Source organism: Jaculus jaculus, chromosome 4 (assembly GCF_020740685.1).
Source record: "Jaculus jaculus isolate mJacJac1 chromosome 4, mJacJac1.mat.Y.cur, whole genome shotgun sequence".
Lineage (NCBI taxonomy): Eukaryota > Metazoa > Chordata > Mammalia > Rodentia > Dipodidae > Jaculus > Jaculus jaculus.
The window spans coordinates 109,024,552-109,168,730 of record NC_059105.1 but is presented as its reverse complement, the minus strand read 5'-3'; the positions used below and the strand labels follow the sequence as shown (position 1 = coordinate 109,168,730).

General features: G+C 39.8%; 1 protein-coding gene and 1 pseudogene across 4 annotated transcripts; both read left to right on the top strand.

Annotated features, from left to right (window-relative positions):
• The first annotated feature begins 13,350 nt into the window (after positions 1-13,350).
• LOC101617870 lies at positions 13,351-14,266 on the top strand (annotated as a pseudogene).
• Positions 14,267-73,856: 59,590 nt separating this feature from the next.
• Positions 73,857-140,738, top strand: Mrps9 (mitochondrial ribosomal protein S9). Of its 4 annotated transcripts, none has more exons than XM_045148456.1 (11): positions 73,857-74,020; positions 83,358-83,537; positions 110,729-110,791; positions 110,869-110,899; positions 121,683-121,762; positions 131,472-131,539; positions 132,340-132,415; positions 134,752-134,920; positions 136,494-136,602; positions 138,200-138,369; positions 140,499-140,738. In XM_045148456.1, exons 1-11 carry the CDS (start codon positions 73,886-73,888, stop codon positions 140,588-140,590), a joined length of 1,173 nt encoding a protein of 390 aa, XP_045004391.1. In that variant the 5' UTR covers positions 73,857-73,885; the 3' UTR covers positions 140,591-140,738. The 4 variants fall into 4 exon arrangements, with proteins under 4 accessions (XP_045004391.1, XP_045004390.1, XP_045004392.1 ...); XM_045148455.1 differs by having other exon boundaries at positions 138,200-138,381; XM_045148457.1 differs by having other exon boundaries at positions 140,410-140,546.
• Positions 140,739-144,179: the final 3,441 nt, after the last annotated feature.

Sequence of the window (144,179 nt, the reverse complement as noted above, 5' to 3'; positions counted from 1 at the left end):
GTCTAAGTTCAACAGCCCAAAAAAACATGAGCTCCAGTGTCTAAGGGCAAGAGATATACATCCCAACTCAAGGAGAGAGAAAAGTCACGCTCCTTTTTTTCTGTTCAAGCCCCCAGCTGAGTGGATGGTGCCCACTCACATTTATGAGAATGGATCTTCATTATGCAGTCTATGGATCAGATGATAATCTCCTCTGCAAAAACTATCACATGCAGACTCAGAAGGAAGATATTAGCAACTGTCTGGGCATTCTTTAGCCCAGTGAAGCTGACACATTAACCATTATACTACTCTTTCCAATCTTATGCTTATTCCCTTACAATCTCTTCTCAATATACCTCCAGAGTGAGACTTTAAAAACTCAAAGTGAATCATAACCCTCTCTTGTGAAAAGCTCTCAGAAGTTTCCATTTTATTTAGGCTACAATCAGAATGTCTTAATAGAATGTAAAGATGCAGCATGATTTCATCTTCTTTGGGATGTCATTCTTCCCATCCTTCTGGGCCAGCGGCAGGCTGCTGCTCTTTCCTGTACCCATCCTCTGAAATGTCTTCGCCTCCGTGCCTTGCACAGAAAACTCCTGCTCCTTGTTTAACATGAAGTCAGAAGTTTTTGGAAACTCCTGACTTCTTTGAGAAAAGTTCCCTTTGTCCTACCTATCCTTTTCTCCAAACTGGAGGTCACCATGGCCATGTATTCCCAGATCTTATTTCCTAATTTGTAACCCAGGTACATTTATTTAGTTAATAACCTATTCCTCACTAGAAAGTAAACACCAGGAGGGTAGGGAACATTTTTTCTTTAAAAATATTTTTAATTTTTTAACAATTTCATACATGTATATATTGTATAGTTTATACCCCTACTACCATCTTTTATTCCCTCCCAGTCCAGCTAATAAACCTCTTCTTTCCACCACTTGCCAGCGGCTACACAACTCAAAAGAATCACTTCATCTCCCCCAGCACTAATGAACTATAATTACCTTCTCAGAGAGGGGTAGGGCCTCATGAACCTCTCCTCCACCCATGCAAGAATGTTGACTGGCCATCTCTTACACAGATTCTATGCAGGAAACCACAGCTTCTGTGAGTTCATGAGTGCAATGAACTCATATCATATCCAGGCTACAGTTTCATAGCACTCCACCCCATCTTCCAGCTCTTATATTCTTTCTTCCTCTTCTTCAACAATGTTCCCTGAGCATTGGAGGTGTTGATGTAGAGTTCTTATATAGCATTGAAAACTCAACAGTCATTTATGGTCAGCACTCTGAAGAGTTTTGAGCCTTACCATTATTCACTGACAATTGCAAAAAGAAGTTTCTCTGACCTAAGGCAAGAGAATAAATAACACTAATCTATAGGCAAACACACAAATATCTAGAGAGCAATTTGATGGGCACAACATATCCATATTGGCTTTTTCTTTTTTCTTTAATTAGCTGATATACTCCTAGTAAAGGCCTGACACATAATAGGTACCTAATAAATAATATGCTGGATAAATTAACAACACAAAACATATTGTCAGACATAACTATTCCATTGTCAGGACTGGGGATGTAGTAGCTCTGTGGTACAGTGCATGCTTAATATGAAGAAACTTCTGAGTTCAATCTCTAGTATCACACACACACACACAACCACGCATGCACACACATGCACTGAAAATTCAATATCATCCTCTAATATGGACATGTTTTATTGGCCAAATGTAGCAGTTACTTTCTTGTTGCTGGGACAAAACACATGACCAGAAGCTGCTTTACAGGAGGAAAGGATGTATTTTGACTTACAGTCTCAAGGGGAAGCTTCATCATGGCTGGGAAAGTATGGCAAGAGCAGACAATTGGGCATTACATCTTCACAGCAGCCTGAAGAAAATGATGTGAGTAAGATAGCACTTGCAAGGGGGCGACCTCAAGGTCTGCCCCCAGTGCCATACCACCTTCAGCAAAACTCTGCTTCACAAAAGCTCCACTAGCTGGGGACTAAGGATGAGGCTAATCACAAACACACCAAGTTTATCCCTTGAGATTCAACTTATTGCTGTCATTTCAAGCCAGGTTCCTTCTCTTACACACTTGATTTTTTTTTCTTCCTTTCACTGTCAGCTGCTAATATCCACACTCATTAATTCATCATGGTCCTCAGATAAATGCTACACCTCAGTGGACCCACAATCAAGTAACATACCCACATTTCAAAGTTTACTGAGGTAGTCTTCCATGTGATTCTTCCTCCTTCAGCATCACTGGGAAAAGCTATCCTTTGGCTTACTTCATCCAAACTAGCTCCTTCTATTAGTAAAGAGAAAACTATTTGCTCATCTGCTGTTTAATGTTATTTACTTTTCCCAGTCTCCAGAATGACCTCTTGATTTATGAAAAAGTTTACTTCCCAAGACATGTGTGTTCTATGTGTGATATAGTCATAGTGTACAGATTCCATTCTAGAAATGAGGAAAGTTTAGGCATTTTAAAGTTAAGTCTGGGTTCTTTCATTCAAAGTGCCAGACGCCTGGCCACTGCCCCCTGGAACATGTAGTTTAGTGGACTATTGAAAAAGGAAAGAGCTTCCTTTTCCTATGTACATGGAAGTTATTTTTTCAGCAAGGAATTCATCTCCTTGTTAAATTCCCAAAAATATGCCAAAATGTTTTGAAATTCAGAGTGCTATGCTTTATGTCATGAATATTTCATTTCTCATCTTCAAATATTCTAGTTAGCATGGATGCTGAGGAGAATATTTTACACTAGATAAGGGAAGATTACATTTGCATGCACATGCATTGTCTTAGTCTGTTTTGGGATGCTATTACATGATAACATGAGCAGGGTGGTTTTAAATAACACAGATTTATTTCTCAGCATTCTGGAAAGTGAAATTCCAGGATTAAGGCATTGGCAGATTTGGTGTCAGATAGGACCTGCTTCCTGCTTCATGAAGGAACTAATTCCAGTCATGAGGATTCTGTTCCCCATCCTGTGACCTAATCTCCTAAAGGCTCCATTTCCTACAATGATCACTTGGGGTGGGGGGATTAGGATTTCAACATAATAGTTTTGGGGAAACAAGCATTCAGAGCATAACATTCCTTATAAAAAAATTTCCAAACAGACTCAAGAAAGCCCACATAATCTTGCCCATAATAATGTTTTGTCTAGTTCTGTAAGCAGAGTAAGTAGGTTCTGTAAATAGGAGTAAATGTTCATGGGAAAGGCCTTATAAATTAAGGGCTAAAGCAGAATTGACATTTAAGCATTAACTAAAACTGAACCAGTAAAGGTCCCTTCAGAAAGAATAAAAATGCTTTCCTCTATTGAACACAATCAGAAGGGAACATCTCAAATGGAATGCAGTCAAGCTGCCATGGTGTGAGCAAGCTCCCCCATGACAAATCTGTCAGTGTGATTGCTGGGGTGGGTGCTGGATTCTAAATGCAGCAATTACAATGACAGAATTCATCAGACCTAAAAACAGAGGCAGAGTATGCATGATTAAGCCACTGTCAAAGGAAAACATTTGACACAGCAACACTGAAAAGGCCCAGGAGTTTTCACAGTGGCCAACTGTATGGAGGTTGGCTTAGGTTTTTAAGTTTAAATGGCTGACATAAGGAAATATAACCAAAATGGAATTATCCTGCTTGGGACTCCCATAAACACCTTTTCTTCAAAGCCTTTTGCTGTATTACGGGATGCAAGCATAGATAAGAAACAGGTGCAGGTGATCATTCCAGTTATAGGCAAGGGTCCTGGCTTCTCACAAATATTCCAGAGGGTTGTGAATCTGTGTTCTCCCAAGTGCATTCCATTCAGGGAGAAAAGGGACATTTCAGAACTGAGCCCAGGGAGAGGCCTCCACAATATATGAAGGCTGGTTAATTCCATGTTCTACAATTTAAAAGAATTCTTAAAAGATTTTATTATAGAGATTCTTGATTTAAAGTGGTACTTCAGGAAGTAATCAACTGTTTTACTGTCATAGTGAGATAATAGCCCTTCTCAGCCTGCATAAGCTTAGATCATATCCACATCTTGGGCCACATGCTGGAGAACGGAGCATTTGAGAACAAACTGTCTGGAAAGGGTCTTTACAGCTAACAGCCCACAAGGCTTGTGGATCAGGAGATGATGCATACTGATCATGGAAATGAGGTAAGTGGCAAATTGTATCTATATCAGTTTATTTCTGATTGCTTGGTAAATGAAAAAGAAAAAAGGAGAATAAGTAAGAGAAAGCAAGAGAGAAAATTAATAAAAGAATAGGGAGGTGAAAGAAAGTCTACTGGTGTCACATATAAAGCATATTTTCATGATTTGGAAACCTCCAACTAATTTAGCTAATTTACTCAATTTAAAAAAGCCATTTAAAATACTTTTGTCTTTACACTCGTGTTTGTCCCAGTGCGTGAGTGAAGATGCATGCACCTCACATAATTTAGGTCAGAGGACAGTTCTGGGGACTTAGTCCTCATTTCCACTTTGTTTGAGGCAGTGTCTCTTGCTTGTCACCGCCTTTGCAAAACTAACTGGCCCACAAGTTTCCAGGGGATTATTTTATCTCTATCTCCCACCTCGCCATAGCAAAACTGAGATTACAGACAGGAGCTACTGTGTCCAGGTTTACATGGGCTCTAGGATCTCAACTCAGGTCTTCACTTACCACAAGCCATCTCACCAGTCCCACATTATGCCTTTGTTACTGATGATTTTCTAACCTTTTATAAAATGTAACAAAATATTTAGATCTAGTATTTGGGCTCTTAGGGTAATCATTCATTAATTTAAATCAGGCTTTTTAAAAAATGTTTTTAAAGTTTGTTACTATTATTATTATTAACAACATATTTCACATGGATACATTATGTGTTGGTACCCTCTTTTCCCTCATCCCTGCCCCCATTCTTTTGGGGTCACTTCTTAGTGGAGTGACAGGTATTCCCTTTGGGGTTGTGGTTTATGTGTTATGGGAGCAGCAGTCGGTTATTTTGGGGGGAAGGGAACGCCTCTGGGCATGAGGTCTCAACCTGTGGCTCTTACAATCTTTCCACCTCCTCTTCCACAAAATTACCTGAGCTGTGGTGAGTGAGTTTTAAGTCTACTTCAATGATGAGCTCTTAGGAGCCTCTGGATCTCTACTTTGACAGGTGTTGAGTCTCCTCAGGGTCTATCTCCTTCACCCTGGCACTGATTATCAAGTTCAGCATGGAAGCAACACTCATACTCATCTCCCCAATTCCTCTGTTAAACCAGTCTTTTAAGATGAAGCCAGATCACCTTAGTGAATACATTGGATCATGATAAACACTCCACATCACCACAATCGTCACTATCACCATCACCTTCCCACCATCATCACAATCACTATTGCCATCCCCACCATATTAGTACCAGCATGCATAAGTACCACATCAACAACATCACCATCACTGCTACTACGATCAAACTATCATCATTACATAAATACCGCCTCCAACTCCCAAGACCTCATCACTGAAGCAGACCTAAAATGAATGCTACATAGCTCAGAGAAATTTCTGGAAGAGGGGGCAGAAAGAATATTAGAGCCACATGTTTGGTCATGATACACAGAGACATTGCCTCTTACCCATATCTGATGGCTAGTGTACCACCCACTTTCCTGAACAAGGAGGGTCCCTGCAGATGGGGGAGGACAGGGAGGAGGCTAACAATAGTACCAACATGAATGTATACAGACTGTGTACATAACTAAAAAAAAAAAAAAAAAAAACTCTGTCATCACCACCAGAAGCAGTTAAAATTAAAGCAAAATATTTTTGTCTTATCTAAAATGTCATCTATATTTCCTTGCTTTGAATAGACTATGAAGTTCTTCTAAAGTAAAAAGAAGAATGTAATTTAGCAATAATGTGATATCTTAAATTAGAAAAAATTTAATATACAAATTTAGAAGTGGATCTCAGCCATGGTGTGAGCAAAGAAAGCACATGATGAGGCTCCTGAAGCCTTTAATCATTGGCTTCACTCTATCTGTTCCAGGCATCACCTTGCTCTCCACCTGTTAAGTATACAGTTAAATATATATTAAGTTAACATAGTGAATGTCTTGGATTTTAAAAATAACTCTGCTTTCACTGGAATTAGTTTATAAAACATGGTAATGTTTTATAGGGGAGTAGTAATTTTCCTTTTTCAAATTTTATAGTCTGAAAACCCAAGTGTTGGGAGATCCTTAAAATTCCAGAGCAAGTTATTGGCAAAGGCAGAAAGAAAACCTCAAGTCAAGCAAACAGGAATTAGTTTCCATCAGATCACATTGCCTATGCACTCCAATAGCATCATTGAAATTCCACTCTGAATTCATGCTATATACAATTAAGAAACCTATGCTTACAGAAAGCTTAGAAAAATTAAGATACATTTCTTACTGAATTTCAAAACTTTCTAAATGCAAGGAATTGTAAAAAAAAATCAGCTCATTTTTCATTCAGTGAGTAATAAAAGTAGAAGGATGACAAATTGATATAATCAAGCCATCGACTCAAAATGAAGATCTATCTTGCCTTTCAGATTCTACAGGAACATTGCATTGCCCTCTTAATTACCCTTCAACACCTAGGTGAGCAAGGGTTTAATGCAAATAACTAGCTTCCTTTCCAATGAAAATAATGTTTACTTTACATTTCAAGTAGCAGCATAATATGTTGGCTATATTTATGGCAATAATTATTTTGACGATTCTGACTTAAATTTTTAACATTGGCAATGTTTTCAAGGGCACAGTTACAAATTTGTTCCTCATTTGCATGAGGAAGGGCCATCAATTCAGGGAGGAAATGTCAGCTTTCATTCACTGATCCATCCATTTGTACACTACAGGAATGCCTACTATGTGTTACGGGCACTGGGAATGCAGCTGTGAGGAAAATATCTTGTGCACTTGTATGTCCTCATATCCTATGCCTTAGTTGGCAGGACAGTAAATAAAACTACTAAGACTGTAATAATAAGGTATAAATCCTCTGAATAAAAATAGACGGCTGAAGAAATGACTCAGTGGCTAAGGGGCTTGCCTGAAAAATCCAAGGACCCAGGTTCAATTCTCCAGTACCCATGTAAAGCCAGATGCACAAAGTAGCACATGCATCTGGAGTCTGTATGCAGCAGCTGGAGGTCCTGCTGTGCCCATTCTCTCTGTCTGTCTCTCTTCTCTCTATCTCCCTCTCTGCTTACAAAGAAATAAAAATTTATTGGGAAGGAAAAGACAGGGTTGCTACTTTCTGTGGCCCAGAAATGCTGCATTGGAAAATGGATATTTTAACATGTTTGGGTTTTTTTGTTGTTGTTGTTGTTTGTTTTGAGGTGTTTTTCTTTTCTTTTCTTTTCTTTTCTTTTCTTTTCTTTTCTTTTCTTTTCTTTTCTTTGGTTTGGTTTTTCAAGGTAGGATCTCAGGTCTTAATCTAGCCTAGACTGACCTGGAATTCACTAAGTAGTCTCAGGATGGCCTTGAACTCAGTGATCCTCCTGACTCTACCTCCCAAGTGCTGGGATTAAAGGCATGCACCACCATGCCCAGTCTTGTTTTGTTTTTTGGAGTTAAGTTTCAATCTAGCCCAGGCTGACTGGAATTCAGTCTGTACCTTCAGGCTGGCCTTAAACTCACAACAGTCTTCCTACCTCAGCTTCCCAAGTACTGGGATTAAAAGCACGTAGCTGTGAACATGTTCTTGAGGAGATATTGGGACCAGATGACTCTGGCCAAACAAAAAAGAATGGGGACCTAACAAGGAAGGGCAAAAGCAAAATTCCTATGTGGATGCAGGTTTTGTATATTTCAGAAATAGAAAGTCAGTGAATAATAGAATGCATCAGAGCAGGTTAGTAAGGAAGGCCTAGCAGGAGATGAAATTAGGGGGTGTATGCACTTTGGGGGAGGCAGGTGAGCCAATCCCACAAGGTCTTTATTAAGCATTTCCTTTCTACTCTGAGCGAGATGCAAGAAACCATCTGTAAAGCAATGTGATCCTGCTACTACATTTTACAACAGCAGGAATGCAAGCAGCAATGCCACCTGGGATAGGATGAGAGCAAGCAATGGAGGCAGTGACAAGGAAGGAGACTATGCATCCACTTTTCAGGTACATGCAACCTGATTTCCTGATGAGTGTGGGGCAGGAGTAGGGGTGGGGGCTAAGCGGCACTCAGAGTTTTGGTCCGTGCACTAAAAGTCAAGAGTAGACATTACTGATGGGAGAAAGCAGGGACTTGGAGCAAGCCTAGGACGAGGGGCAGAGAGGGGTGTGAGCAGAGATGTCTCCATGGTGCCCAGCTTCATTTACCAGTCCATAGTGTAGAAGGATGAATAGGAATAGGGATTTAAATTGGGAAACCACATTAGGTTATCAACTGAAGACAGAAAGGTCCCAGTATGACATTCTGTACACTGTAAGGTGAAAAGGAGAGAGAAGGAACTAGCGAAAGGAGACCAAAGCTGGAAGCCTTGGGAAGGAGGAATCACCTCACTGTGGCAGGGACTCTTACTGAGGGTCATAGATAACAAAATTGAAAACTTATAATGCCTCCTGCATTGCAGAGAGTGGAAGCCATTGTCACCTCAGACAGTTGAAGACAGAACAGGGAAATATAAGAAACTCAAAAGGAGCTCCAGAAACATCAGTCAATAATTGGTGATGATGCCCAAATCTATTCCCAAATCAGCTGATAAGATGATGAGTATTGGAACCACAATCATTATGAAATATTACTATGTCATTGTCTAAACAACAAAAAGTGTCCTTGGTATATTTTTTTTAAACGAAAACAGAACTGGATGTGGTGGCACATGCCTTTAATCCCAGCACTTGGAAGGCAGAGACAGGAAGATCGCTGTGAGTTTGAGGCCAGTTTGAGACTACATAGTTATTTCCAAGTCAGCCTTGACTAGAGTAAGATACTACCTTGAAAGAAAGAAACAAACAAACAAAACAGAGTTTGCACAATTCTGTAATCTATGCAGAGACTCAGACATAAATAATATTTAGCAAAGTACCAAAATCTACCCTGAATGGATCAAGTTTTCATCACTACCTTCTATTGCATTATCTTGCTGCTTCAGCAATAATGTCACTGACTATACATTGGCCACATGCCTAAATGCTGGTCCAAATCTATAACCGAAATATGTACCACACTAATGGCACTGCTGTGCAAAAGCCAAAAGTGGTTGATGGTTTCCTCCTTCTCAAAACACAAAGACGCTCTTTCTGCTCCCCGGGAGGCAGGTGTAACATCGGAAAATGCCTTGAAAATTCCACCCATTCATTTTCCTGGGAAAAATAACTCATTTTTTAAGTTATAAAAATATACTTGCTCTTCCATATGAGTAGGTGGAGGGAAATGGGTAAAAATATGCCATTTCCAGTAATTGGTTTATGTAGTAAAACATTGAAAATATTTCAAAATAAACAGCCTTAGAGAGTTAGGTTAAATTTTGCTCTGAAATGTTTGTCATACTTATTGTTTTGCACTGAGCCTTTACTTGTACACATGAAAATTAGATTAAGTCCATTCAGTACATTTAGAACTTATCTTCTCAAAGATCCATTTGCTAAATATGTAGGATCAGGAAAAACTCAAACATCTCAAAATCTTAAGTGCAATGAATTTGAGGCAATAATTTTTTTAAAAAAAGGAACAGGAATGGGAAATAGCAATCATGCCACATGCACCCACCCTGCCACACTGCCAGGTGGAGGTAAAATTCCACCGAGCATCTGCACATAGTACCTGGACTTGAGCTTGCACACTGTGGTGCTTGCTATTGCACAATTACTTCAGTTACAGCTTGGGCTGTTCTGAGCCCAAATTAAACAGTGCTAAAACGTGGTACCTATAAAAGGAAGCGAGAGGCCTATTTGTTTGATATCATGAGCCAAAAAGAAATGATATAAATAGCATTTATTGTTCATCTTTCTAATGTCATTGTTCTGGTTCAAAGTAGGAGTGTTTGATTCTTGGGACATTCTTACTTGAAGTGTAGGTGGTCAGAGTGCCACCAGCTACTTAGACACATGGATTTCATTCTATACTACAGTACTATTTCATCAAACCTAGTCACTCATTACTCAGCAATCTCAACAATGAGGCATGGGGATAGGTTTGGTACATAGATGGGGTGAAATCTCATTTATCTTCGATCTAGGCATATTTTAACAGATTTCTGTGTTAACCATATTTTAAAGTGAGTTCAATCAAGTGCCAAAACCTCTGGCATCCTTACAGGAAGTCAGAGAAAAGATCATACAATCCAACTCTTCTTTCTACCATCTCAGTGCTGTGCAATGGCATTAATTTATACCTATCATTTATATTTGGACTAGAATCAAGAAAGTGCAAGTCAAAGCTGGGCATGGTGGCACACGCCTTTAATCCCAGCACTTGGGAGGCAAAGGTAGGAGGATCGTCGTGAGTTCGAGGCCACCCTGAAATTACATAGTGAATTCCAGGTCAGCCTGGGCTAGAGTGAAATCCTGCCTCAGAAAAAAAGGAGAAAAAAAAAAAAGAAAGAAAATGCAAGTCAAAATCCCTGTCAGAATGGCTATCCTCCACAAAAACAACAAATGCTGTTAGGTACGGGTGGCAGTGAGGGAGAGGGACCTCTATACTCTGCTAATTAAAATAAAAATTAGTGCAACTACTATGGAAATTAGTGTGTTGGTTATTCAGAAAACTAAAAACATTACTACTATATAACCCACCAGTACTACCCCTGGGTACATAATTGGAGGAATCTAATTCTGAATATGATAGAGACACCTGCATATTGATATAGATGTTGATTGAGGCACTATTTATAATAGCCAGGTTATAGAATAAACTTTGATATCTAGCAACAGATGAATGGATAAATAAATTATTATACATATGATACATAGCCATTTATACATTATTAGTATATGATACTAAAGTAGAAAGGGGACCATTTTGGAGAGAGTAAGAAAAAGGGGGAAAGGAATCTAGATTATATGTGACATGAAAGCAGAAAAGAAACAATCTTGGAGGGAAGAAGGGGACCAGTGAAGAGAAGACAAGGGAAGGCAATGGGAGGGTAAATATGAGCAAAATACAATTATACACATGTATGAAAGCATCATAATAACATCCATTATTGTGAAAACTTACTAAAACTTTTTAAATATCTCTTCCCCTCCAAAACCTAGAATTGGGTTGTATAAAGAACTTCAGTCTGAACTCTAAAATATATATGAGAATGTGATTCTAGCAAAATAAAAATGTTCAGTTCCTGGAGCCTAGCAAAGTCTACATGCCCTGCACATTGTCAGAAACTACTTCGTGGCCATATTCGTTATCATTCTTGGAGGAAAAGATGAAAACTTGTACATGTTGGTACTTCTTTTTTAAAAATATACTTTTACTTATTTACTTGTTTGAGAGAAAGAGACAGAGAGAATGGATGTGCCAGGGCCTCCAGCCACTGCAAACAAACCCAGAGGCATGCACCTCCATATGCATCTGACTTATGTCCTGGGAAATCAAACCAAGGTCCTTTGGCTTTGCAGGCAAACACCTTAACTACCCCAATATCTCTCTATCTATCTATCTCTCCAGCCCCAATATTGGCACTTCTTTATTGTTCATGAGCATCATCCAAAAACCTAGAAAGAAAACCTTTACTTGAGATGAATAAGTACTGAAACCAGATGCAACTTCAGTATCAGACAACTTTCATGAAAAAAAAAAAAATCATGTTCTCAATGTTATGAGAAAAAGAAAATTGAAATAAAATTCTATGTCACAATGGAATGGAAGCTGAGAGAAACAAGAAACTGTTAAGTAAAACTAACAAAAAGTGCATCTGTAACTTTTGTCTGAAAATGGCAGGATAAATAGTGATTTCTCCTTTCCCCCTCAAAAAAAAAAACCTATAGAATATTAAAAGAATAAAAAATGCACAAGATCTATTTTTAGTAAAATTAGAAGCCATCTGTAACCTGAACCTCAACATTTGAGGAAGTACTGTAGCAGTACGGAAGGTCATATTGCACAGGTCTCAGAGAACATGGGCTGAGCTCTGCTGCTATGAGCTACTGTCCTGAGCCTCAAACCCAAATACCACCCTCCTGCTCTCTTCCCCTGAGACTCCCAAGTCACACACTCCTGCTAGATTCTTCCATCAGGAGACATTAGAGCAAAAGGAAGAGGAAATGATAGTGGAGTCAGTTCCTTTTCCCACCAGTGGACAATGGTTCCAGGAAGAGCTGGTTTCTGATTTCAGGTTTTCTTTTCTACAATATTAGTCTCATTCCCTCTGACATGTCAGCAATCAACTAGCTAATATCTTTTCTCACAGGTCTGTGTGTAGTTTTTAACAACCTAAAGCCCTGGGTAAGGCCGCCCTGGCATTTATGTTATCTATGTAAATTCTGCAAGTTCTTTTTGCTTTGCTTTGCTTTGCTTTTTTATTTTTTTTCATCTTATTTCCTCTAAGGCCTATTTGTTCACTTTGCATTATATTTGCCTGAGTAAAATAATTGATGGTGTTCTATTTTCCTGGTGGGACCCTAATTGATAAAAATCACCATTGTCAAAAGAAAAGAACATACCCTGAAAGGCAATGTTAATTCCTGAGGGCTAATGGATGGAATTTCCTGGACTCAGATTGACATGGAGTTTTCAGAAGCAGAGAAGTGATGCTGGCTAAGCCATCATGTGGCAGACAACAGGTGCAGAAAAGTATGTCTTCATAAAGTGGGAAGGAAGAAAAGGAAAGAGTGAGGGACAAAAGGAGAGGGGGGAAGAAAGTATAGCTTTATAAACCACCCTCAGTAAGCATCCATCTGTCTAGGGAGGAGTCATGCCGGAAGCTCACCCAAGATACTGTGGCAGGAGCCCTTGCCAGTCTGTAATGTGACTCTACCTGCTTCCTAACTTGCACTTCCCATTGACACCTGATACAGACGTTCATACCTTTCAAAGGTGAGCAACAATCCAATACATTTGACACAAATTATACAGAGGTACATACTATGTCCTAATGAGCACAATAGCACAAGACTTTTAATCCATCAAAGGACAGGAGCCGTACAACTTGATGAGCTAGAGGGGCAAGTGAGCGAGCCTGTAGCAAACTTTCCATGACACAGAAGGGAAGAGCCAGCAGGCAGGCAAGAGAAAGACTGCAGCGTCGTTCAAAGCATTGTTTTTGACTAAGGTGACTGGGGTTGGAGCAACCTTTAACATGCACTGCTTTCAAGAAATGAATATGAGGCTCTTGCCAGGTGTCCTCTTGAGAGTGACATGTCTTTAAACCCTGAGTGGCAATCCCTGACGCACTTCTGTGATGCCCAGGGAAGACCGGGTGACCTGGAAGTCGAACTACTTCCTTAAGATCATCCAACTCTTGTGCTTCATGGCGCGAGCAGACAATGTGGGCTCTAGCAGATGCAGCAGCAAATCCGCATGTCGCTCCGAGGGGAGGCCATCGTGCTGAGGGGCAAGAACACCATGATGTGCAAGCCCATCAGCGGACTCCTGGAGAACCACCCAGCGCTGGAGAAACTGTTGCCTCATATCCAGGAGAATGTGGGATTTGTCTTCACCAGGGAGGTCCTCACTGAGATCAGGGGCATGCTACTGGCCAATAAGGTGCCAGCTGCTGCCCGTGTTGGTGCCATTGCCCCAGGTGAAGTCTCTGTGCCTGCCTAGAACAGTGGTCTGTGGCCCGAGAAGACCTCCTTCTTCCAAGCTTTAGACATCACCACCAAAATCTCCAGAGGCACCATTGGAATTCTAAGTGATATGCAGATCGAGACTGGAGACAAAGTAGGAACCAGGGCAGGCTGAACATCCCCCCCCCCCACCCCATTTCCTTTGGGCTGACCATCCAGCGGGTGCTTGACAATGGCAGCATGTACAACCTGGAAGTGATTAACATTACAGAGGGTACCTTGCATTGTCCCTTCCTGGAGGGTGTCCGCAATGTTGCCAGTGTTTGTCTGAAGATCGGTTACCCAACTGTAGCCTCAGTGCCTCATTCTAACACGGGTGGGTACAAGCAGGACCTGGCTTGGTCTGTGGAGACTGACTACGCCTTCCCACTTGCTGAGAAGGTCAAGGCCTTCTTGGCTGATCCATCTGCGTTTGTGACCTCCGCCACCACTGCTGCTCCTGCTACCTCCCAGACCCCAGGCAAGGTGGAAGCCAAGGAACAGTCAGAGAAGTTAGAGGAGGACATGAGATTCACTCTCTTCAACTAATCACCAGAAAGAAACCAAAAAGACAGCTTTATTTGGAAAACGTGGAAATAAAGGCTTACTCCACTTAAATGTCAAAGAAAGAAAGAAAGAGAAAGAGAGGGAGGGAGGGAGGGAGGGAGGGAGGGAGGGAGGGAGGGAGGGAGGGAGGGAGGGAGGGAGGGAGGGAGGAAGGAAGGAAGGAAGGAAAGAAGGAAGGAAGGAAGATAGAAAAGAAATGAAATGAATATGAGAACTCTCAGATTTCCATTAAGGTTCATGGGAAATTGCCTTTGTCCTTTATTATAAGAAAATTTAATATACCTATTTACTGGTAAATTGTACAGTGTGGGTTGGAAGTTTTACATGGCAAGCAAATAGTACCAATAGTACCTCCAAACAGCATTAGTCTATAATGTACACACCTTATTAGTTTTGGGGTTTTGTTGTTGTTGTTGTGGGGTTTCTTTGTTGTTGTTGTTTGAGAGAGAGGGAGAGAAAGGGAGGGAGAGAACGGGCATACCAGGGCCTCCAGCCACTGCAAACGAACTCCAGGTGTATGTGCCCCCTTGTGCATCTGGCTTGCATGGGTCCCCAGGAATCTAACCAAGGTCCTTTGGCTTTGCAGGCAAATGCCTTAATCACTAAACCATCTCTCCAGGCCCCCTTATTAGTTTTAGAAAGTATAGATGAAAATCTAACATCTAATCATAATAAAAACTATGAACTCTTAGAAAACTAAAACCAGAATTCTCTCTCTTAGACATGATAAAAGAAACCAAATTTAATATTGAACATCATACTCTCACTAATCATTCAAGAGATCACTATCAAATAAAGAATGGGTCAGGAACTGGGACTGTAGTTCAGTTGTCAAGTGCTCACCTAGTATGTGTAAACAAGACCTAGGTTCCATCTCTAGCACTCCCGATATCCCCCCCCCCAAAAAATAGTAGAAAAAGAGGCTTCCATTTATAAATTAATCTCAAGTGAAAATAAAACAAGGCCCCCAAATGAATTTATACACTATAAACAATTAAACTAATATGGTTACCAGTTTTAAGACCAACAGAGCCTTGCTCTGCTCTGAATGGGTTTAGCTCAGGGGTTAGAGTGATGAGCATTAAAATGGTCACTAAAACTCTCCAAGCCAGTGGCTCTACAGTCCCTTCTCTTGTGACTGCTACCAGCAGAGAATGACAAGTACAGACAGCAGAAAGGCAAATTAAGCAAGGGTTTATTAGCAAGACCCAAAGCAAAGCAGAAAGTGAAAGGAAATAGAACTGTTCCCAAGCTGGGAGGAGTCAGGAGCAGGTTGCCACATAGTGACTTGAATTAGATGTTTTTATATTATACTCAGCTCCACATTGTTGGGATGTGCATCCAACCAGACACAGTTTATGGGAGTGATAGGTTTATCCTAGTTTACAGATCCAGGGGCAGTTCCATCATTGGTGGGGAAAGCTGGCTCCCTTTCACAGATCCAAGCAAAGAGAAAAACCTAACAGCCAGCAAACACCAAAAGAAAAAGAAACAACAACCAAAAAAAAAAAAAAAAAAACAAAAAACAGCACTTTGTGTCAGAGCTCAAACTATTCTACATACCTTTGGGCTGGAATTAGACCTGCCTCACCCCTGTGACACGCCCCTCTGTGGTAGGAATCTGCTTGCTCCCGGGACTGAAGTTGCAAACTCAGTTTTAAACACCTGAGTCTTTGGGGCCATACATTTACATTATTTTTTTTTTTTTTTTTCAAGATAGGGTCTCACTCTAGCCCAGGCTGACCTGGAATTCACTCTGTATTCTCAGGGTGGCCTTTAACTCAAGGTAATCCTCCAACCTCTGCCTCTCATGCTGGGATTAAAGGTGTGCGCCACCACGCCCAAATCTGTTACACTATTTTATTCAAACTACCACATGGATGTAAATTAAGTATCAAGTCAAGATGGATTGGATTGGTTACCTGGAATGTATATGGGGCCTTCTGATAGGTTGATGAGTTAGACAGAGGGTTGATCACATCTTGGAGAGTCAGCTTGAGTCAGGCTTCTTTTAAAATTTTACTTCCTGGACTCTGCTTTCTAGACTTATTAAATCTCTGTGCCTGCTGGCTCAGTTAGTGCATACAGATATCTGCCTATTACTTTGGGGACTGCAACCCTGACTACAAAATGGGGGCTACCTTACTCCCAACCCCTATCAGCAATATTACTATGTAAATTTTCTTATTGTCTTTGAAATGACCTTCTTTGATTTACTATATTGTATTTAGATTTAGGATCTTATAATCTATCATGTGAAGCTAAGGTCTTTGAGTTCTTATATCTGAAATCGTTCATGTTTCTTTCATGCTTTTTATTTTCAAATTTAAAGTAGATTTTATTTGTTTTATTAATAATTATTTTAATGCTGACTTTCATGGGGGCTCTTAAAATTAAACTAAAATAAATTATTAAAACAAGTTTTTAAAAATGAAGCCATAAGAATTAAAAATAAATAATAAAAATGAAACCTGAAGTAAAGAACTTAGAAAGATGACATGAACATTCAAATGGATATCACAAAAAGAAATTTCATGAGTGGCAGATATGATCAAACTTCCCAAAGAGCATCATGAAACAATAAAGTCACACTCCAGATGACTGGAATGCCAAAAGAAAAGGGGACAGCAGAAGCAATGAAAAGAAATTCTGGCAAAAAGGTTATGGCTGAAAATTCTTAAAACTTATATGGAGAAAAAACAAGTCACATAAAAGGACCCAAAGATCATGGCCTTTCTCTGCAGTGCCCTTGGCACTGAGAAGGCAGCAGAGAGACCCAAAGAGAATAGGGAAGTGTGTGTGCATCACACAGAAGGGTATTCTCCCAGCTTCTGTGAGGCTCTGATCAGTTAGTCTGTGCTTTGTCTCACCAGCATACAAACAAGTTTGATCTCTGAAAGTCTCATGCTAATGGTATTAAGCGAGCAGAAGCTGAATTTAAAATGGTGTTCAGAGATGGGTGTCTGAAAAGCAATTAAATGAGAAAAGGTCATCAGGATGATACCCCATGATTGAATTCCAGTGCCTTTGTAAAAACAGAAAGCAACCTACCCTAATGGAGATGCACATGTGCATTACTGATGGACTTTGTGCCTTCAGCAACATGAGCCAAAATAAACCTCCATTTTTTACAAAGTAACACACCTTTTGGTTTCATTATGATAACTAAAAAATGGCTAAGCAGAAGAGAAAAGAAAGGTATGAAAAGAGATGGAAGAAGGTATTAGTGTAGAGTGCAAAGATCCAAAGCCAGAAACTATGAGTGAGATGTAACAAGAAGAAATGCCCCAGGGGCAATGCATCCAAGCATTATTAAGGAAAAATTGTCAAGATTCAGTTTACAGTGATTTACATTGTCTCTGTGTAAACTCTTCTCCCAGGCTCTCTCCAGCCTTAGAAACTGATAGCAAAATCTTCCCTCCTCTGAATGCATTGATTGGGGGTGGGGCGTGGAGAGAGAGAGAAACAGAGAAGAGAGAGAAGACCGAGTGCTTTTTTTTTTTTTAATTTATTTATTTGAGAGCGACAGACACAGAGAGAAAGACAGGTAGAGGGAGAGAGATGGAATGGGCGCACCAGGGCCTCCAGCCTCTGCAAACGATCTCCAGACGCGTGCGCCCCCTTGTGCATCTGGCTAACGTGGGACCTGGGGAACTGAGCCTCGAACCGGGGTTCTTAGGCTTCACAGGCAAGCGCTTAACCGCTAAGCCATCTCTCCAGCCCAAAACCAAGTGTTTTGATGCTAGCCTGTAATCACAGCACACAGGAGGCTGAGGCAGGAGGACTGACAGGACTTTCAGGCCAGCCTGTACTACAAAGTAGGCCAGCCAAGGCTACAGAGTGAGACTCTATCTCACAATACCAAAGGCTGGTGGTGAGGGTTCGGTGGGAAGGGAAAGAATTTTTTTTAAGCAAGCCCAGAGACAGTTGTAGCCAAAAGGCATAAGCTTCCAGGAATTTGTAGAAACCTCAGGATGGAGATGAGGTTGGACAATAATCAAGGTCAAGCCCATTGTGGTAATTTGGAAACTTTGGACCCATAGACTCAGTCAGTTTTTCTTTTAAGTAAACTTCCTACTTGATCCCCTAGAAGGCAGATTCCTGCTAGTGGAGCAGATCTGAGGCCAGCTCTATTAGGTGTGGAGAGAGCAGTTTGAGCTCTGGCTGTTTGCTTTTTGTGATGCTAGCTGTTGGTGGTGTCTCTCTGCTTGGATTTATGAAGGGAAGACAGCTTCTTCAGCCTTTGACAGTATTTCCCTGGCTTCACCTGAAATAAGTCCTTTCTTCCCATAAACTGTCTGGTTGGATGTTCATCCCAGTAATGAGGAACTGACTGTCACACCTATATGCACAACCAGGCCTTGGGGAACTTTCCTCTTGCTGACGTCTGGTTACATAGCATTTCTACTTCCTGAAGCTTTTCTCTCCAGGGCCACTTTGTCTTGGGCTCTTCCCTGTATAAATGCTGTGCCATGTTTTTCAGAACTTACTCTCATCCCTACTTGTACTGCCTTTCGTCTTCATCAGTATGTCCTCTTCTGTTCCCTCTGCTGAAACCCAACACATTGCACAAGCTCCATAAACACATCTTTACTGATCTCCCCAGGCGGCTGATCACAAGGTCACTTCCACAAAGCACATGGCTTTATTTTAAATATAACCCAGTTATCCTGAATTTGAGGGGCCTGAGTTATAAGTAAGTCCATCAAAAGAAGATCATTAACACAATAACAGGCAGCCAGGCATGGTGGCGCATGCCCTTTAATCCCAGCACTCAGGAGGCAGAGGTAGGAGAATGGCCATGAGTTGAAGGCCAACCTGAGACTACATAGTAAATTACAGGTCAGCCTGGGCTAGAATGAGACCCTACCTCAAAAAGCCAAAACAATAAAGAAAAATAATGACAGGAATACTGTTATGAACTGAGATACGACATCTTACTGAAGTACATATAATTTCCCTAAACCTCTGAATTCAGGAATAGCATTACCAGTTGTCAAACTAGCTACCACATGTAAGTGTAAGCAATACACACCCAGAGACAAAAGCTACTTCATTCAGAAAGTCAGTGAAATTGTTGAACTTCCAACCAGATTAATCACAGCAAAAATTGCCAGGCATTGTGATGCAGACCTTTAATCCAACAATTGGGACACAGAGGTAGGAGGATCACTATGAGTTTGAGGCCACCCTGAGAGTACACAGTGAATTCCAGGTCAATCTGAGCTAAAGTGAGACCCTATATGGAAAAACAAACAACAAAATGCAGTAGACACAAAACAAATACCATGTACAAAAATGAGGAGTGTGCTTAGCTTCAAACAGGACATCTACACTACTCACTCCAAGGCTCAGTAAACCTTGTATGGCAGGAAGAATGTAAGAGCAGGAAGATGGAGAAGAAGGCCATGAATTACAGTCTTCTGGAAACAACATGGCCATTACACTCATGAATTCCCAACACCTGTGGTTCCTGTACAAGACTCTGCCTGTCAATACTTCATCAATGGAGTAAGACCCACACCTCCCAGAGTAGCTACTTGCTGGGAAAGGGAAGTCAGATTAATCAATGATATGGCCACTGGCAAATTGTCTATTCCATAGTAAATAACTTTCTACCCAAGGTCATGCATGAAACCTTAGTTTAATTCAATGAGTAAAAAAAAAAAAAAGAGTGGGACATGAAACACTCAAGCAGCTGGGGCAAAGTAAGAGAGACCATGTCTCAAAAGAAGGTAGAAAGAAAAGAGAAACACCCCAAGGTTGTCCTCAGACTTCCATACATGGACTGTGGTATACAACATCTATTTACATAAATATATCATACACATATACACATATGTACCCACACATGACACACACTAATACACAAAATAAAAGATAAATTTTTTAAAGTTTCACTCCTCAAAACATAATGTTTAGAGCAAAGCAGGATAGTGCATGTCTGCATTCCTAGCAGTCAGGAGGCTAAGGCAGGAAGATTGTTAACGTCAAGTTCAACCTAGACTACACAGTGAGACTTTGTAAAAAAAAAACAAAAAAAATAGAAAGGACATTATGAAAATTAAGGACAAAGTACATAGTAGAAGGAACTATTTGAAAAACATGTTCTACAAAGTACTTGTATCCATAATAATAATAAAACACGTCGTGATTTGGCCCTGCTCTGTCTCCAAGAAGATCTGTGAACCCATGAACCTTCTGCCTGCCCTTCATATCTGGAATCTGGGTGCACACAAGAGTCTTCAGTCTCTTCGCAGAGCTGATAAAAAGTAATTTGAACCTGGGTTCAAGTCTGGTGTTCTGAATACTAATTGAGCAGAAGGAAGTGACACTATAGCCCCACACCACCTTAGTGCATTTGATCCGTGTAAGCCCTCACTCTGAAAGAATAAGGGCAAGTTAAAATTAATTACTTAGCTAATTAAATTTAAAGAAATAAGTTCAATGAAGAACCCAGCTCCAGATGTGTAAGCTTTGATGTAAGAACACAAGTAATGTGAAAAACTAAGGCAACATAACTCCTTCAAAAATTAATTCTGGCCAGGCACGGTGGTGCTCACCTTTAATCCCAGCACTCAGGAGGCAGAGGTAGGAGGATCACCATGAGTTTGAGGCCGCCCTGGCGCTACATAGTGAATTCTTGGTCAGCCTGAGCTAGAGTGAGACCCTACCTTGAAAAATCAAAAAATAAAAATAAATATTAACTCTTCACTAACAGCCTCCACTGAGGTGGAAATTGGAGATACTTCAGAAACAAAATCCAGAATAATAATGATATATGTTTAAAGAAATTAAAGAACAAAACAAATCCAATGAGGACATTTAAAACCAGTCAAAATAAGGAGTAGATAAAAGAATTCAACAAAGCTATAGAAAGGCTAAAGAAAACCCAAGCTGAAATACTGGAAATAAAAAACCTAATAAACTAAGTAAAATGCTCCATGAAAGCCTCACTAGTAACATTACTCAAGGAGACACCAGAATATCAGAGCTGGAAGTCAATGCAGAAGAATTGGAAGACTCCAACTTGGACAAAAAATATATATTAAGGTATCAAGAGGACTTTCAGAGTATATGAAACATGGCTAGCTTGCACACTTTCAGACTGGTGCTATGCATGGCCTCCCTCCGTCCCCCTGCCGTATCACTCGCCCTGCCTCACCAGGTCAACTGATCTCAACAAGCGGTCTAGGCCCATGAGCCTGCAGGGGGCGGGGAGTGAGCAGCCCAGCACCTACTGCCAGTCACCCACACAAGGGTAGAGGTGGATAAGTTGGGCAAAGTGCTTACACTCACCCAAGTTAAGAACAGACCCAGCAGCATATTGTGGGATGGTCTTGACCCAGGGAGACTCTACTCTCCTTGATCCTCACAGACATGAACGCTCCCAAGAGGAAGGATCCTGTATTCAGGAAATTGCACTGTTTTCTGGTGTTCAGCATGAAAGGCAACGACATCAGCAGTGAAATGGTTCTTTCCAATTGTGTGACTCTGGACCTCTCAGTGGCACAGGCCTGCACAGCTGTCTGGATGGTGTAAAAGCAGGACATGCCACTCAAGTGTGAAGAATTTTCTTCAGATTAGTGGCTGAGAACATATACACATAAAATCTAGGTGTACCCAATTTTATAAAACAAATACTACTAGAAGTAAAGTCAGATTAACCTTAGCACAATAATAGTGGGTTGCTTCAATATCCCACTCTCACCAATTGACAGGTATCAGGAAAGAAATAAAGAGAAACATCAGAATTGTATGCCATCATAGATCAGTTGGACTTAACAGACATCTATAGAACATTTCACCTAAGCACTGAAGAATACTATTCTTCTTAGCAGCTCGTGAACCTTTCTCTAGAATATATTGTATATGAAGACAGAAAGCACACACACTCAGGCACATACACATCACACACAAAAAAAAATTGTTTAAAACAAAAAAAAAATTTTTGGAGGAAAGTATATTTATTGAAGCTTACCGATCCAGGGGAAGTTCCATAATGGTAGACAAAGTTGGCCCCCTCTTAAGACTAGGAAAAGAGAGAAAAATCCAAAAGCTACAAACACAGCACACTTCAGGAACTCCAGCTAGGCACACTTTTCATACCTTTAGATTGAAATCTCAAACCCACCACCACACCTTAAGATCTGCTCAGTGACACTGCCTCTAGCCAGGTGGCTGTAAATGCAAACTACAAACTAAGAAAACACTGAATATATTGGGGGACATCTATTCAAGCTACCACATTCTGCCCCTGGCCCCCAATAGATTCATAACCATCACACATTGTAAGTTTTATTCAGTCCAATTTCAAAGGTCCCCACAATCTTGACCAGCTTAAGATAGTTCCAAAGTCCCAAGTCTCCTCTGAGATCTAAGATTGTCTCTTAGCTATGAGTCCTGAAAAATCAAACAAAGTATATATTTTCAACATATACAGGCACAGAGTAGACATTTTCAACTGGTATAATACACAGCAAGGAGAGACTAGAGCAATGCAAACTCAACCACCATCAGGCAAACATCAAACTTCTGCAGTTAAAGTCCAGTGACTGGCAGTCTCTGGATTTTCCAATCCTGCCCCTCCAGCTAGGCAGAGTATCCAGGGAGAACTTCTATCCCAGGCCAACAGTGCACTCCATGGTAGCACTTGCACAGTCCTGGTATAAACAAAATATCTTCAGGTCTCCATGCAAACCACAGTCCATCTTCCAAAGGCTCTTTCAGCCTATTCATGAGGGTGATCACACCCTGCCTATGTGATGCATATCAGCAGCAGCTCCTGGAACCATGTGTATACTTCTTGACTCACTTCATGCATTTTTCATGCTTCTGAAACCAATACAAGTTGTGCAGGACACAGCCTTTTTCTTCAATTGTTTAAAAAAAATTTTAATTGGGCTAGATGGCTTAGTGGTTAAGGCACTTGCCTGAGAAGCCTAAGGATCCAGGTTCCATTGTCCAGATCCCATGTAAGCCAGATACACATGATGGCACATGCATCTGGAGTTCATTTGCAGTGGCAATAGGCCCTGGTATGGCCATTTGCACCCTCTCTCTCTCTCTCACTCTCTCTCACTCTCTCTCTCTCTCTCTCTCTCTCTCTCTCTCATTCTCTCCTCTTTAATAAGTAAATAAAAATAATTTTTTAATTACACATTCAAATAAAGTACTTATAAAGGACAAAAGAAATATCACCCCTACTTATGCCATACTAAATAAGTATCAATAGTATCGGGGTGATTATTTGTAGAATTTTAGTTCACCTCTGAACATAGAAGTGACTAAAATGTTATCAATTTTTTTCCTATGAAGACAGCCTTCTATGTCCACAGTAGTAGTGAATTAGATGATAAGGTTATTTCTACTTTATATCAGGAGAATTACATCTTTTTTAGTATAAGGAATGCATTCCAGCACCCAACACAGTAAGACAAATCTTTTCTTTTGTGTGTATGATACATCTGTTCATTTTATTTTCATATCATTTTCACATGGATGGATAAAGGAGACAAATCAAAGCAGGATTAGCTATGCATAACCTTCTGCTTGAAAGAAAGTTCATTAATATTCTCTATGTAAAATCAACTAGTGAAGAGCTAAGTACTAGTGTGGTTGTTTAAATGAACACTCCCCCATAGACTCAGGTGTCATTAAAATTGAGTTTGCAGTTTTTACTCCTAGCAGGAAGACTCCTGCTACAGGTGCAAGGGGGCATGTCATTGGGGGCAGATCTTAGGATGATAGTCTAAGGAATTCACTGGAGTGTGAGCTCTCAGGATCCTGTTGCTGTAGGTTCTTGCTTGCTTGCTCGTGATGCCAGTTGTTTGATTGTGTCTCTCTGCCTGAATCTATGAAAAGTGGACCAGCTTCTTCTGTCATCAGTAGAACTTCACCTGGATCAGTAAGTCTGAAATAAATTCCATTTCTCCTATAAACCGTGTCTGGTTTGGATGTTCATCCAAGCACCATGGAACTGACTACAACAACTAGTAAGTCCTGTTTGGAGACGTAGCAGATGTACTGATATAGGCGTCCTGACACTCAACTTTTGAATTGAGGAGGTTTTTCAGTGGAAATGTGTGCATTTGATGAATGCTAATTACATGGTTCCAAATCTTTAGCCAATACATTTGCAGCTGCTTTCCAAGCTATTTTGTAAATGTCTGAAACAGCTGTCAAAATTCTGTGAGGGAAGCTCTTCAATCAATGAATTGACAGAAATGGAATACTTAGATTTTTCTGAGCAGAAGGCAAGGGAACATAATATACATCTATTTAGTCATGTAGCCAGTAATGAAATGGAAGGATTGATACTGCCATTGAGTTTTGAAACATTGAAGAGAATTTCATGCTCATGGGCATGGAAAAGATGAGTTCACTTCTTGGGTGGGGACCTGAACAGTCAAATGATGTGTTTGAGTGTCCTGAGGATACAAAGAGAGCAATCTTATTTCCCATCAATGAAAATGCTGGTAGCTCTACACAGAAGCACTGTAAATCATATTTTAATTAAAATTTTAGTACTTGTTGATATTATTTGTTTATTGTCTCAATAAAACATTTTTCAACATCTGGACATTTTGCTTAATCTCTCTCTCTCTCTCTCTCTCTCTCTCTCTCTCTCTCTCTCTCTCTCTCTCTCTCTCTCTCACTGTGTGTGTGTGTGTGTGTGTGTGTGTGTGTGTGTGTGTGTGTGTGTGTGTTCTCCTTAAAATTATTTAGTAAACCTAATTGTCAAAAAAAAAAGTCTGGCTGGAGAGATGGCTTAGCGGTTAAGCGCTTGCCTGTGAAGCCTAAGGACCCCGGTTCGAGGCTCAATTCCCCAGGACCCACATTAGCCAGATGCACAAGTCATCACCCTGTCAGCTCTGCAAAATTAAATCTTTTATTCCGTATGGTAGTTTGGATCTTGAATGTCCCCCAAGGTCCATCTGTTAAAGGTTTGATAACATATGGTATTATTGGAAGATGGTTGAGCCTTTGAAGAGGTAAGGCAGAGTAAAGATCATGTCCTGAAAGAAGAATATGGTATCCTGAACCCTTCCTCTTCCTCTCATTTCTTCCTGTACACCAAGTGAGTGGTTTTGCTCCTCCATGAATTCCCACATTCTTCATGTCAGGTCAAATACAACAGGGCTAACCAATCCTGGACTGGAACACCCCCCAAAAAACATATAAGCCAAAATAAACTTTTTCTCTTTATTAGTTAATAGTCTCAGGTATTTGTTTCAGTGATGAAAAGGTGACTAGTAAATTAAGCTCCAAAATCAGTGTGATCAGAAAAGAACTGCTTTTGTGCTGTTATTGGCCTTAATTCTGCTCTGGAAAGATCATTTCTTAAGAGATTACCTGTATTTTTTAAAATTAACTAATTATTTATGTATATATGTGTGTTACATGTGTTTGTGCATATTCATGTGAATATGCATGTGAGGCAAATGTGTGTGTGCATGCCTGTGTTTGTGCCTGTATGTGTATGTAGATCAGAAGTTGATATCAAGTATCTTTATCGATTGCTCTCCACCTTACTTTTTTCACTGAGTTCACTATTTTGGATAGATTAGCTAGCCAGCTAGGATCACAGGTGTACACCACTATGTCTAATTTTTATGTGGGGGATGGGATCACTGTGTTTACATGATAAGTACTTTATTGATTGAGCCCTTCGGTGATTTTTAACCTGAATGTAGTGTTTGGTTCTTGGGTAGGAGGCAAACACACATGTTAGAGCATGCATTAAAAAAAGTTATTTGCAAAAAGAGAAGGAGTTAGAGAGAAAAGACACAGGGAAAATGGGTGCTCTAGAGCCTCCAGCTGCTGCACAGGAACTACAGATGCATGTTCCACTCTGTGCATCTGTCTCTACTTTGATACTGGGAAATCAAACCCAGTTCTTCAGGCTTTGCAGGCAAGTGCCACATCTCTCCAGCCCCTCATAATCATTTTTTATTCTTTTGTTTTGTTTTGTTTTACTAGCTTTTTGAGGTAGGGATTCACTCGAGCTCAGGCTGACCTGGAATTCACTATGTAGTCTCAGGGTGGCCTTGAACTCATGGCAGTCCTCCTACCTCTGCCTCCTCAGTGCTGGGATTAAAGGCATGTGCCACCACGCCTGGCTTCATGATCATTTTTATATGCAACATCGTCTAATAAAGTTTGATTCCATTACATCAATTGTTTGTGCTATATTCGAAATTACACTGAAATAATTTAAATGTTCTCTATGTATGGATTCTCTTTGGAATTCAACTGAGACCCCTTGACACAGAAGCCCTAAATTCTCTCTCTCTATCTCTCTCTCTCTCTCTCTCTCTCTCTCTCTTTTTTTTATTTTTTTTTTTTTAGGTAGGGTCTCACTCTAGCTGAGGCTGACTTGGAATTCACTATGTAATCTCAGAGTGACCTTAAAATCATGGCCATCCTCCTATCTCTGCCTCCCAAGTGCTGGAATTAAAGACATGTACCACCACACCCAGCTTAAATTCTTTTTTGAAAAAATCATTTTTATTTATTTATTTGAGAGCAACAGACAGAGAGAGAAAGAGGCAGAGAGAGAGAGAGAGATTGAGAATGAATGGGCACACCAGGGCCTCCAGCCACTGCAAACGAACTCCAGATGCATGCACCCCCTTGTGCATCTGGCTAACGTGGGTCTGGGGAATCGAGCCTCGAACTGGGGTCCTTTTGCTTCACAGGCAAACACTTAACAGCTAAGCCATCTCTCCAGCCCAAATTCTTAATTATACAATATGCAAGAGCATGCATTTTGGATCTTCATCAAATCCACTATATCAAGATCTGCTTGATGTCACTAGTTTGGAAGCCTTAAGTCTAATGAAGACTTCAAACATCTAGAGGAAGACGAAGAAGGTAAATTTCAGCCAATCTTTTGTCAATTTCAGTTCTTAGTATGGCAACAGCTCTTAGTATGGTAGTAAGGTATCAGGTAAGACCCTTGTTGCAGTTACCTTCTCCTTGCTTCAAAAACACCCAACTACAAGCAGCTTATGAGAGGGAAGGATCTATTTTAGACTTACATATTGCAAGCAGTTTCATCATGACACAGGAAACTGGCTCATTTTATATCTATAGCAGACAGAGAGAGAGAAAAGTCAACATCAGCAAGCACAAGTTTACTCAGAATATATATCTTAGGGTTGGACTCAAGATCCCACTCCCCACCCCCCAGTGACACACCTTCTCCAATAGGGCTAGAGTAGGAAATGTAATCTTTTTTTTTTTAATTTTTTATTTATTTATTTGAGACTGACAGACACAGAGAGAAAGACAGATAGAGGGAGAGAGAGAGAATGGGCGTGCCAGGGCTTCCAGCCTCTGCAAACGAACTCCAGATGCGTGCGCCCCCTTGTGCATCTGGCTAACATGGGACCTGGGGAACCGAGTCTCGAACCGGGGTCCTTAGGCTTCACAGGCAAGTGCTTAACCACTAAGCCATCTCTCCAGCCCGGAAATGTAATCTTAATAAGAAAATACCTCAGGGGCTGAAGAGATGGCTTAGTGGTTAGAATGCTTGTCTGCAAAGCCTAATGACACATGTTCAACTCCCCAGAACCCACATAAGCCAGATGCATAAGGTCACACATGAGCACAAAGCGGCACACATGTCTGGAGTTTGATTGCAGAAGCTAAAGGTCCTGGCATGCCAATGTGCTCCCTCCCTCTCTCTCTCTCTCTCTCTCTCTCTCTCTCTCTCTCTCTCTCTCTCTCTCTCATAAAAAAAATGCCTCAGGCTATGAGGGACATATATTTACATTTAAACTACCATATTCTGTCCCTGACCCCATAGACTCATGATCACGTCACAATGTAAATTTGCATTCAGCCCAGTTTTAAAGGTCTGCATAGTCTTTACCAACTTTAACATTATTCAAAAGCCCAAAGTGTCATCTGAAATACAAGACTGTCTCTTAACTATAAATTTTGGAAAATCAAAACACAAGTTACATGTACTCAATAATAATGGCACAGAGTAAACATTTCCATTGCAAAAAAGCATAATAAGGAAACACTATACCAATACAAATCTATAACCATCAGGAGGTAAACATCAAAATGGTAAACATCAAAACATCTGCAGTTCCAAGTCCAACATCTATAACCAGAAATAAAGTCTCTGGGTTTCCAATTCCATGCCTCCACTGTAAGGAAAGTGTAAAAGAAAGCAAAAGAGAACACCAGACTTGATCTCTACAGACTGACTGATTATTGAGAGAAACAGTGAGGGGCAGCAGCCTTTCCATAGAATGAAGGCTGAAGCCCTGAGTCAGCCTGGGTTCAAATTTATAAGGAGAATCCTAAGACAAACAGACTAAATCAGCTGCAGGTCCAAGGCAAGTAGATAAGGCATTGAAGTTATTTGTGTTCTTGCTCAGAACAAGCCATTTTGCAGAATTGTCTAGGGAAGATGTCCCATCAGGTGGTTTCTGAGCTAAGGGAAGATTATCAATCAGGGGAGTTGTTTGGCCTTTCAAGACTGGATGTCCCCATTCTCTATGGCCTTCTAATCTTAAAGTTAGTTATTAACTCTTTAGTTCCTTCTAGTTTTCAGGGAAGGCTTAACCCTTCATCCACCTGAGCTTCTCACAGCCCAGGGAAAAGTCCATCCCAAGCCAACAGCTATCCATAGTAGCCACTCCATAGACCTGGTATATCAAGAACATTCTCAGGTATATACTGCAAATCACAGTTCATCTTCAGAGTGTTATACAATGGCCTTACTAGGTCTCCATACAGGGAATTCAACCCTGTTTCACAGTGTCACACCTCAGTACCCCTGCACTGGTTCATCTTCATGACCTGATTTCCTGAATTTTTCATGGTTCCAAATCCAGTACAGGTTGGTAGCATTGTCAAACTTGTAAATCCAGGGAGGAATAAAGCTTGACCTTAAAGAGCAGGATCCTCTTTCACCAGTCTTCCTTCAAGCCACCTCCTGTCAAAAGAATTTGCATCTTCCTAGCTTGAGCCTTCCATGGTTCAGCAGGGCTTCTCTTCTCCATTATCCCAATGCAAAACAGTTAACTCATTTTTCTTTTTAAATTTGAGAGAGAGAGAGAAAGAGGCAGAGAGAGAGAGAATGGGTGCACCAGGGCTGTCAGCTACTGCAGACAAACTACAAATGTGTTCACCCCCTTGTGTGCATGTTTGTTGCACTTGCATCTCTGTGTGTCTGGCTCAATCAGACCTGGAGAACTGAACATGTGTTCTTAGGCTTTGTAGGCAAGCATCTCAACTGCTAAGCAATTTCTCCAGCCCTAGTTGACCCATCTTTAATGCTGATAACTTCTTCAACAATTAAGTAATTTAAAACTAATCTCCGTGCCTGAAACAAACCTCCTGTAACAGAGCTGGTGTAGGAAGCTTAATCTTAATTTGAAAAATTGCTCAGGCTATGAGGGACATTTACATTCAAAGCACCACAAACCCTTAGCTCTGTGGAAGGTGGCTGTACATGCTACTTACAGGAGGCTGAGTGGGTAATACGGATCTTGCCTTTCATTACAGAGGCCCCATATCCAATGATCATACCTGATGATTATTTGCTACATTTGTGTGCACATGCACATGCCATGGCAAACATGAGCTAGCCAGAGGACAAGTGTTGGTCCTCACTTTCCACCTTGTTTGAGGCAGGATCTCTTTGTTGCTCACCATGACTGCTTTGCCAGGATAACTAGTCAGCAAGTTTATATTTTTCTTTCCCTCTGATCTTGCTTCAGGCACATTGGGATTATAGACACATGCTAGGCTTTGATGTGGGTGCTAGGGATCCCAACTCTGGTTCCCATGCTTGCAGAGCAAGCATTTTATCTACTGAGTCATCTTCCTGAGCCTCATTTGCTACTTCTAGTGATTGAAGCACAGGTACAGGCAAACAGGCAGTGTTTTACCCTGCCCTGTGTCAGAGCCTTCTCCCTCTGCCAGAAATGGCTTCTGGTGATATAAAGAGCCATTGACCTTTGAATTTATTTTGTGTTATCTCCCCTTCTTCTGTTTTGAATCAGATATTGCACACAAGGACACTTAAAAATACCAACAAAAAAATTTACCAACATATGTGAAGGAAATTAGAAAGTGACTATGCCTGTGCAGAGAATATCATAAAGAAGCCTTAGCTTTGAGTCTCTATGGTCCTCAGTAAAGGGACAGCCTACCACAGTACAAAAGAAAACCAAAACAGGAAACAGATCTACCTTTGAGAGGAAAATCTGACTTCCAAAATTAATGCATTATTACATTCAACTGTCCTGTTTTCAACAATTAAAGAGGCACAAAAGAAAGAGATATTTGTCCCATTGAAAGAAAATAGAACCAACAAAAGAGATTATCCCCAAATATAAACAGATGGTAGATCTCTATTATATACAATGGTTTTACAAACACTAGGAGAACTAAAGAAAGACATGGAGAAAGTCATGAAGATGGTGAATATACAGTATGAAAGAAGAAGAGGAAGCCTTGAGAAGCAAAAACAAATTCTGGAGCGAAGAAGTACAATAACTAAAATGAAGAATACCCTGGAGGGTTTGAGCAACAAAAAAGGACCAGGAAATATGAAGAAAGGAACAACAACATCAAATATATATATATACATATATACAGCCAGGCATGGTGGCACATGCCTTTAATCCCAGCATTTGGGAGGTAGAGGTAGGAGGATCACTGTAAGTTTGAGACCAGCCTGAGACTACATAATGAATTCTGGGACAGCCTGAGCTAGAGAAAAACCTTAAACTCTCTCCTGCCACCACCCCACAAAAAAAAAAAAAAAAAACAAGAATGAAGGGCTGGAGAGATGACTTAGCGGTTAAGGCACTTGCCTACAAAGCCTATGGACCCATGATTGACCCTCCAGGACCCACATAAGCCAGACGCACAAGTTGATGCAAGTGCACAAGGTTGCACATGCACACAAGGTGGCACAGGCTTCTGGAGTTTGATTATAGTGGCTAGAGGCCCTAGCACACCAATTCTCTCCCTCCCTCCCTCCCTCCCTCCTTCCCTCTCTCTCTCGCTCTCTCGCTCTCTCTCTTTCTCTCTCTCTCTCTCTCATAAAAAAAGGGTCACTCTGTTGGACTTGCCTCAAAAATAAATAAAGCCTGGCATGGTGGCACATGCCTTTAATCCCAGCACTCAAGAGGCAGAGGTGGGAGGATCACCATGAGTTCAAGGCTACCCTGAGACTACATCGTGAAACTTAGATCAGTCTGAGCTAGAGTGAGACCCTACCTCAAAAAAATAGTAATAATAATAAATAAATAAGCAAACAAGAATGAATAACAGAGAACAGAGCCTATGGAACCCATGTGGCACCTCCTTGCTGACTAATACAAGCACTGTAGGAGCCTCAGGGAGGAGAGTGTATGAGGCAGAAGTATTATTTAAAGATATGCTGGCTGAAAATATAAACACTTAAAAAGCTCACTGAACTCTGAATGGGATTGACATAGATCCACACCACAGTGTAATCAAACTGTGGAAAATCAAAGAAAATCTCAAAAGCAGCAAGAAAGAAATCATTAGCCACATATATGGATCCTTATTAAGATGATCGGTTCCTCATGAGAAACTCTGGAGGCCAGAAGGGGCTGATAGAGAACTGAAAGGAAGACTATCAATCAGAGTCCTAAATCCAGCAAAACTGTCCTTCAAAATGAAGGAGAAATGAAGACATTCCAAGACAAGACACAGAGAAGCTGAAGGAGTTCAAAACCTATGGATGTACTCTGCAAGAACTGTCAACAGCAGTACAGGAAACTTAAATGAAGAACACCACACAGGAAGTGAAGTCATGTAAAGAAAGGAAGGTATTACTAATGATAAGTACGTGGGCAATTATAAAAGCTGATTGTGTTGGAAAACCAGTTGATAGCACTGTTTCCCCTATATATGACTTGAGATTAATATATTAGTAAGCAATTATCAGTCCATAAAATGGGCACTATTTTAACTGTGGTGTGTATTTTCACACGTTATTGTCTGCATAATTTAAGAAATGAGTATACAAAAACACAATAATTTTTGGAGACACAATATAAAAAGATGCAGTTATGTGACATCAATATCTGAGCTATTATGGGAGAAGAGTTCATTTGTTATTGAAGTTAACTGATATAAACTGAACCTCAATTATGATAACTTTAGATATAAAATGTAATTCCTTTGGTTAACCACAACCAGAATCTATAGAAAAATACACATAAGGGAAGTAAGGTTGTAATTACACCATCTCATGGCAAAAACAGCAGCCAAATAAAAAGGCAGCAAGGTGAAAAATAAAATTCTATAAAGATATATAGGAAATTAATTATTTTGAATGTAACTAAACTCCCCAATAAAAAGCAGATATTTGCAAGATGCATAAAATTAAGATGATCCAACTGTATGTTATTTATAAGAGATTTGCTTTAGATCTAGAAACATGAATAGGTTGAGAATTAGCTTTGAAAAATATCCTGCAAGCAAACAGTAACCACACAGGATCAGTATTCACAACAATTAAAATATGGAAGCAACTCAAGACCCTATGATACATAGATGTATGAGCAAAATGTCATCTACATGTAGTGTGGGTGGGGATGGGTGTGCATGTGTATATGTATATGTATATGTGTATGTGGTGCTGGGACTAAACCAGACCTTGGGCATATTAAGCAGGTGTTCTGCCAGTGAACTACACCACAGCCCAACAAGTAGCATATACCTACAATGGAATATTACTCAAAATTTTGTCTTTTCTTTGTTTGGGGGTGTGAATATGGTGTGTGTGCATGGTCAAACCATGCACCTTGTTTTAGGCAGGGTGCAGGTATCAGGCTAGTTGATCTCTGAGCTTCCAGGATTCTCTTGTCTCCATCTCCAGTCTTTCCACAGGGGAGCTGCAGTTACAGATAGGCACTACCACATCCAGTTTCATAAGGGTTTGGGGGATTTAAACTCAGATACTCATGCTTATGGGGAAAGAACTTTCTCTGCTGAGTCATCAATTCCGAACATGGTACGGCATGAACAAATCTTGAGGATGTTATACAAAGTGAAATAAACAAGTCAGTCACAAGAACACAAGACTGATTCCATTTTTGTGAGGTACAATGAGTAACAAAATTCATAGGGGCAGAAAGGAGAATAGTGGTTTCTAGGAGTGTGGGGAGGGGGGCAATGGAGTTTATTGCAAGGCAGAACGTTGTAGTGACGGAAGGTGATGCTGCTTGCAAAGCAATATAAACACACTCAACACCACTAGACCATAAGTGTAACATGTCAACGTGGTGAATCTTGTGTTGTGTGGATTTTATCATTGTTTTAAAAACAATAAGTAGGACTGGAGAAATGAGTCAGTTGTTAAAAGCACTTGCTCACAGTCTAAGTTCAATTCCCAAGTACCCACATAAAGCTAGATGCACAAAATGGTGCATGTGTCTTAAGTTTGTTTGCAATGACAAGAGGCCCTGGTGTGCCCATACTCATTCTCATATTTATTCTCCCTCTCTCTCTCTCTCTCTCTCTCTCTCTCTCTCTCTCGCTCTCTCTCTCTCTCTATATATATATATACATACATATATATACATATATATACATACATATATATACATATATATATGTAATAATATACAAGTAAATAAGTAAAATATATTTAAAAAAATAAATCCAGCTAAGAGAAAAGAGACTTCTGTAGAGAGGAAGCTAACCCAATCAAGGAAAATGTCAAGTAAAAGACAGAAAAGAATATCTTAGACACCTGATTTCCTAATCCTTCTTTATTTACTTATATTCTACATTTGGAGACTAAACTCCATCCTCATGGACAAATAATATTAAATTTATGTACAAATAGTGTTTGCAATAATGAAATTATGTCAAAAACGATTAGAGAATTTTATAATTTTGTTTAGGATCTTTAAATTTACTTTCTCTCTCCCTCTCCCTCTCTCTCTCTCTCTCTCTCTCTCTCTCTCTCTCTCTCTCTCTCTCTCTGTGTGTGTGTGTGTGTGTGTGTGTGTGTGTGTGTGTGTGTGTGTGTGTTTAGGTGCACTCATGCATCTGTTTGCAGAGAAGTTAAGAACATATAAGAAATATAAGAGATAATCCACAACAAATCTATCCAGATAACAAATTGTTTCTCTTTTGAGGTTTTTAAATATGTTGTATTTAATGTATTTTTCTTTTTGTGTGTTAAACTAATACTTTCCATTATTAGTATATGTTTTTATCACTTAAAATTATGTAAGCCTATGTGTCCAAGCTTAATGCTATGTGTGGTATATTTAAAATCTAATTAGGTTGGTCTAAGAATAAAATAAGGTAAAAGCACACTAAAAATGTTTTGAAAAACATAAATTATCAAATAAATAAAAGGTACAAATTTTGTGTGGGTTGGGTTTGTAAATTTGATCTTGAATAAATCTTATCAAGCAGAAACTTGTAAAATAAAGCATGATGTTGTGTATGATGTGCAGTACATTCATTTTAATTCCTCAAGGTGCTGATCTTTGAGTGCTCCAATTAAATAATCATTATAATAATTCACTTATAGAAGTACATCAATAATGGCTCTGCACACAAAAGAAGGTGAAAGTTCCTATAAATATCTAATTAGAAAATACAAACAAGAATATATTTTCAAAGAATAAGTACAAACACCTTCATTTTGAAAATGGTAAGAGAAAGGAGCCAACAAATAGCTGGCAGTATTACTTGTTATCCTTCAGCCTACATTGCTGAAACAAAGATATACTATTACAGCTCAGACCTTAAATGTCTCCCAAAGGTCACATGCCCTAGGCTTTGTCCCAGTTGATGGCACAGGTAGGAGGCAGTGAAACCTTTAGGAGATAGAGCTGAGTGAAAGGAACTTAAGCCACTGGGGTCATACCTTTTGTGAAGATATTAGCTTCTTGATCTCCCTCCCTCTCTCTCTCTCTCTCTCTCTCTCTCTCTCTCTCTCTCTCTCTCTCTCTCTCTCGCCTTCTGTTTTCTAACCACTAAGAGATCTGCTCTACCACAGACTCCCTGCCATGATATGTTGCCTCATCACAAGGACCAAAGCAATGGGGACAGAGAAGCATCATTTGTGTAAGACCTCTGAAACCACAAACCAAAATAAATCTGTTCCTCAGGCTAGAGAGATGGCTTAGTGGCTAAGGCACTTGCCTGAGAAGCCTAAGAACTCTCTCTCTCTCCCCCTTTCTCTCTTTCCCTGTCTCTCTCTCTCTTGCATAAAAAAGGGCCAGTCTGTTGGACTTGCCTCAAAAATAAATAAATAAATAAATCTGTTCCTCATTTTAAGTTTACTGTGTCAGGTGTTTCCCACATCAATAGAAAGATAACACATACATCATGATCTATTGTCTACAGAATAGGATGATAATAGTCATTATTATCTGAATAATCATGTTCCAGGTAACATTGGTAGAATAAAAATAGAAATGGAGCCCCTCCAAAGCTTAGACTATTAACATCCCATTGTAGATGGGTTCATTATTGGTTGTTGGGGGTGGGGAGGGAATTCATGTTCTTTGGTAATGAGGTGGTAAAGAAGATTATAGGCAAATTGCCCATAATCCAGTAAATAATCCCCCATCCGTGCTCATGTAGGCATCTGTAATTTAACTCTGTAGTTCACACAGAAAGAAGACAAAGATAGGAAAGCAACTGAGCAGGAAGAAGTTCAGTGAGAGGGAGATAAAAGAGGATAATGTACACTATACACATGTTGGAAATTGTCAAAAATAAAATTCGGGGGAGCAGGACCATGCCTCACTCCACTGTGAGACAGGGCTAAATTCTAGGGTTGCTCATAGAGCCATCCCTGGGCAGCTGTGCTGAGGAGTGCAAAGCTAGCAGAAGAACAGCAGCAAACAGCCAACCAACTTGGATCCTACTTCTCACATTCACCTTCCTAGTCCACTCCTCCTAAAAAAATTATCTGAAGAAGGGCTAAAATAGCAACTGTGCCCCAACCTCAGTCCCCAGGAGAAGCTTGGAAATAATCTCACTTAAAAAAAATCCAGATAGAGCTGGAGAGGTGGCTTAGCAGTTAAGGTACTTGCCTGCAAAACCTAAGGACCCAGGTTAAATTCCCCAAGACCCACATAAGCCAGATGCACAAGATGGTGCATGTATCTGGAGTTCATTTTCAGTGGCTGGAGGCCCTAGTGTGTCCACTTTCACCCTTCTTCTCTCTCTCTCTCTCTCTCTCCCTCTCTCTCTCTCTCTCTCTCTTTCACACACACACACACACACACACACACACACACACACACACACAAATGAATAATATATAAATATTTTTTAAAAGCCAGATAGAAAGTAAGACTGGATGAAAAGAGTCCACCTTAGACGCTAAGAAAGCCATGTCTCCCAAGGTCTTACCCAGATTTGCCCAGAGGAGCCACACTCAAAGTAAATTCTATTCAGGCTCAAGTATACCCACCCCATTCCAGTGGACAATTTTCAATCCCATACCCACTTTGATCAATTTAGACCAAGTTAACCAACACAGGCTATATAAGAACTGCTATTGCTGCATCTTCAGAGACAACTAAACTCAAGATGAGGAAACCCCAGTGCCTAGCTAATAACACAACACTCAGCAAAGGGATCCCCACCAAGATTGCCTATCTCTACATTGGAAGTCTCCAAGGAAAGCTCAGAGGAAACCCAAGTCAAGGAAGCCCAGAATGAAATCTCAACAAACACTTTAAATTTTTATTTATTTATTTGAGAGCGACAGACACAGAGAGAAAGACAGATAGAGGGAGAGAGAGAGAATGGGCGCACCAGGGCCTCCAGCCTCTGCAAACGAACTCCAGACGCGTGCGCCCCCTTGTGCATCTGGCTAACGTGGGACCTGGGGAGCCGAGCCTTGAACCAGGGTCCTTAGGCTTCACAGGCAAGCGCTTAACCGCTAAGCCATCTCTCCAGCCCTCAACAAACATTTTAAATGAATATAATGAAACTATAAACAAAGGACTTGTTGAATGGGAAGAAGCAGGGCAAAGAATAATCAGCCAGGAACTCCAAGAATGGCTGAAAGAAACAGAAGAAACTCAGCAAAAAAAAAAAAAAAAAATTCAAATCAAATCAAAGTTTGGCTCAATGAATTGGAAGAAAGACAACAAAAAGAACCCAAAAGATGGATGAAGACAATGGAAGATATTCAACAAGAACATCAAAATAAATGGCTGAAGGAAACCAACAAGAATCAAGAAACAGTACTCCATAGACAGCTTAATGAAATCAAAGATAATCAAAAAGAGATCAACAGGGCTGGAAAGATGGCTTAGTGCTTCAGCACTTGCCTGTGAAGCCTAAGGACCCTGGTTGGAGGCTTGATCCCCCAGGACCCACGTAAGCCAGATGCAAAAGTTGGCACATGCATCTGTAGTTTGTTTGCAGTGGCTTGAGGCCCTCGCATGCCCATTCTCTCTCTCTCTCTCTCTCTCTCTCTCTCCTTCTCTCTCTCTCTCTCTCTCTCTCTCTCTCTCTCTATCCCTCTTTCCCTCCCTGTCTTTCACTCTCAAATAAATAAATAAAAATTTAAAAAAGAAAAGAGAGATCAATAGAAGAACAGAAGGCTAAAGGAATTTTATGAGAACCAACAAATAACTGAGCTCATGGGCCAATGGAACAAGCTCAACGATGACATATCCAAATGCAGAAATGAACTCCAAGATACAATAAAAAGGTCAGATCAAGAAATAAAAATAGAGGGCTGGAGAGATGGCTTAGTGGTTAAGCGCTTGCCTGTGAAGCCTAAGGACCCCGGTTCGAGGCCCAGTTCCCCAGGTCCCATGTTAGCCAGATGCACAAGGGGGCGCACGCGTCTGGAGTTCGTTTGCAGAGGCTGGAAGCCCTGGCACGCCCATTCTCTCTCTCTCCCTCTATCTGTCTTTCTCTCTGTGTCTGTCTCTCTCAAATAAATAAATAAATAAATTTAAAAAAAAAAGAAATAAAAATAGAATTCAAGCAAGAGATGGAAATGCTGAAGAAAAACATAACAGAAAACAGAAATGCCATAATCCTCTTTGAAGGCTCCTGAGAAAGCCCACCAACAGGACTTGAGGACAAGACAGAAGAATTAAGACTAGGGCTCCAAAAACACTGTTACGTTTAAACAATTTGAGAACACAACATAAGGGAACTTTGGGGCACCTTAAAAAAATATTCAAATCATACGCAAATAGGAAGGGGAAGAAATAAAGACCAAGGGAATAAAGATTATCTTCAAGCTGGGTGTGGTGGCACAGCCTTTAGTCCCTGCACTTGGGAGGCAGAGGTAGGAGAATCATGGTGAGTTCAAGGCTGCCTGAGACTGAATTCCAGGTCAGCCTGGGCTAGAGCAAGACCTTACCTCAAAAAACAAACAAACAAATAAAAAGAATATCTTCAACAAAATTATTGAAGAAAAATTTCCCAGCATTAGAAAAGAAAGACCAGTACCCATGTAAGCCAGATGCACAAAGTGGCACACACATCTGGAGTTTATTTGTGGTGGCTGAAGGCCCTGGCATGCCTGTTTTCTCTCTCTCTCTCCCTCTCTCTCTCTCTCTCTCTCTCTCTCTCTCTCTCTTATTTGCTTCTCAGTCTCTCTCTATATCTCTCTCTCATAAAGAAATAAATAAAATAATGACAAAGATAGACACCACCTTAGAGTGAAAGGATGGGAAATACTTTTCAAGAAAATGGAAACATGAAACAAGCAGGAGTAGATGTAGCGATTTCTGAGAAAACTGATTTATATGCACCAAGCATAGGGGCATCTAATTTTATATAGCAAAATTTACTAGACAATAAAACAGACATGAATTCAAATGCAACAATAGTAGGAGACCTTAACACCACACTATCATCAGTAGACAGATCCTCCAAGCAGAAAATAAACAGAGAACCAGTGGAGCTAAACAATGCCATAGATTAAGTGAACATAACACACATCTACAGAACAGTCCATCCTAGTTCTATTGAATACACATTCTTCTCAGCCACTCATGGAACCTTCTCCAAAATAGATCATATATTATGGCATAAAGCATATCTATACCAATTCAGAAAAATTTACATAATTCCCTGCTTTAAAACTGACCACAATGCCTTAAAAGTAGAAATCAACAACAACAGAAAACACACCAACTCCTAGAGACTGAACAACTCACTATTAAACAATGCATAGGTCAGTAAAGAAATCAGAAAGGAAATCTATAAATTTATCAAACTGAATAACAATGAAAATACAACATACCAAAACTTATGGGGTTCAATGAAGACAGCTCTCAGAGGGAAGTCCATAGCACTAAATGCCTACATTACAAAACAGAGAGATCTCAAATACACAATATGCATTTGGAGGCATTGCAAAGGCAAGAACAGTGCAAGCCCCAAAGTACCAGATGGAAAGAATTGATCAAGATCAAAGCAGAGACTACCGGTTAAGATGGCAGTGTAGGTACCACGCCAAAGCAGCGTAGGGGGGAAAAAGACCAAAAAAACTCAGCAAAATACACACTTTTACTAAAAAGTGAGGTGTATAGGAAATTGAAGTGGCAGCGGAGAAGTAGAAGAGTTCCAGAGCATCCAGAGCCTGCACAGGCGGGAAAAGCGGCTCCGGCAGCTCGGCCAACCGCTGCGGTTGCGGCGCACCAGAAAGCCGCCAGGCTCAGCTCCAGCCGCAGGAAAAGCCAGGTACAGGAGTTTCCCCTCACACTGCGCTCTCCGCAACTCGGGAAACGTGAGGGGACAGCAGCAGCGAGCAAAGGAGGAGCAGACCGCAAAGTAGAAGAACGCTTGGAGTAGCAAGAGAACCAGAGCAGCTGCGGCTCCCTCCCCTCCCCCACCGCCTGAGCCCAGCTCTGGGGAATAGAGCAGCGGCCTGGGACCTAGCCACGCCAACTTGGGCTGACAGTGGGGCCCAAGCAGCAGCAGAGTTCGGCAGCAACATCAGCGGCTCCAGCACCGGTAACAGCGGCCCCAGCAGCAGCAGACCCAGGAGTGGCAGCAGCAGCAGACTCAGCAGCAGCAGCTTCAGGGGGAGCAGCGGCAGCGGACACAGCAGCAGCAGCTTCAGCAGCAGTGGTGGCTCCAGCAGTGGCAGCTACAGCAGCAGCAAAGGCAGCAGCAGCGGTGGGTCCAGCAGCAACACCTTCAGCAGTAGTGGCTACAGACCCAGCAGGGGCAGCTTGAGCAGCAGCAGTTCCAGCAGCAGGGGTGCTGATCTGCAGGGCCACACTTGCCAGGCTCGGTTTGCCCCACAGGGAAAGCAAGTGCCTAGCTCCAGAAATCAGAACAGCAGCCCGACGACCCAGGCAGCAACTTGACTGAGATCAAAATCATCCAAGGTAACTGGGATTGACCCAGGGAAGGGTCTCACTTGGTCGCAAGCTGACTTGGATCCCTCAACAGACCAGAAATCTTAACCTCTTTGTTGATAGAGGATCTGGTCGTTATAATAACTAGTCTTGCATACATACTCGGGGCTGTTTTTGATTGAATGTGTACAGTGTTTAGTTAAATTTTAGATTCTACCTGTATTTTATTCCACTCAGCATGCTTGAATACTCCTATAGCAGGGAAACTCAACCCCTTAGAACATCTATGTAGATACTCTGAGAGTCTTAAGAGCCACAACTAACACCTTAAGGTCCTACCCTGAAAATATATTACATCAAACCAATTGATATAGCTAAGAATACACAGCTAGCTAGAAAATCCAAGCATTATCTTAATCCAAGATGCAAAAATATATACATTATAACACAAGAAACACTAAAAAGCAAGACAATATAAATCCACCTAAAAGTATTAATGCATCAGAAATGTCCTCCAGTGAGAAAGAGTTAGAGGAAATGCCTGAGAAAGAGTTCAAAAGAATGATTATAAATATGTTCAAAGAGGTCAAATAACACATCAAAACAATCAAAGAAGAAATCAAAGAGGAAATCAAAGTGGAAATCAAAGGAATCAAAGAAGATGCAGGACACCAATTTAATGAAATAAAAAAGGCAATACAAGACATAAATAAGAAAATAGAAATAATATGGGTTGGAGAGATGGCTTAGCGGTTAAGCGCTTGCCTGTGAAGCCTAAGGACCACGGTTCGAGGCTCGGTTCCCCAGGTCCCATGTTAGCCAGATGCACAAGGGGGTGCACGCGTCTTGAGTCCGTTTGCAGTGGCTGGAAGCCCTGGCGCGCCCATTCTCTCTCTCTCCCTCTACTGTCTTTCTGTCTGTGTCTTTCGCTCTCAAATAAATAAATAAATAAATAATTTAAAAAAGAAAATAGAAATAATAAAGAAAAACCAGTCAGAATTACTAGCAATGAAGAACACAGTTAATGAAATAAAAAACTCTGTAGAAAATCTCACCAGTAGGATGGATGAGGGAGAGGACAGAATATCTAAGCTAGAAGACCAGGTGGCAGACCTACTGCAGTCCAACAAAGAGAAAGACAAACTGATAGAAAAGTATGAGTGGGAATTTCAAGATATTTGGGACACTATGAAAAGATCCAATATAAGAATACAGGGCATAGTAGAAGGTGAACTCCACTCCAGAGGCATAGTAGGCATCTTCAACAAAATCATAGAAGAAAATTTCCCCCAAATTGGGAAAGAGGTGCCAATGCAGATACAGGAAGCCTTTAGAACCCCAGCCAGACAAAACCCAGAAAGAACCTCTCCTTGCCATATTATAATCAAACTTCCAAACACACACACCAAAGAAAAAATATTGAAAGCAGTTAGAGAGAAAAATCAAGTTACCTACAAAAGCCAGCCCATCAGGATTACAGCAGATTATTCAACACAAACTTTTAAAGCCAGAAAGGCTTGGAGTGATATATTCCAAGTTCTGAAAGATAACAACTGTCAACCAAGGTTACTTTATCCTGCAAAGTTATCCATTCAAATAGATGGAGAAATAAAGACATTCCATGACAAAAGCAGGTTAAAGGAGTATTTGAAGACAAAACCAGCTCTACAGAAAATACTTGATAGAATCCTCCATGCTGAAGAAAAGGAAAAGCCCACATACAAGGAACCTAGAAAAAACAAGCAATACTCAAATACTAGTTAACAGAAGAGAGCACAGGTAGAACCAGAAACACACACACACACAAAAAAAATGGCAAACATAAATACACACCTTTCAATAATATCTCGTAATATCAACAGCCTCAATGCACCAATGAAAAGACATAGATTTGCAGACTGGGTTAAAAAGCAGGATCCTACAATTTGTTGTCTCCAAGAAACTCACCTTTCTACAAAGGATAGACATTATCTTAGGGTGAAAGGTTGGAAGACGGTATTTCAAGCAAATGGGCCTAGAAAATAAGCAGGAGTTGCCATCCTAATGTCAGACAGGGTAGACTTTAGTCCAACGTTAGTCAATAAAGATAAAGAAGGTCACTTTATATTGATTAAGGGCACACTCCAACAGGGGGACATTACAATCCTAAACATATATGCACCTAACATGGGGGCTCCCAAATTCGTCAAACAAACACTATTAGAACTAAGGTCACAGATAACACCAAACACAGTGGTGGTGGGTGACTTTTAACACCTCACTCTCATCAATTGACACGTCATCCCAGGAAAAAATAAACAGAGAGGCATCTGGACTAAATGAGGTCATAGAAGGAATGGACTTAACAGATATATACAGGACATTTCATCCAAAGGCTGCAGAATATACATTCTTTTCAGCAGCACATGGAACATTCTCTAAAATAGACCATATATTAGGACACAAAGCAAATCTTAACAAATTCAGGAAAATTGAAATAATTCCTTGCATTCTATCTGACAACAATGGAATTAAACTACAAATCAGTAGCAAGAAAGGCTATAGAGCATACACAAAATCATGGAAACTAAACAATACACTACTAAATGATGAATGGGTCAATGAAGAAATCAAAAAGGAAATCAAAAAATTTATAGAGTGAAATGATAATGAGAACACAACATACCAAAATCTCTGGGACACTATGAAGGCAGTTCTAAGAGGTAAATTTATAGCCTTAAGTGCCTATATTAAGAAATTAGAAAGGTTGCAAGTAAACGACCTAATGCTTCGCCTTAAAGCCTTGGAAAAAGAAGAACAAGGCAAACCAAAAATCAGTAGACGGGAAGAAATAATAAAGATTAGGGCAGAAATTAATGAAATAGAAACAAAAAGAACAATCCAAAGAATTAATGAAACAAAGAGTTGGTTCTTTGAAAGGATAAACAAGATTGATAAACCCTTAGCAAACCTGACCAAAAGAAAGAGAGAAGAGACACAAATTAATAAAATCAGAGATGAACAAGGTAACATCACAACAGATTCCAGAGAAATTCAAAAAATCATAGGGACATACTATAAAAGCATATACTCCACAAAGTATGAAAATCTGAAAGAAATGGATGATTTCCTTGATCTATATGACCTACCTAAATTAAATCAAAATGAGATTAATCACTTAAATAGACCTATAACAAACATGGAGATCCGAACAGTTATCAATAATCTCCCAACTAAAAAAAGCCCAGGCCCAGATGGATTCACTGCTGAATTTTACCAGACTTTTAAGGAAGAGCTAACACCATTGCTTCCTAAGCTTTTCCAGGAAATAGAAAAAGAAGGAATTCTACCAAACTCCTTCTATGAGGCCAGCATCACCCTGATACCAAAACCAGGCAAAGATAGAACAAAAAAAGAAAATTACAGACCAATCTCCCTCATGAACATAGATGCAAAAATTCTCAACAAAATATTGGCAAACAGAATACAAGAGTATATCAAAAAGATCATTCACCCTGACCAAGTAGGCTTTATCCCAGAGATGCAGGGATGGTTCAATATACACAAATCTATAAATGTAATACATTATATAAATGGGTTGAAGGACAAAAATCACTTGATCATCTCCTTGGATGCAGAGAAAGCATTTGACAAAATCCAACATCCCTTCATGATAAAAGTCCTACAGAGACTGGGAATAGAAGGAACATATCTCAATATAATAAAGGCTATTTATGACAAGCCTACAGCCAACATATTACTAAATGGGGAAAAACTGGAAGCTTTTCCACTAAAATCAGGAACAAGACAAGGGTGTCCACTGTCCCCACTTTTATTTAATATAGTTTTGGAAGCCTTAGCCATAGCAATAAGGCAAGAGACACACATAAAAGGGATACAAATTGGAAAGGAAGAGATCAAGTTATCATTATTTGCAGATGACATGATTCTATACATAAAGGACCCTAAAGAGTCTACTAGCAAGCTGTTAGAGCTGATCAAAACCTACAGCAATGTAGCAAGATACAAAATAAATACACAGAAATCAGTAGCCTTCATATATGCTAACAACAAACACACAGAGGATGAAATCAGAGAATCACTCCCATTCACAATTGCATCAAAAAAAATAAAGTACCTTGGAATAAACCTAACCAAGGAAGTAAAAAATCTATACAATGAGAACTTTAAAACACTCAAGCGAGAAATTGCAGAAGACACTAGAAAGTGGAGAAACATCCCTTGTTCCTGGATTGGAAGAATCAATATTGTGAAAATAGCAATCTTATCTAAAGCAATCTACACACTTAATGCAATCCCTATCAAAATTCCAAAGGCTTTCTTCATGGAAATAGAAAAAACAATCCAAAAATTCATTTGGAATCACAAAAAAACCTCGAATATCTAAAATAATACTGAGCAACAAAAAAGAGGCTGGTGGTATCACCATACCTGATTTTAACCTATACTACAGAGCCATAGTAGCAAAAACAGCATGGTACTGGCACAAAAACAGACATGTAGATCAGTGGAACAGAATAGAGGATCCAGATGTAAGTCCAAGTAGCTATAGCCACCTGATATTCGATAAAAATGCCAAAAATACTCATTGGAGAAGAGACAGCCTCTTCAGCAAATGGTGTTTTGAAAACTGGATATATATCTGCAGAAGGATGAAAATAGATTCTTCTCTCTCGCCATGCACAAGAATTAAGTCCAAATGGATTAAAGACCTTAACATCAGACCGGAAACTCTGAAACTGCTAGAGGAAAAAGTAGGGGAAACCCTTCAACATATTGGTCTTGGCAAAGACTTTCTGAATACAACCCCAATTGCTCAGGCAATAAAACCACAGATTAACCACTGGGACCTAATGAAATTACAAAGATTTTGCACCACAAAGGACACAGTGAAAAAGCAAAGAGGCAACCTACAGAATGGGAAAAAATCTTCACCAGCTATATATCTGATAGAGGATTAATATCTAGGATATACAAAGAACTCAAAAAGTTAAATAATAAGGAATAAAACAAGCCAATCAAAAAATGGGCTATGGAGCTAAATAGAGAGTTCTCAAAGGAAGAAATATGAATGGCATATAAGCATCTAAAGAAATGTTCTACGTCACAGGTCTTCAGGGAAATGCAGATTAAAACTACATTGAGATTCCATCTCACTCCTGTCAGATTGGCCACCATCATGAAAACAAATGATCATAAATGTTGGCGGGGATGTGGAAAAAAAGGAACCCTTCTGCACTGCTGGTGGGAATGCAATCTGGTCCACCCATTGTGGAAAACAGTGTGGAAGTTCCTAAAACAGCTAGAGATTGATCTACCATATGACCCAGCTATAGCACTCCTAGGCATATATCCAAAGGACTCATCTCATTTCCTTAGAAGTACGTGCTCAACCATGTTTATTGCTGCTCAATTTATAATAGCTGGGAAATGGAACCAGCCTAGATGTCCCTCAACAGATGAGTGGATAATGAAGATGTGGCACATTTATACAATGGAGTTCTACTCAGCGGTAAAGAAAAATGAAGTTATGAAATTTGCAGAAAAGTGGATGGACCTGGAAAGTATTATACTAAGTGAGGTAACCCAGGCCCAGAAAGCCAAGCGCCACATGTTCTCTCTCATATGTGGATCCTAGCTACAGATGACTGAGCTTCTGTGTGAGAATGAAAATACTTAGTAGCAGAGGCCACTAAATTAAAAAGGAGACATAAAGGGTAGAGAAAGGAAGGGAGGAGGATACTTAATAGGTTGATATTGTATATATGTAATTACAATGTTTGTAATGGGGAGGTAATATGATGGAGAATGGAATTTCAAATGGGAAAGTGTGGCGGTGGAGAGGGAGGGAATTACCATGGGATATATTTTATTATCATGGAAAATGTTAATAAAAATTAAAAAAATTAAAATTAAAATTAAAAAAAAGCAGACATCAACAAAAGGGAAATAAAGAAAACAATGTTAAAGATTGAAGAAACAAAGAGCTAGTTCTTCAAGAAAATAAATAAATAAACAAGATTGATAAACCACTGGCTAATTTGATTAAAAATCAAATCAGCAAGATTAGGAATGGATATTGAGACATCACAACTAACACCAATGAAACTGGAAGAATCACCAGAACTTATTTCACAAACCTGTATTACACAAAATTGGAAAACCTGGTAGAAATGAATAAATTTATTGACTCCTCTTACCTTCCAAAACTAAATCCGGAACAGATAGACTTCCTAAACCAACCTATTGCTTCCAATGAAACTGAAAAAGTAAATGAAAATCTCTCAACAAGGATCATGAAAGAGATGGCCTAGTGCTTAAGGCGCTTGGCTGCAAAGCTAAGGACCCAGGTTCAACTCCCCAGTACCCATGTAAGCCATATGCACATGATCATGTGTGCATTTGGAGTTCTTTTGCAGTGGCTGGAGGCCCTGGTATGCCCATTCTTTCTCTCTCTAACAAATCAATAAAATATTTACATATATATCTATATCTATATCTATATCTATATATATATATATCTCTCCCAACCAAAAAAAAAAATGGGGTAGAGATTTTAACAGAGAATTTTCAAAGGAAGAAATATAAATGGCCATTATGCATCTAAGGAGATGTTTAATGTTCAACATCTTTAATCATCAGAGAAATGCAATTAAAACAACTGAGATTTCATCTCACTCCAGTCAGGATGGCATTCATCAGTAAGTCAAATGACAAAAAAAAAAAAAAAATGCTGGCAAGGTTGTAGGGAAAGAGGAACCTTTACCCACTGCTGGTGATACTGCAAACTTGTACAACCACTATGGAAATTAGTGTGGAAACTTCTAAAGAAGATGAAAATAGAAGCTTGGCGTGATGGTACATGCCTTCAATCCCAGCACTTGGGAGGCAGAAGTAGGAGGATCACTGTGAGTTCAAGGCGACCCTGAGACTACATAGTGAGTTCCAGGTCATTCTAGACCAGAGTGAAACCCCACCTGGAAAAACTAAAAAAAAAAAAAAAAAAAAATTTAAAATAGAGTTACCATTTGATCTAGCTATGCCATTCCTAGGCATAGGCACTCAAGACTCCAGTCTTGACTACAGAGACTTGCTCAGCCATGGTTGTGGCTGCTCTGTTTACAATAGCCAAGAACTGGAATCAGCCAAGATGCCCATCAACTGATGGGTAATGAAGATGTGGTACATATACACAATGGAATTCTACTCAGCAATAAGGAAAAATGAAATAATAAAATGTGAAGGTAAATAGATGAAGTTGGAAAAAATTATTCTAATTGGAGCCATGTAGGCACAGAAAGACAAATGCTGCATGCACTCTCTCATCTGTGGTTCCGAACTGGGATCAATGAGAGATAAATGTTAATGATAGTCGTCACCAGAAACTTGGGCATAAAGCTGAAATAAGAACAGGAGAGAGGGGCTGGAGAGATGGCTTAGCAGTTAAGCGCTTGCCCCAGTTCAAGGCTCGGTTCCCCAGCTCCCACGTTAGCCAGATGCACAAGGGGGCTCACGCCTCTGTTTGCAGAGGCTGGAGTCCCTGGTGCGCCCATTCTCTCTCTCTATCTTCCTCTTTCTCTCTGTCACTCTCAAATAAATAAATAAATAAATTAATTAATTAATAGTACAGCAGAGAGAAGAACTATGGAGAGAGGAGAAGAAGAGTTGCCTGACACGTTAGGGAAGGGCCCAATATTGGAGGTGGGATGGGGTGGTCTTGGAGGGATAGAGGGCAGGGAGGGTGGGGAGGGAATTACACAAAAATTAAGATAACATGCATCAGTTCCATAGAAATCCTAATTCTAACTAGCATTTCACAAGACAGAATACTCATAAAGGGGGATAGGTACAGTCTTGATAGAAGGTAGAAAAAGCTTAACATTAAAATCATGGACTCTATCTGGTAATTCCCAGGCCCAGATTTGTGTTATCTCCCACAGTGAGCTGTTGGCCAGGGAGACCCTTGAGGTCCCTAAAACAATGTAGGCCATTAACAAAGCACTTGATTATCTGCCAGAGGTAAAAGGTAAGACTCTGTTTCTGAACACACCACAGGTCATGGTCACTGGATATTGGAATACAATGCTGGAACCAAAAGGGAAACAAACTCCCTCCTGGATAGCTCCCATAGTATTGGAAAGCCCTATGGAAGCTGTGGGAGGACAATGATCACCAACAGTATGAATAAGCAAGAGACCCCGCAGGCTACAAAATCAACCAGCCAGACAAGAAGTACACACTTGTGCAATAGTGGCCCACAGCCTATGCAGGTAACCAACTATTCTCTGACTGGACATGAGACCCACTCAGTGGGAGAAAACTCATATCTGTTACTAGAAACCAAATCAGATTCCCATAGTCTAGAAACTCAGACTTCAGAGAGAAGCCCCCACTGCTCTCTGGAGAAGAGTGGGCTTGGACACCAAAAATCCCTCAAATTACTTTGCATAACTGCTTTACCTCAAGTTACTCTCACTCTTGGTTAGAGAATCTGATTTATTTTACAGATGAAAGAGAAAACTGGGGAGAGTCGAGATCCATTGATACGACAAATGATTGACTGCTCACCATGAGACTTGCCACCTCTTCCACCTGCCAGGGTCCAGTAGAACTTGTAGTGGAAGCAGTGCCATGAACACTACTCTTACTGCTAACCTTACCACCACCTCCAGGATGATGGTAGCAGACATGGTGATCAAGCACAGCCTACCAAAGCAGTAATCCAGAGGCTACAAAACCTCAACATTAAATCAGACTGCTAACAGGCCTGCCATGGCTCAGGGAGCATTGCAGAAGAAGGGACAGAAAGTTTGTTAAAGCCACAGAGTGGGTGGGAATACCCAGAGGCATAGTGCCCCACTCTCTGAAGCCTTCATGACCCCACAGTAAATTCCATAACCCCAAAAGGAAGGCACTAGGGAAACAGGGACAGTGGAGAGGGAATTAAAGAGTATAATCTGTTTAAAATTGTTATTACTACTACTACTACTACTACTATTATTATTATTATTATTATTATTTTGGTTTTCTGAAATAGGATCTCACTCTAGCTCAGGCTGACCTAGAATTTACTAGGTAGTCTCAGGGTGGCCTCAAACTCACGGTTATCCTCATACCTCTGCCTCCCAAGTGCTGGGATTAAAGGCATGTGCCACCATGCCCAGCTTCTAATTAATTAATTTTTAAAAAGAAAAGACAATTTGGAATGGAATTGGAACTCAGTGGTACAGGGTTTGCCTAGCATGTACAAGATCTTAGATTGGAGTCTTAACACCGCCTATGATAATGTATTTTGATCACGTTCATCTCCACTACCCTTTCTTATCTTCCTTCCACTGAACTTCTTCCTACCTAATTGCCTTCCTATTTTCATCTCTTTTGTATGAACCATACAGCATGAAAAATTTTAGAATAATCATTAGATGAATATTGACCACTGAAAGATGGTAGAGATAGGACAAAAGATAAATTATGTAATCCCTCATGTAATGAGATATTTATTGATTGTCTAGTTTGTGGCAAGCATAGTATTGAGCCAGGGATATGATATGAACAAGGCTGGCGGGGCTATGCTCTCAGGGTGTTTGACAAAGACCTCAAGCTCATCTCATCCAACTGTCTAGTAAATGCTTAAGACCCCTCTGCTATACACCCATTAAGCTGTTTCTGCAAAGCTGTGGTGAGCTTCCTCAACAACTATTCGGATTTCCTTCCAACATGTTCCAGGTTCCAACGCTGGATACTGTTGGGCAGACTGTGAGTCCTAGGCACAAGCAGAACAGCTCAACAATTCCTCCCCTCCTGAGCTGGGGATATGAAACTAGATCTCCAGATAGGATTTCATTTCTGTCAGTCAGAGATGCTCACATGAGACTGAAAACTGAAACTGAATTCAGAGTGTTTGATAATAGTTAGGAACAGCATAAGGTATATAATTGGTTAGTGTTGATGCCAGAGGCAATGAAGTTGTAAGGCTGGGAGGTTTCCCAAAATTCAGCTGTAGCTTTGGGCCACCTTCCCTTTCGATGACTTGATAGGTTAATACCTGGTAGTAAATCCCCTTCTACTGAAGCCAATTAGTGTCATTGCTCCTGCCTGTCACTGATCACACAAATGTATGCAAGAGGCTTAAACTGATGTTTTGTCTATTGTATATAGAAATCTTCTGCAGTCAGCAGAATTTCTAAGTTGAATTCATGATTTTTAAAATATTAGGAAACACATCATCCTGAATGGAGAAGAAATTATAAGTAATTTAGTTGTCAAGTGTATATACCCTGAGGCCAACAATGTGAATGTAAAGTGCATTGGCTATATAATTAGGATGACAGGGAAACATACATTTATCACATACATGCAGGTATTTATAGACTTCAAAGGTCATTAAGAAAATCTGCTTAATATCTTGGTTGAAAATACAGTTATTGTGATACAATTATTTCAGGAAATCTCTATGTCCCAGGATAAAATGTTCCTTTGAGTTTAAAGTCAAAATAGCATCATGCAGGTGTTTACAATCTAATCACAGCAAACTGTATTCATAAAGAGATGAGGTAGTTTAATCACATGCTAAGCTGCTATATGCTCATCGAAATTTGACACAATTTCAGATATCAGATATGATTTTGGAAAACACTTGGAAAATAGACCAGTAATGTTCCTTCAGCTGAAATAGGAAAGGTGGCATGCAAATGCTTAAGAATCATTTAAGGATATTGAAGACAAATTTTTAATCACATGATTTGATGAATCAAGACAGAAAATCCTACTTTGTAGGTAATATAAAATAGGGTAGGTTAATTGCTTTCAGAAAGAGTTTAGAAGTAGTTCTGCATAAATGTAGAGAAATGAATTAATTACATGGCTTCTTTATTTTGATTTGCAGTTCTATAAAGCGCTTAAGAAAACAAAACCATCTCTATCCATTTGGCAGGCAGCAATGTTTTCCTTCTTGCTTTCTGAAATTCTTTCACAATTCTTTTATAATTCTACCATAGTTTTTCTAGAATTATATTCATTTGAATATCTTTTTCCTCTATAAGGCTATAAGCCTCTGAAAGACAGGTTTCATCTCACTACCCAGATGGTCCCTGTCACCAGAGACTTACATAAACATGTTTCAATACATAATGATTAAGATTAAATAGGCCTTGTGTAGACTATCCTCCTACTTTAATTCCTAAAACATCAAAATTCCACTTTCCAGCTGGGCAGCCAAGTCAGCAAGGATGTTCAATAGGATTTTCCATATCTCCAAGTCATGAAATATTAGTTGCTTGGATGGCCTTTCTAGAAGAATCTTTCGGAGCATAGAACCCTAACATATCCGGTCCTTTTAGAGTGAGCAAAGTCCACAGGGAGCACTTGTCAAGAGCATGCATGTGATGTTCATGGTAGGTGACACAGGAAGCAAGGGTATAACATAAATAACTTGAGACAGCCTGATGCAGAACACCATGGTGGTAAAGGGGTGACATGTCATCAGCTGAGAGCACCTATGTTTAAATTTCACAAGAACACTCAGAACACTGGCAGGCCAAAGAAAATATATGTGATAGGTAGCTCACTTTTGACTGCTACAAAGAAAACACATGTGACAGTTGGCTATATTTGGACCTCTACAAAGAAATCTAGATAAATATACTGTCCTTATGTGGACATAGGATAACTGGGAGAACCGTGTAGAGAAAGGACTGGGATTGGGTACTGAAGCAGAAAGACAAGTGAATTGGGCTTGTGGTAGTTTGAATATATGCCCTCCACAGCCTCAAGGGCTTTATTAAAGCTTGTAATTTGGGTTTCCAGCTACAAGGCTGGAGGAGGTGTCACTGGAGGTTGGATCCTAGGTCCAAACCAAATGTATATTTGGGGGGTAGTTCTGAATTTTAGCCCAAAAGTATGCAGAGAGGTCTGAATTCTAGGGGTCCTGCTTCTTGACAAATTGTGCATGCTGCTTTTATTTGTGCGTTTGTTTTTTCTGACTGGTTGCTTCTCTCTGCCTGGATATATGGAAGCAACCAACTTCTTCCACCATTGGTGGAACTTCCCCCTCTATCTATAAGGTGAAATAAATCCCTGCCTCCCATAAACCTTATCTGGTTCCCATGTCTATCCCTGTGATATGAAGCTATCTACAACAGTGTTCCTAAAATGAACAGCACTGGTGTACAGTTGCTAAGAATAAAGCAAGTAATAGCTCTATTAGTACCACGTAATTCTATATAATGCTGGTTAAAGTTGCTGCTACCATATCTAATATGTGTGTGTTTACATATGGAACTACACACAATTTCCATAATTTTCTTTATATTCCTTAGAACTGACCCCATGGCCCATCTAAATCCCTACCCTGTTTCTGACAGAGAAATAAGATGTATCTTCTATTGACCTTTAATTGCTTCTAAGGCCAAGATGGAAATGACACTTCAGAACATTTCTCAGTCTTGGGATCTGAAGCCCACTCTCCTTATTTACATTGCCAGACTACATTGGCTTCTGAGAATCAATGCACTCTTAAGTCACTTTTCTGCTGCATCAAGTGGTATCTCCCTTATTTGTCCTAAAAGACTATTATGCCTTAAGGAGCTTCACTTTGGTTCTGGTGTTCTGTAACTTAATTATTAAGACTGTATTTATTTTTGCCATATTCTTAGGAATTTTACTAATTTCAATTACATTTATTCTCCATATTATTTTCCAGTTTGTGTCCTTGACCATTTAGTTATCTTTTATGAGGTCTCCTTGATCTCTACTCAGCAAGCATCATGCTCACAGTAGAGTGTAGTATCATGTCCAAATCCATGCTCATGGCAAGAGTAAAAGAAATATCCTTTGAGGTGGAGGTGTTCAGTGGTAGAGTGCTTGCCTGGCATGTACAAGGTCCTAGAAAAGAGTGGGGAGAGAGCAAGCACTGCTCAGTTATACCTTTTTACCTACTCTTACTTCCACCACCCTATCAAAATAACTACTTTCATTGTTTGCATGTATTTAGGGAGAGAGATACAGTGCTAGGAATCAAAGAGGGTCATGCACATGCTGGGCAAGCACCCTAAATGCATTTTTTTAATGGCAAAATCTATGTTAAGAAAGTATAGATCATCAAGGAAGCACAGGACCTAGGCACATTGACTGAGAACATGTGTTTATTTGAAGATCTTTTCAATACCCAACAAACAGCATGATCGATCCTCCTTTTATGTAGCATGTGGGTTTGTTTTATTTTTGATAACTATGTCTGGAGAAATGATGCTTGAAGCATCACAACAGCACTGACTGACAGTTCCCTGAGTGTGTTTGTGTCTTTTATAGCAAACATAATTGACAGCCCACAGGTAATGAGCATTATGTGGAAAGATTTGGTCTGCCTTGAACACAGTGAGAAAAATAAAGATACTTATTCTATTTTTAATTTATTAAAGTTCAGTCACTATAGTAACACATATATATCTTGAGAGAATAGATGTGTTTATAGGCTGAGACAGATTTCATTTTAAACTATTATAGAAGCTTGGCATATACCAATTATATACTGAAATTACCTCCTAAATATTTTACCATTGCAGTAAGATTTACATTGCACAAATTTTATCCTATGCATACTGTTTGTTTAGCTGGGAATGGTCGAGATAATTAAAGACTTCAAGTTGTAGACTTAAATACCACTCAAATATTTTTGTGAGCATCTGCCTGTATACATTAAGTTACATTAAAAACAAGAAGCCTACAATTACCTTTCTAGGTATATATCCAAAAGAACTGAAAGCAAGGGCTCAAACAGATATTTATACATACATCCACAGCAGAACTATCACAATAGAAAATAGTCCGAGTGTCCATCAACCAACATTAGACAAACAAAATATCATATAGATAGATAGATAGAGAGAGAGAGAGAGAGAGAGAGAGAGAGAGAGAGAGAGAACACAATGGACTATTACTGAGCATTAAAAACTGAAATTCCGAAACATGCTACACTGTGGCTGGCGCTTCAGGACATTGGGCTTAATTTCAGGTTAAGTAAGACAATCATTAAAAGACAAATATTGCATGATTCCACTTCTGAAGTCCCTAGACTGGCCAGATCTGTATAGATGGAAAGTATGGTGCTTTCAAGGGACTTGGGGATATGAGGAATGAGGGGTTAGTATTCAATGGGAATCAAGTTTCAGTTTGGGAAGATGAAAAGGTTCTGGCCGTGGATTGTAGTGATTGCTGCTTATTAATGAAAATGTACTTGGCACCATTAAATTGTACACTTAAACTGGGAAAATGATAACGCTTATGCCATATTTCCATAATAATAATAAAATATGTGTGGGAATTTGCCAGTTGGACCAGATGGAAAGGGTTTTTCCGATGCATTAAATATAATGGAATTTGATAGTATATTGCAAACAAAAAAGTCCTGAATTTTATTGGGAGAGGCTGTGTGCCAAGCCTCAAGCACAGACACAGTGTTTTTGATTGTGACCCAACAATTTGCATTTTTAACAAAGCCTCATAACAAATTACATCATACTTTAGTGGCTTAAATCAGTATTAATTATCTCAGGGGTGCTGCATTCCAAGGGCCTATGGTTCTGGCTCTGGATTTCTCTCAAGGTGGCTATTGATATACAGCTACAGGCTGTAAGCATATGAAGGCTTGCCTCAAGGAGCCATTCCAGGAAGGCTCATCACATAGCTGTTAGCTTGGGTCTCAATTCTCAGTAGGTGGGCCTCTGTGAGTGTCTCAGGACATGCCATTCAAGTTCTCCCAAAAAAGTCCTTTCAGGAGAAAAAAAAAAGAGAGAAAGAGAGAGAAAGGAAATAGGAAGTCAAAGTACTTTCTGTGACTAGAATTCAAAGTTTTATACAAAGACTTCCAGCACATCCTACTCTGTAGAGACAGGTCACTCAATCCAGCTTCTACTTAAGAGGGTGGTTTTACCTTTTGAAGAAAGGAATACCCAAACCTGGAGGACAATGTGGAAGCAACATACTAGGTGTGTTCCTGGGACTATTAAAGCATCATAAATGGGATAACCTAAACGATAAAATACATTCTCCCACATTTCTACAGTCTGGAAGTCTAAGATCAAGGTATGAGCAAAGCTGGTTTCTTCTGAAATAAACAGAAAGTATCTGTTGCAGGACTCTCCTAAATTCTGGTAGCCTTGAGCCTTCTTTGCTTTGTAGATAGTCATCTTTTCCCTGGACCTTCAGCAAAGGGAATCGCCCATGTCAAGTGAGAGGCAGTGTCTGGATGTGGCTAAAAACTCTGATTTCATGAAACCCTCAGTGTTTTGTTTTATTTATTTACTTATCCATTTATTTATTTAAGAGAGAGAGTGGTGGTGGTGGTGGTGGTGGTGGGGAGGACACGCCAGGCCTCTTGCCACTTCAAACAAACTCCAGATATATGTCCCTTTTTGAATCTGGCTTTACTTGGGCATTGAATCTGAGTCAGCATGTTTTGCAAGCAAGCACCTTTAACCACTGGACAATCTCCCCATCCCAAATGTTTGATGATCATTTAACCAACATGTTCAGGCTGGGGAGATGATTCAGCAATTAAAGGCTCTTGCCTGAAAAGCTGGCTAGCCTGAGTTCAATTCCTCAGTACCCATATAAAGCCAGGTACACAAAGTGATGCATGCATTTGGAGTTCATTTGTAGCAGCAAGAGTCTCTGGTTGTGCGCCATCTCATTCTCTCTCTCTCTAAATAAAATAATAAATAAAATTTTCAAACCAATATTCTTTATGTGATGTTGTATGCTACTTGTACATAACCAACTCACAGCATCTCTATATTATTTGTCATACCAAATACAATGTAAATACTATATAAACAGTTCTTATGTCGTATTGCTTAGGTAATAATGACAAGGAAAAAGTCTGTATATGTTTGACACAGATGTGATTATTTTATGATACTTTTGATTTGTGTTTGGTTGAATCCATACAGAACTCATGCATATGGAAGCTAACTATATACTTTTCAGGTAATAATGGCAGCCCCTGGCAACTAATACAAAAAATAATCACAATAGGTTGCTGGTATAGGACTTACTCCATTTGATTTTCTTTGGTGCTTCATTTCTTTTGGGGCCTTCTTTCCCTTTTCCATCAGTTGCATTGGGCTAGGGTTGAGGAAGCATTAGAAGGTAAATTTTTAATTCTTCTTTTTTTCTTATATATTTTTATATAATTCATTCCACCACCCTCCTTTGTTCCCCTTCAACAAACCTCCATCCACTTAGCCCCCTCTACTTTCTTAAATATTTTCATTTATTTATTTGAGAGAGAAAGAAAGACCTAGAGAGAGAAAGAGGTGCACCAGAGCCTCTTGCCACTACAGATAAACTCAAGACACATGTGTCATTTTGTATGCCTTGCTTGACATGGGTACTTGAGAATCAACTCAGGCCAGCAAGCTTTGCAAGGAAAATCCTTTAAACTCTTAGCCATCTCCCCAGCTCTCCCATCTTCATATATATATATATATATATATATATATATATATATGGTGTATATATGGTGTAATTGACAACTTCTATACTTATAGACAACAAACCATAGTATTTTCCTCCCCTGCCTGCCCTTTCACAACTCTGTTCTCCATCATATCCTCATATCCCCTCCCTCTCTCCATTAGTCTCTTTTTTAATTTGATGTAATCATCTTTTTCTCTTCTTATGAGGGCCTTGTGTAAGTATTGCTAGGCACTGCTAGGTCATGGATATCGAGGCCAATTTCTGCCCAGACAGTTGTATGTAAGGAGTGGTGCCCTTCCTTTGGCTCTTACATTCTTTCTGCCACCTCTTCCACAAGGACCCTGAGCCTTGGAGGGTTTGAGATGTTTCAGTGCTAAACATTCCTCCATCCCTGCTCTCACCACTATGTTGCCTTTTGGATCATCCTAGTGGTTATCACCATCTGAAAAGAGAAGCTTCTCTAACCAGAAGTGAGAGTAGCATTAATATATGAATATGAACATTACATGTAGTGCTATCAGGGCAGTTTGATGAGAATAATATATGCATTTAGAGCAGGCTTTATACCCCTAAGGCTCATGACCTCCCCATGCCATACGCTTTTGATTAGGTTTTCAGTTCCAGGCATGTATTCCTTTCCATAGAGCAGGCCTTTAGTCTAATTAAAGAACAGTTGGTTTCCCCCAGAACAGACATGCCAGTATTGCACTCAATCACTCATTTGGCCTTTCTGGCCAAACTTGAAGCTTCCAGTGTCCACTGTTTTCACCACTGATGACTTCTTGTCTTCCATAAGGCTGCATACTGTGCAACCTTTTCCAGCTTTCAGTTGGCTGGTCTACAGGAAGAAGGTTTTCTGCTCAGCACCAGCTTGATTTCTCAGTAACTTTGAAGCTCAGGCATGTGAAGTCTTCAGCAATAGGGTTATCCCATCTCTTTGTAATGGGAAACTAAGGACCTTGGCAATAGTCTGTAATGTTTTGGAAGCAACAGGGAATTCCCTGGCCAACAACTCACTGGAAGGTATCCCATCCCTGGCACTGAAAATTTTCTAGTAACAATCTATGGCTTTTGGATGTCCCATTGTTCAAGAAAGTAGATTTTCATATGTATTATTCAGAACATCTTGAATTTTGATTGACCCCCCCCCACCTACCCACCCTGTTTTTACACAATCTCTTCCCCTGACCTCACTTAGGCTTTTCCCCTTCATGTTATCTGTTCTTCTACTTATATATATACAATACCATCCCCTTAAGTCCTGACCTCTCTTCCCTCCCTTATAGCCTTTTTATAGCTTACAGGCCTCTGCTACTGATTTTTAGTTTCAGCTCACACACAGGTCTATACATTAGTATATGTTTGTATGAGAAAGAACATGCAACGTTTGGCTTTCTGGGCCTGGGTAACCTCACTTAGTATAATCCTTTCCAGATGCATCCTTTTCCCTGCAAATTTCATAATTTCCTTTTTCTTTACCACTGAATAGAACTCCGCTGTGTAAATGTACCACATCTTTACTATCCATTTATCTGTGGATGGACATCAAGGCTGGTTCCATTTCCTAACTATTGTGAGGAGAGCAGCAATAAAAATAAATGTGGTTGTGCAAGAATCTCTAAAGTTGTAGGAAGAGTCATTAAGATATATGCCTAGGAGTGCTATGGCTGGATCATATGGTAAATATATTTTTGACTGTCTCAAGAACCTCCACACTGATTTCCACAATGGCAGGACCAGATAACACTGCCACCAACAGTGTAAAAGTGTTTCCTTTTTACCACATCATTGTCAACATTTATTGTCATTTTTTTTTTCTTGATGGTAGCCAATCTGACAGGAGAAAAATGAAATCTCAAAGTAGTTTTAATTTGCATTTCCCTGATGGCTAAGGATGTAGAACACTTTGAAAATGTTTATATGCCATCTATATTTATTGTGTTGAGAACACTCTATTAAGTTCCATAGCCGATTTTTTAATTGAGCTGTTTGATTTCTTATTGTTTTGTTTTATGAGTTCTTTGTATATTCTGAATATTAATCCTCTGTCAGTTGTGTAGCTGGCAAAGATTTGCTCCCATTCTGTAGGATGTTTCTTTGCTCTATTGACAGTGTCCTTTGCTGTACAAAATCTTTGTAATTTCATGAGATCCCACTGGTTGATTAGTGGCTTTATTTCCTGAGCAATTGGGGTTATATTAAAGTCATTACCTGTGCTGGCCAAATATAAGGCTTGCAGTGTCCACTGTTGAGTATCTTTACTGGTGATTTCACTGTCTCCCATTGAACTGCATGCAAAATGGTTTCTTCCAGCTTTCTGTCAGCTGGTCTATGTGGAGGAGGTTCTCAGCTCAGTTCCAGGAGGATTTCTCAGTGGCCTTGAAACCCAAGTATGTGGAGTCTTCAGCAATAGGGTCTTACCATATATTCCTGGTGGGAAACCAAGGGCTTCAGCAGTGGCCTATAATGTTTGGGGGATATCAGGGACTTCTCTAGGCAACAACTCACTGGAAAGTATCCCATCCCTGACACTGAAAATTTTCTAGCAAAAATCTATGGCTCCTGAGTGTTCTGTTGTCCAAAAAGTAGGTTTCCATATGATTTATTTATATCTGCTAGATTTTAATTATCCCTCCATCCACCTTTCCTTTACTCACTCTCTTCTCCTGACCTCATTTTGGGCCTTCCCCCCCCCATTAATCTATTTTTATACATATACATACATACATACATATATATATATATATATATATATATATATATATATATATATATATATACATACACACACACACACACACACACACACACACACACAATACCATCCTATTAAGTTACCCCCTCCCTTCCTTTCTCTTCCCCTTATATCTTTTTTCTAGCTTACTGGCCTTTGCTACTGAGTTTTCTTCCTACTCACACAGAAGTCCAATCATCGGTAGCTAGGATCCACATATGAGAGAGAACATGCGACGCTTGGCTTTCTGGGCCTGGATTACCTCACTTATAATAATAAAATATAATTATAATAATCCTTTCCAGATCCATCCATTTTCCTGCAAATTTCATAACTTCATTTTTCTTTACCACTGAGTAGAATTCCATTATATAAATGTGCAATATCTTCATTATCCACTCATCAGTTGAAGGACTTCTAGGCTGGTTCCATTTCCCAACTATTGTGAATTGAGCAGCAATAAACATGGTTGAGCAAGTATCTCTAAGGTAATGAGATGAGTCCTTTGGATATATGTCTAGGAGTGCTATAGCTGGGTCATATGGTAGATCTATTTTTAGCTGTGTTAGGAACCTCCACACTGATTTCCACAATGGCTACACTGGATTGCATTCCTACCAACAGTGTAGAAGGGTTCCTCTTTTTCCACATACTCACCAGCATTTATGGTCATTTGTTTTCACAATGGTAGCCAATGTGACAGGAGTGAGAAGGAATCTCACCGTAGTTTTAATCTGCATTTCCCTAATGACTAGGGATGTAGAACATTTTTTTAGATGCTTATATATGTCATCCATGTTTCTTCATTGGAGAACTCTCTATTTAGTTCCATAGCCCTTTTTTTGATTTCTTATTATTTAATTTTTTGAGTTATTTGTATATCCTACATATTAATCCTCTATCAGATATATAGCTGGCAAAGATTTTCCCCATTCTGTAGGTTGCCTCTTTGCTTTATTCACAGTGTCCTTTGCTGTACAAAATCTTTGTAATTTAATGAGGTCCCAGCAGTTAATCTGTGGTTTTATTGCCTGAGCAATTAGGGTTGTATTCAGAAGGTCTTTGCCAAGACTATGTTGAAGGGTTTCCCCTACTTTTTCCTCTAGCAGTTTCAGAGTTTCAGGTCTTATGTTAATGTCTTTAATCCATTTGTACTTACTGTGCATGGAGAGACAGAAGAATCTATTTTCATCCTTCTACAGATACATATCCAGTTTTCCCAGCACCATTTCCTGAGGAGACTGTCTTTTCTCCAAGGAGTATTTTTGGCATTTTTATCGAATATCGGGTAGCTATCGCTACCCGGACTTACACCTGGGTCCTCTATTCTGCTCCATTGATTTAATGTCTGTTTTTGTGTCAGTACCATGCTGTTTTTGTTACTATGGCTCTGTAGTATACGTTAAAATCAAGTATGGTGATACCACCAGCCTTATTTTTGTTGCTCGGTATTATTTTAGATATTCGAGGATTTTGTGATTCCAAATGAATTTTTGGATTGATTTTTCTATTTCCATGAAGAATGCCATTGGAATTTTGATGGTGATTGCATTAAATGTGTAGATTGCTTTTGGTAAGATTGCCATTTTCACTATATTGATTCTTCCAATCCAGGAACAAGGGATGTTTTTCCATTTCCTAGTATCTTCTGCGATTTCTCGCTTGTGTGTTTTATAGTTTTCATTGTAGAGATCCTTTACTTCCTTGGTTAGGTTTATTCCAAGGTACTTTATTTTTTTGATGCAATTGTGAATGGGAGTGATTCTGTAATTTATCCTCTGTGTGTTTGTTGTTAGTATATAGGAAGGCTACTGATTTCTGTGTATTTATATTGTATCCTGCTACATGGCTTTAGGTATTTATCAGCTCTAACAGTTTGCTGGTAGAGTCTTTAGGGTCCTCTATATAAGGAATCATGTCATCTGCAAATAATGATAACTTGATCTCTTCCTTTACAATTTATATCCCTTTTACATGTGTCTCTTGACTTATTGCAAAGGCTAAGACTTCCAGTCCTATATTAAATAAAAGTGGGGACAGTGGACATCCTTGTCTTGTTCCTGATTTTAGTGGAAAAGCTTCCAGATTTTCCCCATTTAGTAATATGTTGGCTTTATGCTTGTCATAAATAGCCTTTATTTTATTGAGATATGTTTCTTCTATTCCCAGTCTCTGTAGGACTTTTATCAGGAAGGGATGTTGGATTTTGTCAAATGCTTTTTCTGCATCTAATGAGATGATCATGTGATTTTTGTCCTTCAGTCCATTTATATAATGTATTACATTTATCAATTTGCATATGTTGAACCATCCCTACACCTCTGGGATAAAGCCTACTTGGTTGGCGTGATTGATCTTTCTAGCATATTCTTGCATTCTGTGTGCCAATATTTTGTTGAGAATTTTTGCATCTATGTTCATGAGGGAGATTGATTTGTAATTTTCTTTTCTTGTTCTATTTTTGCTTGGTTTTGATATCAGGGTGATACTGGCTTCTTAGAAGGAGTTTGATAGGATTTCTTCTTTTTCTATTTAATGGAAAAGCTTAAGAAGCAATAGTGTTAGTTCTTCCATGAAGGTCTGGTAAAATTCAGCAGTAAATCCATCTGGGCCTGGACTTTTTTTACTTGGGAGATTTTTGATAATGGCTTGGATCTCCATACTTGTTATAGGTCTATTTAAGTGATTAATCTCATTTTGATTTAATTTAGGTAAGTCATATAAATCAAGGAAATCACCCATTTCTTTCAGATTTTCATACTTAATGGAGTATATGTTTTTATAGTATGTCCCTATGATTTTTTTTGAATGTCTCTGGTATCTGTTGTGATGCTGCCTTTTTCATCTCTGCTTTTATTAATTTGTGTTTCTTCTCTCTTTCTTTTGGTCAGATTTGCTAAGTGTTTGTCAATCTTGTTTATCCTGTCAAAGAACCAACTCTTTGATTCATTGATTCTTTGTATTGTTTTCTTGGTTTCTATTTCAATAATTTCTGCCCTAATCTTAATTATTTCTTCCCATCTACTGATTTTTGGTTTGCCTTTTTTCAAGGCTTTAAGGTGAAGCACTAGGTCGTTTACTTGAGACCTTTCTAATTTCTTAATATAGGCACTTAAAGCTATAAATTTCCCTCTTAGGACTGCCTTCATTGTGTCCCAAAGGTTTTTGTATGTTGTGTTCTCATTATCATTTGACTCTGAAATTTTGATTTCCTTCTTGATTTCTTCATTGACCCATTCATCATTTAATAGTGTATTGTTTAGTTTCCATGATTTTGTGTATGCTTTATAGCTTTTCCTGATATTGGCTTGTAGTTTGATTTCATTGTGGTCAGATAGAATGCAAGGAATGATTTCAATTTTCCTGAATTTGTTAAGATTTGCTTTGTGTCCTAACATATGGTCTATTTTAGAGAATGTTCATTGTGCTGCTGTAAAGAATGTGTTTTCTACAGCATTTGGATGAAATGTCCTGTATACATCTGTTAGGTCCATGTCTTTATGACCTCATTTAATCCAGATGCCTCTCTGTTTATTTTTTTTGCCAGGATGACCTGTCAATTGATGAGAGTGGGATGTTGAAGTCACCCACTACCACTGTGTTTGGTGTTATCTGTGATCTTCATTCTAATAGCATTTGTGTGATGAATTTGGGGGACCCCATTTTAGGTGCATATATGTTTATATTATTATATGATTATAATGTCCTCCTGTTGTAGTGTGCCTTTAATCAATATAAAGTGACCTTCCTTATCTTTCTTAACTAATGTCGGACTGAAATCTACCTTTCCAGATATTAGGATAGCAAGCCCTGCTTGTTTTCTAGGTGCATTTGCATTAAATTCTGTTTTCTAACCTTTCACCCTAAGATAGTGTCCATCCTTTCTAGAAAGGTGAGTTTCTTGGAGGCAACAAATTGAAGGTTCCTGCTTTTTAACCCAGTCTGCCAACTTATGGCTTTTAGTTGGAGCATTGAGGCCATTGACATTAAGAGATATTATTGAAAGAGATGTATTTTTGTCAATTTTTTTGAAGTTCTTCCAGTTTTACCTTTGCTCTCTTTTGTTAACTAGTATTTGAGTATTGTTTGTTTTTTCCAGGTTCTTAATATGCATGCTTTTCTTTTTCTTTAGCATGGAGGATTCTTTCAAGTATTTTCTGTAGAGCTGGTTTTGTCTTCAAATATTCCTTTAGCCTGCTTTTGTTGTGGAATGTCCTTATTTCTCTGTCTATTTGAATGGATAGCTTTGTAGGATAAAGTAACCTTGGTTGACAGTTGTTGTCATTCAGAACTTTGAATACATCACTCCAAAACCTTCTGGCCTTTAAAGTTTGTGTTGAGTAATCTGTTGTGATCCTGATGGGCTTGCCTTTGTAAGTAACCTGGTTTTTCTCTCTAACTGCTTTCAATATTTTTTCTTTGGTTTGCATGTTTGGTAGTTTAGTTATAACATGGAGAGGAGAGGTTCTTTCCAGGTTTTGTCTGGCTGGGGTTCTAAAGGATTCCTGTATCTGCACTGGCACCTATTTCCCAATTTGGGGGAAGTTTTCTTCTATAATTTTGTTAAAAACACCTACTATGACTTTTGAGTGAAATTCTTCTCCTTCTACTATACCCTGAATTCTTGTCTGATCTTTTCCTACTGTCCCAAATATCTTGAAATTCTCATTCATACTATCTTATAAGTTTGTCTTTCTCTTTGTTAGACTGTATTAGATCTGCCACCTGGTCTTCTAGCTTAGATATTCTGTCCTCTCCTTCATCCATTCTACTGGTGAGATTTTCTACAGAGTTTTTATTTCATTAACTGTATTCTTCATTGCTAGTAATTTTGTCTGGCTTTTCCTTATTATTTCTATTTCCTTATTTATGTCTTGTATTGACCTCTTTATTTCATTAAATTGTTTTCCTATGCCTTCTTTGACTCCTTTGATTTACTCTTTCACTGCTTTGTGTTTACATATAGTCATGCTTTTGAAATCTTTCTCAGGCATTTCCTCTAACTCATTCTCACCAGAGGTCATTTCTGATGCATTAATACTTTTTGGTAGATTTATATTGTCTTGATTTTTGGTGTTTCTTGTGTTATAATGTATATATTTTTGTATCTTGGATTAATTTAATGCTTGGATTTTCTAGTTAACTGCAGTATTATTAGATGTATCAATTAATCTAATGTTACATATCTTCAGGGTAGGAGCTTAAGGTGCTAGGTATGGCTCTCAAGACTCTCAGAGTATGTACAAAAGTGACCCTAGGTGTTGGGTATGCCTGCTATAAGAGTATTCAAGTAGGCTGAGTGGAACAAAATACAGGCAGATTCTAAAATTTAACTAAACAGTATATACTTTCAGTGAAAAACAGTACAGAATATTTGTGCAAGAGTAGGTATTGTGGCAACCAGATCCTCTAACAAAGTCACTGTCCTTTAGGGTGTGTGGTGCCCCACACCCTTAATCCTGTCAACAAGGAGGTTATGATTTTTGGTCTGTTGAGGGTTCCAAGTCAGCTTGTGACCAAGTGAGACCCTTCCATAGTGTACAGCAGAAGAGAAAACAAAGCTACTATAAATCAAGAAGCAACAAATAACAAGCCTAAAATGTAGCTAATTTAAGAATGGCAAATCCGACCATCCATCAGATTTAACATATAACTTATCCTGATATGGAGGGTGCAATTACCAGTTCCGGTTCAGGCCTATATACTAGGCTTATTTGGTGGGTACTGACCTGGTGTAATCCCAGCTACCTTTTGGGATGATTTTGGTCTCTGTTATGCTGCACTCCTGATTGGGTCCCTCTCTAGTGCACTGTGAGTTCAAGTAGGCTGGCTGGATCATTGATTGGATCGCTGCTCTGGTCACTGGTGTTGGGTGCTGTGAACTCCCTTCCCTTGGTCTCTGGTGCTTGTGCTGGTGGTGGGGGAGGGGAAGCTGTGCATGGTTGTTCTAGTTCTCCCACTGGTCCATGGGATCCTGTGCCTTGTGATCTGCTCCTCTGTTGTTCACTGTGGTTCTCCACATTTCTTGAGTTTGCAAAGAGCTCCATTGTGAGTGGAAAATCTTCCTGCAGCTGTGGCCCTGTGGACCTGGTGCCGCTGCCACAGGAGCCACTTCTGCCTGCCTATGTGGGCTCTGGATGTTCTGGATCTCTCCTACTTTTCTGTTGCCATTGGTAATTTCTTTATGCCTCACATTTTAGTATAAGAGTGTATTTTGCTGTGGTTTTTTGGCTTTTTCTCCCCTAGGCTACTTTGGTGTGTTTTGTTTATCCTTTCAAAGAACCAACTCTTTATTTCATTGTGTCTTTGGATTTTTTTGGGGGGGGGGGTTTCTATTTCATTAATTTCTTCCCTAATCTTTGTTATTTCTTCCCACCTACTGATTTTTGGTTTGTTTTGTTCTTCTTTTTCCAAGGCCTTAAGATAAAACATTAAATTGTTTATTTGTAAACTCTCTAATTTCTCAATACAGGCACTTAAAGCTATAAATTTCCCTCTTAGGAATGTCTTCATTGTGTCCCAAAGGTTTTGGTATGTTATACTATCATCATCATTTGTTTCTATGAATTTGTTGATTTCCTTTTTGATTTCTACAATGACCCATTCTATATTCAGTAGTGTACTGTTTAGTCTCCATGAATATCTGTATGCCTGCAGCTTTTTTTTGTTGTTGATTTGTGCTTTAATTCCATTGTGGTCAGAAAGAGTACAAGGAATTATTTCAGTTTACCTATATTTGTTAAGATTTGCTTTGTGTCCTAATATATGATCTATTTTAGAGACTGGTCCATGTGCTGCTGAAAAAACTATATATTCTGCAGCATTTGGATGGGGATGTTCTGTAGATATCTATTAGGTACATTTGTTCTATGATATCATTTAATTCAGCTGTCTCTCTATTTTTTGCCAGGATGACCTGTCAACTGATGAGAGTGGGGTATGGAAGTCACCCACTACAACTGTATTTGATGTTATCTGTGACCTTAAGTCTAACAGTGTTTGTCTGATGAAACTTGGAGCCCCCATGTTAGGTGCATATATTTTTAGGCTTGTAATGCCCACCTGTTGGAGTGTTCCTTTAATCAGCATAAAATGATCTTCTTTATATTTCCTCACTAATGTTGGTTTGAGGTCTATCCTGTCAGATATTAGGATAGCAACTCCTGCTTGTTTCCTAGGCCCATTTTCTTGAAATAACATTTTCCTTCCTTTCACTGTAAGACTGTGTCTATCTTTTATTGAGAGATGAGTTTCCTGTAGGCAAATATGCATGATCCTGCCTTTTAATCCAGTCTGAAAGCCTGTGTCTTTTGGATGGGGCACTGAGGCCATTGATACTAAGAGTTATTATGGAAAGGTATGTATTTATTCTCACCATTCTTCTAATTTTGTAATGCTTCCTGTTTTCCCTTTACTTGCTTGTTTTAACTGTTATTTGAGTGTGGTTTATTTTTCCCTATTTCCTCCTGCGTGTGTTCTGCTTTCTCTTCAGCATGAAGGATTCCTTCAAGTATTTTCTGTAGAGCTGATTTAGTTGAAATAAGTTCCTTTAGCCTGTTTTTGCTGTGGAATGTCCTTATTTCTACATCAATTTGGATAGGTAGTTTTGCAGGATAAAGTAACATTGGGAGACAGTTGTTGTCTTTCAGAACTTGGTTTACATCATTCCAAGCCCTTCTGTCTTTTAAAGTTTGTGTTGAGTAAATTATGGTTATTCTGATGGACTTGCCTTTGTAGGTGATTTGCTTTTTCTGTATAAGTACTTTCAATATATTTTCTTTGGTTTGTGTGTTTAGTAGTTTAATTATAATATGGTGAGGAGAGGTTCTTTCCAGGTTTTGTCTGTTTGGTGTTCTAAAAGCTTATGGTATCTATATTGGCATTTCTTTCCCAATTTGGGGAAGTTTTTCATCTATGATTTTGTTGAAAACACCTACTAAGCCTCTGTATTGAAATTCTTCTCCTTTTATTATACCCTGTATTCTAATGTTTGATATTTTTATAGTGTCCCAGATGTCTTGAAATTCCCATTCATACCTTCCTATTAGCTTATTTTTCTCTTTGTTGGACTGCCACACCTGGTCTTTTAGTTTAAATATTTTGTTATCTCCTTCATCCATTCTACTGGTGAGACTTTCCACAGTCTTTTATATTTGACTGACTATGTTCTTCAGAGCTAGGTTTTCAGCCTGGTGTTTCTTCAGTATTTCTATTTCCTTCCTCATTTCTTGTAATGACCTCCTTATTTCATTAAGCTGGTTTCCTGTGTTCTCTTTCAGGAGCTTGTTTTCTTCTTTAATTCCTTTGTTTTCTTCTTTGATTTCTCTGAGTATAGATACAATCATTCTTTTGAAATCTTTGTCAGGCATTTCATCTAAATCAGTCTCATTGGTGGTCATTTTTGATGGATTTATAATTTTTGTGGGACTATATTGTCTTGATTCTTTGTGTTTCTTGTATTATAATGTAGTGACTTTTGCATCCTGAATTGATTTGATGCTTGGGTTTTCTATTTATCTGCTGTGTTTTTAGATGTGGCAATCCATCTGCCTTATATACTTTCAGGATATGCATTTAAGGTGCCAGATATAGCTCTTTTACCCCAATCCAACTGCAGAAGTAATCCTAGGTGTTGAGTTTGCTTGCTAAGCAAATATTCTAGTAGAATGCATAGCACAATTTACTGGCAAATTCTAAACTTCAACTGAGAAATATACACTTTCAATAAAAACCAGTACAAAGTATGCAATTGTAGGGATTAAAACAAACAGAAAGTCTTATAAAGACAAAATCCCTAAAGGTGTGTGTTGTTCTACACCCTTAATCTTGTCAGCGGGGAAGTAGATTTCTATTCTGAATCTGGTTCCAATTCAGCCTGGAACTGAATCAGACCCTTCTCCCAGTAATGACACAAGCAAAAGACAAAGGCCCTATAAATATAAAAGCATCAAAGGCAACAATATTAAACCCCTAAATATAGTTTATTTGAAAATGATAAAGTCAACCAAGAATGAATATATATATTACCCATAACCTGCCCTGACATGGAAAGTGAGATTAGCTCCTCCAACGTATGCCTATGTACCTTTCAATTTATTTTTTTGTCAGTCAGCCTTTTAACCTTTTGGGGCTGCTTCCAATTTCACCAATGCTGAGTGCCCACCTCGATCCCTTCATTTTATGCTGTGGAGCTGGAGCTCTGATTAGCTGTGCTGGCTGCACTGCCGCTGGGGGCTGAATGCCTAAGTTTGAATTTCTGATGGTTGGGCAATGGGAAAGTGCAGACTCCTGGAGTTACTCATGCAGTTCTGCTTGCATCTCTTTCCTCAGATGATCTCAGCTGTCTTTCCTTCAGGTTTCTTAACTTTGCAAGAAGGCTGATGAAGTTGAAAATCCCCTTGTTTGGTCTCTGCTGCTGCTACCACTTGGTGCAACTGCCAGGCCAGTGCTGTGTGGGTGTGCAGATTGGTAGGCCACAAGCACCTTAGTGGGACTCTGGCTGTTTTCCTCCTTTATTGTGGATCTTGGTCTCTCCAGCTTCTCTGCTGTGTCTAAGAATAACCTATACTCCTTCATTTTTCAGAAGAAGAGTATATTTTGCTGTGGTTTTGCTTAAATCCCTCCCTAGGCTGGTTTAGCATGGCTCCTATGCCATTATCTTACCCAGAAGTCCTTCCATCGTGTTTTCAACTACTCCTTCTTCTCTTTTGATGTTATTATTTTTGCCCTCCTCCATCATCCATGACACATTTTGAGGGTTCAGCAGGAGGTGTCAGTGAAAGCCACAGGGAGTCAATCTAAAGAAGTACACCAGATAATATGATGGAGAATGGAATTTCAAATGGGAAAGTGTGGGGGTGAGGAGGGAGGGAATTACCATGGGATATATTTTATAATCATGGAAAATGTTAATAAAAATTAAAAAAAATACTATCAATGAATAAATATTTTTAAAGTTTAAAAAAAAAAAAAAAGAAGTACACCAGAGCCCTAGGGGTTGAGGATGGGGTTTTGGCCCTGAACATTTGCCTTTAATATATATATATATATATATATATATATATATATATTATTTATTTGACAGAGAAAGAGTGAGAGAGAGAAAGGTACAGAGAGAGAATGGACACACCAGAGCCTCCAGCCACTACAAGCAAACTCCAGATGTGTGTGCCCCCTTCTGCATCTGGCTAATGTGGGTCCTGGGTCCTTTGGCTTTGCAGGCAAATGTATTAAATACTAAGCCATCCCTCCATCCCAAAATTTGCTTTTATATGTTCTATGTACTAGAGTTGCACATTAAGACTTCTTTAAACATTTTTTTGAAAGATAACTGTTTATGTAACACATATATAGAGTACATCAGTTAGTTTTTCATTACTAGAGCAAAACACCTTATCAAAAGCAGATTAAGGGACTGGAGAGATGGCTTAGCAATTAAGGTGCTTGCCTCCAAAGCCAAAGGACCTCAGTTTGATTCCCCTGGACCCACATAAGCCAGATGTACAAGTTGGCATATCCATCTGAGTTTGTTTGTAGTGGCTGGAGGCTCTCTCTCTCTCTCTCTCTCTCTCTCTCTCTCTCTCTCTCTCTCTCTTTCTGAAATAAATAAAAATAATGTATTCAAAACCAGCAGCTTATGGAAGGAAGGAGTTTTTTTTTTTGGTTTACAGTGTTAGATGATAGAGTTCATCATGGTAGGATGCATGGTAGGTAGCATGACAGAAGCAGAAATTTGAATTCTATCATCACATCAGCAGGGAGGAAGAGAGAGGAAGAGAGACAGAACAGCAAGTAAAAACAAGTTTAGACAATAAGCCACAAGACCTCTCCTTGGTGACACACTTCCTCCAGCATGGCTCCCCATCCTATTGGCTTCACAACCTTCATGAACAGCATCACCAATTGGAGATTAAGTATTTAAACATGTGAGATGATGAGGGACAATTTACATTCAAACTACCACCGCATAGCATTGCAAAATAATAACTAAATGTACACATATAGCACTTGCATTAGTCAGGGTTCTCTAGAGGAACAGAACTGCTAGAATGAATTATATTAAAAAGGGAATTTATTGGATTAGCTTGCAGTAGGCCAGCAGCATTTACAAGCCTGACAATCAAACCTGGTAGCTGCTCTGTCCACATGGCCAGTGCCTCAACAGTCCCAAGCTGGCACTGAAGGTCTGGAGGCTTCCTGAGGAGCTGCTGGTTTTTGATCCACATGGGTCTCGTTGGTCTTCAATCTATGCTGGAAGGCGGCAAACGGGTCCAGCAGCCACATGGAAGGAAAGAAGGGCTCTTTTCACCCAGAGCTTCCTTATATAAAATTCCCATCTGAGAGGGGCCGCCCTCAGGGGGAAGGTCTCACTCTGGGGAAAGGATTTCCTCCTTCAGTTAATCCCTCCTGGAAGCAACCTCAGAGACCTACTCAAAGGGGATTTCTGTGGATTACTAAACATTAAATTGACAACACCTTAACCATCACAAATCCACCCCTTGTCAACTTGACACCAAACCATATCTCTTTACATCATACTTAATTTCCAAATGAAAACAGTAACAAGCTCATAATTTCACCTAACATGGTATAACTATCCCATGTACAACTGGAAATGCAAAATCTTCCCCTCAACACAAAGCAAGGTTCCTTAAGGAATGCTTAGTCTCTAGTATAATAGGTCTCAAATTCAACAACTGTTAACTAGTGATATAATCTTAATATTGTTGTAGATATGTACAAAAACTCCATATCAAGATAGGGCAGAAACATTGCAATTGCAGTCCTTGTTTCTGTAACTGGTCATGTGGCCTTAGCTGGCATTTGTAACTACTTTCTTCCACTACCCATTCTGTATTTCCTCCACTTTCAGCAAACACCTCAGCAGGTCTTGAGGTCAGAGAAAACTTTGAATGTCAGTGCTTGTTTTCCACCTTATTTAAGATAAGGTTCCATAATGTTTGCCTCAGTGTACAACAATCTAGCTGGTCTACAAACTTCACCTGCCATCTCACTATAGGATCACTTCTGCTGTTACTGTGTACAGCTTTATGTGGTCATCAGGCTGGCACAACAAGCTCTTTTACCCACTGAGGCATCTCACGGGCCTCAGAAAGGCTATTCTTATTACAAATAAATGTTGCTAAGAGCATCCTTATTAATGTCTCTGGGTGCAGTGTTCAAGAATCTCTGGGAAATATACAACTAGGAGTACTACTAATGGATTGTTGCATATGTTCATCTTAACTTTAGATGTTGCTAGTTATTTGGCTAATTTCATGAAAACTGCACTAATTTATACTCCCACTCATACCATCTAGAGTTCCCATTAACCCACATCTCAACAACACTTGGTGTTAAACCAACATTTTGTCTTTTTAAAAATATTTTTATCTATACATTTGAAAGAGAGAGCTAAAGAAAGAAGCAGATAGAGAAAGAATGGGTGCACCAGGGACTTCGGCCACTGCAAACCAACTCCAGACATGTATGTCACCTTGTGCATCTGCTCTATGTGGGTACTGGGGAATCAAACCTGGGTCCTTAGGCTTCACAGGCAAGTGCCTTAACTTTTAAGCCATCTCTCCAACCCAACATTTTGTCTTTCTTAATGCTTACCTTACAAATTGCCTTTAAGATTAAACTTCACACAACACCTGACCCTAGTATATTGGGACTTTGGTTCCTAAGAAGGCTAATGCATATGACATAATAGAGACCCAATAAATGAGAAATAATGAAAAGAATTTAAGCCTTAAGCCATTTTGCAATACATACATATACATATTTGATATTTTAAATGCTTATCAGCACATACCAGTCTTTGTCTCTAAATGACATTCCTAGTGTCAACCTATTGCAATGCCTTTGTCCCCAAATTAAAAGGCTACATAGGACATTTAACATAGTATTTTGCACAACTGTTGAGTCTAGAGTTGTCAAATGTACTACATTTTCTTTGTTGCATTCTAACAGAAGTGTGTAACATGAATTTTAAAAGGAAAGAACAATATCTCAGCCCCTACCTTAATTTCAGTACTTTGTTCTCATGTGCTTCAACATAAGTAATTTTAATGGTGCGAATTCTTCTACTACATACTTGTTTTCTATTTGACTAAATTTCCATTATTAATAACGTATTTTTTTCTTTTAATTTTGTAATGTCAGGGAATGCTACTTAAAGACATCTATTTCAGTATGGTTCTGAAACTCCAATGCATGGATCACTGCCAGTTACTGATAAAATTTTCACTAACCTAAAAGATAATAATAAACCAGGGTGATTTTTTTTTTTCATACAACTACATGCATTCCATTTAGAGGTCTGCTTTCTTTTCTTCCTTTCTAACGCTAAAATACTGTTTTGTCAGATGATGATGCCTATAGTTGGCATACATTGACTTGATCATTTCGTATGAACTCAGATTTTTCTGCGTGTGTGTTTTAAATTTTTATTGACCATTCAAATCTAAATGTTTGGAAACCCTTTTAGAATAGATTGTTACATCACTCAATGGGATTTGCTGTCGGGAGAGCACAGGTTTCAAAAAGCAAGACCCACTCATCTCTAGTGAACAACTGCTCTCAGATCTGACTGGTTTCAAGTAAGACCATACTGACTCAGCAGGCCGGTGAGAGACAGTGCTAGTCCTCAGCCTGCACCCCATACAGCTAAGACTGTATGGCAGGGAAACAAGAGTTCAGTGGTTGGAGGATGGTGTTAAACCTAGATTCTGAATACTGATTAGCAAGTTAGAGAGGAGGACCCCATTCTAGGAAGGCGGGCCGAGGGCGAGAGCGTGGGTGGTTGTGGGCAAGCATAAACTCAGACCAGAGACCCGCTGGTGGCAAGGAGGTGAGGGGGAAGGAGGGCACGCCCCGTGAGCTCCGCGCCCCCAATCAGCTGTGGGCGCTCCGAATCGCAGGGCACGCCCGCTGCTCCCACTACCCGGGAAGTTCCACCTCCGGACACCCCTCCGCCGCCGCGCTAGCCGGACTGCGCCTGCGCCGCCCCTCGGCCCCGCCCCCTCAGCCTCTCTGCCCCGGTACCCCGCGGCCAACATGGCGGCTCCCTGTGTGTCGTGCTGCCGAGGGCTTTCCTACCGGCTCTTTCTCGGGCTTAGGGTTAACTTTGCGCAGACGCAGGGGTACTGGCAAACATTGCCGGTAGACGCGCAGACCGCTCCCGAGTCCCAGGTAAGGCCTGGGAGAACTGGAGACAGCGATGAGGAGCCGGCGCCGCTCCCTTCCCAGGCTTCTGGTCTTAGTAGAGGTCCGAGTGCGCCGCGGGGAGGAGGGTACTGGCTTCCCGGGACTCGTGAGGTCCTGCCTGAGCTCTGCGGAGGGCGCTGGAGCGACCCCTTCGTGGGCTCCGATGCCCAGCCGAGGGCGCCCCGAGGAGTCTTGGGCCCCGCGGCGAGAATGGAACTGCGCCCTGCCGGTGACCTGGAAGACTCCGCGGGCGAAGTCAGGGCCGAGAGGACGGGGACTTTTGCACGTGTCTTGCACCTGTGCACTTGTACTTTTCTTAACTCCACACTTTGTTTCCCATACTTTGTTTCCGAAGACCTTAACCCCTAGGGAAGTGGAAAGCTGTAATTTTTTTTTTTTAATTTGACAGAGAAGTGGGGGGGGGGGAAATGGGCGCGCCGGGGCCTCCAGCCACTGCAAAAGAACTCCAGACAAGCACGAGGCTAACGTGGGTCCTGGGGAATCGAACCTGGGTCCTTTGGCTTTGCAGGCAAATGCCTTAGCCATCCTTCCAGTCCGGAAGCTGTAATTTTTAACTAGCTTCACTGCTTTTTGGCCGATTGAACTCGTCTCCTGACGTATGGTCTTAGAATGAGGTACATTATTTGAGTGGAAAGACGACTAGATCTGGTTGTATATAATTGGCCTTTTAGCTAAGTGTTGAATGTCCAAGTAGTCGTTTCTCGTAAACCCACAGAGAGTAGCCTCGGAGGAGAGCTGACTTCAAAGTCCTCTGTTAACCTTACAGGTGCTAATAGAAGCTTTGGAAATGGATTTGATCACTACTGCACAAGCAGGCAGAGGGACAGAGCTCTAAAGGACAGGTCAAGGAAGAAGAGACCCCAAGAAATTAAGAATGAGTTGCCACAGAATAGGGGAAAGACTGAATTGCGTGGTGCCATGGAAAACAGTATTTTTTTGTTTTGTTTTGGTTTTGGTTTTTCAAAGTAGGGTCTCACTCTAGCCCAGGCTGACCTGGAATTCACTATGGAGTCTCAGGGTGGCCTTGAACTCACTGTGATCCTCCTACCTCTGCCTCCCGAGGGCTGGGATTAAAGGCGTGCGCCACCACGCCGGCTGCGAAAACAGAGTATTTTTTTTTAAAAGAGAGTACCAGATACTAGCACTAATTATTGCAGAGAAGCCAAATACTTAGTTCTCAAAACTTTTTCTTTTCGACGTAGGCTCTGGCTCTAGCCCAAGCTGATCTGCAGTTCACTATGTAGTCTTAGGGTGGCCTTGAACTCATGGCAATCCTACCTTCTGATTGCTGGGATTAAAGGTGTGCATCACCACACCCAGCTGTTTTGAAAAAAGTCTCCTATTTATGTCTAATACTCTTTTATAAATTTTAACCTAAGTCAACGAATCGGCCTTTTATCCATCAAACACTTGTTTACTAATTTTTTTTAATAGAAAATGTGCTGAAAGTTTTTTAAACATCTCCTTGAGTATTACCGATGAAAGAGACTCTAGTGAACAGAATGATCTTTACGATGATATTTAATGTAATTAGGGGCAGTTGGCTTTCTCTCCCTCTCCTATACCCGTAAACCTTAAAAAAAAAAAAAAAGAATCATATTGGATCACATACTTTTGGCTTTTCCAACTTACATGTATAAATAGAAATCCATGTCTAAATCATTATCTAACTGCTGAATATTTTCTCTCTAATACTATTGCAGTAAACATCCTCAAATTTCTGGGTATTCATGCTTTCATTTCTTGGCAGAGATTTTCAGGTGTGAGGTTCCTGCTGCAAAGGATGTATATATTTTAAGTTCTAATGTTTCCAATATTGCTGTTCCCCCAAGGCTGTAGCAATTCACATCTTATCGTTGCATGAGGGTGTCTCCTTTTCTGCCTACATTAGGACTAGTTACTTACTTGGTTATTGTAGTAAGATGGTTGAAGGTTATGGGTTTTTTTTTTCCTGATTTTTGTTTTGCTGCCCACTCTTGAAATGACCCGTACTCCTGTAGAAGATATGAGAGTGACTTGCTGTCTTTTGATCAAAGGGTTAAAAAAATGAGAAACTCAGTTCTGAAAGGATGCCGTTTCCTAAGTTAGCCACCCTTGAGACCAGAAGAGTCAACAATCCTTGAAACCAAAGCTACTTCTGCAGTTGAAAAAAGGTCCCTAAATCTTCATTCTTTTAGGTTTGCCATAGAAATTGTCATTTTTGTATTTTAGCCAACTGTGTAAGTGTGAAGCCGAGCTCTTGACTAATCAGAATGAGACACAAAACCCTCTTGTCTAGGAGATAAAAACACCAGCAGACTTCCTGCTGGTGTGCTTTGCCTGTCTGAACTCTTTATGACTTGCACTCATCTGCAGGAGTGGACATTGCCTTGACAGTATACTTTAAAATATTTTTTTGTTGTTCATTTTTTAATTTATTTATTTGAGAGCGACAGACACAGGGAGAAAGACAGATAGAGGGAGAGAGATAGAATGGGCGCGCCAGGGCTTCCAGGCACTGCAAACGAACTCCAGACGCGTGCGCCCCCTTGTGCATCTGGCTAATGTGGGACCTGGGGAACCGAGCCTTGAACCGGGGTCCTTAGGCTTCACAGGCAAGCGCTTAACCGCTAAGCCATCTCTCCAGCCCGACAGTATACTATAGATTGTGTGATCATTCTCAGACCCTAAACTCATTTCTAACACACCCTGATACAGCAAATATTTCCTGGGCCCTTCCCTTAAGCTAGAAACTGAGGCAAAACAATTTACAGCCAATTGCAGGCATGGGATAGGACTGAACCCACAAATTCCTGGATACCATGTCAGTATCTCTTTGACCACATGAAGTACAGCTTAGATATAACTGAAAAAAAATTCACCAGTGTAATGACTCTGACTATACACACACACATATATGGATTAGACATTTATAAATTTTTGGCATGGTGTTTGTCTTAAATATAAGTGCTTCTTAATGTTCATATTAAGAAACATATATATATGGATTAGACATTTAAAAATTTTTGGTATGGTGTTTGTCTTAAATATCAATGTTTTTTAATGTTCATATTAAGAAACACCCACTTCCATATCAAACATGAATAGCTGTGTTTCTCTTGAGGTCCAAGTTTCATAAAACAACAAACATTTTAATGACTTTACAAACAAACAAAGCACTATGTTGATCACCTCCTCCCTTTATTCCAAATTTGGGTTATGACCCATTAATTATGAAATCTTTTCAGAGTATAAACAGCTCAAAAGGAGTGGAGGTAATAGTATAATAAATGCATTTCATAAAAGTTGTTTTTGCATTTTGTTTGTATATTTAAATGTATAGGTGCATTTTTGTATATTTTAATATATACTGGTAGCAATATAAACAGATTATTATAGTAGGTGACAGTAAGCAATTTAAGAAATACTTATGTAATACAGAAAAAGAAGCAAGTTTTATTAGGGTATGACTCATGATTTTCAGTTGGGACCCTTATTAACAGGCTTCCTCATGCATGTACCATATTATGCTTCAGTGCGATCACAGATAATCTGAATGTTACAAATTTGGGGTGGGGAAGCAGTGTTAATTTGTGAGTGACCAAACTTTTCAGATAATGTACCCCAAATACACAGGATCTGCAGTGTACTGTGAGATTACAGAAGAGCTGCACAAGTGCAGTGCCTAATCAGTCTATAGTTACAGTGAGTATGGAGGTGATCACAGGCAGCTTCCCAGAGGAGATGATAATGAAGTAAAGGTTTTAGCAGCAATTAGCACTTATATGGAAAGAATGTTTCTGTATCCTAGAAAGATATAATAAGTACACAGAGGTACAGAGTAATAATAGCGGATTCTGGCAAGAAATAATTAGGACTTATGGTTTGGGTAAGAAAATGATGTTGAGAAGGTACATTATGCCTACCACACAATGTGCCAGTCACCAAAACAGTGAGTTTCGCAAAAGAGATTTGTTAACAATGTAGCCTCATTTGGAGTTGGGAGAGCAAGTGTCAGCTGTGCTTCTCTGAGTATTGGCTTGGGCTTATTTATAAATTAAAGAAACAGGCTTGTCTGAGGCATGAGGAAGGTGATTGGAGATAGGAAACAATACAGTGATGTATGGTTTTTGCTTGTCTGGTTAAACTTCATGGCCTTCACAGAACATCTGTTCAGAAAAATGGCCATGTTAGCATGAAGGCAAAAAGCTGCCCCTTATTAGACACTTGAGTAGGCCCATGGTAGAGTTGGTGGTTTCAACAGATAGGAGTTGCTTCCCAGTTCTTGTAAAGCAGTATAGGTAGCCAATAGCATGGTGACCTGTAGTTGTCATCAGTGTTGCTTGTTTAAAGCAAAGCTAATGGGAGTACACTGCTTCATACTTGGCCTGTAAAATTGGTGGTAAAAGCAATTAATCACAGCTAGGGTGGGAATAGGAGAAGCAGTGGTTGATTGTGTAGCTCATAGGGTCCACTGCTGCTTAAAACTGTTAATGACTTAACTCCCAGAAGCCTGCGTGGCACTTTCTACTATGACAGCTAGCTAGCAGGGAAGAGCTTTCCACCTCAGTTCTCACTGCAACCAAAACCTGGAGTCTTCAGCAATAGGGTTTTACTATCTTATCTAGGTCTGGCGAGCAACCAAGAACCTTGATAATAGCCTTTATTGTTTTGGGGCCTCAGAGGCCTCCCTGACCAACAACTCAATGGGAGATATCTCACTTCTGGCACTGATTTTTTTTTTTTCCTGTAACAATGGAGTAGTATCATCCACTACACAAGGTTCTTCTATTCTTTTAAAAAAATATTTTTAAATTACTTAACAAAGAAGTAGGGTTCCGTATGGCTCACTCATTCTTTTTCTTTTCTTCTCTTTCTTTCTTTCTTTCTTTCTTTCTTTCTTTCTTTCTTTCTTTCTTTCTTTCTCTCTCTCTCTCTCTCTCTCTCTTTCTTTCTCTCTCTCTCTCTCTCTCTCTCTCTCTCTCTCTCTTTCTTTCTTTCTTTCTTTCTTTCTTTCTTTCTTTCTTTCTTTTTTGGAGGTAGGGTCTCACTCTAGCCCAGGCTGACCTGGAATTCACTGTGTAGTCTCAGGGTGGCATGGAACTCATGGCGATCCTCCTACCTTTGCCTCCCAAGAACTGGGATTAAAAGCATGCACCACCATGCCTGGCTTCATACAGCTATAGTTTGGGTTAACCCTTCCCCCACAGGTTGTTAAATTCCACTATAACTTTAATTAAATACAGGTTTGCTTCTATGTATTTGTGATCTTTAATAATAAAAACAGTAGACTCATTACTTTTTTGAAAAGTACTGATATTATTTTATTAGTATTTATTATTTTTATTTTTTAGTTTTTCTAGGTAGGGTCTCACTCTAGTCCAGGCTGACCTGGAATTAACGAACTCACAGCGCTCCTCCTACCTCTGCCTCCTGAGTGCTGGGATTAAAGGCATGTACCACCATGTCCAGCTTCTTGTTTTTTACTGAGCATGTCTACCTCCATGTTCAGTTTTGGCCAAACCCACCATGCCCTTGTTGATTTGGACTTCCTGCTAGAGAAGAATGATCAGAAAGATATGTGATGGCTTAGGTTTTGCATGTTCTAGTTTCATAGTAAATGTTCCTGTCTCTGTATAAAGTATTTGCTTTTTTTTTTTTTAATTTTTTTTTTGTTTGTTTATTTGAGAGCGACACATACAGAGAGAAAGACAGATAGAGGGAGAGAGAGAGAATGGGCGTGCCAGGGCTTCCAGCCTCTGCAAACGAACTCCAGACACATGCGCCCCCTTGTGCATCTGGCTAACGTGGGACCTGGGGAACCGAGCCTCGAACCGGGGTCCTTAGGCTTCACAGGCAAGCGCTTAACCGCTAAGCCATTTCTCCAGCCCAAGTATTTGCTTTTTTAAAAAAATTTTTCATAGACTCCTTAGAGTTATATTATGCTATGTTTATCACAGTACCATTATATATACACACACATATAATCAAACCCAGGACCTTGTACATGTTAGCCTGGTACTCTTCCCCCCCCCCCCGCCTTAAATGTGTGTGTGTGTGTGTGTGTGTGTGTCTGTGTGCATGCGCATGCATGCATGTGTGCTTGTTTGTATAGAAGCTAGAAGTTGATGTCAGGTAACTTCCTTGATCACTCTATTTTCTGAGGCAGGTTCTTATCACTTGAACCCAGAGCTTGCCTACTTGACTGATCTCAGTAGCCAGTGTGCCCCACGGATCCCCTTTCTCCTCCTTCCATGGGCTGGGATTACAGGTGAGCTGCTAAATCTATGTTCACATGGGTGCTGAGTAACAACTCCAGTCCTCACACTTGAGTGGCAAGTGCTGTATCCACTGAGCCATCTCTCCTGCCCCTGAATATGTATTTAGCCTCAGTTGATTACTAGTGGAAATGAAAATCTCTTTGGCAAGGTGAGTTCCTCCAGAAATGTTATCCTTTCCTTACTTGGGTAAATTTTAGTTTGTTCTTTAGTGCTCTAGTTATGAAGATACCTCTGCATTAATATTTGTGTTTTCCTGTGTTACAGTTTGTCAATTTCATGTTGTGTTGGTGTGTTTTTGTGTGTACTTGTTCACATATCTTAGTGTGGACATGTGTGCCATGGCATGTGTGAGGAGATCAGGTCAGTCTTCTCTCTACCTTGTTTACCATTCCCAGAGGCAAGCTAGTTGCAGGCTTTCAGGAAATTCTATTTCTGCTTCCTTTATCATTGTAGGCAAGCTGGAAGTACAGAAACCTGCCACAACTTCTGGCTTTTACATGGGTCTGGGAATCCAAGCTTATGCAGTCACCCTCGCGCAGCAAGTGCTTTATCCTCTGAGTCATCTCCCCATCCCAAATTTCTTTCTTAAGAAGCGCTTGAGAATAGATGCTGCCGCCCACCTCCCAGTCTTGGTTTCATCCCTCTCCATCTCTACTTTCCTCCCACCCTTTCTCCCTACAGTGGACATCTCCTTCTGTTACTTAACTCATACTTGAATGTATATTCCTAACAGTTAAAGGGTTTTCCATGTTAATACTGTAGCTTATAGAGAGAATGGTAATTTCTCATGGGATTGGTTATACATTCCATGTTCAAATTTCCCTCATTGTTTCACCAATAACTTTTTATGGTCTTGTTTTAATCATGATTTGGACAAAGTTAGTATACTCCATTTGATTGTTAAGTATGTTAATTGGAATGATTGTAAATATTTTTTTTGTCAGAAATGTTGCAAGATTTCTTGTTTTACCTAAAATCCATTTCACCTTCATGAAAGTATTTAGGAGGAAACTTCTTTCCCATTCAATATAGTCCAATCTGGGACACCTCATCCAAGGTAGCCTTTACTCTGAGATTTTGAACATAGAGACAGGGCAGTTTGAGTTTCACTTCATTGTAATAATCACATTCTGAATTCATTGAATCTGCTATGGGTCATTGTCATGGGGCTTCCTTGGACTCTGCCTGCTTTCATAGCCTTTGGAGAAACATCCTTTTGTTTACTTAAACCAAAGTGGTTTATTTTGCCTTTATCCAGAGACCTCTAATTGACACAAGTCTAAATGTATTAAAATGATAGCTATCATTCCTCTGTTTTTCCTATTCACATTTTTCCTAATGTGATGTCAGTCTTTACATTTTTCCTTTAAAATTTTTTTCTTTTATTTATTTGAGAGTGACAGAGAGAGAATGGGTACACCAGGGTCTCCAGCCACTGCAAACGAACTCCAGATGCATGTGCCACCTTGTGCGTATGGCTTATGTGGGTACTGGGGAATCAAGCCTCAAACGAGGGTCCTTAGGCTTCACAAGCAAGCGTTTAAGGCATCTCTCCAGCCCAAGTCTTACCTTTTTCAAATTTCCTTGAAGTACTTTTTTCCACCTTTCTTATTCAAAGTAGCACAGCATTCTTTGTTCCATTTTTATGCAAACTAAAAGGAGACCTCTCAATACTGCTGTAATACCATTAAAATAACGTTGACACTGGCATTTGGCCAAATTTGGGGCATCGTAGCTGTCAGGATGTGTCTGTCTCTTGGCAGCCTGCTTGATTGAAATTATAGTTGTCTGACCCACTGATTATCTTTGAAAAGAAACAAATCTGTCAGGTTGTGTTTATATTATTCTAAACAAAGTCTGATGAAAATTCTCTCATCATAGCTTTTCACAGTTGGAAATGAAATCTGTAAAAAAAAATTGGTGGGAATTGCTTTCACCAGTGGCAAAGAAATTTTGTCCAGGGAATTGGTAGTGTGTTTAGCTAGAAATGTTCACTTATTTGTTTGTTGTTTTTTTTTTTTTCATTCAGTCCCACCTTATCTAATGTAATATGCCAATGAATAATGGATATTCAATGTAAATATTTTTGTGTGAACTCCTTGCTGGGATAATTGAGAACATTTAATAAATATATCAATTGGCTATTTTAATTTTATAAGAAGAATCATGAATTTTCAGCATATCATATTCTTATGTCTTTGAAAAAGATCCTGAAGCGCTTTTATGAAAATCACCAAATTAGGGATATTTTTTAAACCCTTTCTAAATAAACAATAAAAACTTTTATAAGTATATTTAGACCTCACTCAGGTTAAAACTAGGAAAGCTGCCATCTCATGTCACAACTACAGAGATTATCATGTCACAACTACACAGATTATGTATTGACAAGCAAAGAAATAAACTCAGGTCAATAATCACCTCTTCCTTGGGAAGGTGCTAACATGTAGGAACAAAAAAAGAAAAGGAACAGTGTAGTCGTATTTTTTATTGATAGTGACACTCTGCAAAGCATTGTAAGAAAATACAATTATTGATTAATAATATGTTTAAAAGATTAAACTTCATTCTAAGGAAAAATAAACTAAGTTTTCATGGAATTTCAAGTTGCTCTTTCTTATCCATGAAAAAGCTGCAAACTACCAAACACTCCTGTGTTTCTGCTCTCAAACAAGGAGAATGCCCACAATCTGATGGTACCATCCCAAGTATGTGCCCCTTAACTTTTATGTATTTTGCTTGAATATGTGTGCATTTGCCTTTTTTGTGAAAAGTAGTATTTTCTTTTTATATCCCATCAAATATCAAAACTCACCATAACTGACCAGTCACTACCAACTATGTTTGTAGTAGAGGCATAACACACCACTTATAGTTATTTTTGCTTGTATTGAAATACTTGCAGCTTAACCTACCTTGTGAGTCAGGTCTTACTTTGTTTCTTCATGCCTGTTGACTGAGGGCTATAGTATCCTTTCAGTAGCCTATTAGGTAATTGCTAAATATCAAATAATTTTCTTTTCATTTGTATTTTCTATTAGATATTAAGGCTAATACATACCACAGTTGTAACAACAAAGAAAAATGTTTCAGCCTCAGGACGTGACTCGTACACGGAGGATTTTATTAAAAAGCAGATTGAAGAGTTCAACATAGGGAAGAGACATTTAGCCAACATGATGGGAGAAGATCCAGAAACTTTTACCCAAGAGGATATTGATGTAAGTACAGTTAACTCCATTGGAAAAGTAATTGCCACAGAAAAGCACTTTTCTTCAGCAGAGGTTCTCAGCTCTGTGCATTTTAATCAAACTGTCACAATAAGGGAAAATTCCACTATACACAGCAACTTGGAACAATGATTTCAAAAAGAGATGCCACTCTATTTGAAGTCTCACAAAGTATGGTAAGTGGGATTTTAACCAGAAATAGGTACTTTTCTTAATACAAGTTCATAGAAGACACTGTAAATGCCCATACATGTTTGTTTTGTTGTATAGTTCTATACTTACCTGTCTTATATGATGATAAAAGAGATAGTAAAGGAAATAGAGACATATTTATGGAAAACTCTAAAAGTAAGTTGGCCTAATACTTTCTGATTGGATATACATTTGGATTTTCAAAACTAGGGCATATTTGAAGTGATTTGAGTCAGGAGTCTGTTCTGGTTCTGGTCTCTTCAATTAGACATTTTTTGTCACCCATCATGAAGAAGGTAGCAGAGAAACTGAACAACTCTGAGGCTCATCTGACTTGTTTTGTTTTTAAATTTACTTATTTGAGAGAGAGAGAATGAGCACACCAAGGCCTCTAGTCACTGCATATGAACTCCAGATGCATGTGCCACAATGTGCATCTCCTTTACATGGGTGCTGGGGAATTGAACCTGGCTCCTTAGGCTTTGCAGGCAAGTGCCTTAACTGTTAAGCCACATCTCTCCAGCCCTTTTGTTTGTTTGTATTTTGTTTTATTCGAAGTAGGGTCTCACTCTAGCCCAGGCTGACCTGGGATTCACGATGTAGTTTCAGGGTAGCTTCAAACTCATGGTGATCTTCCTACCTCTGGCTCCCAAGTGCTGGGATTAAAGGTGTGTACCACCATGCCCAGCTTTTTGTTTTTTTTTTTAAGTTTTGCTCTATTCCAAGCTTACCTGGAATTCACTATCTGGCCTCAGGGTGGTCTTGAACTCATGGTGATATTCCTATCTCTGCTTCCAGAGTGCTGAGATTAAAGCCCTGCATCACCACACCTAGCCAACTGATCTGACTTCTAAAATCTAACCTTTAATATCTCCTGATGTTTCATATTTAACTGAAAATTCTTGTGTGATTCTAAAATTCAATAGTTTGCTAATAGATTCAAAAAATGTATCATTAGATAATTTTGAGTAGTTTTGTAAACAAATTGTCTGTTGATCACTGTATTAGTCAGGGTTCTGTAGAGGAAATAGAATCAATAGAATGAGTTGTATTAAAAAGGGAATTTAGGCCAGGCATGGTGGTGTATGCCTTTAATCCCAGCGCTCAGGAGGCAGAGGTAGGAGGGTTGCTGTGAATTCAAGGCCACCCTGAAAGTACAGATGAATTCCAGGTCAGCCTGAGCTAGAGTGAGACTCTACCTTGAAAAACCAAAGGAAAAAAAGGGAATTTATTGGATTAGTTTATGAAAGTCCAACAATAGTAGCTGCAGGCCCAAGAGTCAAGGAACCTGGTAGTTGCTCAGTCCATGAGGCTGGATGCTTCACTAGTCACAAACCAGCACTGAAGGCCTGGAGGCTTCCTGGAGAGCTGCTGGTCTTCAGTCCACGCTGGTCTTTATGTTGGAAGATAGTAAGTAGCACTAGCAGCCAGGTGAGAGGAATGGATTTATTGAAACTTAGAGGGCAAGTTCCTTAATGGCAGAAGAAATTGGCCCACTTTCACAGGTCCAGGCAGAGAGAAATACTACCACCAACACACAAGCATAGTACATGAACTCCAGGCACATCTTCAGATTGGAGTTCTATGCCTTGGGGCTTGGACCCTAGGATCCACCCACAGTGAGACCTCCTCCAGGCAAGAGGCTGAATCAATTGGGGGGAACATCCATTCAAACCACCATAATCACTCGCTGACCTTATGTAATGTAAGTGCTGAATATATAGTTATGCTGCATTTAGGGAATAATGGCAAGTAAAACAGTTGTAACATGTTGAGTATGGAAGTAATTTTTATTTAACTTTAAATTCAGGTTGTTGAATCCATAGATAGAGTATCCATAGATACAGAGAAATGACTGTCATTTATCATGATTTCATGCCTTCTGTTTTAATTCCAATCTTCTTGTGTCTTTCTTCTTTGTAAATGATACTAAAATAACTTGGTAAAGCCCTGACTAACAGTTTTGGATCTGTCAGAAGGGTATCTTTTGTTTCTATCTTTGAGTCAGGGCCTCGTGTATCCCAGGCTGGCCTTAAATTCACTGTGTAGCCACGGTGGTCCTCTTGCCTCCATTTCCTGTGTGCTAGAGTTACAGGTATATTGCTTCCATAGCAGTTTATGTGATGCTGAGAATCAAGGCCAGAATTCCACACATGCTAGGCAAATAATCTATTTACTAAGTAACATCAGCTCAGAAGAATGCTGTTGTTGTTACTTTTCTGTTGTGACAAACACCCAACCAGAAGCATCTTGTGGGAAAAAAGGGTTTATTTTAGGCTTTCAGTTTGCAAGGGAAGCTTTATAGTAGTGGAAGAAGCTGGCTCACTGCATTGCACAGCCACAGCAAAAGATAAAAGAGACTGGCCAGGGCTCAACCTGACTCAGAACATATCTTAAGGCTGGACTCAAGGTCTGCCCCTAGTGACACACATCCTTCAGCAGGGCAGTACCTGCTAGAGACTAAGTAGGAAACTTAATCTAAAATACCTGAAGCTGGGTTAGAGAGATTGCTCAGTGATTAAGGCACTTGTGTAAACCCCAGTACCTATGTAAAGCCAGATGTACAAGGTGGTGCAAGCATCTGGAGTTCATTTGCAGTGTCTGAAGGCCCTGTTGTGCCCACTCTTACTCATTCTCTCTCTGTGTCTCTCTGCTTCTTTCTCTCAAGTAAGTAAAAATATTCCAGATTAAAAAAAAAAAGAGAGAGATTGTTTTTAAAAAGTACACCTGAGGCTCTGGGGACATTTACATTCTAACCACCACATTTTGCTCCTGACCCCCATATACTCATGACTATCTCACAAAGCAAAATTGACTCAGTACAATGTCAGAAGTCCCCAGTCTTTACCAACTTTAACACTGCTCAAAAACCCAAAGTCTCATCTAAGATGGGTTCACTGTGAGCCCTGTAAAATAAAAAAGCTACATACTTCCAGCACGGAGTAAATATTTCCATTGCAAAAAGAAGCTATATGAAGAAAAAAACAGACCAATGCAAGGTCAGTAACTATCAGGTGAACATCAAACATCTGCAGTTGCAAGTATATCTATAATAAGTAATTCTCTGGGTTTCCAATTCCACTCCTCCAGCTAGGCTGCTCATAACCTGGGGAAAACTCTATCCCAAGCCAGCAGGTCTCTTTGGCTGCCATCCCACAGTCATGACATCTCTAAACCCCTAAGTCTCCATTGAAACTCATGCTTGATCTTCATAGCTCCATACAGTGCCCTTACTGGGTGTCCATACAGGGATTTCAACCCTGTTTCACATTGCTGCATCTCAGCAGCTCCTGGAACTATGTGCACTTCATGACCTACTTCTCTGCAATTTTTTTTTTAATATTTTTTTTAAATTTTATTTATTTATTTGAGAGCGACAGACACAGAGAGAAAGACAGATAGAGGGAGAGAGAGAGAATGGGCGCGCCAGGGCTTCCAGCCTCTGCAAACGAACTCCAGACGCGTGCACCCCCTTGTGCATCTGGCTAACGTGGGACCTGGGGAACCGAGCCTCGAACCGGGATCCTTAGGCTTCGCAGGCAAGCGCTTAACCGCTACGCCATCTCTCCAGCCCACTTCTCTGCAATTTTAAAATATATTTTGTTTATTTATTTGAGAGAGAGAGAAAAAAAATGGGCACACCTGGACCTCCAGCCACTGAAAATGAACTCCTGATGCATGTGCCCCCCTTCTTTACCTGGCTTATGTGGGTCCCAGAGAGTCGAACAGGCTTTGCAGGAAATGCCTTAACCACTAAGGCATCTCTCTAGCCCCTTCCCTCTTTTTTTTTTTCGAAAAAAAATTTTAATCTTTGTTTTAAAGAGAGAGAATTGGTGTGCCAGGTCCTCAGCCACTGGGGTCACACTCCAGATGCTTATGCCACCTAGTGGGTTTGTGTGACCTTGCACTTGCCTCATCTTTGTGGGTCCAGCTTATGTGGGATCTGGAGAGGTTGACCATAGGTCTATAGACTTTATGTTGCAAATGCCTTAACCACTAAGCCATCTCTCCAGCCCACTTCTCTGCATTTTTCATGCTTCCAAAATCAGTACAAGGTGGGCAGCATAGCAAACTTCTAGAGGGGATTTAAACTTGGCCTTAAAGAGCAAAATACTCCTTCACCATTCTTTTATCAAACACTGTCCTTTTAAAAGAATTTGCATTCTTGCTAGCATGAGACTTCCATGGGTGGGTTTCACCCTTGGGGCATCTTTATCATTGTCCTAATGGGAAACAATCCACCCCCTTTTAATGGTGATAATCTCCTTATCTTCAACTTAAGTGGCCCAAAACTAGTCATTTCTGTACCTTCAAACTTGCTTCAGTTTCTTTCTGTGATACATTACATCTTTCATATCTGTGTGTTCCATCTTTTGCCAAGCACACCCGTACATTACTTTTAAACTCAACTTTGCTCAAATTCTCAGAGCATAGGCAGAAGGTAGCCAGCTTTTCTACAGTAGCCCAGTCCAACAAGGTTCTTTTTTTCCCTGCCTTTGAAACTTTATAAGCTAGTCCACAATTCTTTCTGCATTTAGCATTTTAAAACTCTCACCAGAATAGCCCATCACACTCTGCTTACAACACTGCAAGGCTTTTCTAGTCCAAAGTGCCAAATTCTTCATATTCTTGTCATGAACAAATTCCAAAAGACCAAATCCCATATGGTCAAATTCATCACAGCAATAATTGTACTCCTTGGTACCAATTTTCTGTTGCCATTACCTTGTCATTGCTGCGTAAAGTGCCAGATGGAAGGAAAGTTGTTTATATTGGTTTACAGTCTTTAGAGGAAGCTTCATGATGACAGGGACATGCCATGAGGGGACTCTGGACATCACTTCTGCCATAGAAGGTGGAAACAGCAGCAGAAGTAACCAAATTCCAGCAAGGAGGAGCTGGGTAGAACAGCCTCAAGCATGTTCCAACAAGCAAGGTTGTGCCTCCAAAATTGCCATCAGCAGGGAACCAAGTGTTCAAAATACATGAGTTTATGGGGGTACCTTACTCAATCTACCCCATTCTGCCCCTGGCCCCCATAAACTGATGACCATCCATGATGTATTTAGGTCTTTCAACTCTGATCAGAATGGTCCCTCCAACTCCTACAAGGTTTTCCTGTTAAAGACTAAATCCTTCCATATCCCCCCACAAACAAGTTCCAAAGGGCCAAAGATGACATTGTCAGATTCATCACAGCAATGACCCCACTCCTGATACCACTTCTTTGTTGTTACCTTTTCATTACTGAGAAAGCACCCAACCAGAAACAGCTTAAGGGAGGAAAGTATATTTCAGGCTCACAGTTTTTTTTTAAATTATTTATTTATTTATTTGAGAGTGACAGACACAGAGAGAAAGACAGAGAGAGAGAGAGAGAGAGAGAATGGGCGCACCAAGGCTTCCAGCCTCTGCAAATGAACTCCAGATGCATGCACCCCCTTGTGCATCTGGCTAACGTGGGACCTGGGGAACCGAGCCTCGAACCGGGGTCCTTAGGCTTCACAGGCAAGCGCTTAACTGCTAAGCCATCTCTCCAGCCCCAGGCTCACAGTTTTGAGTAGAAGCTTTATCATGGTGTAAGAAGCTGGCTCACATCATCATACATCTGTAGCAGAGAGACAAAGAGAGCAGCCAGGGTTTGATGGACTCAAGATCCACCCCTAGTGACACACCTCCTCCAGCAGGGCTCTGCTTGCTGCAGATGAATTGAAAAGTTTCATCAAAAATATGAGAGCCAGGTGTGATGGCACATGCCTTTAATCCTAGCATTGTACATGCAGAGGTAGGTGGATGTCTGTCAGTTCAATGCCAGCCTGAGACTACATAATGAATTCCAGGTCATCCAGGGCTAGAGTGAGACCCTACTTTGAGAAAAACAAGCAAACAAAAAATACCTTAGGTAGCCAGGCATAGTGGTGTATGCCTTTACTCCCAGGGCTTGGGAGGCTGAGAAAGAATGATCACCAAGTGCTAAGGCCAGCCTGAAATTACAGAGTCTGCCTGAGCTACAGTGCGACCCTGCCTTAGGGGAAAAAAAGAAGACAAAAAAAAACCTGATGCTATAGAGCCATTTGCATTCAAAATACCATAGATGTCATAATTCCTGTCTGGATATGAATGATTTGGAGTTGAGGGCCTGTCCTTTTTCTGAATCTTAGCATAACTAGAAAGTGAGTGATTAAGAAAAGTATCTTTGTATGGTACTTTTATCCTAAATAGTATAGGTATTATCCTGTTTTTTAAAAGGAGACTGGCACAGAAAGACGAAACATCACACAAGGATGCAAAAAGGGAGAAGTTTCAAAACTTTGAATTTGATGTATTTTCTTCATGTTGGCCTCATTTCACATCTGTGTAGTTGATAGTATCCAGAATGGGTACTGCATTTGGCAATTTGAGCTTCATACTCTATCGTGTTTTTTTTTTTAACTTATTTTATTTATTAGAAAGAGAAAGAGAGAGTGAGAGCAAGCACCAGGGCCTTCAGACACTGCAAATGAAGTCCAAAAACATGTGCCACCTTGTGCATCTGGTTTACATGGGCCCTGTGGAATTGGACCTGGGTCCTTTGGCTTTGTAGGCCATCACCTTAACCACTAAACCATCCCTCCAGCCCCTAGAAATTGTGATTTCTGCATGATCCACAATCCCCATGGGGATGACATGCATCCCCCAACAAGGAGGGTCCCTTTGGAAAAGGGGAAAAGTGCCTTTACTGAGATGGAATTCATAGTGTGTCTGTGTGTGTGTGTGTGTCCACACGCATGTGCATGCGCATTTATTTGTGTGGAGGATCGGACCTAGGGCATTACCTATACTAGATAAATACCATGGAGTTACAGTCTGAGCCCTTCATACACCATATAAAATATACAACCTGTTGATTTTAATCTTATTCATATAACTGGGGAGCCGTGACTACAACTTAGCTTTAGAACATTTTCATTATCCTCAAGGGAGACTTCAGACCCTTTAGTCTACTCTCTATTTTTTCTCTATACCCCTGAATTCCACTTTCCCCTTTCTATCTGTGTAGATATACCTATTTTGAAATTTCATATAAATAGAATCGTATATATATATTGAGTCTTGTGCATGGCTTCAAGACTCATTCAAGTTGTAGCTGGTATTAGTTCTTACATGTTACTGATCTTCCCATGGCTTGGTGAGTATTTGGACCATCTCCCTGTTTTACTGTAAGGAATGCTCTGAGCATGCATGCTGTGAACAATTTTTATGCAGGCATATGTTCACTTCTCTTGAATGTTTGCTCAAACCATTGCTAAGCCAAGGCCTTGGAGACTTTCCCTCTTGTTTCTTCTAGGTGCTGTATGTTTTTACCTCTTCTATTTAGGTCATTGATCCATTTTGAGGTAATTTTGTACAGGTACAGTGTGAAGGTAGGGACCCAGCTTATTCCTTTATGTGTGGACATTTAGTTGTTCAGGTGTCGTTTGTTGAGAAGACTGTTGTTGTCTTTTCTTTCTCTCTCTTTCTTCCTTCCTTTCTTTCTCTTTTTTCCCCCAAGATAAGGTCTCTCTGTACCCCAGGCTGACCTGGAACTCACTCTGTAGTCTCAGGCTGACCTCGAATTCACAGTGAATACCTGCCTCTGCTTCCCAAGTGCTAGGATTAAAGGCATGTGCCACCACACTTGGTTTAAGACTGCTATTTTCTTTGTTGAATTCCACTAACTATAAATGGGAATTTATTTCTGGATTCTCACTTTTATTTCATTGATCCATGTATTTAGTCTTTTGCCAGAACCAATCTGTCTTAATTATTGAAGTTTTGTAGTAAATTTTACATTAGAAAGTGCCAACACTCCTTCTTTGTTCTTTTTCCCCTTACATGAGAATTCTGATTGTTCTCTGCCCCTTGAATTTCTGCATGAAGTTGTAGGATTGACTTGTCATTTTCTACAAAGAGCACTTAGGATTTTCATTAGGAACACTGCTGAATGTCCAGATCAGTTTTGAGATGTTAATGTTGAATTCTAATCTGTGAGCATAAATGATCTTGTTCATTTAGATCTTGAATCTCGCTTAGTATTGCATGGTAAGTTTCAGAGCTCAGGCTTTTGTTACTTCTTTTGTTATGCTTATTCTTTTGCTTTAATTTCTTTAAGATTATTCTGCTATAAATAGAATTGTTTTGTTTTCTTTGCGAATTCTTCAAGTGTATATAGTTTTTTGTATATATTATGTATACTTTTTGCAAATTGATCTTAAATCTATAGTCTTGCTGAGCTGATTTATATACACAGTGGGTTTCCTGAGATATTTATTCTGTTGACACCTAAAAATATATAAAGTTTAATTGTATTTTCCACTGGGATGCCTTTCATCTCCTTTTCTGAGTGACTTTCTTAGTGAATTGCCCTCACTAGAACCTCCAGTAGTGTTGAGTGGGAAGTAAAAGAGACATTACCATCATGGGTCTGATCTTAGGGAAAGTCCTTACTCTTTCAAAAGTATGTATAATACTGGACATAAACTTTTTAAAAAAATAATTTTTAATTTTTATGTATGTATTTGAGAGAGAGAGAGAGAGAGAGAATGGGTACAGTAGGGCCTCCAGCCACTGCAAATGAAGTCCAGACACATGTACCACCTTGTGTATCTGGCTTACACGGGTCCTGGGGAATCAAACCTGGGTCCTTCAGGCAAGCGCCCTAACTGCCAAGCCATCTCTCCAGCCCTGGCCATAAGCTTTTGATAGGTGCTTTTTTATTAAGTTTAAGAAATTTCTTGGGCTGGAGAGATGGCTTAGTGGTTAAGCGCTTGCCTGTGAAGCCTAAGGACCCAGGTTTGAGGCTCAATTCCCCAGGACCCACGTTAGCCAGATGCACAAGGGGGCGCACATGTCTGGAGTTCGTTTGCAGTGGCTGGAGGCCCTGGCATACCCATTCTCTCTCTCTCTCCCTCTCTCTCTCTCTCTCTTTCTCTCTCTCTCTCTCTCTCTCTCTCTCCCCGCCTCTTTCTCTCTGTGTGTGTCACTTTCAAATAAATAAAAATGAACAACAACAAAAAAAGAAATTTCTTTTCAGAGCTTGTTTGTTGAATATGCTGGATATAGCCATGCTTTGTCTACTTTTTTTTTTTTTTAATTCACTATGTGTAGTCTCAGGGTGGCCTTGAACTCACCGTGATCCTCCTACCTCTGCCTCCCGGGTGCTGGGATTAAAGGTGTGCACCACCACGCCTGGTTTTGTCTACTTTTTAATGACTATATGTTGTCATTTATTTTTTTTTAATTGATGTGGTATATCACACTAATTTTCAGACATTAAAGTACCGTAGTGTTCATGAGAAAAATTCCATTTCATCAGTTTGTATAATTTGTCTGTATGGTTATGGACTTAGTTTGTTGCTATTTTGTGGAGGATTGTTTTGTTATGGTTTGATTTTGTTTCTGAGAATTTTTCACTGTGTAGCTTTGACTAGCCTTCAACTTGTGATCCATACCTGCCTCAGCTCTGTTTACTGTTTTTACAGTGTATCTTTGTGGAGTGCTTATACACATATTCATAGGGTGTGTGTGTGTGTGTGTGTGTGTGTGTGTGTGTGTGTGTGTGTGTGTGTAGGTGTTCTTGCCCTTATGTGTCTGTATTAGTCAGGGTTCTAGAGGAACAAAACTGATGGAATGAATTGTATTACAAGGGGACTTTATTGGATTAGCTTACAGCAGTCCAATAATAGCCGTTTGCAGACCTGAGAGTCAAGGAACCAGGTAGCTGCTCAGTCCACGTGGCTGGATGTCTCAGCAGTCCCAATCTACCACTGAAGGAAGGCTTGCTGAACAGCTGCTTGTCTTCACTCCACTCTGGAAGGCTGAGGAAACTTGGTTCCAATGGTGATGAAGGATAGCCAAACAGGATAGATGCATGCACAAGTGAAGGCACTTACCAATCAGCAGCAGGGAGAGAAGGAGATATTTTTTCCCAGAGCTTCTTTACATAAAGGCCCTTCTGGGAGGGCTGCCCATTCTGGGGGTTGGGTTCACTCTGCAGGAATGGCTTTCAGTCAGTTCTTTCTGGAAGCAACCTCAGAGACCCAACCATGAGGAATGTCTGTGGATTCCTGTGGTGGTTTGCTTCAGGTGTCTGTCTCCCATAAACTTAGGTGTCTTGAATGCTAGGTTTCTAGCTGATGGAGATTTGGGGAATTAACATCTCCTGGAGGGAGTGTATTGTTGAAGGTGGTCTTATGGGTGTTATAGCCAGTTTCCCCATGCCAGTGTTGGGCACACTCTCCTGTTGCTGTTGTCCACCTGATGTTGGCCATGGGATGACGTTCACCCTCTGCTCATGCCATCATTTTCCCCTGCCATCGTGGAGCTTCCCCTCGAGCCTGTATGCCAAAATAAATCCTTTTTCCCACAAGCTGCTCTTGGTTGGGTGATTTTTACCAGCAATGCGAACCTGACTGTAACAGTAAAGTGGTGCCCGAAGAGTGGGATTGCTGCTAGACACCTGACTGTGTGGCTTTGGCCTTTTGGAACTGACTTTCAAGAGGAATGTGGAATGAAACCTTGACCTAAGAGATGCCTTGCAGTGCTAGAAGTACAACTTGATTGACTGTTCTGGTCAGAGCGGCAAGACCTGAATGCAGTAAGAACTATGGACTGTAAGGTATGGTTTATGAGGCTGAGAAAGAGCTTTGCTTGGGCTGGGCTAGCAGTTTGTGTGAGAAGCTTGCTCTTATGCCCATGTCCTGAGAACTGTGCAGGGTTGCTTTGCATAGAAATGAACTGGAGTGAGCAGAGGGATATGGCACAGAAAGAAAAATCTGGGTGAACTGCTGCCTATTCAGCTGCAATTGAGAGATTACAATCTTTGAGATTGGGCCAGCTGACCTGCACTGGGGCCACAGGAAGAAGGTAGACTCTCTTGAAGGGGTCTGAATGCTCAAAGATTGTCCTGTTCTTCAAAATCTACTTTATCCCCCCCCCCCAGATTAACAAATTGGCACCCTATCTGATATTGTGGAGTATAAGAAATGCAGGAGAGGGCCATTGAGTTTGCAACATGGTTTTGTGTTTTGGAAATGACAATGGGTAGGGTAAAGCAGGTTTACTGGATGCCTGCCTGGAGACCCCATGGGGCCGAGACGCTGAACCGTGGATTACAGTGGAGATGCCAAGACCATGAAATAGCTGCTAAGGAAAGCTGCCGCCTGATGAAGTTTTTTAGGACTGTGAGTAGCCTAGCTAGCTGGAGGGGCAGAATTGGAATGCCAGAAACTTGTTGCTGGTTAGAATTATTGGACTTGGAGATGTGTCACTGACTAGAGTTGTTGGAGTTGGAGCTATAGAGTTTGGTGTTTGCCCTGTTTAAATCATGTATTGCTTCAGTATTTCTTAGCTATGCCAAATGCCATCGTTCACACTGTGAATGTTTATTCTGTGCCATTATAGGTTTTGGGGGGGATTTTTTTGTATTATGGCTCAGGTAAAAAACCTTGGACTATGGAGATGTTTGAACATCATTGGAACTGATAAAAACTATGGGGACTTTTAAAGTTGGACTAGATACATTGTATTTTATATCATGTATGGATATCAGTTTATGGGGGCCAGGTGTGGAATGTGGTGGTTTGCTTCAGGTGTCCCCCATAAACTTAGGTGTACTGAATGCTAGGTTCCCAGCTGATGGAGATTTGGTGAATTAATGCTTCATGGAGGGAGTGTATTGTTGGGGGCGGGCTTATGGGTGTTATAGCCAGTTTCCCCATGCCAGTGTTTGGCACACCCTCCTCTTGCTGTGGTCCACCTGATGTTGGTCAGGGAGTGATGTCCACCCTCTGCTCATGCCATTGTTTTCCCCTGCCATCGTGGAGCTTCCCCTCGAGCTTGTAAGCCAAAATAAATCCTTTTTCCCACAAGCTTCTCTTGGTTGGGTGATTTCTACCAGCAATGAGAGCCTCACTGCAACAATTCCTAACCAGTATCAAGTCAGCAACAGAGCTTAATTATCACAGTGACCATGCATATGGAGGCCAAAGAACCTTATTGTGTGTTTTTCTGTATTTCTCTATATATGCTTTATGTTGTTATTTGTTTTTAAAATACAGTTTCTCCAAACATGAGCTCACCCATTCAGCTAGAGTAGCTAGCCAGCAGGTCTGGGAACCCTCCTGTCTACCTCTCCAGAGCTAGGATGGCAGGCTCATACCAGCACACCCAACTTTTACATGGGCGCTGGGCATCTGAACTCAGGTCCTCATGCTTGCATGACAGGCATTTTACCAATTGAGCCATTTCTCCAGCTCCTTATTTTTTCCCCTGTGCTGGGGGCTGCGCACCACTGAGCTAAATCCCCAACCCCTTTTTTTCTCCTTGTACCTGGGTGCTATGGAGCCATGGTGCTTAGTGGGTGTTCACTGCCCACATAAGTTTACCCACCTGAGTGTTTTGAGTAACTTAACTGCCTTTTGATGTATGTGGGATGTAATTAGCTTTTTAAAAAATGTTTTTATATATTTGTTTGCAAATGATATGAGAATGGGTGTGCCAGGGCCTCTTGCCACTGCAAACTTCAGACACATGTGCCACTTTGTGCCTCTGGTTTTACGTAGGTAGTGGGGAACTGAACCCAGGCTGTCAGGCTTCGCATGCATGCTCTTAACCACTGAGCCATCTCTCCAGTCTCATAATTAACTTTTTCAAAGAAACACAATCAACAGTTTCATTGTTATCTGATAATTAACATTTTCATACTGTCTGTACTAAAAATAAATTATGTTTTTTTGAGTTACTAGTTTATTGCTTGGATATTTATTCTGGATATTGGTTTGGGATACGAAAATTATATTTTGTGAGAGTTTATGCAGCAGAGTAGACACGGCTTATAATTTAATTCAGTTGCTTAGTGAAAGTCTAAGCTCACTATAATTTTTACATAGTGTAAATTAAGTGCCACTGTATTCAGATTAAACTATGAGGTAATATATTTATATATACATACACATATACACATTTAGAAACTGATTTTTCCATAGTGCATTGCCAGTTGCTAAAATAGCACAAAGCAAACCAGTTATGAGATGTATGAAAACATATTTAACACCTAAACAATTCTTTGGTATATACTAAAATATCTTAATTTTTTATTTATTTATTTGTTTATTCATTTATTTTGGTTAAAGGTATTGTAAGTCCACCTAATGTGTTACTTATTTTATTTTATTTTTTCCAAGGTAGTGTCTCACTCTGGCCCAGGTTGACCTGGAGTTAACTATGTAGTCTAAGGGAGGCCTTGAACTCACAGTGATCCACCTACCTCTGCCTCCCAAGTGCTGGAATTAAAGGCTTGTGCCACCATGCCTGGCTTAATGTGTGACTTTTAATATTTATAATCTGCAAAAAGCATATTGCTTAGTGAGTATATTGACATTTAGCAAGTAGGAACAAAATTTTAAGTATAGAATTCAAAATACAGAATTGTTTTCCAGAGAAGTGTTAACTGCTATACCTATCTAAATGTGAACAGTTGCAACTAGTTTGTGATTTTAAATTGTGTGTGTGCGGTGAAAATAACTTGTCATTGTGCTGATAGACTGTAATTAAAATATTCCTTAGCTTTAGCAAGTTAAGCAGAAAAATCATGAATGAATATGGAAATTGTTTCTTTAAAATATGTAGACGCTTTAAATGAAGTTGAATTGCTTATGAGCAATATAAATTCAGACAAACCTGGTTATAAAGTTGACTTTGTGATAAATTCATTCAAGTTGAAGTGACATAGAAGGATGTAGAACCTGGGGTTAGATGGTTCTTTACCGTGTCACTAGCAGTATAATGTTTAACTGGTCACAGCTCTTTGTCACCTCATTTTCTTATCTCTAAAATAAAACATGCTTGCTCACCTCAGAACGTAACTTAAGGAGCATGAGTGTAGTACAGTGTTGGGCTCATTCCATGGTGCTCTAGTTGCCTTTGTCTCCCAGGTCTTCCAAACCTCCTCAGACCAGGTGTTGGGGAGAGTCACCTCACTTACGGCTGATTTATTGATTATTTCCTTTAGTGATGTGTCTTGCTTAGCTCCATATCCAAAAGTCCACATGGAAGTAAACACTGGCTGTTTGCCTTGACACTAATGACATAATTCTGCTGTTCTAGACTGCAGGTGATTGATAGCTTCAGCTTCACTAAGTCTCGTGCTTTGTGTTGAGTCTTAACATTTTACTAATCTCAGTGGCTACCCATTCATACCCAGAAGATGTACAAACCAAAGAGGACAGTAGCAGCAGTCGTGCCAAAGCATGACCCATGTACCCATGATGGTTCCTGTTCTCATAACTTGTCTTACGGAGTAAAAATATGGCTCCATCTGTAAACTGAAAGGAGGGAAGGGTAAAGTACAGATGATTAGTCTCATTTGGCAAATTGCCATGCTAACAACAATTGATCCAAAACCACAAAAAATATTTTAAAACTGCTGTTGTATTTGCTCTTGCATATTCAGAAATCATAATGTTATGTAAATATAAATTAAAACCTGGTACCGTAACTTTTTTATTGATGATCAGAAACTTTGCTACTTTACAAGAGTTTTCCAGTTAAGGGAAAGCAAGTTTAATATTAATATTTTCTCATGAAAACCTTATGTGCATAAGTGAGATGCTATCAAGGAACTTGCTACATGATTCATTTAATCTTTATATCTTTTTGTTGAAATTGTGAAGAATACAAGTCAGTATAAGACCTTTACCTCCTAAGACTATTCTTTCTACATTTTCAAAGGTTAATATTTGGTGGGCAACATTTTCTTTAAAAAAAAATTCTATCTCTTCACCTTATTTAGTAAAACAGTTTAACCTATTAGTACCATAGGAATTTCCATTTTGTTCTGGCTGTTAAGTCCTGACTGTGGCACATGTTTGTCCCTCTTCTGAATGGCCGAGATGTGTCCTAGTACTGGTTTTTGTCATCCTTTCTGTTCAGGATGTCTGTCTGTATGTCCACCTCTAGCTGCTCTCACTTGCCTCCCAAGCTTCTGGCATAACTACATCTGTAAGGCATGTGAATTACAACTGAAGTCTGTGGACTCTGAAGGAAGTCTTTTCCTCCCAAGTAGAATCCATGAATTTTGCCTACTATTCTATCTCTTCCTTAGGCTTTTTCATTGATTTCTGTGTTCACAATATTATTTCAGGGATTTGAGTTTGAATAGAAATCTGGCTTCACTATGTGTGACAATTATACTCAGTTAATCTTAACATCTAATATTTCTTTAATAAGATATATTAAAGGGTACAAAGAATATTTGCAGAAATAAAAAAAATCTAATGGATAAAATTTTTGAATAAAAGCAATTCTTCTTATTGCTTAAATATTTTTTTTCTTTTTTTTATTTTATTTATTTTATTTTTTTTTTTTTTGAGGTAGGCTTTCATTCTAGCCCAGGCTGACCTGGAATTTACTATGTAGTCCCAGGGTGGCCTCGAACTCATTGCGATCCTCCTACCTCTGCCTCCCAAGTGCTGGGATTAAAGGCATGTGCCAACCATGCCCGGCTGCTTAAATGTTTTTTTAAGTTAAATCATTGGGAAGCTTTGTGGGTTTTTTTTTTGTTTGTTTTGTATTGTTCCGAAGTAGGGTCTCACTCTAGCCCAGGCTGACCTGGAATTCACTATGTAGTCTCAGGGTGGCCTCAAACTCACCATGATCCTCCTACCTCTGCCTCCCAAGTGCTAGGATTAAAGGCATGTGCCACCACACCCAGCTAGCTTTGTAATTTTTAAGGCTACAGTAGCAATTGACATCTGTCAGCATTTTTTAAGAATTATTTTACTATATCAGACATGGTGGGACATACCTGTAATCCAAGCTTTTGGGAAGTGGAAGTAGGAGGGTTAGGAGTTCAATATCATCCTTGGCCTGTGTGGCAAGTGCAAGTCTAGTGAGTGCGCCACGTGAAACCAAGAACGGGCTGGAGGGATAGCTTAGTGGTTAAGCTGCTTGCCTGCAAAACCAAAGGACCCAGGTTTGATTCCCCAGGACCCACAGAGGCCAGTTGCACAAGGTGGTGCATGTATGTGCAGTTCATTTAAAGAAAACAAAAAGAAAAGTCAGGCATGGCAGCACATGCCTTTAATCCCAGCACTTGGGAGGCAGACATAGAGGAATTGCTTTGAGTTCAAGGCCAGCCTGGGACGACATAATGAATTCCAGGTTACCCTACGCTAGAGCAAGACCCTACCTCAGAAAAAAAGAACAAGAATTACTGTGCTATAATTATGTTCATTCTTTTTATTAAATTGATATGAAAACACTTTGATACATTACAAATAAATAAAAAGAATAGTGATTAACAGGTATAGATTTTCTGTATTTCAAAAGAATAGTATAACTTTGGCCTAGTTTTAAAAATTATTAAAAAGATAAACCTGTCACTCTCACTCACTGTACCGCTCTGGTGCTGCTGATAGTCCCCAAAGCCTTAACAGGATGAAAGCCGAGTGCTCTTTAGCTAGTAGTGTATGTGGGGTGTGCTGAAAGTGCTTTCAATGCATGCCGAATTTTTGAAAATAGGCATTAATGCTGTGATCCTCAACCTTTGTTCCTCAGCTTTTCACAGGTTACTGCCAAATGTTGGTGGGTGTGTAAGAATTGTTTTTGGCTATGGCAGTTTGCATTACTGTGAAGAGAAATTTGTCAGGTGGAACACTGGCTGAGTGGGTTTTGTCATGCCTTGGAAAGGAGTTGCAAAAGATGACTTGTTACAGTGTGAAGGCTGTAAAGAATTAAGCCCATGGGAGTGTAGCAGATGCATTGCAGGACTGATTTTCCTCCTTGACCCCAAGACAAAAGGATAGCTGGTCAGTGATGACAATCAGGACCTGTGGAAGTTTATGGACATTGGGAAACACTGTTATACTATTCCAGACGTAGATAACAATGGCTGCCAGCCTATGTAGTGTTGTTGGGTCTCTAAATCCTTCAAATGCACCAGAAAATTCTTATGTTAAAATCATGGTTGAGGACCACGGATACTTATATTTTCTTTTATGATTAATCATGAGGTAATGATAAATTTTAAGTTGGAAACATTTACTTATATTAACTGTTATGAATACAAACTTATGCTTGCATTTACTAATGTTTTTATTTGGGAATTAGAAGTTAAATTCTACACCAGTATAGAATTTCAGGAAAAAAGCCAACAAATTGATATATAACACTGCTAAAGTCTACCAATTACTTTTTAATTGGTATTATAGACCTCATTCTAAAACCAGAATGTTTTATTCTCCTAGGTGTGAATATGCTGTATGAAGTTTCTCTAATTGATTTGCTGTGCCCATTCCATTTGATGTATCATTTTTCACAATATTTCATAATTTGTGCTCACTTCTAATGAACAGAGTCGTTAGGACAGGCATGTCTAAGTACAACTGACAGCTAACATTAGGTGCCAGATGCAGTTTATAAAGCTATGTAGAACTGTGGAGAACAGTTTAAATAAATTAGCACCTGTACATTAGTCTCACTTGCTGGTAATTTATAAGCGAATCAGTAGAGATGACATTTAGGTAAGTCATTGATCAAGTTAACAGCTGCAAGCCCACTGCCCAGCTGGGATACCTAATTAATAGAGATTGCATTCCTGACCCAGTGTTTCTCCTGGGTTGAGCCTACAGTCCTTTTATATTTTGATTTAAGCCTATGAATATAGCCAAATACATTTTCTTCATTTTAGGGAACTATTGAATTACCCGAGTTCTGGCTAAGACCTAAAAATACTTTAAAAAGATGTTTACTAATAAGAATAACATTATCTTATAATAATTATATTTTTCACAATTTACATTCTTTTTCTTTTTTTGTTTGGGATTCAAGTTAAGTGTGCATGGCAGCCTGTAGTCTACCAAATATTTAAAGGTTCTGTATGCTTTGAATGTACATTTTATTGTTTCTTCTGGAAGAAGCAGAATTCTCTTTCTCTTTCCTCTTCTCTCTCCTTCTCTCCATTCTCCTTTCTCTCTCACCAGCCCAACACTGAGCCCAGATCTTAATTTTAACAGTTTCTTAAGCTGTGACATTACTTTTAAACATTTAAGAACTTTGCCAACTTAAATTCCATACAAATTTTGGGACTTTATGTAAGAAATATTAAGTTAGAACTGATAGGAAAATGCTCTTTGTCTTCTGTTCTTTAGGCTCCCATTTTCTTCTGGGTACATTTAAAACATCAACAGCCCTAACTATAGTAAAACGAAGAGAAGTAACTGTAGCCCCGGTTTTCAGGCAGGACCGCACTTGATCTAGAACAACTGTGTGGCAGGCACACAGAACAGTACATAAAAGGTACTTGTTTAGAAAGAGGGAATTGGCTGGTAAGCGGGTGGGGGGGGGGTGCCAGATGAAAGTATTGCTGTAACAGGTAACTGACCACCTGCTGTTTTACTGTTACATTAATGTTTATGTGTAATACTGCATCTGTATCTGAAATTATGTTCACCTTGTCTCCAATGATAAAAAGAATAATGTTGGAGCCTTCTCTTCATCTTTCTAAATTAGCAGAACACCTAAAACTCAGGTGCAGTATTTATTTGTTTAATAAAATTTTTACAGATAAAGGATCCATTTCTTTTGTTTAAAGGAGCTAATTATATTTCTGTATTATAGTATTTTTTTTCTTAAATTTGCTGCTAACTAGCTGAGTGCCCTTGAAGTCAGAAGTAAATTCCGAGAAACTAGAAGAGCATATTACAGAATCATATCTAAGAAGGTTGAGATTCTGACTTAGCCATTAATCTCAGTGTGACTTTGAAATAGCTACTCAGTAACCCCTGTTTCAATTATAAAATAAAGCTAGTGAGTGCATTATAATTTTAAAATGTCTTAAAATAGTATACAAAATAATGTAGTTTAAGTATTTCAGTTAATCCCCACCACCACTGATATGGTTGGTGTCCTTACAAATGAGAATCACTGCAGTGATGGCATTGGAATAACGCAGTAATGGTGATGTGTTTTTGTTTTCACCCTGTTCCCTTGTTCACTGTTTCCCTTCTATAGTGTAGAAAAGTCAAGGTCTTCCTTTCCAAAACATGTTGTAGGCTGTTCCACACAGTGCTAACACAAGTCTCTTGTTCTTTATTCATTATTTACTTCAAAAGTGCATTCACTGACTTGAATTTTAACAAGTATGTATTAACTGGGAGTTTTGTGAACCCAGAAAGCAACAAAATTATTTTTTCATTAAAGCCAGGAAGTGAGCCCTTTGTTCACTTCAGAATTTGTGAAAAACTAAATCAGTGAGAATGCCCATAGGAGCCAAATGGAAGTAATAGGTTAGGTCATGTTAGTACTGTTGCTTGCATGCTAAACAGATGGTAGATAGCATGCTGGGAACCTGTCTTTTCTGTTTTGAATGCTTTATAACTTGATTTACAAACAACTGCCTTATATTATGTGCTGTTCCCTTTCTCATTCTTTCCCTTTTAAAAAAGATAAAATATTTCTACTGAAGGTTTTAGACTGTTTTTTTTTTTTTCACATGATCTTTGCTGTATGGACTTTTTCAACAGGATTTGGTTCAGTGCTTCATACTACTATACCTGAAAAATTAGAAATTAATAAATGTGTTAATTTACTTTTAGCTGAAATGATTTCAATTGAATTTCACAATCCTTTCAGCTGATTCTTTGTTGGTTTGTTTTCTTTTTAAAAAACTTTCACACTTAAGAATATTTTCTTTATTTATTTGAGAGAGGGGATAAGAAAGAAAGAATGGGCTCACCAGAACCTCTAGCCACTGCAAACAAACTCTAAATGTGTGCACTACCTTAAGTGTCTGATTTTATATAGTTACTGGGGAATCAAACCCCGATCCTTAGGCTTTGTAGGCAAGTGCATTAAACCCTGAGCCATCTCTCCAGTCCTTGTTTCTTTTTGTTTTCAAAGGCAGAGATTTCTTATAAGTTCTAGCTGTCCTTCAAATCATTTATTACCATGCTCTACCAATTGACTTCTTCATGACTTTCTAAGTCTTGTACATGAAAAATCCAACTGTGGGATGGAATTCTTAAGTTTGCATTTCTTTTTAGGACTCTATTTGGAGACCACCTAAGCTGACAGTAAGTTTCATATTTGAACATTCTGTCAGTGAGCATTTGAGAGCCAGTGGCTTGCCTGACCTGTGGTCAAGTTGATTTTGCCCGATGCAGAAGAGTTTTGTGCTTCATCCTCTGTGTCTGTGCTCTTCTAACCTGGGTCCTGCAGGGTGCTGACAGCCTTGGAGCTGCTAACTTGGTGTGAGGACAAGGACCACAAGTACTGTAGACTAGCAGTGGCCTTATTCAAACTATGTGTGAGAAAAATGTGCATTATTTCTTTTTAAATTTTAACATCCCTTCTTTTCATTTTGAAACATTAAATTTCCATGAAATTTGAATGTTCAGTGAATACATACACACTTCACATAGATTTGCTAGTTGTTAATATTTTCCTCACTCCTTTGCCTTTTTCTATATGGAATAAGTTTTGACTGATCTTTTGAAAATTGCAAATATCATATGCTTAATTCCTAAAACTACATAAATGTATATGTTCTTCATACCATTACTTATTCATTTGAGAGAGAGAGAGGGAGAATGGTCACACCAGGGCCTCCAGTCCCTGCAAACAACCTCTAGATGCTAACACCACCTTGTGCATCTGGCCTGTTTGAGTACTGGTGAATCACACCTGGGTCCTTAAGCTTTTCAGGCAAGCAACCACTAAGCCATGTCTCCAGCCCCAATTGCCTCTTAATTAAGTTCCCACTTCTCAAGAGTGGGCACAGCAGGACCTATAGCTACTGCAAATGAATTCCAGACACATATGCCACCTTGTGCAATGGGCACACCAGGGCCTGTAGCCACTGCAAACAACTCTAGACACACATATCACCTTGTATATTCAGTTTTATGTGGGTACTAGGGAATCAAACCTGGGTCCTTGGCTTTGCAGGCAAGCACCTTAATTACTAAGTCATCTCTCCATCCCCATTAGCACTTTTTTTTTTTAATTAAGAAAATACTTTGTATAGATACTTCATGTATTTGGTACCATATTTTTTCTCCTCCCAGTCCCCATTCCACAGGGTGCCCTTCTCAGTGGGGTTGCTGATATTCCCCATGGGATTGTGGGTTACCATGTTGTGGGAGCAGCAGTCAGCTATTGGGAGGAGGCAATGTCCCTGGGCATAACATCCCAACCTGTGGCTCTTACAATCTTTCCATCCCCTCCTCCACAAAATTTCCAGAGCCGTGTGGGTGAGTTTTTTGGTTTTTTTTTTTTTTTAATTTTTTTTTTTGTTCATTTTTTTATTTATTTGAGAGCGACAGACACAGGGAGAAAGACACATGGAAAGAGAGAGAATAGGCGCGCCAGGGCTTCCAGCCTCTGCAAACGAACTCCAGACGCGTGCGCCCCCTTGTGCATCTGGCTAACGTGGGACCTGGGGAACTGAGCCTCGAACCGGGGTCCTTAGGCTTCACAGGCAAGCGCTTAACTGCTAAGCCATCTCTCCAGCCCGGTGGGTGAGTTTTAAGTCTGCTTCAATGATGAGCTTTTAGGAACCTCTGGATTTCTGCTTTGGTAGTTGTTGAGTGTCCTCAGCATCTGACTCCTTCACCCTGCCGCTGATTATTGTCAGGCTCACCACAGAAACAGCATTTCCTTTATGGTTTCGCTTGTGCCTTGACTGAGATGCAAGGAGTGGTTTTATGTCCTCGGGTCTTGCTACCTTTCTGCACCTGAACCTTCAGGTGCAAGGGATCTGGAAGTTGAGGACCCAGGAGCCATTCAATCAGGAAGTTGGAGCAGAGGGCCCCATGGTCACTTCCAATAGGACAGTTCTATATGATGTATGTAGATAGCCAATATTTAAAATTTGCAATTTACTTGACTGTCCTTATAGTTGTCTAGCTGTTCTGTGAACCCTAGACCTAGACCATGTGTGCCATTGTTCTGCTTGGGTCTCATGATTAGAATCAGAACATATTGCTTAGTGACATGGCCTTTTCACTTCACCCCTAAAGGCACATAGTTTGTCCCAGTATTGATGGTGATAAGACTTATCCTTTGCTTAATGAGCGTGGTACTCCTAGAGCACCTATGAAAGTAACTTTTTCCTTTTGCTGCTACTAAGTGACTTGGAAGGTAACATCTTGAGTCCAGGTGAGTTTATTCAAGCCAGTGGATTTTGGCATCAGTTGATGATCCTTCCCTAAACTATGTCTATTTTGGAAGTTGTAAAATATTAATTATATTATAGTTCTATAAATCAGCTTTCATTTTCTTTTTGCCCCTCACCCTAAGTGTGTGTATGCAACACACACACACACACACACACACACACACACTTGCAGCATGTGTTGTGAGGCATTGTCACTCTTCCTTTGGATGTTGTAATTGTTACACTTTGAGCCCATGGGAGCCACCGAAGCTGATTCCTTTGTCCTTGTGAGTGCTTGTTTTCTGACTGGGAAGACGTCTCAGAGGCTCATTTTGTACTTTCTCTGTCTTACAAACTCATAAAAGGGCCTGGCTCAGCCATTTCTGCAAGGTACCCAGTTCCTCCTTCTGAGAAATTGCATTTGGAAACTAAGTTTTATTCCATTAAGAAAGAAAAAAAAGAAAGACATCTATGACTCAAATGCATTATTCATAATAATAAAAGTACAACTAAAATTATTGAGGTAGCACCTTTCATCTAACAAGAGTGTTCTTTCATGAGAACAGACTGGGAAATACTATTTTTAAAATATTTCAAGCCGGGAATGGTGGTGCATGCCTTTAATCCCAGCACTTGGGATGCAGAGGTAGGAGGATCATGGACAGTTCGGGGTCACCCTTAGATTACATAGTTAATTCCAAGTCAGCCTGGACCAGAGTGAGACCCTACCTTGAAAAACCAAAAAATAAAATAAAAAAATTCAAGTGATACTATTTTATAAAGATCATGACTTTTTGATATGCATTCATTCTTTTTAATACAAGTTTGTTGTTTTTTTTCTGCATTTATAATTTATAATAAATTTATAATTTATTTATAATAAATTTATAATTTATAATCACATTTATAAGTGAGAGAAAGAAAATTGTCACACCAGGGCCTCCAGCCACTGATATCAAACTCCAGATGTGTACCCCTCCTTGTGTGCATGTACAACCTTACATCTGGCTTACATGGATTTGGAGAGTTGAACATGGGTCCTTAGGTTTTGCAGGCAAGTGCCTTAACCATTAAGCTATCTCCCAGCCCTCCTTTTTTTTCTCGGTTTTTCAAGCTACAGGTGTTGCATTTGGGTTCACATTGCTGGCAAAAATCACCCGACCAAGAGCAGTTTTTGGGGGGGGGAGGTTTATTTTGGCTTACAGACTTGAGGGAAAGCTCCAACATGGCATGAACAGAGGGTGAACATCACCCCCTGGCCAACATAAGGTAGACAGTAGCAACAGTACAGTGTGCCAACACTGGCATGAGGAAACTGGCTATAATACTTGTAAGCCCACCCCCAATCATATACTGCTTCCAGAAGGCACTAATTGCCAAAGCTCCATCAGCTGGGAACCTAGCAGTCAGAACGCCTAAGTTAATAGGGGACACCTAAAACAAACCACCACAAGGGTCTCACTCTAGCCCATGCTGACCTGGAATTCACTATGTAGTATCAGGGTGGCCTCAAACTCAGCAATCCTACCTCTGCCTTCCAAGTGCTGCAATTAAAGGTGTGTGTCACCACCCCAAGCTCGGTTTTTCCTTTGTATTCTTTTACATTTGTATAAAGAGTTGGTTTTGTCCTATATTAATCCACTTATGTTTTTGCTTTATGCTGCAACAACCACGAAGTGTTTCAGAATTTTATCAGTGATATGGTCAGCAATGAGTAGAAGCTTCATGTAAAGTTGAAGATTTCTTTGTAATTATTTTCCATTATTAAAAAGTGGCTTTATTTAGCTTTTGAATTTCTTTGTTTTAAAAAAGTAAGTTTTGGGGCTGGAGAGATGGCTTAGCGGTTAAGCGCTTGCCTGTGAAGCCTAAGGACCCCGGTTCGAGGCTCGGTTCCCCAGGTCCCACGTTAGCCAGATGCACAAGGGGGCGCACGCATCTGGAGTTCGTTTGCAGTGGCTGGAAGCCCTGGCGTGCCCATTCTCTCTCTCTCTCTCTCTCTCTCTCTCTCTCTGCCTCGTTCTCTGTCTGTTGCTCTCAAATAAATAAATAAAAAATAAAAAAAATAAACCAAAAAAAAAAAGTAAGTTTTGGGCTGGAGAGATGGCGTAGCGGTTAAGCGCTTGCCTGTGAAGCCTAAGGACCCCGGTTCGAGGCTCGGTTCCCCAGGTCCCACGTTAGCCAGATGCACAAGGGGGCGCACGCGTCTGGAGTTCGTTTGCAGAGGCTGGAAGCCCTGGCATGCCCATTCTCTCTCTCTCCCTCTCTCTGTCTTTCTCTCTGTGTCTGTCGCTCTCAAATAAATAAATAAAAAATAAAAATAAAAATAAATTTTTAAAAGTAAGTTTTTTGTTGTTATCGTTTTGTTGTTTTTTTTGTGTGTGTGTTTCAAGGTAGAGTCTCACTCTAGGCCAGGCTAACCTGGAATTCACCATGTAGTCTCAAGGTGGCCTCGAACTCATGACAGTCCACCTACCCTGCCTCCCAAGTGCTGTGATTAAAGGTGTATGCCACCACACCACCTTTTTTTTTTTTTTTTTTGACGTAGGGTCTCACTCTAGCCCAGGCTGACCTGGAATTCACTTTGTAGTCTCAGGGTGGCCTTGAACTCACAGCAATCCTCCTATCTCTGCCTCCCAAGTGCTGGGATTTTATTTTTAAGTAGAAACCTTGTATGGGCATATATATTGGTACCATCATTCATCTCCTCCCTGTCCCCATTGCACTAAGGGCCCTCCTCAGTGGGATTCCTGGTATTCGCCATGGGTTGTGGGTTATGAGTTATGAGAGCAACAGTCAGTCATTGTGGGGTAGAATTTCTTTTGTAAGCTTTATTCTTTGACATGTAAAGCATATATATGTACTTCAGAATTTGTATACAAAGGTATATCCATAAGAATCTCACCCATATCCCTGCCCCTTCCTTCACTGAAAGACAGTGATGTTGTTGTTGTTGTTGTTGTTGTTGTTTTTGTTTTTCAAGGTAGGGTCTCACTCTGGTCCATGCTGACCTGGAATTCACTATGTAGTCTCAGGGTGGCCTCGAACTTTCAGCAATCCTCCTACCTCTGCCTCCTGAATGCTGGGATTAAAGGCATGTGCCACCACGCCCAGACAAGACAGTGATTTTTTTTTTTTTTTTTTTTTTTGGTTTTTCGAGGTAGGGTCTTACTCTAGCCCAGGCTGACCTGGAATTAACTATGTAGTCTCAGGGTGGCCTTGAACTCACGGCGATCCTCCTACCTCTGCCTCCCGAGTGCTGGGATTAAAGGCGTGCGCCACCACGCCCGGCTAAGACAGTGATTTTTATAAGTCTGTGTGATCTTGTCTGGATTTTGTTCATGGTTCTTACACCATAGCAGCACTGATGGTACAAATACATGAGCATTTGCTCAGCTAGCCTCTTCTGGGCATTTGGTGTTTGTAATATTTCATTCTGATTTGATGGCTTGTTTGTGCCTGTATTGTGGTGGTGGTGGTGTGTGGAGTGGGTGAGCGGCTCCCTTCTGTTAGTCCATAGAAGTGGAGTTGCTGTGATTGTAGTGCTGGTGGAGAGCGCCAGGCCTCTGCTACAGAAGCCTGTAGCATTTGTCCTCCCCACAAGCTCTGTGCCACAGTGTGCTGCATCTTTATTTCTTATGAAAGAGAGAAAGAGCATGCCAGGCCTCCTGGCACTGCAAACACAAACTTCAAATGTATGCACCACTTTGTGCATGTGGCTCAGTGTGAGTACTGGGGAATCAAACCCAGGCCATCAGGCTTTGTAACCAAGAACCTTTAACCACTGAGCCATCTCTCCAGCTCTGAACCACCTTCTGTGTGGTACAACGTTTGGATCCACTTACATCTTTTTCTGTCTGAGCATTGCTTGTCTTGGTGTCACTTATTAACAGCTTCCTTTCTCCTGAAGGAAAGAAAGGAGGAAGAACCCAAAAACACAGCCAAACTCCCTGATACATATAGATCATAGCTCCTTTCTGACAGTGTTAACAAGGAGAGTACACCTATTGTTATTGTTAGTTGTATTAGAGAAGACTTTATGAAAGCCCAAGCAGTTGTTCTCAAGTAGGAGGCAGAACTACTTTCTAGAAAGAGGAAAAAGTATGAGCTGCAGATTGTCATAACTTGTAAAATAACCAGGAGTGTTCAGTGACCTGCCATGGAAGAAGACTGCCTATAACAGCTTCATGCCGGAAAGGCAATAGCATCCCTACTGAAAAACAGACACTTGAGAGACTTGTTTGGAAAGTGTGCTTTAAACACTTTGGAAAGGTTGGAGTTGGAGATCACTGGTAGGATGTACGCTTACCATGTCTAGAGTACTGGGTTCATTTATTAATTAATTAATTAATTAATTATTTGAAAGGGAGGGAGGCAGGGACAGAATAGGCACATCAGGGCCTCTAGCCACTGAAAACAAACTCTAAATGCCTGTGCCACCTTGTGTGTCTGGCCTTTGTGGGTACTGGGGAATTGAACCTGGGTCCTTAGGCTTTGCAGGCAAATGCCTTAACCACTAAACCATCTCCAACCCATAATTTTTTTTAAAAAATTATTTATTTGAGAGGAGGAGGCAGAGAGAGAGAGGAATAACACTTTTAAACTAGCCCTTGATAGCTGTCAATAACCAGCTTAGTGGGTTTAGTTTTCTTTGAGGGGATGTGTGTGTTTAGTAAATTTATCCTACTTAAAGGATTTGGAAATACAATAGTACATATACAACTCTAGTTCAATGTCTGGCATAATATTCAATAGCTTAGTTATAAGATGAACTTATTTTTATAACAGTTACTAATTAACCTTTGTCTGTTCTTTTCAGAGAGCTATTGCTTACCTTTTCCCAAGTGGTTTGTTTGAGAAACGAGCCAGGCCAATTATGAAGGTAACCTTAATTACTGTTTTTAAATTATCTTACATGTTATAATAGTTACCTAACAAAACTTTAAATTTATTTTGCAGCATCCTGAACAGATTTTTCCAAAACAAAGAGGTAAGTTTACTCATGAGTAATTTTTGTTTTCTAACTATACTTTAGGGTTGCACACCAGCATTTGCCCTAGATCAAAAATAATTTACAAGCCAGGCATGGTGGAGCACACCTTTAATCCCAGCACTCAGGAGGTAGAGGTAGGAGGAACACCATGAGTTCGAGGCCACCTTGAGACTACATAATGAGTTCCAGGTCAGCCTGAGCTAGAGGGAAATCCTACCTCAAAACACCAATAAAAAATAATAACGTACAGCTAATAATTAACCACTGGAGTTTAAAAAGTATTCTTCTTAAGTAATATTAAAGTTAGGTCAGGTTAGGTTTATACCTAAACTAATGTTACACTGATTCTTGACATTTAACTGTGCCTTTTTGAGAAAGAGGGGTGTAGCTGTACTGGCAATTCATTCTGTTCTTTATGTGACAACTTCTTGTTAATCAAACTTTTACAGATATTTTTACTAAATGTATTTTTTCTTTTTTGTTCTTTTAGCTCTTTCATGATATAATTCTATCATTTTGTCTCAGCTTGTTTCTGATGAGTATTTGACCATGTTCTTGTTTTCCCTGTCTTTTAAATTTTCTGTGTCTATTAAATGTGTTTTTAGAAAATCTTGTACTGTATTTATTATATGTTAGGAGCCTTGTACATGATGTAGCTGGTAGTAGTTATTGCTTATTTTTTAAAGCTCTGATGCTAAAAATCAATACTTGAGAGCTGGAGACATTACTCAGTGGTTCAAAGCACTTGCTTGCAAAGCCTGCCAGTCTGGATTTGATACCCCAGTATCCACTTAAAGCCAAATGTGGGGCTGGAGAGATGGCTTAGCGGTTAAGCGCTTGCCTGTGAAGCCTAAGGACCCCGGTTCGAGGCTCGGTTCCCCAGGTCCCACGTTAGCCAGATGCACAAGGGGGCACACGCATCTGGAGTTCATTTGCAGAGGCTGGAAGCCCTGGCGTGCCCATTCTCTCTCCCTCCATCTGTCTTTCTCTCTCTGTCTGTCGCTCTCAAATAAATAAATAAATAAATTAACAAAAAAAAAAATTAAAAAAAAAAAGCCAAATGTGCAAAGTAATGTGTGAGTCTTGTGAGTTCATGTACAATGGCAAAAGGCACTGGCAGTCTGTTTCTCTTTCTCTCATGCTCACTCTCTCTTGCTCAAATAAATAATAATAAAAATTCTTACTTTAAGCCTACTCAAAATTTATTCTTCACTCTTGTGCTATATCACTCTTGTGCTATATCCTGGAAGGTTTTTGTGGGGTCTTTGAATTTGTATCTATTCATCTTATTGATCATGCCGCTGATACTTCGTCAGCACTTTTTATTTTTGATTTCTTTATAGTAAAGAGTGTTAAAAAACAAAACAAAGAAAAAAGTACAGAATAGTTCTGTATTTTCATGATTTTTGTTCCTTCAGCCACACTGAAGTTGAACATATTTTAAGAAACTTGCCTGAGTTAACTTTTGTTTTATTATTTTGCAATGCCTGTGACCAAACTCAGGGCCTTATGCATGCCAGGAAAGCACTCTCCCACTGAGCTGCATCTCCGGCTCTCAACTTGTTTTGTTTTTTTCTTCTTTTTTGGTTTTTCAAGGTAGGGTCTCACTCCAACCCAGGCTGACCTAGAATTCGCTACATAGTGTCAGGCTGGCCTCAATTCTCAGCAATCCTCATCCCTTTGCCTCTGGAATTAAAGGTGTGCGCCACCACACCCTCCCCTGATTCAATTTGCTTTTCATAGAGGCAGCAGCTATTTTTTGTTTGTGATCATATTTCATGTTTCTGTAATATTTAATGATATTTATAAATATGTACAGCTGTAATAAGTACTCTTTGAGGTAAATACAATTGACTCTTAGTAACAAGCGGCACATCAGTACAGCTGTGTGGGGATAACAGAAACCGGAAAGCCACACACTGAATACCCAGGGTGCAGATAGCATTAGTGTGTTTTAGAGTTATATAGAAGACGTCAGTAACAAAAAAAAAAACATTTCCTGGTGCTGGAGAGATGGCTTAGTGGTTAAACACTTACCTGTGAAGCCTAAGGACCCTAGTTTGAGGCCCGCTTCCCCAGCACCCACGTTAGCCAGTTGCACAAGGGGGCGCACGCATCTGGAGTTTGTTTGCAGTGGCTGGAGGCCCTGGAGTGCCCCTACTCTGTCTGTCTCTCTCCCTTTCCCTCCCCCCCCCCCCCGCCTCTTTCTCTGTCACTCTCAAAAAAAAAAATGAAACAAATTAAAAAATATTTCCTTTAGACTATTGGCTTTACATTAGTGTTTCTATGAAAGCTTTAGGTATTTGTTGAATCTGGGTCCTTGTTACTACTAGGAAAGCACTCTACCACTGAATTTTTTCTCCCTTTTAACTTGGAATTTTGAAACAAAGTATTTCTCTAAGTTGCTCTGGCTGAGTAGCCCACCTTGAACTTGCAGTCTTCCTGCCTCAGCCTCTCAAGTGGATGGGTTTACAGGCCTGTGCCACCAGACTCTGCTCGTGTGTTCTTCTATCTTATTTCACATGTTAATGTATTTTGAGTAAATATTTGAAATCCTTTTTATGCTATGTTCTGTCTGTTCTGTTCTTTGAGTTTTAGATGTGATTATAAAATATCAACTTAGTAATAACTGGGAACATTAAATAAAGGCTGTATTAAAAGTATGCATTGGGGGCTGGAGAGATGGCTTAGCGGTTAAGCGCTTGCCTGTGAAGCCTAAGGACCCGGTTCGAGGCTCAGTTCCCCAGGACCCACATTAGCCAGATGCACAAGGGGGCGCACGCATCTGGAGTTCGTTTGCAGTGGCTGGAGGCCCTGGTGTGCCCGTTCTCAATCTCTCTCTCTCTCTCTCTGGCTCTTTCTGTCTCTCTGTCACTCTCAAATAAATTAATAAAAAAAAATGACCAACAAATTTTTTTTTTTTTTTAAGTGTGCATTGGGGCTGCAGAGATGGTTTAGCAGTGCTTGCCTGGGAAACCTAAGGACCCAGGTTCAGTTCCCCATTACCCACAAGGTGCCACATGCATATGGAGCTCATTTGCAGTGGCTATAGGCCCTGGCATGGCCATTTGTGCTCTCTCCCTTTTTCTCTCTCTCTGCATCTCTGATAATAAATAAAAAAATTTAAAGCACACATTGATGATTTTTTTGTTGTTGTTGTTGTTTTTCGAGGTAGGGTCTTACTCCAGCCCAGGCTGACCTGGAATTCACTATGGAGTCTCAGGGTAGCCTCAAACTCACGGCAATCCTCCTACCTCTGCCTCCCGAGTGCTGAGATGAAAGGCGTGCGCCACCACGCCCAGCTTACACATTGATTTTAAAGACACAGTTCAGTTTTATAGCACAATCACAAGAGACTTTTGTACTGGCTTCTGCATTTTCCAAGTTCTGGGATTTCCCACCTGTCTCTCATCTCTGTTCTGCATATTTCTAGTCAGTGTATCTCCTCTGCTCCCAGAAACTTGTCTGTTCCTTCAAGTCCTACTTACTCAGTATTATATGTTCACTGTTCTAGAAGCTAGAATGTGACACTCCAGCCCCAATCTCTCCCTGAAGACACCCATCTGTGATTTTGGAAATGCATCCGTATTGTTAGCACTGTCCCACATTGTGTGTAGCGATATTTAAACAATACTCCTTTAGAATTAGCAGAAAGAGTCTTTGCTGCCTAACTTCCTGCTTCCCAGCTCCACTGCATTTTGTGAATATATAAGATAAGCTGAATTTTTAGGTGAATAACAGTGAACTTCAGATTTGGATAAATTGTGGAACCTGTATTGCTACTTCTGTTATTTTAAGGTGGAAGTTTTTAGATTAAGTATGGGAAAAATAAAAGCACATATCGGGTTGATACCAAAATCAAGGAAGGGTACTTGGTAGTAGACAATACAGAACTGGAGGTGGCAGTGAAAGGCTAAATGAGGTGAGAATGTTAATTTGTGTCGATAAAACCTATCATCCATTAAGCAGATTTGATGACCATGAACCTTTTTGCACCACACATTGAGCATTGAAATATTGCAAAGTAAGAGCTGTTTACGTAGGCTATAAAGAATTTGTATAACACAGCATGATATTATAGATACAGATAGAAGCCCAATGCCTATGGAGTATTACAGTGCCTATGGAGTATTAATAAAGTTATGATGAAATGGACCATAGAGAAAAAACTAACCACAAAAATAGAAATCATACCAATTAGATTTTTGTCCTTAAAATCAGTAGACCCATACCACTATTTTGTTAAAAATGAAATAAAAACTAAAATTATGGGCTACTTAGAAGAGTATGATCATGGAACACTTCCTGGGATACGAACATACATCATACTGAGACAAACATTTTTAGGAGTAAGGAGGACAAGTAAGTAAATACTCAGGTCAGGAAGATGGTGAAAGTAAAACTAAATTAATGATCACAAGGAAAAACATGAGGACAATATTAAAATTAATACATCTATTTAGTATTGCTTTTTGTAGAACTAACCCAGAATCTCATGCATATTTGGCATAAGCTTTACCATTGATGTGTATTGCCGGCTATTTGAAGAACATAAGGAAGTTATGTATTATTTTGAGATTATAAGTTTAATTTTTATTGTAGTTAACTTAAGAAATCCAAGTAATAGCAGTAACATTCATTGGAACAGTAGGCTAGGCATAGTTCTAAGTGCTCATATGTTTTATCTGAAAACCTATGCAACAGTTTTATCAAGCACATTGATTTCTAACATATAAATCCACACAGTGAGGACGTGGTCAGGCATGGAGGTTGGCCCAGGTAGTCATGACTCATGGTACATAAGTATGACCACCACCCATCACTGAATCTCAGCCAGGTATCCTTTAAAGAATGATATAATTGCCACTGTTATCCTTACTAGAGAAATGCTGGGTAGACTATAAGTCAGGTAACTCATCATCAAAAATCCACTGAAAAGGTACTGGCCCAGAAGATCTTGTGAGTTCTGCTAGACCTCGAAGGAACAGACAGCTTGTTGTAGTTGTGGTATATATTGTTGCAGAACAGGAAAAAGAAAAAGAAGAATCAAAACTTCCATGTTCACATCTGACCCAAGTTCAGTTCCCTAGTACCCACATAGAGCCAGATGCACAAAGTGATACATGCAGTAGCTAGAGGCCCTGATGTACCCTTTTTCTCTGTCTGTCTTATATCTCTCTCTGCTTGCAAATAAATAAATAAAATCATTAAACAAGAAAGCAAGCAAGGCATTTTATTGAGAGAATGTGCCAAAGAACATTTTATCACAGAATTAAAAAGAAAGTTTTTAATGATACTTTTGTTTTTTCGAGGTAGGGTCTCACTCTAGCCCAGGCTAACCTGGAACTCACTATGTAGTCTCAGGGTGGCCTCAAATTCATGGTGATCCTCCTACCTCTGCCTCCCGAGTGCTGGGATTGAAGGCGCGTGCCACCACACCCGGCTTAATGATACTTTTTATCAACCCATTTATGCCACAGCTTAGTAAGAAGGATGAAATGCTGATATGGAGATCATTTGAGCATCTTGCCCATTAATGATAGCACAATGGCCAAAACCACACACAGAAAGGAAAAAAAAGGTGTAGCTTGGAGTGTAATGATCTGTGTAACATGATTGTCTTATTGTTAGCAAACAATGGTCATTTTTTACTTTTGGTGAACCAAAACTATCTTACAAATACTGAGTCTCAGGGCTGGGGAAAGACCTCAGTGGTTAAAGGCACTTAATCCACCAGCTTGCCAAACTGGAGTTCAGTTCTCCAGCACCCATATAAAACCAGATACAAAGCAGTACACAGGTCTATAATCCCAGCATGCCTATGGCAATGGGAGGCAGAGTCAGGAGCATTCCAGAGTTCTCAGGCTAGCTAGTCTGGACTTCCCAGTAGTAAAACAAGCAAAGAAACTCTTGTCTCAAGGTCCAATGAGATAATCAATCCAAAGATTGTCTTCTGACATCCATATGTCCACACCCGGACATATACACAAATACTGAGTCCTACTCTATAAATGTGCACTTAAATATACATACAGACACAGGGGGTCTGCGTACTTTTTTAATTCATTTTAAAGGATGTCTAATAGATTATATCCTGAAAATGACAGTTGGGTTAAGGTTTTTAAATGTCATTGTAGGTCTTTAGAATTAGAATTCTAAGGCATATCTATAATTCTGGCAATGAGGGGACTGAGGCAGAAGGATTGTTAGGAGTTTGAGGTAAGCCTGGGCTACAAAGGGAGATTTTGTTGTCTCACTCATTCCCTGTTTCAGAAAAAAAGAAAAGTGTCTTAATCTGCTTCACATTTCTGGGACAAATTTACAAACAGACACAGTTTATGGGACGAAGGGATTTATTTCAAGCTTGTAGATCCAGGGAAAATGTCATCAGTGGCGAAGAAGCTGCTTATTTCCTTATGTCCAAAACAACAACTACAGGAAGCAAACAGGAGCCTCATCCACACATACTTTGGGCTGGAATCAGATCTGCCCCCAGCACCACACTCCCTCCAGTCTGCTGCTGGAGACTTAAGCAGGGTGGCTCATGCCTTTAATCCCAGCAGTTGGAGGCCAACGTTAAGAAGATTGCTGTGAGTCTGAAGCCAGCCTGAGATTACATAGTGAATTCTTGGTGAGCCTGGGCTAGAGCAAGACCCTACTTAAACAAACAAATGCCAAGACTGTGAGGATATATATTCACATTCAAACCACCACAAGATGGGGTTGGGGAGAAAATTCAAACTCTAGAACAGTAGACAAATGGGTAATGCAGAAATAAATATTGTTTCAATTACAGATAAATACTGTGGTGGTTTAAATACAATAAATGGCCCCCAATATATTCAGTTCTTTATTGCTGGTAGTTTGGATCTGCTGGCTACCTGGCTGGAGGCATTGTCACTGGGTGATCTTAAGGTGTGGTAGTGGGTTTCCGATTTCAATCTAAATATATACAAAGTGTGCCTAGCTGGAGTTCCAAAAGTGTGCTGTGTGGCTTTTGACCTTTAGGCTTGTACCTCTCTTTTTTTCTCTCTGCTTGGTCCTGTGAAGGCAGGCCAGCTTCTTCTGCCATTATGGAACTTCCCTGGATCTGTAAGCTTCAATAAATCCCTTCCCCCATAACTGTGCCTGGTCTGAAAGTTTATCTCAGTGAACCTAAAGCAGTCTACTATACATACTTAAGTAATGGAAAACACAAAGGACAAAACTATTTTTAAGGTACTAACCTCTTTGAGAAAAAGACATTGGGAAATCTGAAATATTATAGAGGTCTGATTTAAAATAAACTACTATTACAAATTAATATCTACAACCTAAAAAGCTCAATGGAAGAGGAGGCAAAGAATAGTAGGCAGCTTGTAAAGATTGAAAGGAGCTCACTTTCCCTTGTGTCAAATAACAGCAAAAAGCTCCTGTGAACTCAGAGTGTGGGAACAGAGTACAGTATTCAGAAACAGCATGTTTATACCAGATTTTATGAAGTCCAATTTTTTTTTTTTTCAGATTTTAGTATCTTTTAAGTGGTTGCAGTTTTCCACTATTATAAGCTTTGATACATGGTTGTGGCACAGTGACTTTGTGGTTATGAAATATGATGGGACGCTAAAGATTCAATGAAACCAAACATGTTTATGTATGAATGTTTTGTGTATGTATATGTTACATATGCGTATTTATTATGTATGCATGCACATACAGGATGAGATTTAGTGTATGCATGTACATATGCCTGTCATGAGGCTCAACTCAAACATCTGCCAAAGCTCAACAGTAGAGTCTTAGTATCTAACCAGGATGCTTGTCCCTCTCTTTTTTTTTTTTCTCTTTCTATTTGAACAGCAGTTCAGGTATACAATGAAAATACATTGCATAGTAAAGGTGAGATACTACATGATATGAAGGATTTCATGAAGTATATAGAAATCATGTTGGAAAGTGTTTATAAATCATCCATAATCCATTGGCAGATAAAAATACAGGTTTTGATGGCTCAGAATTTAAAGGCATGTTTGCTTGTCCAAGCCTGCTAGGCCAGTTTCACTTCCCCAGTACCCACCTAAAGCCAGATACACAAAGTGGCTCATGCATCTGGAATTCATTTGCAGTGGCTAGAAGCCCAGGAACACCCATAAATTCTCATCCTCCCTCCCTCTCTCTTTTTCTCTCCTTCCCTCACCAAAAAAAAAAAAGGTTTATTTTTTAAAAATAAGGTTGATCTTTAAGTCCCCAGCCAAGAGTTAAAATTATTATTTGTGTATGTATGCACACATACCACAGCCCATGTGGAGGTCAGAAAACCACCTCAAAGTGTTGGTCCTCTCTTTCTACTTTATTTAAGACCTATCTCTCTTGTTTTGTTGCTGGGAAGACCAGATTAGCTAGCCCAAGAGCTTCAGAATTCTTCTTACTCCACTCCCATGTCTGGAGGCATGTTGGAATCACATGTGCATTTCCCACTGTGCCTCTGACTTTTATCTGCATTCTGGGAATTCAAACTCCAGTCCAACAGGCTTGCAGAGCAAACACCTTTAACCACTAAGCTATCTCCCTGGTCCCATGATGTTTTTAAAACCATTATGACATTTTGTTTCTCTATTTTATTATTTTAATTCATTTTTATTTTTATTTGAAAGTGACAGAAAGAGGCAGAGAGAGAGAGAGAGAGAGAATGGCCTGCCAGGGCCTCCAGCCACTGCAAAGGAACTCCAGACACATGCGCCCCCTTGTGCATCTGGCTAATGTGGGTTTTGGGGAATCAAGCCTCGAACCAGGGTCCTTAGGCTTCACAGGCAAGCACCTATCAGCTAAGCCATCTCTCCACTCCTGTTTCTCTATTTTAAGTGTACACATTCTCTAATACTAATTATCTTCAGAGAAAAAAGTTGTCTTGCATGAGATTTAGGTATTCCAGAAGAAAAGTGCTTACAAAAAAACAAAGAGAATAATAAAGGCTGTTTGCTTGACAGAATAGTACATGGTTTTCTATTTAACAAACATGAATTCCAGAAGATGAGTTAGAATTCAGAGGAAAATGGTTTAGCCCAAAGCCTTTTAAATCATGCTTTCTCAGCAGAGATGAAGATTGTCTGATAGGGTATAAGGAAACCTAGCTGTTGTAGGGGACTGTGGCTTCAAAGGCCTACAGCACACAGTGTATCTGTTAAGAAAATGTGAGAAAGTGGTAACCAGGATGAAACTGTGTGAAGAAAATCCTGATGGCTCAGTCAAGATACAAGGGCTGCCCCATGGCTCAGCGCTTGTTCTGCAAGCATGAGGACCTTAGTTCAGGTCTCTTAATATTTACCTAGATGTCAGGTGGGTATGGTGGTCCACCTGTAATCCCAGCTATTTTCCAGAGGTAGAGACAGAGAGGTTCCCAGGTTAAACTGGCTAACTCAATAGCTAATCAGAGAACTCTGGGTTCAGTTGAGAGACCTTGCCTCACTAAGTAAAGTGTGAAGTAGTGGAGGAACACACTCAACATTAGTGTTGGTCTCCACAGGCATGTATGTGCTCACACATGCATGCATACCACACACATCAATTTTTAAAATTATTTTATTAATTTATTTGAAAGAATGGATGCACCAGGGCCTCTAACCACTGCAAACAAACTCCAGATGCATGCACCATCTTGTGCATCTGGCTTTACATGGGTACTGGGGAATCAAACTCAGGTCCTTAGGCTTTATAGGCAAGCCTTAACTGCTGAGCCATCTCTTCAGCCTCACCAATTCTTTTTAAATCAATAATGAAACAAGGTTTGAGAAATAGCTGTCATAGAGAATTTTTTTAAAGCATCAGATTCTGATAATGTTATACATGTTTTAAGCTTCTTAATTATGAAAGATAATAAGTAGAAGACTGGAGGAAAACAGTCTATAGTCTGTGTAGACCTAGAAGTATAATGTTTTCCTTCCCTCTTCCCTCCCACCCGTCTGCCTCCCCCCTCATTTTTTGAGATCAAGTTTTCCTATGTAATAGAGGCTGGCCTTGGAACTGTTGATTCTCATTTCTCTGCCTCTGGAATGCTGGGATTACATCATGCCTGGATAGAAGTATAATATTTTTTAAAGGTTATTTATTTATTTATGAGCATGGGTGAGGAGGGAGAATGGGCATGCCAGGGCCTCTTCTAGCCCTTGCAAATGGACTCCAGATGCATGTGCCACTTTGTACATCTGGCTTTATGTGGTTACTGGAGAATGAAACCTGGGCTACACCTAGGCTGTCAGGCTTTTCAAGCAAGCACCTGTTTTAACCACTGATCTATCTTCCCCTGCATGGAGGAGTCACTACAGATAATTAAGAAGTAGCTCAGCAAAGGGCTTAGTGTTTGGCTTACTCATTGTAGTAACTCCATTTCTCAGTTTGGTGATTTTATCTCAGTGACTATCTGTATAATTCCTTTCTGAAACACCTTTAAACTTTCAGCGGTAAATCACTATAGTGCTGAAACAAATGATGTGGTAGTTTTCTAATGTGTTGTATTTTGCCTGTTTTGAGTCCTCTAATGTATTAAATTATTGACTGTCAGTTTTCATTTTGAAAAATGTGGGAGTACATTGTAATTTGTGGCCACACATACATATTTTTCTTCTGACAAGATGATTTGTGCTATCTTGTAAGGTTTTATTTCAAACACATTGCAGAGATTCTCGTGGCAAATAGACATTGTTTTATAATAATTAGTATGGAATTTTAAGTATCGTAAATATTTATATATTAAATATACAAATTTCAAATATTAATATTTTATTTTCATCTGGTTGTTCCTTAGCGATCCAGTGGGGAGAAGATGGCCGTCCATTTCATTTTCTTTTCTATACTGGCAAGCAGTCATATTATTCGTTAATGCATGTAAGTACATTTATGATAAGTAATATGAATTATAAGCTACAAAAATAATTATAGTAGAAAATTTTCTTAGCTTCATAATTTAATGTTTTATAAAATGGACAAAAATAAGACTTCTCAAGTGAGACAGTATATTAATGAAAGGCTGTATATTTTATCATTTTACTTTTCCTAAAGGTGAACTTCACAGAATTTGTATCGTAATAGATTTGTCCTTAAAGTGCTCCTACTTAGAAATTGGGATTCTGTCATAAGAGAGATGTAGCCTGATGGTAGGGCATGTGTGTGCTTTGAAGGCTGCAGAAGGAAGCAGTGTACAGGGCTGCCAGGGATTGAGGCACCTCATGTGCTCTGAGAGAGTGCTCTGACTTGCTTTTGTTATTCATATGAAATGTTGCTCTTTTACTGGCTAGTGCAGAGTAAGGGTAGAGAGAAGTCAGCCTCCAAGCCAACATAAGAAATAAGATTTTAGTGTGCTTTGACTTCAGCTGCTCTTATGTGCACTAAGAGCAACTTGTTTTGCTTTCAGAGCTATTTGATATTGTGCAAATTTGAGAGCTCCCCAGAACTGCTATGGGAAAAGAAAGAAAAGCTGGATGCCAGTATCTAGTTTTAAAGGGTAGAACTCATTTTATTTTTAGAACATACTGTGTTCTATTATACCCATGCTAAGAATTTTACGCTACAGAAATATTGATGAGGTCCCCCACCCACTTAGAGGTTTGAATCCACACACACATTGACTTTGCTTTTAGACTCTGCTGTTTATTTGTGCTCAACAAAACCCAAAGGACAAAATCCTCCCTTGTCAGGTACATTTATTTCTTGTGGGGAAAAAAAAAGAAAACCTTTTTGCTTTTTGTTGACCTTGGGCAAATGAGCTTCTTGCCCTGGCAGAAATGAAATGAATGATAAATGTAGAGAGTGTCTTTGCTGAGTAATGGAGCCGAGCTCCAGCTTCCACCCAGGTTCTCTGCCGCACAGCCGGAGGCTGCCCGAGGACCCCTGCTGTTCATTTAAATAGGTATGTCAAATCTGCCTCCAAACGCCACTGGTTTGATCTGTGGTAATATTTGTGAAGGTTCCATATGGACTTGAGCCCCCTGCAGTGCTAAGAAATAATGTACAACGCTTCATGGTGCAGACGCAAATTTTCTCCGAGAAGGGATGCGGCGCTGCGCCTTAGCTGTCGGAGGGGATGATGGAGCTGACGCGCTAGGCCTGTCAACTTGTTACACGGATGGGTGGCACGCAGCGAAGCCGTGGAAAATCTGTGCCTTTTAACTTTCCTACTTAATCACGGTTGTAGCATTGCCTTCAGACTATATGCTACATTAATTCTCTTCCTGCCTTCTGCCTTTCATCCCGAGTTTCACGGAAAAAAGTAAAGCAAGCAGGTCTTACAGAAGAGCCTTATCAAACAGCTGTCATCTGACAAGCTATTTGCATTTGTTTCGGCTGGATCTGAGCAACCCAAGGGCGAGATATTTTGTTGCATTCCATCATAATGAAGAAATTACACATTGTATGAGAGCCAAACTTTACTTTTAGGTTTTTGTTTGTTTGTTTGTTTGTCTTTTGGTTTTTCGAGGTAGGGTTTCCATTCACTATGCAGTCTCAGGGTGGTCTCGATCTTATGGTGATCCTCCTACCTCTGCCTCCCAAGTGCTGGGATTAAAGGTGTGCACCTTCATGCCCGGCTTAATTTTGTGTGTTTTAAAAGGTGTTGCTTCAGAAACTGATGAGCCTCAGTGGTTGGTTAGAATTTCACCATACTGCGACTAAAGTATCAGATTATAGCAAACTAATAAACACTCTTTCTATTGGAATAATGTAGGTTTTGTTACAAAGAGAAGAGGTTTTTGTTGTTGTTTTTGTTTTTCGAGGTAGGTTTCATTCTGACCCAGGCTGACGTGGAATTAACTATGTAGTCTCGGGTGCCCTTGAATTTACGGCAATCCTCCTACCTCTGGCTCTGAGTGCTGGGATTAAAGGCGTGCACCACCACACCCGGCAAGAATTATGTTTAGTTAAGTCAGTAAATCCTAAGTGTTTGTCAATCACTTCAGCATTGCGTCTGGCAGATGCCATTAATTGTTGTCACACAATCTTATCTCTGGAACATACAAATCACCTGCGTCTGGGACGCTAGAGCTCTGAAGTGTCCTCACAGAAGATGGCAGCTCTCACTTCAGAGGGGATAAGACATGGTTTATTCTGCAGCCACATATGAGTGACCGTGGCCCGGGAACACGGATTGAGATTACCCAAGATCCCATGTTCCAACGTGTTAGCAATTTCATGAGGGGTTTATAGTTATAGAACAAAGGAAAGTCATAAATCAACACACTTTTCAAATACATTGGCTGGCCATCAGGTAGGTGGGTTATAGCAAAATGGGAAAATCTTCACCTCAGGTGCTATCTGATGACATTTTTAGCCCTTGAGTTTATGGAAGCTGGGGTCTGTTCTTACATTCCAAAAAGGATCACACCTGATCAGCGAATAGTCACCAGGATGTTAGTTCAGACACAGGGGTGGGCAATAAATGGCTAAGGTAGCCCAAAGTAAGTTGGCTCTGACTTGTAACATTCCATCTCTCTACAATCACAGGAGGATTTTTTGTTTTTCTTTTTCTTTTTTTGTTGTTGTTTTTTGGTTTTTCCAGGTAGGGTCTTACTGTCACTCAGGCTGACCTGGATTTCACTATGTAGTCTCAGGGTGGCCTCAAACTCACAGCGATCCTCCTGCCTCTGCCTCCCAAGTGCTGGGATTAAAGGTGTGCGCCACCACACCTGGCTCAGATCACAGGAGTTTTATCAGTCCATTCAGCCTTGCTGGAAGTAGGTGTAGCAGATGCAGGGTTCTCCTGGGAACTTTAGTTCACAGAAGCAACTGTGTGTTCACTATTCAACTTGTAGAAGCATTTTCATGCTGACATGAGCACTGCATGTGAAACTTACACTGGTGTGTGGTCTTTCTGTCCCTGTTGTTCTGGTTTATGCTGCAGGGTACCTCCCATCCCTCTGTCCCATGGCAGCACTAAAAGTGGCCCCTGAAGACTGGCAGGCTCTGAAGCCCCAGAATTGAATCTTCATGGCTACCAGTTACTGTTGTTGATAGAATTCTTCCTCCATGACAGGGGAAATGACACCAAGCCAAATGGCTTTTCCCATGTTTTTGGCCAGCTGTAAGTGTGTGAAGCAGGGTCATCCATGGCCTGGCTTTTTAACAAGGAAACAGACCTCAAGCTTGTGTGCAGCTGTGTGAGGAGACCTTTCTGAGTTCCATTAACCTTTCTTATTATCTGTAATCATGCCGTGTTTTCATCTTAGTATTTGGTGAGTGTTTGCATATTAAATGTATGTATTACTTCAGAGCAACTAATGAAAGATAGTCTTGATACATTCTACAATAAGGAATAGTATGTTGCTGGGCGTGGTGGTACATGCCTCTAATCCCAGAACTTGGGAGTTAGAGGCCAGAGAATCATTGCATTCCAGTCCTGGCAGAGCTCTACATGATGGGACTCTTACCTCAAAACAAACAAACAAATAAACGAATGAGTGAAATTAAAAAACAGTATATAATGCTTTAGTGAATACAGTTTTGATTCATCTATAGTTAGTCCATCCTGTTTTTGTGGAGACACAGTGAGTTTTTGAGGAAAGATGACAGTGCAAAGAAACATTCATCTTATTGTTTCTACCCAGAAAAAAAGCATAACAAAGTATAAAGGGAAGTAAATTTTACTCACCATTGGGGTTCTCACACTCTGTGTGCCACACTCTAAAGGTTTGTCTGTAGTTCAGTTTTACTCTGGGCATAATCACTCATGTCTTCAGGATCCCAGGAAAGTCAATCCAAATCCATTTAACAAGACGTGTATATAATGAAAAAGTGTAAAACAATACTGATACAATTCCTTAAATAGTCGAAGGCAGTTTGAAGAAAGAAGAGACTCTGAGTTTCTCAGAACATCATTGAGTACTGTAAAAGGGACAAGTTTGATGACACTAGCTGGACTTGATGTTTAAACCAAAAATAGATGTTGTCCTCTTTCTTCAGTAGCCACTTTTATACTTTTCAAAACATGATTTAGGAACAGAAGGAAAAAAGAGAATAAATGAAATTTCCTTGTGGGCTGGGAAGCTGGGTCAGTGGGTAGAGCACTTGCCATGCAAGCATTAGGACCCAAGTTCACACCCGTCCCAGCATAAGAGAAGCAAAGCCAAAAGGAATCCTGGGGCTTTGCTGGCCTAGCTAGGCAGGTTGGATTGGCGAGCTTAGGTTCAGTAAGAAACCCTGTCTCAAAGAATGAGATGGTGAGTGGTAGAGGAGGCCACACCGTATTGGCTGCTGGCCTTCCCACACACGCACATTTACAAAAAAGTTTTCTGAATCCATTGAACGAAGGTATAAAAAAAAAAAAGAAAGAAAAGTTTTAAAGATGTTATATGTGTCTATCTAAAATTGGAAGTGCTGGTCTGGAGATGCATCTCAATGGTAGTGTACTTGCTTAGTAGATATGAGGCTCTGGGTCCACCAACCCCACCCCACATTACAAAAACAAAAGTGCTGTACAGCAGAATATGCAAGCTGTGAGTAGCCTAGGTCTAGGGAGAAGACCCTGTATACCCAATTCAAAGGAATGGACAAAAGGTTAGGCCGTGAGTAGGCTGCTTTGTTCCAGGCTGTAACCCTGCTGTGGCTACCTTTTACCCACAGTGAACCTGCTCAGGACGACCAACTTGATAGTAGAGGTAAGTGAACTGTATTCCTGAGTCGGAATGAAGTTGAGTGCTAGGGGTTCAGGAAAGTCCTTGAACCCCAAACCCTGGTTTCATGTTTGGATTTAACCGAAGAATTGGACAAACCAAACTGAGAAGGATACTTATTATATTAAATTTAGTGAGGGATATATAGAGCCAAGGGAAGGAAAGTGAATATTTACCCACATGGTCTGACTGTCTGCGTTGTGGACCTGAAATAAACTTTAAAAGAGAGAGGGAAAAAAGGTACAAAGAGCTCCTGCTATATGCAGGGCAGGAGAGGGTGAAAGCCCATGTGGGAATAGGGGTCAGGAGGTTCGCTCTTCATCTCAGTCCAGCTGGGCTGCAGTGAAGGGGAAACTCACCAGAACTTGGAAGTTAACAAGTGATGAAGGGGCCACCAAGAGAGGTTAGCCTCCCCTAGTAAATATATTTATGACCTTGTGGTGGTGAGCCCTACCTTTCCACTCAGGTGAGCCACAGAGCTTGTCTGGGCTAGGGGCTGTCTCAGGAAGAGGCTAGCCATGACACCAACCTCTGGAGCTGAACTTGACCAACCACAATGTTAGGATTAGATTTAAATCCTAGACAAGAAGACATCCCTTCCCAGGAGAGGCCCGGGTTATTTGTGGAAAAACACATCCAGGGAAGAGATAAGTAAGATCATACTTTGATCTTTAGCAGAGTGAAGACTGCAAAGGTACTTTTAGGGGCCCAGTCACCCTTACTGCCTAAACCACCTGACTCCTTCTCAGGATGTTTGAATCCTTGGTATTTACCATTCAGTTTGTGCAGGTCTGTTGATTTTAAGAAGTGTTACTTGTGGTTTACAGACTTGGCTAGTTTTTGGAAAATACAAATAAAATTTATCTACTGCAAGTGAGTTGGAAATTGTGTGAGTTGAAAATTTTACTAGCTTTTTGTTACTATAACAAAACACCCAAGCAATCAGTGTTATGAAAGGAAAGATTTATTTGGCATATTTTGCAAGTTTGATTCCATGGTCACTTGTCACTGGTTGTTTTGGGGCCTGTGACGAGGGGAACATACTGGTTAACCAAAGCTTCTCATCTCATGGTGGAGAAATAAAGAGAGAAAAGATAAGACTAAGGTCCCATTGTCCCCTTCAAAGGTATGCCTGTAATGACTATAAGATCTCCCACTGGGCCCATTTATACAGGCGCCAACCCCGAAGATAATGCTTTTGTATATGAGTCTTCAGGGTATACTATCCAAGCTGTACCAAGGATCATTCATGTAAAGCCATTTTGGTAGGTGATTATTTGACTGTGACATGGGAACCTCTTTGACAGATAGGATTATTAAGACTTGGTTAGTGTGCGTTTTTCCCAGTGTGTTTCTGAAGAACTCTGCTTATGAACTATTTATTCTTTAAGTAAGGAAGCCTGAAGCCATCAGTTTGGGAATGCTGCCAGTTGTATACTGGGAACTCTAGGTGCCTGCCTAGTAAGTGGGTTACAAGCTCTGTGAAGGCTAAAATAAAAGCCATTGCTGTCCAAAAGGAGTGTGATATTGATGCATTGTACCCAGAACACCTGTGAGTGTCCTGTGACACCCATGTTGGGAAAAGGCTATGCAAAATGTTGGAAACTATTGTCCTTGTAAGCATTACTAAGACACATTTTCTTAAAACAAAACAAAACAAATAGGTAATAGTCTTAGCTGTAGGTGTGGAGTAGCCCCAGTGCAACAGGCACTTAAGAAATTTTACATACGTTTATATCACCCAACCTTTCAGAAAAAGGAGGTATGCAGCTCTGAAAACTGAATTGGGAAGTTAGCATTGTGTAGAAACTTAGGACTAATGTTACAGTAAGTAATGGAATATTTTCAAAGTATTTCCACACATTGAAGGAATTACATGGCCACTGACAAAAATTATACCAAAAAAGTGGAAAATGAAGGACTAAGCTGTTTTCACTGCAAACTTCAACTATGGTGTTAATTTGTGAAAGAAGTGATTCTAATCTCTGTAACATGGACATAAAGGGGCTCTTGTGTTGCCATGTGAAAGCAGTTCCTGGCCTTTCCAGAGTGTTCCAATTTATTTGACGTGACCTGAATAACTTGAGTTCTTTCAGTCTGGAAACAACAGACCCGAAGGGGTGTGCTGCTTGACCATGTAATGCTTCCAGAGCCAAGGTGGAGCAGCTTGAAGTTGGGTCTAGTAGTTTCTAGACACTCTGACCTTGTAAATACTTGAAACTCTTGGATATAATACTGTTGTCTTTAAAAATGGAATTAAAATGGCTATCGTAAAATAACTGTTTTTATGACTATGTAAAGTACTTGTTTTTAAAAAGCTGTGGAATGGTTCTAAAATATATGTGCATGCTGTTTTAAGACTTCTTGACAGCAGGAGTTAATTCAGTAATTAATTCAGCAATAGAAATTGCTGTTCTAGAGGTATCTTTAATGTACATTGCCTTCACATTGAATTATTCATATTCATTGCTATTCTATACCTTATATTCTCCAGATATACAATTAAGATGATATTTTAAAAAACAATGGATTCAGTGTATTCTCTGTTGATTCAGTCAGATAACTTCTTTTATGAGGGTGCAGTGGTTATTGTAATATATATATGGTTTTAATTTGAGAAGTGAAAATATATGGTATCTGAATTCCAAGTCCCTTGATGTCTTTACCTCAACTCTGTACTTCCAGGATGCTTTTCATAAGGACCTTCATCCAAGACTCTTCTTGTCTTTTTATGTTGGATGGCATTACTCCGTGGGTGAACTACATAGCGCTCCGAAGGAAAGGCAGGGGTCTGCTATAGAAGCGTGCCTCTTGGAACTTGAACACAGCAGAAATCTCTGAATAACTTTGATATTTCAATTCATTTTAGCTATATCAGTGGCCAAAAAATTGAGATAGTTGTTATTTAAGAAATAGATTTTCTATGATTTCTTTAGCAAACACAAATTGTGACTGGACTTGTGTCTAAAATAATAATTACTGTTTATTTTGTGTACCATAATGCAGTTGACATTTTCTATGCTATCCTCCAATAAAGTATTGTCTTTCCTAAAATGAAAATTTCCACATGATTAACATAACCAAAAGAGAGTTTAGAATGATACTAAGTCATACTGTTCATGCTCTTGCGAAGGTTTAGTTTAAGCATTTCTTTTCTGCAACCTGAGCATCTGGCATTTTCAAATTAGACATCTTCTAAATTTGACTCATACATTATGGAAATCTGATGACACAAGGGGTGGATAGGCTTTGCTTTGATTTTATGAAATATTAATCATAGCTGTGATTAATGATTCAGCATTTCACATCTGGGTTATTCCTGTCATATTTGAAAATTACACTATTAAGTACAGTATATAAACGTACTGTAGATGGGGTCATTCTAATTCTCTAGTGTCCCTTAAAAATTAAGCGGAAATGTAACAATATAACAGAAGCTACCAGTGATAATCTGTGATGCTGACAGTTACTGGCATATTTTATACCCTCAAGTATTTCTTGATGTAAATTATAACACATCTCTTTGGGCAGTTGAAGCTATAGAATCTACTTTCCAGAGAACCAATGTCTCTTAACTATCCAAGGCAGAATCTCCAGTGGTTTTGCTATTCAGACAGAAAGACTACATAGAAATGGTGCACTGTTGAACTCAGTTGGGATATTTGACTCCTGAAAGCATTCTTGACCGCCCCCTTCTCTTCCTCCTCTCTCAATAAGGAAATAAGTAAACTTTTTAAAAAGCTTATCTATACCAATGGCTTATTATTGTAGTTACCTTGGTTGCTCTAGAAAATGGAAGATACGCTTTCAAAGCAGAAAATGGTATATCACTACTATTGCTAGTGTCCTCTAAGTTATATGTCCTTGGGTAGATTTGACAGCCTTGTCTCCACCTCTGACAATCTCACATTCCCGGGACTCTTGGGCTTACTGTCTTAGTTTCCTTTACCAGAGCACCCAGTTGTAGGGACAGTTCAGTCCATGCCACGTGTTCAACATGTGTACAACAACAATGACATTGTTATCCTGTGTGTGACCACTTGATAGGAGTGATGAGGGTTCAGTTGGTAGAAGGCTTTACCTGTTCAAAGCATTTGTGATTTGTTTTCTAGAAACTGGTGCAGAGAAACATGATTGATATGCTATACCCTTGAAGTTCCAACCCACTGTCTTTATCTTTGAAAATCATTAGGTGCTGGGTACCTTCATGGCAGACCATGCACATGCTTAGCATTTGTGAAATCCCTAGCATGTGGTTCAGTACCTAGCACTACATACACATGTGCACACACACTGCCTGAAAGTACCCTTACTCCAAGCAACAGGAATTTCCAATTCCTGGGAAATAAATTGTAAAATTAAATGTTAGATATGTAGTCTAATTACAACTGTTAAATTTACTGGGTAGTTGTCAAGTTCAAAGGGTGTGTTCCTGTATATTACAGTTTTTCTTAAGGAAAAATTTTACCTTCTTTCTGAAACTCTAAAAACAATAAATTGTTTAGAAGGGTTTTTGTCATTTTTAAACCATCCTCACAAGTTTGGAGTTGTAAAAATTTTTATAGTTATTTTTAAATCAGTTAACAAATTATTCTGTCATCCTTTTTGGATTAGAAATAGTTTTATTAAAAAGCATGTTTTCTGGGCATGGTGGTGCACGCCTTTAATCTCAGCACTTGGGAGGCAGAGGTAGGAGGATCACCATGAGTTCGAGGCCACCCTGAGACTACATAGTAAATTCTAGGTCAGCCTGGACTAGAGTGAGACCCTACCTCAAAAAAACAAACAACAAAAAAATGTTCATTTTAATTACTCTGCAGCTAGATTGCAGAAGGGACATTAGAATGAAAGGTATTCAGGGAAGAAACATCAAATATACCTGTGCTAATAATGTATCATCTGTTACTATAACATGTGTATTTTGTTTACCATAGGATACATATGGAAAGCTGCTACAATTAGAAAAACACAATGATCCATTTCCACAGAAAACTGAATCTATGTAAGTTCTTGTCTTCAATTACAACATGTGTAAACTTTAAGCTAAAACCTGGCAGTTATTGGCATATATAAAGCCTAAATTCATTCAATATTTCAGCATTAATCATTGAAATTATGTTTCTAAATTATAGGTGATTTTTGCTTAGAAGGAAACAAATATTAAGGTTATTTTTATGTTACTTCATTCCAGATTTATGTATTAAATAGTATCTAATTACTATTTTTGGATTTGATGTTCTGGGAATTTTGTGTCATCCAGATGCACTACTCAGCATTTGTGGACTTTATTTTTATCTACGTAGTTTCCATGTTTCACGGTTTGTAATTGATTTGGCAATGATCGATCAGGTCTGTCGCCCTATGCAGCAGTGTTAAACTGCATATTTATACATGTTTTCTGCTTATGCAAAGGACTGCTCCCCTGACACATTGTATATGTTGTAAATGTGGTTTGATTTTTTATTTGGACTTCATTAATACTTGAGTTCAGTGATAAGTTAACATTGTGCCTTTTAGGTCTTCAAAGTTTACAGGCATGGATTTAACCTGTAAGGAATATTACTTTTTAATGAATTTCTCTGTATGTGTCTAATTCTTCAAACAAAACACTTGCTTACACTTTCTTTTCTGAACAAAACTGAAGAAATATTTCTCAAAAATGGGGTACTTAAAAGTACTACTGTGTAAGAGAAAATTTTGTCTTCAACTAATGAATTGATGCTATGTGTAGGATCTTTTGTGCTATAACTCTAATTGCATGGTTAATTTTTAAAAAACAAAATATATGTGATATTTTACTAGGAACCTGATTGGCAGCAGATGGCTGATTAAGGAGGAACTAGAAGAAATGTTAGTGGAAAAATTGTCAGATCAAGATGTGAGTAATTCATCTTGTTAATTTAAGGGGACCTGTACCATAAGAATTGAGACAATTGCTATATTAGGGATCCCGATAGTAATATTCCTCAAAGGCAGGTGTTCTGAAGACACTCTCCCCCCCCCCCCCCCCCACACACACACAGTCTTTGTTGAGCCTACTGTGCTCAGAGGACCTTATCTATGGTCAGGAAAGTGACCATGTTTAGTCCCCACGTTGTCTTTGTAAGGGTCCAAATGCCCTCTGCCAGTTGTTTGGGAGTGCAGCAGACGTTTTTGCTCTGTTCAGGAAGGCCAGTAGCTAATTTTGTCAGCTAGTGATTAGTGTCAGGCCATTACAGGGTGAGCAGCAAAGGATGCATGCAGCACAGGGTTACCGTTGCACACTTTGCAGCTTGCTGACCCCCATTCATGTGCTCTGTCCAAGGGCAGTGACTTTCATTTTGGGCTCAACACACCACCTGTGACAGTCACTTAGAATGCCGGTTACAAACTGCAGTGTCCCCCACCTCACATCAGACCTGGCTCAGAATCCCTATAATTCATCCAGGAATCCACATTCTTAAGCTCTCCAGGTGAATTGTAAGCCCTATAAAATTCATGATTCTACGGTAGGCCTTAATTGCATTTATTATGTGGGGTGTGCTAACGTAGCCTAGCATTACCAAAGGAAGTGTGATGTTTTAAATATTTCCATGTACTAAAGTTAGATGACATTCTGGATGTTTTGAGCAGAGATAAACTTCACAAGTCTAAGAAAGATGTATTTTTCCTTGTGTGGCCGTGGCTGATCCTGCTAGTGCCTCCCCACAATGTGGATGTAAGTGTGCTTCACTTGCTCTTTTTCTCTGTAAACATTGGAGACATTAGTGATTTGGAAAAGCTGCAGTTTGCTTAAACAAGGTGTCAGGCATTTGGTTCTAGGCAGATCTACAGGTGATTTCTAATATCTTAACTGCTGAGGGTTTAACCACTTAAATCTAATTGGAAAGGTCTCTGCTTCTTCATTGAAGGTATCATTTCATTTTTCTCCTGTTTTCTGCCCACTTTGATATTTCTAAAACTCAGGGAGTTTTTTCATTTGTTTTCCCATTTTGGAAAAATTAAGAGCTTTAGTACCAGCTTGCAGTTGTGATAACAAAACAAATTGCATATGATAGTCTTCTGTACTTTTGGAATATATGGTATTGAAATTCCTGGAATTTTTGACTGCTGTGCCAGTGAAGGTGGTAAAGGTCTATGACTCTTAAACCATGCATGGGTCTCTTCATGAACGAGGCTGCTATTATATGCACTGACCTTTTATAGTTTAAAAAGAGCTGATTGAAAGGATGAGGTGGAATCGAAAGAACAAAAGACACTTGCCCAGTGGGTGGGGAAGGAACAGTTAGAGATCTAGTAGCCCTGGGACCACCTGGCTTAGAAAATTCCTTTTCTTTCATTGTTGCCTCGCAGAAAGCTATATTTGAAGCAGTTCTTGTAAAACTCATCAGACTGATGCAATGCTTAAATAGTTCGCATTATGATTGGCAGATTCCCACTATTAAGAAGTGGTGACAAACTTGGGTATGACTTTTAGGGTTGGCAAGAAGCATAAGTAAATTTCCAAAAACTTGGTTCCACAATTCACATTAACTAAGAATCTCAAGTATTCGTTGTTTCCTTCTCCATAAACACTTTAGAGTGATTATTCTGGCTTCTAATTTTAAGGGGTTAATACCAAGTTGTTTACTTTCTAATCACATGTTCAAGAACTATTAAAAAAATGCACAGAGTAGCAAGGATAATTTATTTCAAGAGGTTGCCCTTTAAGTCAAGTGTCTCTTGAATTTTTAAATAGCTTGATTGTTCGATTTTAAAGGAAATCATAAACACTAAAGTAACACAGCTTGAACAGCCAAAAATATATTTGCCAAATGTATTATGAAATATAATTTACAGGCAGCATTTTCTCAAATTCATATTCTTACTGTACATAACTAACTGGAGATTTCTGTTGCTCTCTTCTCATACAGTTCTAATAAAAATGGAAGAAGATTATCTAAATATTTTTGGAAATGAATTTAAGTCTAAATTTCATAATCATAATACAGAGAAATGGAATTTTCTTTGAAAGATCCATTTCTTTGTTTCTTGAAAGGAGATTAAGCACTAAAGGCGTGCAGGAAAAGCAATACATGCACATGCTGTTTCAAAGCAGCATGAAGACTCAGAAGTGTCATTCTGTCAGGACTCATTCGCAGAAGCATCATTGGGAACATCAAGTATATAAAAATAGAAAAACTTTAGCAAATGCAATTACACTTGCATCTTCTGATGAATTTTTATTGTCTGCAGTATATGCAGTTCATTCGGCTGCTAGAAAAGTTACTGACATTGCAGTATGGTCCTGCTGAAGAAGAATTCATACAGAGGTTCCGCAGAAGTGTTACTATTCAATCACAAAAGCAGCTGATTGAACCTTTGCAGTATGATGAGCAGGGAATGGCCTTCAGCACAAGTGAAGGTAATGGCATCCCATGGAGAGAGAATAAATCTAGTCAAGATTCAGAAACTAATTGTTTTCATTTGCTGTTGCTCTCCCATATCCGTTTTCCTTGTTTGATGTTTTGTTTTGTTTCTTTTCTTTGCCACTGCTGCATTGGGTTTTCTAATTATAAGATTCTATTGGACTTTTTAAAAACTAAACTTATGCTATCATAAGAAAAAAGTTTGGATTCACACCTACACAGTCATACTAATTCTCTTTATTACATGTTTTCAACTGGTAGAATAAAATATAATAAAAGTTTATTCTCAAAACTGAAAAGTGCTCAATTAATCTGGTGTCAGGTGCAAAAACTGTAGCATGAAAAAACTTAAAGCCCTGAACTCACATTATCCTTCTGTGAATAAAACATTGAACATATTGCCTCTTTTAAACTCCTATTAAATGTATTTGCTACTTTTAAAGATTTTACCTTATTCCTTTGTTAGTTTTCTTTTTTAATTTTTATTTGAGGGAGAAAGAGATGAGAAAGAGAGAGAGACAGAATGGGCAGGTCAAGGCCTATAGCCACTGCAAACAAACTCCAGACACATGCACCACCTTGTGCATCTGGCTTATGTGGGTCCTGGGGAATCAAACCTTGGTCCTTTGGCTTTGCAGGCAAACACCTTAAGCATTAAGCCATCTCTCCGCACCTCCTTTGTCATTTTTAACTACTGTCTTCAATTTCATTTCTTCCAGTTATACTGCATTGTAGTGCTCACATATTTTTAAAATTATATGGACATATTCTCTTATTGATTTTTTTAAATGTCACCCCCCCAAAAAAAAAAAAAATAACGTGGGCTAGGGAAATGGCTCAGCACTTAGAGGCACTTGCTTGTAAAACCTGCTGGTCCAGGTTCAAGTCTATAGTACCCATGTGAAGCCAGACCACAAAGTGGTGCATGTGGCTGAGGTTTGTTTACCTCAGAGAGTCCCTGGTGTCCCAGTACTCACTCTCTCTCTCACTAATACACAGACAAACTTAAAAATGTGTTTTTTTAAACATCTGCCAATACATGTATTTTTATTTATTTATTTCTTACTGATTTTTTTTGTTTATTTTTATTTATTTATTTGAGAGCAACAGAGAGAGAAAGAGGCAAAGAGAGAGAATAGGCGCACCTCCAACCACTGCAGATGAACTCCAGATGCAAGTGCCCCCTTATGCATCTGGCTAACCTGAGTCCTGGGGAATCTAGCCTCAAACCAAAGTCCTTAGACTTCATAGGCAAGCGCTTAACCGCTAAGCCATCTCTCCAGCCCAATACATTTATTTTTAAAAATGTAATGTAACTTTATTTTTTTAAGTAGAGCAAATGTGTATAAATGACTTGGTTGTTGAAACTAATTTGAAGTAATTTCAATGTTTCTAAAGTGGAAGTGAAGAACAAAATGATCTGACAATGGGTTTAATTATCTCAAATATGATTCAGTTTACCTGTTGTAATAGTTGTTGAACTTTTCTGTGTACCATGTTACATATTGTTATCATATCTCAGCACTGGCCTTGAAGGGATTTACTGACAGGAATGTTATGTTCTCACAGGCAGAAGGAAAAGCGCAAGAGCAGAAGCAGTTGTCTACGAACGTGGAAGTGGGAAGATCAGAGTGAATGGAATTGATTATCTGCAGTACTTCCCCATCACACAGGACAGGTGTAGATCACATTATTTTTAAAGGAAGTGCTTTTATGATCAGTTAAGAAGACTTAGTTTTCTAAATGTTGATCTGAAGGGTTATTTCTCTTCACTGTGACATCAAATTAAGTATGTGGAAGCTGCTGCTCTTTTTTGGTGTAGTTTTTCAGATTTTCACAAAAGCATCTCTGGAAACCCTCATTAATTGACTCCTCTTTTTGAAAGCTCCTATTAGCAATTACTAAGGACTGTCTGTGCCCTATCTTGGTCTGGACATTGAAAAGATAGCTTTTAAGATATTTAAGATGTGATTCCTGTTGTCAAAAACATTGGGTTGGGAAGCCTAATGCTAGTCCTAATGGGAACAGGAACCCAAACAGTTTCATTGGCTTAAAAAAGCTGTAGGACCTTGGTACAGTCCTGCAGGAGGGGTTTTTTCCTCCAGAGGAGTGTGAGCTATGAGGTGATCACGAAACCACAAGAAGAAAATAGAGACAAAAACCAGGGATCTCAAGTCTAGTCTTGTTTCTTAGCAGTGTAAACCTTAGCCAAAATGCTTCAAAGTCAAGTCTGTAATAGGCATGGAGCTGAGTATGATGATCACTGAGATGCTTGTCTTAAAATCAGTTGAACTGTTAATGTGTGTGTGTGTGTGTGTGTGTGTGTGTGCAGCTTCCATTTTAGAAACATTGAAATTCCTTCAAATTAGTTTCAACAACCAAGTTATAGGTCTCTACATTCTTAGTTATTATACTGTGGCTTCTTTTGACTGGGTTGCTTGAAGCCTTTTATCTCAAAGACAGGATATTTGTAGATTTTCATGGCATAAGAGCAGGGCCATCCTGTATGCTGTTGTTAGGAATTCAGTTTATTATGTGTGGCCTTGGAAGGTTTTTGTCAGCCCACCTGCATTTTGCTCATGTACTGTGAAAAGTTGCACTTAAATCTACAGTGTTCACCCCTCAGCTTAACTGCTAAAATAAGCTGTATTTTGGGTCTTGAAAACTACAGTGTCAGACAAAGCAGGCAGATGCTTAATTAAATAAAATACAAACATTCAGCAGAGATGTTAAGATGGACTAGCAGTCTCTAACAAGCGTGATGGTGAGCATTGTACTTGTCATGTTCCACAAATGCCTGTTCATCTGAGGGAGAGTGTTACCTTCCCCTTTGATGCCTATCACGTCTCCTCCCTACTCCTGTCCTGAAGCTGCAGGCCTAACTATAGAAACCACAGGGAACCTGGGGTTTCTGGTGGAAGGTGTGTTATTGGTAAATTTAATAAGAAGTAACTATTATCAAGATGAGTATTAAACAATTGCAAATATAGAAATGTACAATAGCATATATATATACTTGATTTAGAAAACCCATGTGGCATTCGATGGCTGCTTAAAAAGGCCTATTAACTTATGTGAGATCAAATTCAGTTGGTTAATGGAGTTGCCCAACTTTAAGACTTCTTTACAAAGTTATTTTCACACTTTGCAAAGTTCTTATGAGATAAAGGGAACTGGTGAAAAGTAAGAGTATATCATGGCATTCTGTACAATAGTTTATGAAATTACAGGTCTTTGTAGGAGACTTAACTTCATGTGTTTGTGATATGCCTTAGAGAACAGTTAATGTTCCCGTTTCACTACCTTGACCGGCTGGGAAAGCATGATGTAATCTGCACAGTCTCCGGGGGCGGGAGATCGGCGCAGGCAGGAGCCATACGATTGGCCATGGCCAAGGCTTTGTGCAGCTTCATCACCGAGGATGAGGTTGAATGGATGAGACAAGGTATGCATCCAGGTAGGAGAGCCACAATGTGCTCATACCTGGAAGGTTTTATCTTAATATGCTGGTGACCTAAAATTAGTGAGAGTACTTAAGTATGTGGTATCCCAGCTCTGAGCAATGCTTTCCACCCTCCAGACGCGTTTATCAGATTTGAATTTTACAGGTGAACTATAATTATAAGAAGAAAAGGGGGTGATTATTGGACCCTAAAATATCTAGTCCCAAGTCCAAGGGGGATTATGTTAGCCTAAGACCTTTTTTTTTTTTTTTTTTTTTTCTTTTTTTGAGGTAGGGTTTCACTGTAGCTCAGGCTGACCTAGAATTCGCTAGGTAGTCATTCTCAGGGTGGCCTCAAACTCAAGGTGATCCTCCTACCTCTGCCTCCCAAGTTCTGGAATTAAGGGTATGTGCCACCATGCCCAGCAAGAGTTTCACCAACACATAATTCAGTTGTATCTAAGATATTAATAATTTTATTATATTAGTTTATAATAATTACTTAGTATAAAGCACAGCAGACATTTCTTTCCAAAATTACTGGGAGATTCTCATTTTTCCCATTGTGATTTTTTTTAACTCCACTTTGTGAACCGGAGCATGAACAGAAGAGTCCCTGCAACAGAAGGGAAGGGATGTGCAGTTTATTCTGTTGTTAGACAACTGCTTTAAATTAAGGTGGTTCAAGCTGCAGATGTCTCTACAGTGGCTGAAAGGAAGAAACCACTGTGTGTAGCAGATGAACAGCAGTGTCCCAGGTCACTTAGTGCCTTGATCCTTACCTCCTCTCTGGCCACATAAGACAGTCTCCATGTGCCCTGCCCTGCAGCTCAGGACCTGGGATTTGATATAATGTGTATTATGTGTAGCTTAGGCTACTTTATTTTCTTGAAAATCCCTTTGCTTGTAAACAATTTGCCAGTATGTCAATTTCATCATCCCATTAAAACAATTTGATAGGGTTAGACTTAAGTATTCTACTTTCTGAAGCTGTATGCATACTAAAAAGTAAGGAAATATATTACTTAGAAGTTAAACTATAATTTAGGGTTCATCTGTATTTTGTTCATTTTGCCATGTTAAACACTTTAAGTACAAATTAGAGTGAAAGATTATTGGGTTTACAATAAAGGATTTACTTTTTTTTTTTTTTAATCTGGTCATTAAAGATACCTAATAAAGTATCTTAAACCATGAATCCAGTAAGAAAAGTGCTAGTATTGGAAAAGTTTAAAAAAAAAAAAGAATTGTATAGTCTCCTTACTTATATAAGCACTTTAAGAGCCATTCTTAGAATCTGTAGTCCTGACTCACATTCCAGGGCTCCAATCATGGTGCTGCTTTTTGGATCATATTCTGAGACTAACCCAGTAATTTCTTGGATGCATGATTGCTCCTGGTGATTTGGCATATGGCAGCTTCCAGTTTAAACTGACTATTCTGTTAGAATAAGTTGCTTATGTCTAGATTATAACTCTGAAATTTATTTAGAGTCTAAAACAGACTACCAAGGAATATCATTTTAAGGAAATTGTAATAACAAGTTTCTTTTTTCAAATATGTTCTGTGGGTCATATTTGTATATGCCTAACTAAGCATTCATGTGTGCCACTAACATGTGGCATGCATGTGGTTTCTCGGGCCTCACTAGACAACGTGTGTCTTCTGTCACTCTTGTCTGCTTTAAAGCTCTTGCCTAATCTGGTGTTGTGGAGCATTCCTGTCATCCCAGCACTTGTGTGATGGAGACAGGAAAATCATGAGTTCAAGGTCATCCTGCCTGTTCTACATGTGACCATGTCTCTTAAAAGTATGCAGAATAAGTTTCATTGTGCTGAATAGTGACTGTTTACAGAATGGCTTTATCATAAGTTGAACAAGTTTTTTAAAAATGAGTCACAGTTCTCTGAGGATGAGGAAAATACTCAAGTATTGTTGCTGGTATTAGTCTCTCAAAATGGAAAGTATCTCACAGTCCAAGAGCCAACTGCCATCATAAGATAAGTTAGCACAGTTCTAGCCTTTCCTCTTGTTTCTCTGCAGATGCTGTAAATACCTGCAGTTCACCCACTTTTCACTTAGGCAGCCTGCATTGTTCATAGTTCATAAAGGCTTCTCTCTTGCTGCTGCAGCTGGACTACTTACATCTGATCCACGTGTCAGAGAACGGAAGAAGCCAGGCCAGGAGGGTGCCAGAAGAAAGTTCACCTGGAAGAAGCGCTGAGCTTTGAAGAGGCCAGGAGCAGCTGTGTATGTGCTGGCCACGTGGCATCATGACCAATGCGAGGCATCACTTAGAATTTTTCACAAGTTATGAAATGATTTATTCTTACATGTTAAATAAGTGGTTGAATAAAAAAAGTTTCTGCTTCCTTATCGTTTTAAACTTTCAAAATTAAATTTTTGGAAGCATAATTTACAAAACTTGTTGGGCCTTGAGAGGCCCGGATGTGAGGCCTAGTGGAACTTCCTGAGCCTAGCTAAAATTTGGCAAACTGCCTCCAGCCAGCTATGACTCAGCAGGGGTCAAATGGCCTCTGGCCTGCTACTTCCGCACAGGAAGTTAGAGTTAGAACCAGTCATCTCAGAGGTCGCGATATGCTATTGGCCCTTATACCTCACCCCATCCTAAAATTCCCACCTTCATTCTCAACACTATATAAACAACCGCCTGTAACAATAAAGTGAGTTCCTGCTTTGACAAGACTCCAGGCTTAGTGGTTTTGTCCCTGGCCATCGACACCCACCCTCCTCCTCAACACCTTGGGAGGAACCAGGGGAGCCTGGCAAAAACTGGCATATTGGTATTGAAAAGTACATTTGGCAAAGTTCAAAGTTACTTCATTTTGCAGATGAGAAGACTCAGTTTCAAAGATTAAGCAACCTAACAGAGCCAGACCATTGCTAACTTAATGCTAGATCCAGACTACAAGTCATCTCACTGTCTTCTTTTCCCATGTTGCAGCTGCTGTAGCATGTTTTGAAATTGAGAGGCAAGTGTTGTTCAGAAGACCGAGTAAGTTATACATGTTTGCAGCAACTCAGCAGAGTTGCCAAGGTGGGGTGGCCCATCAAGACAGAAGCCAGTGAAGTTCACTGTTGAGCCTTTAGTCACTGGACAGTAGAAGCAAGAAGCTATGTATTAAAGGTGTATAATAGGTTATTTCAATGTACATAATAAAATAATTATCGCAATCAAGTTAACACATCTATCATCAAACAGTTCCCGTTTTGCATGTGCAAAGAATACCTAAAATCTCTCCTGGCAGACTTGTGCATGAAACAGGTAGAAATATTCATCCCATATATCAATTTCTTTCCGTTACCAACCTCTTCCCATTTCCCTTGTCCCACTAACCCCTTTTCCTGATTGACGGTACTCTACTGATTATAGGAGTCTGAATTTTACAGATGCCTGAGCCAAGTGAGATCATGTGATATTTATCTTTCTGTGCCTCTTTTTCACTTAGCATAATGTTCTTCAGGTTTATCCACGTTGTAGAGAATGACAGAATTTTTAAGGCTCAATAATATATTGTGATGATTTACCTTGTCAGTTTAATAAGATTTAGAATCACCTAGGATACAAACATCTGGGTGTGTCTGTATAGGGCTGACAATCCTTTTGCTTAAGGAAGCTCAGGCTGCAAGAGAGAATCCAATAGCTGCTAATTAGAGAGTCAAATTGCCCCATCCCCAGTGTCTTTATTTACAGGAAAATGAACATCAGGAAGAGTGTTTACAACATAAACTTAGGGAACTTGTCATTAACAGTGATGGTGATTTGAACAGTGCTGTACCACGCTGTACACCTGCTCAGTACCCAGGGAGAAGTGAGGCCCTCATCTGTCTCTGAGCAAAATCTTACCAAAGATTTTTTTTTGTCATTTCACAAAAAATATAAATAACTACCAGGTGCAAAATATGAGAGACTTTTTATATCACAGTATTACTTTCTGCATAGGCCATTAGCTTTTTGAATTTAAAAAGTGTTGCTAATGTAAAAACAGAAAAGAGGAACAATAGGTAGATTTAAATATTTAATCAGAGTCAGAAGAAACAATGATCATGGTGTGTATGTGTGTGTTAGGCCTGTTTCTGATGTTTTGACAGCTTCAATCCTTACTTCCCCTGAAAGAGCTGTGTTATTAGTTACTCTACTCATTGCTGTGACCAAGAACTTTGCAAGAAGCAGCTTAGACAAGGAAGGTTTACTACAGTTTATGGGAGGGTAGGGTTTATTCCAGGCTTTCCAGGTTCCAGGAGGAAGGTCATGGCAGAGGAAGCTGCTCACATGTAGGGCCGGACTCAAGAGCCCCCCCACCCATGGCACACCTCTCCAGCAGGGCTCTGCCTGCTGAAGACTTAAGTAGGAAGCATAATCTTAATCAGAAATACCTAAGGCTATAGGAGGCATTTACATTCAGAGCACCACACCAGGGGACACATTCCATCCAGGCAGCAGGAAGGCTAAGTGGTCACACTACATCAGTAGTTTAGGAAGCAGAACGTGACCAAAAGTCAGGGCTGGGCGGTAATGTCTCAAAGCCCCCACCCTAGCGACCCTGAGTCTTCAGTATGGCTACACTTTCTAAAGGTTCTACAACCTTCCCAAACAGTACCACCAGCTGGGGATCCACATGTTGAAACACATGAGCCTTTGGAAAACATTTCACATTCAGACCACGAGCTGCTACTCCTATACCTGCCAGCATGGCTGTCAGCTGCCAGCCGACCAACCTCAAGTCCATACATACTTGCAGCCCACCACTCTTGGCAAGCCACCTCTATGCCTCCGTAGTGTGCTGATATCAATCAGTCCTAAACCTGGCCAGGTGCCTTGCCCTTTCCTACCAGAAAAAGCCACCATGAGGACTCACTCTTGCTGCTTTCCCTCAGTCCCTCTGCTCCTGCGTGGCATGCCCCCACTCAGGATCATCCAGTAGAAAAGCATCTTTGTCAGTGGTGGTGCTCTTCTGCCATGTTGGCCTCACCACCCTAAACCAAACCTACATTTCTAGGCAGGGCTTCAACCCTCAAACCCTGTTAAGTACAATAGAAGGATCAGCATGTAACTTCTGTTCTTGCCTTTTTATTGTTTTATTTTCATCCATCAAACAGTTCTCTCAGTTATCAACATGTCAGACAAGTTCCTTCCATGAAGTTTTTGTAAAAGCAAGGATCAGCCCCCTTTATTAATAGGGTATGTTCATTTTGTTATCAAACCAGACAAGCAGGATGCCAGTCGATAAAATGGTAAGTTTTGCAAAAGAGAAAGTTTGTCCAGAAGTGGCCATTGTTGGGGGAAGACCAGATCTCAGATTTACCTCCTATAATGGGGCTTTTGGAGTTCAGAAAGAGTCCTTAAACTCCAAACCCTGAATTCATTTTTATTTACCAAAGACTTGGGATAAACCATGACATTTGTTCATGGAAATATGAAAACAAGGGAAGGGAAACGGTCTGACAGCCCATGTGGGAAGTGAGCATTGGCCTGGAAGCAATATGAAAGGGGATCTAGAGAGGAATGAGAAGAAAGTGCAAGAGCCCCTGCCGTCTGGAAGGCAGGAGAGGAAACAACGGCCTGTGTGTAGTGGGGTCAGGTTCTTCGTCTCAGCCAGACAGTAGGGGGTTTACCTGGACAGGAACGTGGAAGTTCAGAAACAGTGAAAAGCCAATGAAGAACTTGCCCACCTGGTGTCTCTTTATAACCTTATTATGGTGGGTTTTACCCTTCAGGCTCAGGTGAGGAGCCCGAGAGAGGTCTGATTGGTCTGGGCTAGGGGCTGGCTCAAAAGAGGCCACCCATGAAG

Coding starts and splice junctions, on each gene's coding strand:
- Mrps9 (XM_045148455.1), top strand. CDS start 73,886: ATGGCGGCTCCCTGTGTGTCGTGCTGCCGAGGGCTTTCCTACCGGCTC. Junction 74,021..83,357: donor AGACCGCTCCCGAGTCCCAG/GTAAGGCCTGGG, acceptor ATTTTCTATTAG/ATATTAAGGCTAATACATAC. Junction 121,763..131,471: donor CATATTATTCGTTAATGCAT/GTAAGTACATTT, acceptor TGTTTACCATAG/GATACATATGGAAAGCTGCT.